Source organism: Protopterus annectens, chromosome 1.part1 (genome assembly GCF_019279795.1).
Source record: "Protopterus annectens isolate FY-2018-M chromosome 1.part1, PAN1.0, whole genome shotgun sequence".
Classification (NCBI taxonomy): Eukaryota; Metazoa; Chordata; order Ceratodontiformes; family Protopteridae; genus Protopterus; species Protopterus annectens.
Window position 1 is genome coordinate 1,997,773,569 of NC_056726.1, and position 144,179 is coordinate 1,997,917,747.

Sequence of the window (144,179 nt, forward strand, 5' to 3'; positions counted from 1 at the left end):
TCCTCAGAACCTTCCCAAAGAATGAGAATGTCATCCAAAAATCGGTAGTATCTTTTAATCCGGTTAAAAAACTCTGATTTAAATAAATAATGTCTTTCCCAATACAGCATAATAATGTTGGCATAGATGGGGGTGCAAGCTGCCCCCATCGCAACCCCTTCTTTTTGGTGATAAATTTCACCTTGAAAAAATAAATAGTTATTTTTTAACACCAGTTCCATAAATTCTAGTACCAATTTAAATTCGTCTTGTGTCAACAAATTCATCTCTACTAACATATTTTCAAACCATTCCATACCTATTGCATGGGGTATAACCGAAAACAAATCTTTAACGTCTATTGTAATAAACCTGACATCATCACTGTATAAAACATTGTTGATTTTCTGTAAAAAGTCCCAGGAATCTATTACTATGTGTGGATATCTGCTGTAGTACTTTTTAAGTTTTGTGTCAATATAAATGGCTAAAGGTTGGGTTTTGGATCCTTTAGATGAGACAATAGGTCTCATAGGGGGGTTTGTAATACATTTGTGGGTTTTTGGTATACCAAAAATGGCAGGGATGACAGGTTTACTTACTTTTGGGAGGTTATACAAGTCCAAATCAATGAGCCCCTGTAGTAGATTATCTTCTATAATAAAATCTATTTCTTGATAAGAGATGTTAATTTCATTCTTGGAAGCTATTGTATAGCTACTAACATTGTTTAGAATTTTAAGCATTCTGTTGGTGTAATCCCATTTGTCCATAAGCACAATCCCCCCACCTTTATCCAGTTTCATCACCCGGATCATATCATTTCCTCTTAGTTCATTAAGAAGCTTGTACTCATCATCAGTTAAATTACTTCCATCTCTGTTCTTATTGTCATGGTATTCACTCCGAATCCTTCTAATGAGGGTATTTTCAAAATTATAAATGTCATGGTGAAGGGGGGGGGTTGTATTTACTTCACCTAATCAACACCGCTTTTTCTTTATCATATAGGTCTCCTTTCTCTTTAAAAATGTGTAGAAAATTCAACTTCCTAGTAAAAATCTTTACATCCAGTAAAATGTTTTCAATATTGGGCTTCTTACTGGGTATAAACGTGAAACCTTTTGTAAAAAGTTTAAAATACACCTCATTTATATTCATATCTGTATAATTGAAAATATAAAAATCATTCCTGAAATGTATAGTTAATTGATTTCTGTCTCTATCGAGGGACCTACATTGGAATAGCTACCGAAGGGCTGCTCTACCTGTAGGGTCTTCTCATATATTGGTTGTAGTTGCTGTTGTTGGTAATCTGGGCATATGAGGGTTGTTGGACACGATTTCTCAACCTCTCCGACCGCCTCGGTCCTTCCCCCTCTAAAGGGAGCCTATCACTGCTATCACCCAAAACATCAATAGGTTCAGTATATTTATGTTTTTCTTGTGCAAAATCCACATCCTGCCTTCTATAATTCACCCTTCACCAAAGGGGTGGTATACCTAGCTTATTGTAAATTCTGCTGGGCATACTATATTGGCAAAACAGAGCGACATCTAAGGAAAAGAATATATGAACACATGAGGGATATCAACCGGAAGAATGAAAACAATGCACTTTTTAGACACTCACAAACATGTCACGAAGCTAATTTTAAGTTTTGGGTCCTTGAAGAAGTCCCACATCTTGAGAGAGGGGGTGATTGGGAGACCAAATTAGCATATAGAGAGATGATATGGCAGCTTAAACTTGATGCTTGTAGTGGTAAGGGTCTTAACAATCATATTTCAATTACACCAGCTCTGAAAATTTTATCGGAAGACCCTTAGAGACACAAATCTTAAAATACATTAAAAAATTTCATAGATTTTAGGAAATTAAATATTAAATATTGATATTTATGTACCTTAGTGATTTATTATGTATGAATTTTTAGTTTGTATAAACTATTCATTTCACATGAGTTTTTAAAAAAAAACCTCATACGCTGAACATTCAATGTCTGTATTCTTTGTATTTTATATACCATACATTCTAATTGATATTTCTAAATATTTTTTATATAAAGGTTTTGGTGCATCATGTGTAACACAACACAATAATTTCATAGAGAAATCCTATATGGAAGTTATATATATATATTATTATTATTATTATTTATTATTTTACATTTGTTGACCGGGCTAGTCCAGCTGGATAATTTCCATTTTCAGTGGAGGCCCGGGGAGAAAAGCTCCACAGTTAAAACAAGGTTAAACATTTAAGCAACAATGCATACATTTTAGTGTAGTAGAAAATACAGCGAAAAAAAACAGGTAAAAAACAAATAGCCTAAGCTATATATTCATATTATTATTTTTTTTTTTTTAGAACAGTACAGTAATTTAGTCATTTGAAATAGCAGGGAAAGATAGTGATTTTTACGTAGGGAGGTATGGCTGAAGAGCGAAGAAGTCATTTAGTCTGGATTGGTACAGGAGCAGAGCCAGAAGTTGTTAAGATGTAATAGAAGTTGTTTTTTGAAAAGTTGAAAGGAGTCTAGTGAGGTAATGTGTTTGGGGAGTTTATTCCATACTTTCCCTATGGAGTTTGAAAATAGACAGTTACCTGCTGAATTTGTAATTCTAGTTGTGGTGACTTGTATCTTTTCGCAGATCATAACTGTTTCAAGTTTTGTAGGGAGTAAGGAGGTTACTGAGAGCTGGTGTTTTTGTTGGTTGATAAAGAATGTTATGTGTAATTAAGAGTTGTTGATAGATAAGCTTGTTAGGTAGTTCTAACCATTGTAATTGTTTTAAGTTATTACAGTGGTGAGTTCTGTACTGGGATGCTGTGGCAAAACGGGCTATATTATGATAGGATGTAGTTAGTTTTTTCAGGTTACCTTTAGAGAGATTGGTGTAAATAGAGGAAGCATACAGTAGGGTGGAGATAAGATGTGATTGAGCTAAGGTGGTCCGTGCTTCTGGAGTAAGGAAGGGTTTTATTCTGTACAGTGAAGCTATCTTATTTACTGCTTTTATAGTGTTATTGATATGACAATCATAGTTAACATTATTATCAATAGTAACACCAAGCAGTTTGGTAGTAGAGTCTGGGGAGATAAGAGAATTGTCAGCTGCAGTAATAGTAAAATTTAGTTGAGGAGATTTGTGGGTAGGTGAGAATAGTAATAGTTTTGTTTTCTTGGAGTTGAGAAGGAGACATCTTTTTGAGAACCATTGTTCAACGGTTGAAAAGGTAGATTGTGTGAGTGACTGGAGTTCAGATTGGGTGGGAGCTGTACAGATGATGGTAGAATCATCTGCATATTGTATGCAGGTAGTGTTATGGATAGATGATTGAAGATCATTAATAAAGATAGAGAATAAGAGTGGGCATAATATTGATCCTTGAGGTACTCCTAAGGAGATAGGTAGTAGAGCAGATAGAGAATTTTTCCAGAGTACTGCTTGTTGTCAGTTTTCAAGGTAGGATGAGAACCACGTTAAGGAGGAAAAATCCAAGGCAAGTGAGTTTAGTATGTGTAGGAGAAGTTTATGGTTGACCATGTCGAAGGCTTTTGACAGGTCTAGGAAAAGAGAAGCAGTTAGTTTGTTATTATTACGGTTACAGTTTATTGTGTTAGTAAAGGAAAGTAGTGCAGTGGTTGTACTATGTGAGGGTCTAAATCCATGTTGAGTGTTTGCTAGTAGGTTATTTTGAAGGAGATGGTTAAGTAGTTGTTTGTGTATACATTTTCCATGATTTTAGCTAGTGGAGATAATAGTGCTATTGGCGGTAGTTAGAGAGGTCAGTGGATTTGCCTCCTTTATGTAAGGGTATGATGTGTGATATCTTCCAGATTGCTGGAAAATCACTTTCTTTTATGGATCTGTTTATTAGGATCGAAACAGGGTAGGCTATAGCTTTGCTGCTACCTGAAGGAATTCAGCAGGAAGCTTATCTGCTGAGGGGTAGTGGGTTTAAGTTTTTGTAAGAGAGATTGTATGTAGGAGGTGGGTATGGGTTGAAGTTGAAGGAAGGAATGACATTGTTGGTGTTACTTAAGATCAGTTGGGAAGCATCAGGGATAAATGGCTTGCTAGTGTTTGTATGGAAGTAGTAAAGAAGCTATTGAAGTTATTGGCTATTAAAGAGGGATTATCAGGGTCTAGATTCTGTGGGTTAGGTGTTACTATTTTACCTGGGGTAAGTAGATGATTGATAGACCAGAACCTTTTTGGTTCTTTTTGCGGATTGCTGAAGTTCTACATAGTAGTTCTTTTTGTCTGAAATAATAGCATTTTTGGTTTTGTTTCTCAGCTCTCTAAAGGTTTGATAGTCTGTTGGGTTTCTAGAGGAGCCATTTCTTCCAAGATTTATTTTTAAGCCTGATCTTTTGTTTAGTATTAGAGGTAAGCCAGGGTGCTGTTCTGGTCTTTATTCTAATGGTATGACTTGGGGCATGGTGGTTTAGGATTGTAAGGAATGCTGAGTTGAAATATTCTATGGCTTTGTTGAGAGAGAGGTGCTTTAGAGGGGGTGCAATTGTATTGTGAGAGTTCTGTTTGAAATCTTTGGGGATTAAATTGTTTCTTTGAATATAGTGTTCTATGTGAGGTAGGTAAGTTTTGATGAGTTTTAGCTCTAATGACATATGTGAGGGAGTGATCGCTAAGGTCATCAGGAAGGATGCCAGTTTTGTAGCTTTGTGAGGGGAGTTTGTAAGAACCCAGTCTAAGGTGGTTTCTCTTTTGCTTGTTTTATTTATTCTAGTGGCACTATCAATTAGTTGTTTGAAACCAAAAAGGTTTAAATGGGAAGTAGGGTTAGCATTGTTACAAGATTTCCAGTCAATGTTAAAGTCTCCAAGAAGTAGTGTTTCTTGGGCGAGGTAATTTGAGAGTTGTTCAAGAAGTTGTTCTAATGTGGGGATATTATTTCCTGGAGGCAGATAAGCACAAATGATGTTTATTGATTTAGTAGTATTAATTTGAACTCTAGAGCAGATTATTTCGACATTATTGTTTTGGGTAAGAGCAAGGTCAAGAAGAGTAAGCTTCAGGTTAGATTTATATAGGATAGCTACTCCACCTCCTTTCTTGGAGGTGCGATCAAGTCTAACAATGTTATATCCAGGTGGGGTAATTTCAATATCTTTAATAGATGGTTTTAGCCAGGTTTCTGATAAGCATAGAATGTCAAAGTTGTGTACTTCTAGTAGGGCGTGTATTTGACTAACTTTATTACAGATACTGCGTATATTTAGGTGGGCCAAGGATAGTATGTTTGTAGTTATAGTTGATGGAGGAAGGAGAGCTTTTATATGGTGACTGTGTGTTTCAGTAGTTGTAGGTTGAGGGCCTGGATTGGGGTGTATGTCACCGTCCTGAAGTAGATGGAGTAGTAGACCAAAGTTTTTGGATATGTGTTTTAGAGATGTGTCAAATACTTTCTTTGATTTAGTTATTAGTAGTTTACAATGAAATAGTCTATGGTATTTGGGAAGTAGATATATGGTTTGTGATGAGGTAGGTAAATAGGATGAAGGTAGGTATGTTGTAGGTGTACTAGTATGTTTTGAGGGAAGTGAGAGAGAAATAGTTAAGGAGTGTTCATAGGAGGTTAAGAAGTAGGTAGTAATGAGAAGGAATAATAGTAAGAAGGTGATAGGTAGTTTAAGTTGTGAGTGGAGGATAGTTGTAGACATGATAAAATAGTTGTATGTGAAGTAGGGTTTCCTGATATGTTGTAGAGGGTGTGTGGTGGGAGTAGGGGTAGAGTGGAAGGGGCTGTAATGGTATAGGACTTTAGTGAGATAGTGGTGGGTTGGTTAAAGTGGTATGTAGGTGTGACTAAGTGAAGGAAGTTACACAATCTGTGAGACTGTGAATTGGATAGGATAGCAGTAGTAGGAGGTGTGGCTTGTAGAAATATAAATGTAGGACCCTGGGGTGGGTGGGATATGGGGGTAGGGTGGGGAGCGGGCGGGAACACACAAAGTAGACCAGAGGAGAGTGGAAAAGTATCAGGGAAGGAAGGGGAATCAGGCAAGAGAAAGTATCCTCGGGGAGAGGATGAGACAGAGAGGTAAAGGAGGAAAAGGATTAGTATAAGGAGGGAGAATAAAAGTGTAAGGCAGAAGTCAGTACTAATATCCCAAATAGGGATGAGAAAAGTATAACATCTAGTGGACAAAGTAGTAGTGCAGTAAGCAAACAAGGGAGCTACCAGGCGTGGAGCTGTACTAGAAGGGGAGAGGATAGCCTATGTGGCCATCCGAGGAGACTGTGAGGGAAATGAAGGAGTAAGGAGGGGTAGCTGCTGGCTGCTTAGCTAGTGGCAGTCTGAAAGTTTAGCAGGAACATTTAGTTAAAAGCGTAATATAGCATGACTAGGTAGACATACTCTTTTTTTCTGGTGGTAGAGGGTGGTAGAAGAAGACAATGTCCTGACCGAGTCCAAGGGTATTCTGTGGGGAACACCCTAATAGTGAAACTAGAGGATACAACCCAGGCAAAGACACAGGGTCGTGGAGGGATAGCTGTTAGAGGAGGAGAGAGGACAAAAGATAATGTTAGAGTACAATATTAACATACAGGGTTACAATTCAGAGTCAAAATGCAATAAAAGACAGGTTATGCAACTGGTAAGCAAAGCAACGTTACACATAGTTGATATAACTCTTTAGGATGTACATATTAATGGTGAAAAGTACATTTCAAATAAATAACTGTATAGCTAATAATATATAGAGCCTAGTGTTACAGCAAATCACCACACACACCAGAGTAATGCAGTGAACGCATTCACGTTAACATAAACAATTCAATTGAAACACTTTCCAGTCTCTTTAGGAGGTGTAGATGGTGTAAATAGCAAGTCATAACACGGAACGCTATTGCGTATACAGAAATATGATATGTGAAAGCAATAGGTGTGAGGACTAGGATAGGAGCAGTCCCAATGTAAGGCAAACCTAATAACTAAATGCATTCACTTCTAAGTTAGCAACAAAGTCAAGAGCAGTCACTTTAAAAGCTAGCCAAACTATCTAAAATTATTCATGTCTGCACAGCCCGTAAGTACTCATAGGTTGGAACAGCACAGCATACAAAACCAGCATTTGCGTGAGATGTAAAGGGTTCCTATACCAGCTTAAGCAGTATCGGTATCAGTATCAGAGGGGTCCCACTTATGTAGCGCTACCTGAAAGCTAAGCGCATTCGTATAGCTGAGCAAAGATCCACGTGCTACAGAATCAATGCAGACAGTAGCGGAGTAGCATTACAAGAAAGACTATACTAAACGCATTCGCGTTAATCTGTCCACCAACAATATTATTGCAATCCTACCAATTTAGTGCCACCTTAAGGCTGAACGCATTCGCGTTTGGATTAGTAATAGTAAACACGCTGTTCTATCAGTATCAGAGGTAGATGAGTAGTCTTATATCAGAGGCTGCATCAACGCAACTCCCACCAACCTGAACACAACAGTACTAGAGCCGTCCCATGTATTCAGTACCACCCAAGTGCTAAACACATTCGCACTTACATTAGAAAGAGTACACACACTTTAGCACAAATCCAGACAGTAAAAGAGCAGTCCTACACTAGAAAAAGTACACACGCTATAGCACAAATCCAGACAGTAAAAGAGCGGTCCTTCAACTAAGGCTATACTAAACACAGTCGCGTTAACCTGAACATAAGCTGGAATAGCATATAATCATCAGTTTCACCTGAGTTGGAGTGTTATAGGTAGATAGCAGGTTACTACAGCAATATGGCACAAGTTAAACACATTTAACATAAACAGCAGTTAAACACCGACTTCTAGAAATGTTACAATACAATTCCTGAAAACTGGAGTGCAATATACAGCTTAAAACTTACTTCAGAGCTGTCGCACACAGCCAAGCAGACTCAGCAGCAGTGAGGAGGGCAGATTTAAAGATGGCGCCTTTGGGACATGGGCAGTCTTTAAAAACTTCCACAGGAAGTCCCTAGGGAGGAGGAGGCGGAGATAGTAGGGGGTAGGTATAGACCGGAAAAGGAGGGGAGATGAAAAAACCTGGCAAAAAAAAGAATAGGATAATAGGGTTACAGAAGAAAAATTAATAGAAGGGGAGGGGAGGAAGATAGCAGGGAGGCAGGTGTAGACCGGAAAGGAAGGGGGTGCAGAGATCTGGCTGAAAAGGGATAGAATAGTAATAGGTTCAGTAAAGAGAACAATAGGCTAGGGAAGGAGATAAGAGGCTAAGTGGGTAGGATGTGGAACAGGAGTAATATCTAAGGGTAATAAAGCATACAGATATTGGGGCCTAGTAAATACAATAGTATGTGAAAAAGGGTAAAACAGGAGTACAGACCTGGGCTCAAAGGAGACAGGAGAAGCAAGTAGGGAGCCCAAGGAGAAAGGGTGTGAGCAAAACACAAAGTAGACCAGAGGAGAGTGGAAAAAGTATCAGGGAAGGAAGGGGGAATCAGGCAAGAGAAAGTATCCTCGGGGGAGATGATGAGACAGAGAGGTAAAGGAGGAAAAGGATTAGTATAAGGAGGGAGAATAAAAGTGTAAGGCAGAAGTCAGTACTAATATCCCAAATAGGGATGAGAAAAGTATAACATCTAGTGGACAAAGTAGTAGTGCAGTAAGCAAACAAGGGAGCTACCAGGCGTGGAGCTGTACTAGAAGGGAGAGGATAGCCTATGTGGCCATCCGAGGAGACTGTGAGGGAAATGAAGGAGTAAGGAGGGGTAGCTGCTGACTGCTTAGCTAGTGGCAGTCTGAAAGTTTAGCAGGAACATTTAGTTAAAACGTAATATAGCATGACTAGGTAGACATACTCTCTTTTTTCTGGTGGTAGAGGGTGGTAGAAGAAGACAATGTCCTGACCGAGTCCAAGGGTATTCTGTGGGGAACACCCTAATAGTGAAATTAGAGGATACAACCCAGGCAAAGACACAGGGTCGTGGAGGGGATAGTCTCTTTTTTCTGGTGGTAGAGGGTGGTAGAAGAAGACAATGTCCTGACCGAGTCCAAGGGTATTCTGTGGGGAACACCCTAATAGTGAAATTAGAGGGATACAACCCAGGCAAAGACACAGGGTCGTGGAGGGGATAGTCTCTTTTTTCTGGTGGTAGAGGGTGGTAGAAGAAGACAATGTCCTGACCGAGTCCAAGGGTATTCTGTGGGGAATATATATATATATGTTGTATTGACACTTTCTGACTTCAACTGCATTTCACTATGTATTTATGGAATTACCATCTAATTGTCTAATTGTTTAATTATTACTACTCAATGGATGTATAAAAGGAATGGGAGAGGTGCTTTCAATTGATTCTGATGAGGTCTCCAGTGTGGAGACGAAAGTGCTAAATCCAATTTTGCTGAGTTCTATTTGTCCAATAAATAGTGTTTTATCTGTGGAACAGTGAGTTGATTTTGTGGAACAAGGCTTTGATTTTGTGTTTTGGAAGACAGCCTTTATTGGTGCCGAACTTTACTACCTTTTGTGGAAATTAGTGAGTTTTCACTGAAATTAGTTTACTGGTTCTTTGTGGTTGCACAATAAGATTCCCAGGCAAGTTGTGAGCATTTTATGATACCGGGCCTAAATTCATATGTATTGCTATTGGTTGTTGTTCTCTACTGAGCTTTTTGTTGCTTATTTTCTGTGTTATAAATAAAGTGATTTATTGTAATGTTGCCCACTGCACTGTACAGACTAAGGCGTTTAGATCCTTAATGCTATCCTTCCTTAATCACTGTTGCAATATTCCTGCTGAGGATAGTCATACTTCCGGTTAGGATATCAACATTTTGGGTCCTTCTAAGTGCCACAAGACTGTGGAATATCCTCTGTCCAAGATGTAAGGTACATAAGTGATGTACAAGCACCAAATCATCAACTTCTTTGCCACCAGTCTGAATTCTGTGTTTTGAATTTGGTGTAAAAGTCATTCATCTTGTACAGTTCTCCAGTCCTAAGGTAGATGAGTACCCCATTGGGGACCCTTCCTTTTTTCTCAGTGCATTTGTTTTATTGAAGGAACATGTCTTCCAGAAAGTGGAAATGTGAGTTTGAGGAGGCAGATTCTCTGTGAGGATAGATATGAGAAGCGCATTTTTTATGCAAATCGCAACAACAAACAGTATGATATTTGCCAGACATTAGATCCTAATACCTTGCACAGCTGTCTTTCTTCTCTTTCTGCCTATTTAGGGAATCAGGAGTTGAAATTACTCACTCAAGGGAACATGGCTTCTGAATCCACCCACCAAGACATCTAGCCACCTTTTAAAAAATAATTTAAAAAGTAATGGCCAGAAACTTCAGCTGTCAAGCCTCTGCTAGATGTCTCTGTATGGTTAGATGAAGAGCTCGAGAAACATCCAGTTCTAATGCCTGTTCCCTGTCTCATGACCCTGTTGGATGCCAACATGGGGCATACCATTTGCACATTCTCTAAATCTGAGCTGACATCCATTGTGGACAAGAAGAAGGAACAGTGGATGGTAATTTCTGAATGTCCTTGGGGGAATTCCACAGATACTTTGTAAAGCCAAAAATACCAGGGTCACTTATAGAGGTAAGACAGGGTTCAGAACCTTCTAGGTTTGTTAGGGATGATGTTCCTGTACAAAAGAAGCAAAAGCAAGAAACCTGTTGGTTTTCCTTCTTCCACTCTTTCTAAAAGACCTAGGGATTCTGATTAATCTGAAGAGGATGAGAATTTGGATTTTGTGGAGGAATCTTTGGCTTATTCCTCTCAGATTCACTGTACTCTTGCTATAGGGTTTGATGAAGAGTATACAGTTTCCCCTGACTCGCCAATTGAGTAACTTTCATTTGGGGACACCTTTATTAAAATGATGGAACATTTTCATTGGGAAAGCTCCCAGATGTCTGATGTCCAGAAGAGATACTACTATCTCTTCCAGATGGTTTCTCCTAGACCTTTTACAATTTCTTTTGCTTTTGAAACACTTCTAGACACTTTTACATCTATGTCCCAAGCCTCTGAGTCTCAGTCCCCTCCTCTTAAAACACAAACAGGTTCTATAAGGGTCCAGAGGCTTAGAAAGTCTTTTTTTTTTAATGTTTTTATTTTTATTTTTACATTTGTTGACCGGGCTAGTCTAACTGGATACATGTCCATTTTCAGTAGAGGCCCAGAGAGATAAGCTCCATACTATGCTAAATAACAATATTACAAAGAATAAATGAAAAAAAGAAACAGACAATAAAGACAGAAGACCAAAAAAACACATCAATTTAAACATTCATATACATTTTCTTCACTGATAGTATTTCGGAAAGTCTTTTTTCCAATGTAAGCAGATGATTAGATAAAGGGTTAGACATTTGTTTTAGAGAAAAGTAGGAAAGGTAAGATAGATTAAGGTGGTTATTGGGTATGTTCAGGATTATACCCACTAGTAAAACAGAAAGAAATACATACAAGGCTGGAATGCAGGTGCCTGGAGTAGGGGGAATTTTCTTATTTTATGTAATACAGGGTAGTTTGTAGGCACTAGAAAACTGGAGAAGATTAAAGCCAAAGAGCGACATTAGTAATCAGGTTTGGTTATTGAATGAGGGTGAAAACAGTAATGCTACAGTTGGTTTTAATCTGGGTTAGTGCATGGGAAAGCCATTGGGTTTTGAGGAGTAGTTTTATTTGATTCTTGAAGATTGGTAATGATGAAAGTAATTGTAGATTGCTGAGAAGCCTGTTCCAGATTCTCCCTACTGAATTAGAGAAGAGGGAGTCACCTGCTTTGTTAAAGGATTTCTGGATGGTTACTTGTAATTTATTCGCTGAACGAAGGGTAGTGAGATTACTATAGGGAGAGATTAGACTACTGAAAATAGGAGTGTTGGTGGGCTGATGTAATATTTTATGGGTGATGATAAGCTGTTGAAAAAGTAGCTGGTTTTGAAGTTCTAGCCAACCAAGCTGTTTAAGATTTAGGCAGTGGTGGGTTTTAAATGGGGAGCCAGTGGCAAATCTGGTAATGTTGTTATAGGAGGTTGCCAGTTTATTAAGGTCACTTTTTGGAGAGATTGGTATAAATGGGGGAAGCACAGAGGAGGGTAGAAATAAGGTGGGTATGGGCAATGGTGTTTCTGGCTACAGGGTTAAGAAAAGATTTTTATTCGATAGAGAGAGTCAAGTTTTCTGTTTACAGTTTTGATAATCATGTTATTGTTTGACTCAAAGTTAAGATGTTGATCAATTGTTATGCCTAATAGTTTGGTAGTTGGGTCTGGTGCAATGATGGTGCAGTTTTTGGTCTTGACGGTGAGGTGAATATGGGAAGACTTGAGTGTTGGGGTAAAAAGTAGTAGCTTTGTTTTTTTGGCATTTAGTAGGAGGAAACATTGTAGGAACCAATTCTCGACTGAGCTAAATACAGTTTGAGTAATGGTTTGGAGTTCAGGAGCAGAGGGGGCAGTGCATACTCTTGTATAAAAATCTCTCATCATACCCTTCTGTGATATTCCTCTCAACTGACAAACCTACTAAACTGCTAGCCTTTTACAAACTCATATCTTCAGACAAGGATAGTAGAGCAATAGATAGGTAGAGCAACCTTAGCTTTTAGGGCCTTCAGTTATAGGTTCATAGGTAAGTTTTAGGCTAGCTGTCCTTTAGGGCCATTTTAAGCCTAGTCAGTTTCCCTTTCTGTGCTCAAATTAACATATTATCACACACATATGACTAGTTATGTGCTTGCTTTTCATGCTATACCAGGGTGGGGATGCTGATTAACATGCAAGAGTCTTGTTCTGAGACTTTTTCTCTTTCTCTGCTGAATTATTTTTCTCGGGTAGCTCACAATTCCCGCAAAATGCAGCTGTAACACTGCTGCTGATTTCAGTAGGGCTGCTGCATCAGGGTTGATCTTTAGAAGGAATCCTCATCTTAGGCGTCAATCCCTCCCAGAGGATGTGAAGGTGAAATTACTGGATTCTCCTTTAGATACCCAAAATGTGTTTGGTTCTGCTGCATATCTTTTTAAAGCATTGCAAATCAAAAGGAAAGTCATGCAAGACCTTAAATAAAATTTCCTCTTACCTCTTCTTAAGTAAGAGAGGAATTACTCTTCTAAGTCACCTTTTTACATAAGCATCATAAATAGTCTTTAAAGGGTAAAAGACCTACTAAGAGAGATTTTTTTTCTGGGTGAAACCTGATCAAGATTCCAGGAGACAAAAGACTTTCTTTCCAGACAAGTCAGATTCTGTTTGACAACCATCTTCTTCTACTTGGCCAGATTCCTCATTCCCAAAGTTTACCAATGTATTTTCCCATTTGGCAACAGATCATCACAGACTCTTTGATTATATCAATGATTCACAAATGTGGCTTCAGGGTATAGAAGCCTCTTCCTCCCTTTTCAGGAATTTATCAACTTCCTCTTGCCATTTGCCTCAATTTCCTTCTCTTCTTCAGGACCTCTTGGCTCAAGGTACTATTCAGCTGGTGTCTTGCCAGAGGAGCAAGGCGTTCTACTCCAAGATGTTTTGACTCCCAGGAGGGAGGGTTCTTGAAGGCCCATTCTAGACTCTCCTTTCTGAAAGTTCCTTCTTTCAAAGAGGTGTTGACTCTCCAGTCTCTGTTCCCTAGCCTTCTTCCTTAGGCTTTTAGGAAGTATTTACAGTTCTCTGTATCTTCCTTAAATTATCAGTTCTTTACTTTGCTTCACCTTTTGGTTTTTCTGCAACTATCTGGATGACCTTTTCATTCATGCCCCTCTCTGCAGATTTTTCTGCAGAACCTAGAATTCACAGTGCTTCACAGCATGGACTTTACTCTTAATCTCAAGAAGTCAATTCTGACTCCTCCTTGGGACTCTTGGAATGCAGGATTCAGACCCTTACTATGACAGCTTTTTTTACTCATCCCAAGGTCCTCTCTTTCACAGCTTTCTTTCACTCTCTTATTCCTTTGGAGGAGACCTCAGCAAGAGAGTTTCTAAGAGTCCTGGGGTTCATATAATCCACTATTCTAGTGGTTACTTTTGGAAGACTCTATATGAGGAATTTCCAGTGCTATCAGAAGACAGTTTGGCTGCAGCTTTGTCACCCTCTGGGCTTTCCTATTCCTTTCTTGCATTGCCTAAGATAACAATTTCTACAGTGGATTAACTAGATATTTCAGAATCCAGGTCTTCTCCTTTGAGTACCTTTATCCACTCAGGAGCTGTTTACAGATGTTTCAGACCTAGCCTCGGGGGCTTGTTCCAACCACATCAGTATGTAGGGGTTCTGGTAATCACAGAAGGTAAAAGAGCATATAAACTTCAAAGAAACAAAAACTCTTTTCCTGGATCTTCAGGCTGTGCTTTACCTTTGGACTCCAGGTCCACTCAGAGTTTTCACAGATAATGCCACTTTCATATGATACATCAACAAATGAGGGGAGCAAAGTCTTATTGTCTTTGCAGACTAGCCCTTGTCACATGGGATTTTGTCATCTGCCATCAACTGATTTTTTGGTCCATCTGTATTTCATCAGAAAACAGTGTTGTGGCAGACAATCTGAGCAGATCCAGGGCAGATCCTTACCAGTAGATGTTTCACAGTGAGATTTTCCTGGACATCACCTATCGGTGGAGTACTTCTCAGGTAGATCTTTTTAACTCCCCTCAGAACAGACAACTTCCCAAGTTCTGTTCTAGAGTACCTAGTCTTCCGGCTTGGAAATTGGATGTCTTGTCTTTTTCTTGGAAAGGGATGTTCTTATATACATATCCCCTTCTTCCTTTTCCTCCTCTTCTGTTCCCAAAGGTCATCTACAAGATCACATGTGACAAGCCCAATATTTTGGTGACTCATTTTTTACTCGGACAACATTGTTTTTTTTTTCTTTTTCACCTAGCCAGCTGCAATCATCAACAGTTCCTCCAGAGGATGGATCTATTCCCACTGGATTAGAGCTCTCTAATTCACCTTCATCCTCTCACCTTACCATTGACTGTCTGGGTAATAGGGTTTTAATTCCTTTTAGGCACCAGCTTTTGAAGATGTTCTTCAGGTTTTGTAGGATGCCAGAATACCCACTACAAGAAAATCTTACAGTGTGAAGTGGAAAAGATTTTCTTCTTGGTGTCAGCAATGAACGGGACCCTCTTTTAGTGGGTATTCCTACTGTTCTTTCTTTCTTTGTATGAGTTTCTCAATTCTGGTCTGACATACTTATAGGTTCATAGGTTCATAGGTTTATACTAGGCTATCTGCCCTTAGGCATTTATAAGCCTAGCCCATAGTTTTGTGGCTTACGCCACCCCTTATGTTAAAAAATACTGTGCCCATTAGTTTGTTGTGCCTCTGTCCAGCAGTGACACAGAGATGATTCCCGGGGTAAACCTACGATCTCCCATCCACCGGTCAAGATTTCTCTTGAACAGAGCCAGCGAGGTGCTCTACCTCACATGGACCGGGATTTTATTCCACAACATAGGGAGTCTCTGGGTGACAAATCTATCCCTCCAGCATGTCCTATTTATATCCGTGCTAAGGTTTAAGTCGCTTGCTCTAGTGGATCTGGTAGATTTGGATTTTTTGAGGTGGAGCATGTCCATTAATTCCGGGTTGGACATGGCCTTGTATGTCAGGCACAGGTCACCTCTGAGCAGACGGTATGCGACTGAATAGAGCTGGAGTTTCTTCAGTCTGGCAGCATATGACATATTTTGGAGTCCCTTTATCCTTTTGGTGAGGAACTTTTGGGGTCTCTCCAATTGCTGCAGGTGTCGAGTGAGATGCATCCCGAATGTGGCATTGTACTCGATCATTGGTCTGATAAGTGAAGAGTACAGGGGAACAATGACCTCACTTGATCTGGATGTGAATCCCTTCATGATCAGGTGGGCAATGTAGAAGGTTTTTCTAACCACTTTAGTAATGTGAGTGTTAAAAGAAAGGCCACTGTCAACCTGGGTCCCCAGGTCCCTGATAACCTCTTCTGTGCTTAGTGGATTGCCACCTATATGGTAGCTTGGGGTTACCTTGTTTTTCCCGAAGGGTATGACTATACATTTTTTGGCATTTAACTTCAGGCCATGGCTCTGGCACCAGCTATCAGTTTCCGTGAGACCCCTCTGAAGGATATCTGTGTCCGATGTACTTTCCACTATGGCGCCCAGTTTGCAGTCATCTGCAAACTTTGTAGGCCATAGTCCTCCTATGTTTGCCTGTACTTCTGAGAAGTAGATGCCGAACAACAGGGGGCCAAGGACTGAGCCCTGTGGGACACCACTTGTGACTGGCTTGGAGTCTGACATGGCGCCAGCTACTCTAACCCTGTGGGTTCTGTCCTTTAGCCAGTTTGCAACCCATCTTGTGACATATGGGTTTACATTTAAGCTGGTAAGTTTCTCTATAATACCCGAGTGGGGTATTGTGTCGAAAGCTTTTGCAAGGTCAAGGTAGGCTTTATGGACTGCCTTTCCCTCATCAATGGCCTTGGTGACTGTTTCGAAGAAGTCGACCAAGTTCAAAAGGCATGATCTGCTCTTGACAAAGCCAAACTGGGTCGGGTCCAATGTCTGCAAGTCTCCTATGTCTTTGTTTATGAGTTCCATTATGATCCTCTCCATAGCTTTGCAGACCAGGCTTGTTAAGCTTATGGGGCGGTAATTACCAGGGTCCGTAGAGGCACCGCCTTTGTGGAGTGGGAACACAGTTGCCGTACTCCACTCTTTGGGCACGTATCCTGTGGTAAGGCTAAGATTAAACAGCTGCCTTATGTGCGGGTTTAGTTCCTCAATGAGTTCATGTAGCACACAGCCGGGAACACCATCCGGTCCCATTGATGCTGTGTTTTTAGCTTTAGAGAGAGCAGCTTTCACCTGCACATTGGAGATGTCTGGGAGGCTACACTCTGCTGGGATAGTTATCTCTCCTTTTGGGGGGGAGAGGGGGGTGAAGTTTGCACTGAACCTGTCTGCCAGTATGTTGGCAATGTCTGTGGGTTCAGTGATTTTTGTATCATTTTGGACTAATTCTGAGCATATCTGGGAGTTTCCGCCCAGGTTTCTAACATAGCTGAAGGAGGCCTTATGATTGTCTTTTGAATCTATGGCAATTTTTCTCTCAAAGTTGGCCTTGGATGATTTTATGAGTGCTCGTATTTTTTTATTAATAATGATCAAAGGTGTCTTCTCTTTTATGGATTTTGCTCTATCATGTAACAGCTTTCTCCTCTTATTGTAAAGTTTGTTTATGGCTGGGGTCCACCAGACTGGACATTTGCCCTTGGTGGAAAGAGTCTTGGTTTTATTAGGGATTGCCTGATCCATGCAGTCCTGGAGGTGTTCGTAGAAGGCATTTGTAAGGGCTTCCGCAGCTTGGGTTGTGGTTTCCACTGGCTCGGGGGCCTTGAAGAATACCACACCAGTCTTGAATAGTACTGTTCTGTTAAAGCTCATTTGTGAGACATTTCTGCTCACCTGCATCTGGATCCACCACTTTCCTCTAAGTTTGAGGTTAAACAGTTCTTACAAATTGTCCTTCATATTTGGCCTCCAAGAAGATCAATTTCTTCTGCTTTGGACCTTAATTTTGTTCTAGAAAAAATTTAGCAACATTTTGAACCAGCAGCTTTTTCTTCCTTAAAACTCTGTACTTGTGAAACTGTCTTGCTGGTGGCTCTGATATATGCCTATAAAGTCTCTGATCTTCAGGCCCTTATGGCAGTTCCTCCTTTTCTAGTTTTTCACAGAGACAGGTTGTCTTTTGGAATCAATCTTTCTTTTATTCCTAAAGTGATGTGTATTTCAGTCAGGCCATCTGCTTTCCTTCCTTATTTCCTTCCCATCAAAATAGTAGTGAGAGGATCCTCCCTTCTTTGGATTTGCATAGATATCTCAGGTATTATTTACACAAAACTAATGATATTAAAAATGTGAGCATTTTTTTTTTCTTTTCAGGACAAGAAGTTGGATTTAGCAGTTTCTAAGCAAGCCATTTCTTCTAAAGCTATTTCCTTTTGTTATGCTTTTCATGGCAAACAACTTCATACTTCTGTTTGTGCACATTCTGCTATGGTGGTTGCCTCTTCTGGAACTTTTTTCCAAGGGTCTCAATGCTATATCCATTTTGGAAGCTGCTACTTGGTCTTCTGTGCATACGTTTACTAAGCAATACAAGTTGTGTGTGATTTCTAGGACTAGTGCAACTTTTACTATGTCCATCCTCCATAGGTTTTTGGAGTATTCCTCAGTTCTTTCTTCCTCCTCCCATCTTTTAGAGCAGCCTTTTGAGACATAGTGTCTATTAGGCAACCTAGAAACTGATTTAGTCGAAGCCTCATTTAATTTGGTTCATAGGTAAGTACTAGGCTATCTGCCCTAGGGCATTTATAAGCCTAGCTAGAATCTGTTGGCTTTCGCCTCCCTTTTAGACTAGATTCCTGAGCCTCTGTCCAGCAGGGCCATAGAAGTGATCCCAGGAGTAAATTTACGATTTCCCATCCACTCATCAAGATTTCTCTTGAAGAGGGTCAGCGAGGGGCTCTGCCTAACATGGACTGGGTTTCTATTCCAGAGCGAGGGAAGCCTTTGGGATATGAATATATCCCTCCAGCATGTCCTGTTTATTGTTGTGCTAAGGCTTAAATCCCTGGAGCGTGTAGCTCTAATGGATTTGGTTTTCTTGAGGTGGAAGATGTCCAACAATTCTGGGTTAGTCATGGCCTTGAATGTCAGGCAGAGATTGCCTCTGAGTAGGCGGTAAGCAACTGAGTAGAGCTGGAGTTTCTTTAGTCGAGCTGCATAAGGCATCTGTTGGAGGCCCACGATCGTCTTGGTGAGGTATTTTTGAGGTCTCTCCAGCTATTGCAGGTGTCTGGTAAGGTACATCCCAAATGGGGCATTGTACTCAATTATGGGCCTGATGAGCAATGAGTAGAGGGGCACAATGACCTCTCTTGATCTAGATGTGAACCCTTTTGTGATTAGGTGAGCTATATAGAAGGTTTATCTAACCACTTTGGCAGTGTGATTGTCAAAGGAGAGGTTACTATCTACTTGGGTCCTCAGATCCCTAATTACTTCTTCCGTGCTTGGTGGATTACCTCCTATGTGGTAGTTTGTGGGCACTTTGTTTTTCCCAAAGGGGATGACTATGCACGTTTTGGCATTTAGCTTGAGGCCTATCCGTCTCTGTAAGGCCCTTCTGGAGGATGCTTGTGTCAGCCAGAGAGTCGATTATGGCTCCCAGTTTGCAATCATCTGTGAACATGGTAAGCCACAGTCCTCCCGTGTTTGCCTGTACCTCAGAGAAGTATATATCGAACAAGAGTGGTCCAAGGACTGAGCCGTGTGGGACGCCACTTGTAACCGGTTTAGAGTCGGACATGGTAAATGCGACTCTAACCACGTGAGTTCTATCCCTGAGCCAGTTTGCAACCCATCTTGTGACATATGGGTTAATATTTAAGCTGGTAAGCTTATTTATGATGCCAGAGTGGGATATTGCGTCGAAGGCTTTTGCAAGGTCCAGGTAGGCTGTGTGGACTACCTTACCCTCATCTATGGCTTTGGTAACTGGTTCGAAGAAGTCAACTAGGTTTAAGAGGCAAGATCTGCCTTTAACAAAGCCAAATTGGGTAGGGTCCAGTGTTTGGAGGTTCCCAATGTCTTTATTTATGAGATCCATGATGATGCACTCCATAGCCTTGCAGACCAGGCTAGTCAGGCTTATAGGGCGATAGTTCCCTGGATCCTTTGTGGCGCCGGATCACTGTTGCTCTACGCCATTCGTTGGGTACATAACCTGTTGTAAGGCTGAGTTGGAACAGTGAATTTATGTGAGGGTTTAGTTCATTTTGCAGCTCGTGTAAGACGCAGTCCGGGATACCATCTGGTCTCATTGATGCTGTGTTTTTTACTTTGGAGAGGGCTGCTTTCACCTGTGTGTCTGTGATGTATGGGGGACTGCATTCTTCTGGGATAGACACTGGTCCTTTTGTGGGGGAAGGGGGGGTAAAGTTTGCACTGAACCTGTCCACCAGGATGTTGGCAATGTCAGTGGGTTCAGTATATTTTGTGCCATTCTGCACCAGCTCAGAGCATATCTGAGCTGTTGCCACCCAGATTCTTGACATAGCTAAAGAACGCCTTGCGATTATCTTTAGAGTCTTTAGCGATTTTTCTTTCAAAGCTAGCCTTTGATGATTTTATGAGGGATCGAAGTTTCTTGCTAGTACTGATCAGGGTTGCCTTACCTTTTTGGGATTTTGCCTTATGTAATAGTTTCCTCCTTCTGTTGTATAGCTTATTTATGGCCGGGGTCCACCAGACTGGTCTCCTGTTTTTGGCAGAGTGAGTCTTGGTTTTACTTGGGATGGCACGATCCATGCATTCCTGTAGGTGCTCATAGAGTGCATTTGTAAAGGATTCTGCAGTTTGGGTAGCATTTTCCATTTTCCCGGGGGCTTTGAAACTTTCCACCTAGGTCTTGAGAAGTGTGAAGTATGCTTTTGAGAAGTTTTTTTTACAATGGTTTCCTTGGCTGGGGGTGGGGTCGGGATGTGGATGTCCATTGTGATTAGTTTATGGTCTGATCTTACCAACGAGGAGTTTACCTCTGGTGTGGAACATTTAGCCCCCATGTTGGTGATGACCAAGTCCAATATGTTGTCCCCTCTTGTGGGAGTGGTGACCAGTTGTTCCATGGCATTTGAGTTTATAAACTCCAGGAACCGTTGGTCAAAAGAATTGGGACTTGAGTAGTTTTCCCAGTCAATGTTGGGTAGTTGAAATCCCCCAATATCATGGTGTTTGGTGAGACCTTCATATTCTCCATTGTTCTCAGGAATGCCGAGTGGGGGTCCTGAGACAAGGTGGGTGATCTGTAGCAGGCTACAAACTGAAAAGCAGTTTTACCTACTGTTAGTTGCACATGGATGGTCTCCGCTGCCTCGTGCAGTGCCACTAACCTGGAGGTGTGGGTATCCTTGATGAAAATGGGTACTCCCCCACCATTAGTAATTTGGTCCAAGTTCTGGGGCCGAAAAGAATGGTATGAGTTGAATCCTGGTAGTGCTGGGGTGCTCTCTGGAGCCTTGAACCAGGTTTCTGTTACTGCACAGATATCGATTTTCTCCATACTGAGGAGAGCCTCGAGTGCGTGCATCTTAAGGTTTAGACTTCTGGCGTTGAGTAGCATTACCCTTAACTTTTTGTTTCTGGTATTGTCTGTGGAGGTGGGTTTGTCTTTTGAGCCTTGCCTAAAAAAGGCAGTATGGGGGTGGCAAGAGCCTTAGCCAGTATTCAAAAGCCTAAGGATGACAGGTGCTAGCCATCCCTGGTGAAGCAACCTGGCTTGTTGAGCATGTCATCCCAGGCTGACAGACACTGGATCCCCTTTGAATGACACCAATAACTTAGCCAATTGTTAAAATTGATCATTCTGTCTTTATACTGTGGCATCATTCTTGGTGAGGGCAAGATGCTACTCAGGGTCAGGGTCATACCAGCCTGGGATACATGATCAGAGAGCTCCTCTATGTCTCTTTACATGTAGTCCAGGGAGGTACATCTTAGGTCATTCACACCAACATGGACAATAACAGAGTCATATTTGTACCTGCTATGGAGTGATCTGAGTGCTTGTGTTATGTGGCGGATCCTGGCATCTGACAGGCAGCTTACAGTGACCTTCTCCTTGCTCAGTCTGGTGAGTGGGACATCAGTGTGCCTGACAATAGATTCTCCAATTACTAGTGTATTAGGTGTGTTATTTAGCCTTGGGGGCTGCGACTGCGTGGCACACTGACTTTGTGAAGTATGTGATATGTGAATGTTGTTGTGGGGTAGTGGTTGCTTGGATGTCTGTTTTGGAGGTGTCTGTTGCTTTGGCAGATTTTTATTTAGAGCCTCCGAGTATGTTTTTGTGAGTTTGTGTCTTGTTTGCTGGTGCGATTTGTCTGTGTGAGACTGGTTGTGTGGTGCGAGTGGTTTCCTTCTCCTCCTGACTGACTGTGCCAGTCTTAGGTTGAGAGAGCTCAGCCTTCAGTTTGGCTGTATAGTTGCATCTCTCACATATATTTGTGTTTGTTGGAAGGAGGAGAAGGTTGTCTGTGTACATAAGGCAATTGTAACATTGCCTCAAGATTCCCAGATTCACCAGCTGGACTGGAGAGTGTACCTGAAACTGTGCTTTGGACATGCCTGGATGGTTTAAAGAACTGATTTATTGATTTCCGGAATGGACAACTAGGGAAACTTGTACTTCTGGATAGTATAAGAGGGTGTAATGCTGGACTTTGTTAGTGCTTACTGAGAAATTTGATCAAGTGCTGGGCTGTAGAATGAAGGCTGAGTACTTATTCTGAGAGTTTGACTAATTCTAAGGGAAAAATTGAAGAGCAGACTTTGTGGAGCCGAAAATAGTTTAAAACAGCTTAAATGGCGCTGTGCGATGTTGCGCGATGCGCCAAAACGTGCAAAACCACGCTAAAGCGGGTTTAAGGCAGGGAGTTTGAAAGAGATAGGAAATGGCCCAAAATGGCCAATAAGCTACTAGTTACTGGGCTGATACCACCCCTGTAGGGACAGATAGGCTGCTCAAAGCTCCCCACTCTCACTGGTGAACAGAGAAGCTTTCTCCTATCCAAGTAAGGATATGGGCAACACAGGAACTATAACACAGCCTAGAATTCAGCAAGATCTGAAAACCGGACTACTCTAGTTCAGAAAAGGCGGGAAACAAAGATTTTGTTTTTTTCTTTTTTACAATACAACAGAAACTAGGCAGAAGAACACTATAAATGCTTTAAATCGACTAGCACACTTGAGTGTGTAGCCTGCAACAATTAAACAAGGCAAAAAAATGACTTTTGAAGTGCAAACACAAAAAATGCAGAAAACAATGCTTTACAGATCTCAGAGAGTTAGAAAACTCGCTTTTCGGCGAGAATATACAGTCGCAGGTAGGAAGGCAGAAAAAATATACTTATCTTTTAAAGTCTCTCTTTTGCTCTCTGCTGCTTGTAGAAGTCTGCAGGACATCACGAGGAGTTGTGCTGAGTCTGATACAAGCGCAAAACCACGATAAAGTGGGTTTTAAGGTAGGGAGTTTGAAAGAGATAGGAAATGGCCCAAAATGGCCAATAAGCTACTAGTTACTGGGCTGAGACCACTCCTCTAGGGACAGATAGGCTGCTCAAAGCTCCCCACTTTCACTGGTGAACAGAGAAGCTTCCTCCAATCCAAGTAAGGATATGGGCAACACAGGAACTATAACACAGCCTAGAATTCGGCAAGATCTGAAAACTGGACTACTGTAGTTCAGAAAAGGGGGGAAACAAGGATATATTTATTTTCTTTTTTACAACAGAAACTAGGCAGAAGAACACTGTAAATGCTTTAAATTGGCTAGCGCACTTGAGTGTGTAGCCTACAACAGTTAAACATGGCAAAATAATGACTTTTGAAGTGCAAACACAAAAAATGCAGAAAACAATGCTTTACAGATCTCAGATAGTTAGAAAACTCGCTTTTCGGTGAGAATATACAATTGCAGGTAGGAAGGCAGAAAAAATATACTTATAAATTTTTAAAGTCTCTCTTTCGCTCTCTGCTGCTTGTAGAACTCTGCAGGACACCACAAGGAGCTGTGCTGAGTCTGATACAAGCGCAAAACCATGCTAAAGCGGGTTTTAAGGCAGGGAGTTTGAAAGAGGAAATGGCCCAAAACAGCCAATAAGCTACTAGTTACTGGGCTGAGACCACTCCTCTAGGGACAGATAGGCTGCTCAAAGCTCCCCACTCTCACTGGTGAACAGAGAAGCTTCCTCCTATCCAAGTAAGGATGTGGGTAACACAGGAACTATAACACAGCCTAGAATTCAGCAAGATCTGAAAACTGAACTACTCTAGTTCAGAAAAGGCAGGAAACAAGGATATTTTTTCTTTTTTACAATACAACAGAAACTAGGCAGAAGAACACTGTAAATGCTTTAAATCTGCTAGCGAACTTGAGTGTGTAGCCTACAACAATTAAACATGGCAAAAACATGACTTTTGAAGTGCAAACACAAAAAATGCAGAAAACATTGCTTTACAGATCTCAGATAGTTAGAAAACTCGCTTTTCGGCGAGAATATACAGTCGCAGGTAGGATGGCAGAAAAAATATACTTATAATCTTTTAAAGTCTCTCTTTCACTCTTTGCTGCTTGTAGAACTCTGCAGGACACCATGAGGAGCTGTGCTGAGTCTGATACAAATGAACTGAGCATAATTCACTGAAGGTTCACTTCAGTGAAAATCCATTTGTCTGAATCTCATTTCGTTTAAATATGTATATGCCCATTCCCCACTATTGTGCGATCCTGGAGTTAGTACATATAGTAATGGGGGGTGTGGGGGGCACATCCCCCACATTGGGGGGTGTGGGGGGTAGCCCCCACCTATTTTAAATGTTGTAAACCATAAACATGGATACTTACAAGTCGAATGAATGACTCTTTCCAAAAGATAATATATACCCAAACTATGTGGTGGACTACACCCCCCTCACAGCCTCCATTATTATATATACTAACTCCAGGATCACACTACAGTGGGGAACAGGGCATATACTTTTTTAGATGAAATGAGTTTCAGTCAAATGAGTTTTCAGTGAAGTGAGCTTTCAGTGAACTGTGCTGAGGGAATTTACTTTTAGTGAGATGAGGCTTTGACGAAATGCGTTTCAGTGAAATGTGTTTTCAGTCAAACAAAGCAGACCCAGATGTATATATATATATATATATATATATATATATATACACACACACACACACACACACACACGTGTGTATATATATATATATATATATATATATATATATATATATATATATATATATATATATATATGTGTGTGTGTGTGTGTGTGTGGTTATCTCTCAAAGCATCTACTCTTCATAACATCTAAGCTCAGAACATCAAGACCATAACATCTAAACTTCAGAACATCTAAAATTCATAACATCAAATCTCAAAACAGTGAAAACTACAAAGCAACTATAAATAACATCCCACACAGTTTTTACTATGTTTATGCAGGGGGGCAAGCCCCCCTACACCCCCCATAAATTAAATATACCAACTCCAAGGTTGCACTACAATGGGGGAAAAAGTTCATTTCCTAACCCCACTGTTGTGCAACCTTGGAGTTGGTATATTTAATTTACGGGGTGTGTGTGGGCTGGCGCCCCCCCCACTTGTGGGTTGCAGGGTGGCTTGCCCCCCTGCATAAATGTAGCAAACAATGTGTGGAATGTTATTTATAGTTGCTTTGTAGTTTTCAATGTTTTGAGATTCGATGTTATGAGTTTTAGATGTTTTGAAGTTTAGATGTTATGGTCATGATGTTTTGAGTTTAGATGTTATGAAAAGTAGATGTTTTGATGGGTAACCATATATATATATATAATATAGTGTGTGTGTGTGTGTGTGTGTGTATACATATGTATAAATGTGTTTGTGTGTGTGTGTTTTTATATATATATATATATATATATATATATATATATATGTATGTATGTATGTGTATATATATATATATATATATATATATATATATATATATATATATATACATATACAAATCCGTGGTGGTACAGCGGTTGCATTGTTGCCTCACAGCAAGAGATTCTCCTGTTCAATTCACGACGGCTGGAGTGCCTTCTGTGTGGAGTCTGCATGTCCTCCCCGCGGTCGAATGACCTCCAAAAGACATGCGGGAATGGGCGTGCCTTGGCTAAAGGTTGGGCGTCGGGCAGGCAACTCGGCACCATAAATCTACTGACAATCATTAGCGGACCGGAGTTCTGCTGTGGCGACCCCTAACCGGGAAAAGCCGAAAAGACAAACATATATATATATATATATATATATATATATATATATATATATATATATATATATATATATATATCTCCTGTGGAAATTTCTGTTTGTAGCAGCGTTTATTTGGCTTCTTTCTTTGGCAAATGTTTTTACTGTTTCTGAGGAAACTTTTCAGTTTTTCTGTCAGAAGTGCAATGTGTGTGTGCGCTGTTAAACACTGGATGCTGTCTCATGCAGTCAGAACCACAAATTGATAATCCCTGTCTTTTCTGCTTTTTTTTTTCTATTTTTTATCTTTTGAAAAGTTAATCTTGCAGAACTTAGATGTTTTTAGCTTTTGTACATTATTTACTATATTACAGTTTTACTGCAAATTGTTATTTGAAAGTGCTGTGGAAATTTGACTTGACAAGCAAATATAGTTCAATTGCTATTAAACATTATTTCATGGCAGTTTAATATAGTTAAACTATGTGGAGCTAAGTTTGAATATTGGTTTGATAGACAGGCTGCTATGGTGTTTGGAGTTTGTGTACTGGAAATTCTTTAACTTCTTCCAGTTGTTAAAAAATTCAAAACCCATTTCATACAGTTATTTGTGATAATAAATTGATGGTATGATATAAAGGAAATGTAGAAATGGTACTGGTCATCTGATGAAGTCAACTGAATTTGACGAAAACGCTGTGTGCTCAACTGTGCTTGGAAAGGCGTTTATGGTGTTTTTACTCTATGGTTTTACATCTGTGGTTTGAATAAACTGTTTTCCGAGGAGCTGAGTCCTGCGATCTTGCTTTTTGTTCTTGCCGAGTTACAGTGGTTTTTTGCCGTGTTTCCAGTGGAGGTGATTTATTTGTGATAATAGCTTAGCTTGGCAGAATTTAGTTGTGTGGAGACATAGTACTAAAAACTTTAAGTGCTTATTGTGATACATTATCCAGTACTGCCAGTTTACTATTCTAGATAGTGTTCTCTCCCCTGACCTGATGGATCCTCACTCTGGTGCCCCACCCCCAACAAATCCGATTGCACCTAAAAAGAAAAAAAAATAACAATAAAAATATGTCAGCCTATGGTTAGTGATTCGGTCAGGGCCACAGCTGTGCCCACAGACCACTTATTTACCCTGTCTACATCTAGTGTAGCTTTGCTGGCCACTATGTAATGGAGTTTAGACACATCCTCTGAGGTTGTTCCAATACCTTGTACAGATATGGGAGAACCATGTCCTTAGGTGCAGGAGCAGTCTGGGATGAAACCCCTTGACAGACATAATACCCTGTTCTCAGATATTTTATCTAGTAGTGAAGGTCACAAGAGAAAGAAACAGAAGCTTCATTATACAGCTGATAGCCAGATTATAGCAGTTTATAAGCTTGATGTGGTTTCCTTGACCAAGAGTGTTCTGCAGACAACTAGTTCTAATGGTTGTGTTCCCATCCATGGTTCTAGTGCTTGTTTGGCTGAAGACCTTTCTGCTGTGTCAGAGAATGATAAGAAATATGATGAGGACAATGGTGTTTTCCTGATTGCCAGTGAGTCCAGGCACAGATTCTTCAGAAGGTGAACTTGAGCTTAATTCAAACAAGTGTTCACTTTTCCTCAAATGATTATAAGATTTAGCGATTTTGCTTGGAAGCATTCAGGAACTGTCCCAGAACTAGGCAGGGTATGTGACCTTACAGAGGACAAGATGCCCAATTCTGTGTCTGTCCCCCCTCTCTTACTAGTCTTCGAAGATGTTTATAAAGCTGCTTGACGAACACCAATATCTATTCCAGTAGTCCGTAAAATAGCTCAGAGAAAATATAGGGTCACCTTTAATATGAAATGTCTCTCTTCTCTTTAGACTGCTGACCCAGCTGTAGTCTCCCCAGCTGCTGCTCATGCAAAAAACTCTGGCTTCATCTATTCTAATGTCCCTCATAAAGAGGAAGGGAAAAATTATTAGATGTGCAAGACAACAGGATGCTCCTGTCTAGTAATTTAGCCTTCACAATGTTAAATTATCAAGGCTATATGTGGAAATGTATTTTACAGTGTGGGTTCAGTTGGATGATTTTGGTGCATCCTTTCCTGCAGAGCAAAAGTGTTTTATGAATGAAATTTTCTAATTTGACTCAGGTTTAGAGAGGTGTGTGAATGTACAGGTAGAGTCTTGAGAAATACTGTTTCGTCTGTTGTATTATGCTGGTATGCTTGGTTATGTAATCAGAACTTCCCTGATGACTTAAATGCTAAAATTTTGAATGCACCTTTAAATTCATATAGGTTCAAAGGTAAGTAATAAGTAGTAGCTGCCCTGTGGGACATTTTAAGCCTAGCCAAGTTCCCTTTCAATGGTGAAAATCATGCTCTGTACCCTGTACTTTGAGACTGCAAGTTGAACACCTTAACTACTATACCAGTCCCAAACCAAATAGGTGATTACAAGGCTAATGACCTCAGGGGCCTTTTTAAGCCTGTTTCTGCTTCTCAGTGTGGAAATTAAATACTGTACCTTGTGCCTGGGAGATAAACACCTTAACAATTAGCCCAACTCCCAACCTATCAAAGCTTGTTCATAGGTAATTATTAGGTTAGCTGGCCTTGTGAACCATGTAAAGACTAGGTAATTTCCCTTAATGAGAATCAAATCCTGTACCTCATGCCTATAAGGAAAACACCTTAGTCATTAAGCTGTCTGTTACACAGATTCTCAAACAGAGGGAATATAGAGGCACATTAATGCATGGGGTATCTGTGATGTTTCATGTATCCAAGTTCTACACAAGCAAGGATAAACAAACAAATATCACAGCCAAACAAAAGTCTGGGATCCAAAAGGAAATGGCAAGAGGATAATTCTTTGAAACCAAACAAAAGGCATCCTTACTGAAAAAAGGATCAACCCTCTGCAAAGGAATGGCTATATCAAGTTACATAGCACCTCTCCTGCACTTCCTTTGTTCTTTTCCTTCTTCCCCCAGGTACTGTCTCAGCTCTGCAACCTTGCCACAAATAGTCTCAGACAAATGGGTCCTGAGAATAACTTGAAGAGGATACTACTGTCAGTGGATAGAAATGATTCCCTTTTCAGAAGAATTCCTGCACACTTATTAGACCAGAGAGGGCTGGTAGAACCATGGGTCATAGAACCAGTGCATTTGATACACTAAGGCAAAGGATTTTACTGCAGAGTCTTTTTGGTACCAAATAAGGAGCACTCTTGTAGACCCATCCATGATTTGTCCTTTTTAAACACCTTTGTAAAAGTTCTGAAGTTCGAAATTCTCATCGTACAGTTGGTCCTAGAGTTGTTTTCAGACCACTTTTTCATGGTGACTCTAAATCTAGTGTACTTTAACTATTTTCAAAATGTCTGGCCCCAGTGGTTGCCTTTTACAAAACTCTAGTCATCCACCTTTTTCTTTATTTAGATGACTTGCTGATTTGTGCAGATTCTTTATCCAGGTACTTGGAGCCCTTACACAAGGTTGCATCCCTCCTTTCCCACCTGAGCTTCAAACTGAATCTTCAAAAGTCTTTCTGCGCAATGTCTTGATGAATATTTTTTCTGGAGGTGTTAGCTAGACATAGTAAAAAGAATGGCCTTCCTGTCAAAAGACAGAGTTCTGTCTTGTCAGGCTATTTTCTTGGATTTCTCTCTTGTAGACATGACCTCAACAAGAGGGTTCCTCAAAATTCTAGGTCTCATGGCATTAGGGATCCTCATGATACCACTAGCCAGACTACACCTAAGAAAAATTGAATGGTGCTTGAAGAATTGTTAGACCCAGCACCTTCATCCCATGGATTTCCATGTACTGATACTGGGATTTATGGAACAGGAACTGCAGTGTTGGAGGGGACCAACTGTCTCTGAATCCAGGACTCCTTTTCCCTCTTCAGACCTCAGTCCAATATATCCAGACAGACTCTTCAGGTTTTGAGTGGGGAGCAGTGACCATAGGAGTTCAAGTGCATGGCTTGGGCATTCCTTAGGACATATACGGGGGTACAAGTTCACACCCTCTTTGCCAGGTGGCAGTAATGACCTGGGAGCTAGTTGTACAGCATCCTCTGACTATTCAAGCCTTATACATTCCATAAGAGCAAAACAAAGTGGCAGAAAGACTAAGCAGATCCTGGACAGACCCTCACAAGTGGAAGCTCCATGTAGATGTCTTCCATGATTTGATCCAGATGTAGGAAACACCTCAAGTAGATCTGTTTCCTCCATTCAAAACAGACAAATGAAAACAAATCTGTTTAGGACATCCTTGCAGCTGTGCTTGAAAGATAGACGCTCTATCAATTCCCATAGTTGGGAATGTTCCTGTATACATTTCCACCCTTTACAGTTATTCCTTAGATACTTCTAAAGATTCAGAAAGAATTACCAAGGATCATTGTGGCAACTCCCTTTTGGCCCAGCCAAAGTTGGTTCTCCCTTTTATTTTAATTGGTCAAGGGCAATTACTGCAAGCTTCCACATAGAATGGATCTGCTCACACAGCATCAGTGGTGATTAGTACACCCAAACTTCGAGCAATTCCAGCTGACAGACTGGATGATTCTATTTTGATACCTTTTAGGCACTTGTTCTATGAGGATGTGCAGCAGGTAGTTATGGAGGCAAGAAAACCAGCAACTAGAAATTTTTATGTTTACAAGTAGAAGTGATTTTCTAGGTGGTGTCTGGCCAATAACAGAGGTCCTGAAAATGGTGTCTTGATCCATCTGGTTTTGAAATATTTGTGTGAGCAGCTTATCAATAGTTTGTCATTTGCTTCTGTCAAAGTGCATCTTGTGGCCATCTCTGGTTGTCTGCTCATGGATCCCTCTCTTTTATCTCTTATCTCTTTTTGTGGTCAAACAGTGTATGAAAGGAGTGTTGCATATGAGACTCCCTCAAAAGCAAATTCCTCCTCCCTGGGATCTCAACATTTTTCTTGAAAATTTTACCTTACCTCCTTTTGAACTTGCCTCTTAGACTGATTTATGGTTCATTACTCTGTAGACTGTTTTACTTATTGCTCTGACATCTGCAAGGCAAGTCTCTGAGCAGCAAGCTATCAAAAAGGGCCAACCCTATCTGATTTTTCAAAAGGACAGGGTTGTGTTGTACAGTAATCTATCATTCATGCCTAACATTGTTATTAAGCCATAAATCTCCCAGTGTTCTATCCTGATCCAAAAAGCAAGGGAGAAAATATTCTACATGCCTTGGATATGCACAGGCAGCTCAGGTACTACCTTAACAGAACAATTCCCTTTACGAATTCTGAACAGCTGTGTGTCTCCTATGTGAAGGCTATGAAAGGTCACCCTGTCTCTAAGCAAACTGTTGTATAATGGTTGTCCTTTGCTATTGTTTGTTTTTGCTCCCACCTTGGTAGATCTTTTCCATACAAGTTTAAGGCTTACTCATCTAGGGACTTATAATCTTCTATGGCATATTAAAAAGGGGTGGACTCTAGAAGCATTCAAACCTTCACAAAGCACTACAAACTGGATTCCTTTTTGAAGTCCGGAGGAGACTTTGCTTAGACCACTCTCCAGGTACTCCTGGATTATTGTCCTTCCACCTCCCATTTAGGGTAGGCTTTGGAAATCTACCCAAAATACCACTGAGACAGTAGGAATGCAAATATTACAGTTGTAAGTCCTCCTTACCTGTAACAGTAGATGTTCAAATTCCTCACTGCCTCAGTGACAACACCCATCCTTCAGATTCTGCATAACTCGAGTGGGTTTCAACCTCTTTGATTTAGTTGTTGGATTTGATTTTTGTATGGCATTGTGACTGGCTGCACATGTACTCTTGCTAGAAGATTCTAGCTTCAGGTACTTTCCTCTTTTTTATGTAAGTGAAAAAGCCTGAATATTTACTTTCTGTGACAGCTAAAGGCTTCCCTCACAGGGTATGCTCGGGCAATAAACTTTCACAGGAAGAGAGAGAAAGGGGTATCTGAGCTTTTGAAATCTGGCAAGTACTGGGTTACCTTGGCATGTAACCCAATATACCATTGAACATCTACTGTTACAGATGAGTAGGACTTGCTCAACTGTGATTTCCAGAAGAAATATCTCTATCTATATATATTTATTTATATATATGTTATGGCTAGATGGCTGACAGACTGATTTCAGTTTGATTTCACTAAATATTAAAGCAGCCTTCTTCCAGATTAGGTCCACTTAGCTAGAGCAGTCGCTACTTCTCAAGCTTTTTTCCACAGTGTAACCGTGGATATTTGAGTGGCAACTACTTTCTGTTTATCATTAGATCACTGTTGCAAGAGCCTAAGCTATATGGGCCATATCCTGACAAGGAATGGACATCTGGCTAGCCAGTATCCAGAGCTTTAGAATGCCTTTCATGTACCTGTACATCCATGGAGGCATGAGGGCATGGCAGTATAAAACCAGACATACGGGTAGCAAATTTCAGAACTTTGTTGCCATTGAAGCTACCAGTAAGACTCAATCTTCAGTGGTTCAGCAGTCAGCTAGTTTTGAGAACTCAGATACGCACCTTGTTGGGAACATTTTTTCCATTTTTCGTTTAAAAGTGATGATGTGATGTCAGTCTCCCCTTTATTCTCACTGATGGGTTAGAAATGATCCATCGAATCTGTCTCAGCCATTCTAAAAGCTTGAGGTCTTCAACAAAGCTTGTGGGCATCCTTCTTTACCCATAATGCAACTCCCTAGCTTTCTCAGATCTTGTTTGCCACTCTGCAAAAAGGTAAATTCTACTAGCAAGCTCTGGGCTAAGTGTCTACGTTTGTTTCTCTAAACTATTGTTTCTTAATATTTTTTTCTCTTAAAACAATTTTTGTGTCTTTACTCTTTAGTGTGAGTAATAGGCCTTTCTTTAGCTCTTTTATACCTTTCTTTCAGTGATTAGCGTCCATTTAAGTTAGAGGGTGTCTAATTAACATCCATTTTAGTTAGACGATGTTATTTCTTTATCCCTTATTGCTGTCTAACTAATGTCCATTTTAGTTAGAAGACATTATTTCTTGATCTCTTCTTGCTGTCCTTTTCATCCATTTAATTTAGAGGACGATTAAAAAAAAACTTCTTCCACTCTTCTAACCTGTCTTGTTTAGCTTAGAGGTCTGAAAGTGCGAATGTGTCCTTTTCTTTTCTTTTCTAAATATGTCTCAAAAAGAAGGGAAGCCTCTTGGCTTCAAAAAGTGTGAGCAATGTGGAAAAAAGATGCCTCTTAGCAATTCACACACTTTACCTGTGTATTGCTTGGGGCCTCTTCATCTGCAAGAGTCCTGTTCAGTTTGCCATGGTTTTAACCACAGAGTACCCTTGGAGTGCAAGAACAAGCTTATTTTGAAGAGGTTGTTAAACCCATTTTCTGAGGCTATATCTACCGACTCTTCACCAAAATCAGAGAAGTCTTTAAAAATTATCCTCTTTGGTTCTGAAATCTTCGGAGCTGAAGCAGAAAGTAACTAAAGTGCCAGCTGCAACTGAGCCATCTGAGCGGATAGGTCGAATCAGATCCAAGACTCCCTCAGTGCAATCAGAACTTACAGCTCAAAGTCTACTTTATCTGAATCTTCAGCTCCAAAGACGACTTTGCCAACTGAATTTAGATATCAGAGCCGATCTCTTTCCTTAGAGCTGATCCTTTCTCTGCTCCCTTCACCTTTCTTAACAAGGTCAAGCTCTCCTATCCTCTCCACCTGGTCGGCCAGGAGTCAGTCCAATGAAGCTGTGGACAGTGTGGTGCAAAGGCTACTAAAAATACTAGCTTTGGCCAAATTACTTTTGGATCCAAACCCACAGGCATTGGATAAGACAGTCTTCCCCTTCAGCACCTGCTCCTCCCCCAGTCCATCCTTTGGTTTTGGAGATGGAAGATTCTGACATCCATCTAATATATGTATCAGATCCAAAACCTGTAGGTTCTTCAGATCTGATAACTGCTACAAGTGTTTCCACTCAGTCGGAGCAGGGAACCTCTGGGAGCTGACACTCTCCATTCAGGTCCATGGAGCTGGTTTGGATCTTTCCAGATTTGACCCTGCCTCTGGAGGCTTCAGCATGTGTGAGTTCGACTCCTACCTCTGCTTCAGAGCTTCTGTCTTCTGTGCTGGAGATGCCTTTGGTTCCGACAACCTTTTTGTCACAACCGGGGTGTTTTTGAGAGCAGGGACAGACAGCTTTTGAAGTCATGAGGAGGGTGCTGACTACTTCCCAGTCTCAGACACAGTCCCCCTTGACTCTTCCTCCCAACTCTGTGCAGGTGTCTCCAGCCTCTCATGTACCCTGTCCAAGGGACCGCAGAGAGACCACAGGCCTCTGGTTGTCCAACAGGGCCCCCCCCTTCTGAAACCTCTCCAGAATATCCCACTGAGGAGGTCCCTTGGAAGAGTACCTGCAAGAGGAAGCAACTCGACTCCCCAGAGGAGTCTATCACTTTGAACACCATTCTCAATGAAGCAGAAGGGTCCCCACAGTCACCTTCTGAAGATGTCTGTTTTGGAGATATCCTGGAAATTTTGAAGCAGAGGGGTAACTGGCAGTCCACAACCCCTTTGGCAGAGGAGTCGATGTATCTGAAAGCCTTTGGGTCTCACCCTTCAACCTCTTGGGTGACCCCTCCTTCTAATGAGCTTATTGAGCTAATCTATCAAAAGATTTGGGAGACCCCAGGCTCTATAGTACCTACTCCTAGGAAGCCAAATAAATACATCACAGCTCCAAAAGACAAACCGTTTTTGACAAAAGGTGTAGCAGTGGATGCCATGATCATGGCGGCGGTCACCAAAAAAGAACTGTCAGAGACCATTTCCTCTAGCCATCCTCCTAACAAAGATTCCATGACCATGGATAGGTACTGGAAGCATGTCATGCTTTTCATCAGTGACATTTTCCTTGTGGTCGCTGAACTACCTCACCCACTTTACAAGACTACAGAGGGATCTCTTAAAGGAACTTACATACTCTCTGCAAGGAGCTGTAGCTGATGTGGTGACAGATAAAGTCAACACTCAGCTCACCACCCTTAATTCTGTTGTCAACTCATCCAGGAGACTCGTATCGTATACAGCAGATGGAGTGAGTAGAGTGGCGAGGTCAGGCATTTCTGTTAGGAGACAGGCCTGGATGTGCCTCTGCAATTTTGCGTAACCCTTCAAGTCTTCCTTCGAGAATGCCTCCTTTGCTGGCTCCTCCGTTTTTGGGCCAAAAATTAAAGAGATGCTCAGCAGGTGTTAACAGGAGGGGAAGACATTATCAGCCATTGGAGTGCATTTTTCCACACCTACCATACCCTCTCCTTAAGGTCAGAGAGGTAGTGGGAAAATGTGGCTCAGAAAATCACAAAGGTCTTTCTAGGACACACAAGCTAAAAGCTCCCCTAAAGGCAGAGGGGGGAATAATAACAGAAGATGCCACCTTCACAGCAGGGGAGGTCTGTAGAGTCAGGGCTCCAAAGAGTCTTTCTCTGGTAGACCCTTCCAGCACTCCTGAAGGAGGGCCCGATTGCTCACCTCTGGAGGCATTCTGTGGTTGATTGTCCCTGCACCATCTTGCCATATTCATAAAGGATATGCACACCTCCTGACTAGTATCCTAGCATAATGCATCTGAGATACTTCAGGCACAACTAACATTGGGTAAGATTCAGGTCATAGCCTGCTATAGGTCCCCAACTCTAGACTCTCACTCCATGTTCCTTAGCACCCTAGCAGCTATTAGGGTCCAACCCAACACTCTCATACTAGATGACTTCAACTACCCCTCCATCAACTGGGAAAACTACTCATGCACCAATACACTGCCCCAACGCTTCCTGGAATTCATCAATTCCAATGCCTTGGACCAGCTCATTCTTATCCCCACTAGAGGAAGCAACATCCTTGACCTGGTTATTACTAACATGGGCAACCATTGCTCTACATCAATAGTCAATTCCTCCCTGGTTAGATCCGACCACAAACTAATTACCATGGAAATCCACATCTCACCCATAGCCCCCGCAAAGGTAACCACCATGAAAAACTGTTCCAAAGCTGACTTTGGGCTCCTTAAAACAGAGGTGGCTAACTTCACGGCACCCATGTCAATTGAAAATAGATGCATGACTGCCAAATCATGCACCAATGCACTGTACGAACACGTACGTAAATGCATGGAACTAGCTATACCCAACAGAACCTAGATGCTTTCCTCCAACAAAAGGAAGCCAATCTGGTGGTCCCCTGCTATTAATAAAATCTACAATAGAATGAAGAAACTGTTGCAGAAAAAGGTGAAGTCCCAAGACTGGAAAAACTCCCTTATTAGCCTCAACAAAAAATTGAGATCCCTCAATAAAACCTCTAAAGCCAGCTATGAAAGCAGAATTGTGGCAGACACTAAAAGCAACCACAAAGCCTTCTATAGTTATATCAAGAATTTCCATGGCAATACCCAGGTTTGCTCTGAGTTACTGCACAATGGTATCTCCTATACTGAGCCAACAGATATTGCCAACATGCTGGCTGACAGATTCAGTGCCAACTTTACCCCCCCCAAGGACCAACCACAATACCGGAGGAAAGCCAGGCACCCAGCATTACTGCAGCACAGGTTAAAGCTGCATTGTCCAAGGCCAAGAATACAGTTTTCATGGGACCCAACAATATCCCTGGATGTGTTCTACATGATTTCATGAGCGCTTTAACCTCCCAAGGAGACTTCATCAGATAAATACATTCCACAGAACATGTTCTTTTATACCACAGTGTTAAAATACTCCTTGGGAGATGAAAGCGCTCATGAAATTGTGTGTTTTTTATTAAAATTTCATTTTTTTATTAAAATTTCATTTTATTGGTTTATACTATAGAAGTCCAGTTCTGTTCTTTTACTTGGTTTTGGTACTCTGATTTCGGCCATTCTTTTGGACATTGTGTTCTACATGAACTACAAAGTGAAATGGCACCACATCTGTGTGCCCTGTTCAGTCACAGCCTCACCTCAGGCTTTGTCCCTACCGAATGGCACACTGCTACAGTCATCCCTCTCCATAAAGGGAGAGTGACTACAGACCCTGAGAATTATTGCCCCATTAGCCTGATGAGTCTGATATGTAAGACTATGGTGCACATCATCATGTACCTAATTAACAAGGATATTGGGAATCTCCAAACTCTAGATCCCACTCAGTTTGGTTTTGTGAAAGGTAGATCATGCCTGCTCAGCCAGGTTGACTTCTTTGAGTCAGTCACCAGAGCTGTGGATGAGGGCAAGGCAGGTCATACAGCCTACCTCAATCTGGCCAAGGACATTGATACCATTCCCCACTCAATAATTATTGATAAACTCACCAAACTAGGCATCAACCCCTATATCACTAGATGGGTTGCAAATTGGCTCACAGATAGAACCCACAGTGTGAAAGTAGTGGACATCAAGTCAGACTGCTGACCAGTCATGAGTGGAGTCCCACAGGGATTGGTCTTGGGTCCTCTCCTCTTTGACATCTACTTCTCAGAAGTCCAGGCCAAGCTTCTCAGAAGTCCAGGCCAACACGGAGGGACTCTGGCTGATCAACTCTGCAGATGAGTGCAAGCTGGGAGCCATTATTAACTCTGCAAGTGATACAGACATCCTACAGAAAGGTCTCACTGACACCAATGACTGGTGTCGAAACCAAGGCCTTAAGCTTAATGCCAAAAATCCATTGTCATCCCCTTTGGGAAAAACTCAGTCCCCACTAATTACCACATCGATGGGAGTCCACTGAACACTGAAGGCATTATAAGAGATCTGGGGACGCAGGTTAACAGCAACCTCTCCTTCGACCATCACATTGCCACTGTGGTCAGAAAGTCCTGTGTGGTACATCTCATTACCAAGGGTTTTGCATCCAGGAAGAAAGAGGTAATCATCTCTCTCTCTCTACTCTTCCCTCATTAGGCTAATCATGGAGTATAATGCCCCATTTGGCAAGAGCCTCACTAGACACATGCAACAACTGGAAAGGCCACAAAAGTACCTCACGAAGAGGATTCTAGGCCTTAAACACATGTCCTACATGGACAGACTCAAAAAACTCCAGCTATTCTGTGTCTCATGTTGTCTACTAAGAGGCGATCTCTGCTTCACTTGCAAAGTCATGTCTGACCCAGCTCTGTTAGAAATGCTACATCTAAAGAAATCCAAATCCCTCCACACCACATGCTCTGGAGACCTCAACCTCATTACCACAGTCAACAGAACAAGTTGAAGGGACAGGTTCATAACCCAGAGACTGCCTATGCTCTGGAATAGACTTCCCATACGTGTCAAGCAGAACACCTCACTGGCCCTCTTCAAGAGAAATCTTGATGGGTCTATGGGAAATAGAAAGTTCACCCCAGGGATCACTCCAGTGGCTCTACTTGATAGAGGCACTGGGAACTAACGTCTGGCAGTACGATGCCAGGGCACTTCTATGTGGCTAGGCTTGTAAAGGCTCCAGGGCCATTAGCCTAGTACACACTTATGAACCTAAACCTGGTAAAAGATAGCAAGAGACAAATGGGTGCAGGACATAATATCCAGAGGATATGTCATTTCATTCTCTTTCCCCACTCCTGCAAACAAGTCAGTTCCAGATGTTCCACCCAGTCAGAAGGAACAAGCAACATTATAAATTCAAACGTCGCTAAGGAAAAGAGTAATTCAAGAAGTCCCCCCCCAGACTATAGAGGATCCGGAACTTACTCAAGATTCTTTTTAGTTCCAAAGAAAACAGGGGACTGGAAACCCATTTTTGGACCTCAACAATCTGAACAAATCTGTGAAAAAGACCAAGTTCCGGATGGTGACACTGCAGTCAGTACTTCCATTCTTAGGAAATGACAATTGGATGTGCTGTATAGACCTTCAGGATGCATGCTACCACATCAAAATGGAAAGGAGATCCAGAAGGTACCTGTGCTTCTGGCTAGGAGCCACTCACTTCCAGTTTTGAGCTCTGCTCTTTGGACTCACTACAGCCCCTGGAGTGTTCACTAAGTGTATAGCAGTGGTGGCTCACCTGAGAAGCCTAGGATTCCACGTGTTTCCATGTCTGGATGACTGGCTCATAACTGCTCTGCCCAGGCATCTTCTGCTACAAGCCAAGGACTATAACCTTCAACTCTGTTCCTTCCTAGGTGTTACTGTAAACTATGAAAAATCTGCTCTAGAGCCATGTCAGAACTTAAACTTCATAGGAGCAGAGTTAAACACAACCACAATGGTAGCAAGACTTCAAATAGACAGAGTAGACGATCTTCGGCATCATGTAAGATTATTAATCAGGAATACATGACCATCTGCAAGACTGGTTCTTCAGGTACTAGGGAAAATGGCTGCGGTAATCATTCCTCTAGCTCTTCTTCATATGAGAATACTTCAATGGCTACTTTCCACACAATGGTCAATCTTGGAACTTCCAATGTCACACAAAGTCTTGATAACCAACTCCTGCAAAAGGACCTCCAATGGTGGATTCACTCCTTATTAGTATCTCAAGGTCCTCCATTCATCTCCCCTCAACCCCAGGCCATGGTGACCACAGACGCTTTCCAGATGGGGTGCATTATCTAGGTAAGACAATCCAAGGCATCTGGTAGGAACATGAGGCTCACTTGCACATAAACATCTTGGAGATGAGGGCGGTGCTTTTAGCATTGCAAGCATTTCAAGACACTCTCCCTCTAGCAATCCAGTCAGACAATTTGTCCATAGTCTGGTACATAAACAAATAGGAAGGGACCAAAAGAGAAGCTGTGAGGGTCTGGAAATATGCTACTGTCTACAACTGTTTTCTGACAGCAATGCATATCCCAGGGAAATCCAATGTGATTGTGGACAAATTGAGTAGAGCCATTTTATGGCCTCACGAGTGGTCCCTCAACCAGAAGGTAACACAGCAGATATTCTGGAAATGAGGCCAGCCTTTCTGCGATCTCTTCGCATCACCCACCAATGCCAAATGTAGCAACTATTTTGCCCTGATCCTCCCCACGTGGGAGTCACCAAGGGATGCACTTGTTCATGAGTAGCCTTCGGGACTTCTTTATGCCTTTCCTCCAATCCCCCTGATGCCCAAGTTTTTGTAGAAAGCAAGTTTGTTGGAGACGACAATAATTCTAATTGTCCCCTACTGGCCTCGTCAAGTCTGGTTTCTCTTTCTAAAACCTCCCCTTCAGATAAATCATGGATTCTGGACCCTGCTCCAGACCTTCTGACTCACCCATCAGGAATGGCTCATCCAAACCTGGACAGTCTCAAATTAACAGCTTGGTGCTCTAGTTCCCCTGATCACCAGGTTTCTGTCCCTTTCCTCTCCAGTCAAACATATTTTATTATCATCCCATAAAACTTCTGCATGAAAATTGTAGACGATTTCTTACATGGGCCAGGGAGAATCAGACAGACCCTTTTTCTGCGACCATACATTCTATTCTAGAATTTTTGACAAAACTTTTCAATGAAGGAGCTGCTGCAGCAACTATTAGGGTTCAGTTGGCAGCAATTTCCAATTTTCATATAGGAGAGAATGGTTCTGCAATCATGTCACACAGACTCTGTAAAGCATTTTTGAAAGGAACCACTATAATAAGACCCCCATATAAAAATGCAACACTCCTTTGGGATTTGAATTTTTATCTTGTTTAACATTATCTATCCTCCCTTTGAACCATCATCTACATGTGAGTTGAAGTACCTTTCCTAGAAAACACACTTTTTAGAGGGTATTACTTCAGCCAGATGAATGTCTGAATTACAATCTTTGTCTGCTAAGCCCCCATACCTAGTCTTTCATGAGGACAGAGACTCTTTATGCATTATCCCTTAATTTCTACCAAAAGTTGCCTCAGAAAGTAATCTCAATCAATCTATAGAGCTGCCAGTTTTCTTTCCTAACTTCCAGAATAGAGAAGAATATTCACTACATCTTCTACATGTTCATAGACAGTTACATTTCTACTTACATAGAACTTCTGAAATTAGAAAATCGGATCAACTCTTCATCTCTTATTCTGACATTGAAAAAGGTCTTTTAGTCACAAAAGTTATTTTTATCAAAATGCTTACCCTTTGTATATCCTACATTTATAACTCAAAGAATAAAGCATTTCCAGATAAGATTAAAACTCATTCCACAATGTCTGTAGCCACATCTGCAGCATTTCAAGTTAGATTACCAGTGTATAATATCTGTGCTGCAGCAACTTGGGTAAAATCTCATACCTTTGTTACTCATTACAAAGTGGATTTGGCCTCTAGGAGTAGAGCCTCTTTTGGGTCTGTGGTTCTGAGGAATATTCTCCCATGAGCCACCCAATAGTCAGGTTGCTAGGGATCCAGTCCCATCAGTGAGAATAAAGGCGAGATTGACAACATCACATAAAGAAGTTATGTATTTACTATAACATTCCATATGTGTTGTCCATCTTGTCCATTATTCTCACAACCCTCCCTCCATACCCCCTGCCTATACTCCTGGGAGACCGAGAGGCATAACTTGGGTCCTACAGATACATATAACCTCAGAATTTATACTCAGGTGTATACTTTAATATGTATAGATATATTTTTTATATATACATAATATTTCTGTCTTACCTTTGTAAGAGTACTTGGGGCAAAAAAGATCTGAGGAAGCTAGGGGGTTGCATTATGGGTAAAGAGGGACAGGATCGGATCTGACCCATCAGTGAGAATAAAGGACAAGATGGACAGCATACATGGAACATTATGGTAAGTACATAACTTCCTTTTTATTTTTTGGCTTATGCCTGAGAGAAACAGGAAGTGCTTGTGTGGACATCACCTCCCTTATAGAGATATCCATACAACTTGTCTTTTCTGTTTTGACCAGGAACATGTATTTTTCTGATCTTTAGTATGCTTATCATTCAAAACTATGACCAATACAAGCTAGCTTGGTTCCCTCAAACTTTTCAGTGAGAACCAATGTCTTAAATCCCTATAGAAGTAATTACGAGGGTTCCTCTCTGATAAGTTGTGTTTGTACAAAGGAACCAAGCAGGGGTGTCCTTTTCCCTTTTGTTATTTGCTTTATATTTAGACCCATTGGCAAGAAAAATAAAGGACTCAGAAATTCAAGGATATAATTGGTATTGTAATCAAGAAAAGTTGGCTTTATTTGCAGATGATATTATTTCATACCTAATAAATGCATAAAAGGACATCTCGATGTTGTGGAACATTTTAAGACAATTTCACCTCTTTTTGGGATGTAAAATTAATGAAGATAAAACAAAGGGTTTAGCTGTAAATTATGTACTGACATATAAATTGATTCAGCAATACCCATATTTATGGGGATACAATAAGATGAAGCATTTAGGAGTATAAATTAAAAAGGTTTCTGTTATGGCAGCTAAGGATGAGTGGGAAGCTAAGGATATGTGGAGAAAGGCACTACTGGAGTGGACAATGACTTTGCCAGTAATTGAAACCTTAGAGGGTACAGATGCAGTCGATCCTTGGTGAAGCAATATAGTCTGTTGATCATATCCTACCAGGCTGGCAATTATTCGACTCCAAACATAAAACTTCAGTGTCAACAAAAAAAAGTACTAAAAATAAAAAACAAAACGTCTTGGCAATAACACAATACCCACACTTTATTTGTTTAAAAGCAACCGGTAAGTGCTTTCATTCAATGGAATTTCATCAGACCTGGCTGTGTAACAAACAATTCATTTAAATAGCATTGCTCACATCACATGATGTACCGTCAATGCTTTAACTCTTTCCTGTTCAAAACTACCTTAAAGTTTTCTATATCATTCATACCCGGAGTTGCACCTGTATTAAGTCTTACTTGCCAGCAATTAAATCATCTTCTGCATCCCATCTCTTATGGAGGCTATGGGTTATACTATTAAATTGCTAGGAAACTTTAATTGTAAGTCTAAATTTGTAGTTTATTTAGTGTTATGCAGTTGGTGCCAGGCATTTTATATAGGTAGAACTGTACGGAATTTTTATTACAAAAATTATGAGCACTTGAGAGGAGTTGAAAAATTAGATTTAACTAATGCTTTGGCAAGGCATGTGGTAGCACATCATAAAAATAAGAAAGTGGAATTTAGATTTTCTATAATAGATCAAGATGTCAATGATGACAAGAGATGGGATGCAGAAGATGAGTTAAATTGGAAGGAATACTGCTGGCAAGTAAGACTTAATACAGGTGCAGATCTGGGTTAAAACATTGAGGGTGCATCATATGATGTGAGCAATGCTACTTAAATGAATTCTCTGTTACAAAACCAGGTCTGATGAAGTTCCATGTGAATGAAAGCACTTACTGGCTGTTTTTAAATGAATAAAGTGTGGATATTGTGTTATTGCCAAGCCGTTTTGTTTTATATTTTTATTTTAGTTATTTGACATCCTTTGAATGGCAGCAAAAACTAAACCAATTATTGAAGTCAGTTATTTTTGGCTCATATGGTGTTATCATCCTTGGAGAAGGATGATGAAAGCAAGCAAAGAAAAATATGAAGGTGTTGCTTATCAATGCTAGGAACCTAAAGAAGAAACTCCATTTAGAGTGTCAAGCAAGAGCTTAATAGGGTATCCTCTTTCCTTAAACATTCCTATAGGTTTGTAAAGTTCTTTGCCAAAATCTAAATCACAACTCACCAATCTGGATAGTTGAACCATCTGACCCCTCACTGTGCTCTTACATTGATGTCACGGGTGGCAACTATCGTAATGTAAAAGTGTATTACTATGCGTTTCCTTTCTAAATATGTTTGAAATTAATTATCCTGAGTTGTTGCCTTTAGTTAATAGAATATCAAGGAAATCTATTTTCTGGGCATGAACCCTGTTAGTAAATTTCAAATAACTAGACACTCCATTCTTATAGTCTAGAAATTCCACAACTCCTTCTTGTGTACCTTTCCAAACCACAAGTATGTCATCCAAAAATCTATAATACACTTTAATTTTGGACATAACGGGTGATTAAAAAAAATTATTCCTTTCCCATTCGGCCAAAAATAAATTTGCAAAGACTAGGCCACATTTTGCTCCCATTGCCACACCAGTCTTTTGGTGAAAGTATTCTCCCTTGAACATGAAAAAGCTATTTTTGAGCCCTATCTCTAACAATTCTGTCAGTAAGTTGATCTTTGTTTGGTTAATTATCCCACTGTTTGTCATGCACTCCATAAAATATTCCAAACCAATGTCATGGGGGATTACTGTGAATGAACTCACTACATCAATAGCCATAAACCAATCATCTTTTTCTAAGTTAATCTCTCTTAGCAATTCCAGGCAATGCCAAGAATCTCGCAAAACATATTTAAAACTACCCATCATAGTTTTGCAAAATTATCAATAAAGGCTGCTAGTGGTTCAGTTTTAGAATTATGTGCTGCAACAATAGGCCTAAATGGAGGGTCACTAATATTCTTATGTATCTTAGGTATTTCTAATATAATCGGAATCCTAGGTACATCCACTTTCAAAAAATCATATTCATTCATCAAGGATAAGTGCATCTTGCATAATGGTGTCAAATAGCATGATATCAGTTTTGGAATATGCCCTATGTATCTCATTTAATTCACCCTTTCATATAACTTTCTTCATTGTTCAACAAAAGATACATTTTGCATACATAATCAATCTGGTTCATAATCACGATGCCACGCCCTTGTCTGGCTTCATCACCCTGTAATTCCTGTTAACTGATAATTCTTTCAGTGCCAAACTCTCTTCTTTAGTAAAGTTATTACATCTAAATCTACTATTCTTTAAAAAGTCATTCTCGACAAACAATGCAAACAACCATACCATCAGGTTGCTGGGAGGTATAAGTACTTCTACATTTTAATGTAAATGGTTCACTAATTGGACCTTGATTTTTATGAGGAAAAAAATACCCTTAAGTTTAACTGACGCATAAAAAATCTTAAATTAACAAGTAATTTTGCAATGTATGTTCTAAATGCAGGCACAAAGTTGAAGCCTTTTCCTAAAATTCTAGTATATTCAAATGTTAAAGTGAAATCACTTAAATTATAAATAGTGCCAGTTTTACATCTCAAAATAGGTCCATTCAAAGCATTTTCATTAATACCAGATCCAGCAAGATTCATTGAAGTGTTCACATTGCCAGAATAACTACTGAATGAAAAAGCAGTGTCACATTCAAATACAGTTGTATTAAAAGGCAGTGTAACATTGTCAAAGTGCATCAATGCTTCCCCCAATTTCTCCCCCTCATTGAATGACCCCTGGGTGCTCCCCAAAAGGAACAACCACATTGCTCCTGATGCTGTCTGTTCATCAAACACTCAGAGTGTCTCAGGCGGGCTTCTTCTGAAAAATATTCATTGTTGTCAGCCACCATTCTTGCATTTTCATTGTGGTTGACATTATTCTCAACATAACCTTCTGTATTATTTTTATTACCATAAACATTACTGAGAGGGGAATTCGGAATCATGATTGTATGGAACAACCATAGCATCAAACTTGTTTGTAAAGTTCCTTGCCAAAATCTAAATCACAACTCGCCAATCTGGATAGTTGAACCATCTGACCCTTCACTATGCTGTTATGTTGATGTGCCAGTTGGTAACTATCATAATGTAAAAGTGTATTACTATACACAGGATTCAGATTATATTCGGAATACCTAAGATACATAAGAATGCTAGTGACCCTCCATTCAGGCCTATTGATGCAGCACATAATTCTAAAACTGAACCACTAGCAACCTTTATTGCTCATTTTGCAAAACTGTGATGGGTAGTTTTAAATATGTTTTGCAAGATTCTTGGCATTGCCTAGAATTGCTAAGAGAGATTAACTTAGAAAAAAAGATGATTGGTTTGTGACTATTGATGTAGTGAGTTTATTCACAGTGATCCCCCACGACATTGGTTTGGAATATTTTATGGAGTGCATGACAAACAGTGGGATAATTAACCAAACAAAGATCAACTTACTGACAGAATTGTTATAGATAAGGCTCAAAAACAACTTTTTCATGTTCGAGGGGGAATACTTTTGCCAAAAGACTAGTGTGGCGATGGGGGCAAAATGTGCCCCAGTGCTTGCAAATCTATTTTTGGCCGAATGGGAAAGGAATAATGTTTTTCATCACCCTGTATGTCCAAAATTAAAGTGTATTATAGATTTTTGGGTGACATACTTGTGGTTTGAAAAGGTGCGCACAAAGAAGTTGTGGAATTCCTAGACTATATGAACGGAGTGTCTAATTATTTGAAATTTACTTACAGGGTTCATGCCCAGAAAATAGATTTCCTTGATATTCTATTAACTAAAGGCAACAACTCAGGAGAATTAATTTCAAACTTATTTAGAAAGGAAATGTATAGTAATACACTTTTACATCAACATAAGAGCATAGCGAAGGGTCAAATGGTTCGACTATCCAGATTGGTGAGTTGTGATTTAGATTTTGGCAAGGAACTTTATAAACTTATAGGAATGTGTAAGGAAAGAGGATACCCTATTAAGCTCTTGCTTGACACTCGAAAGGAGGTAATTAGAAATCGGACCACTAAATTTAGACCTATTCTGAAGATTAGTTTGGATAATTCTGCAGATGAATGTGTTGGTAGAACACATTTGTATACCAACTTGCATGATACAAACAAGTTTGATGCTATGGTTGTTCCATATAATCATGATGCCTCTGATTTAAGACAAAGTATCAGGAGAGCTTGGAAAGGTTTATTTGATGCTGACTTTCAGAATAGACTTGAACTTGAGCTCAAATTGGTTTATAGCAGGGCCAGGAATATCAAAGAGATTTTAGAAAAGGACACTGGTATGACTAGGAATTTGTTAGTACCCAAGTTGCACAAGTGTGAAAGTTATTCAACATGCAGGTTCATCAACGATGGACTGTATGTTCAGGGAGACTCTTACAATAAGACTTTGAGGTGTCCAGGGCGCTGCAACTGTAACACCAAATTAGTGGTATACCTGGCTACATGCACCTCATGCCCCACATTTTATGTGGGAAAGACTGTTAGGAGGTTGCATGTGAGAATTCTAGAGCACAATAGAGACATTAGAAATGCAAAAACAGCCAGTGCTTTGTACATACATAGTGTTTGTGCTAATTTCAAAAAGTTATTTTCTTTGTAATAGACAGAGTATACACCGATGCCAGTGGAGGTGACCAGGATCTGTGTTTACGGCTGAAGGAAATGGAATGGCAACTAAGGCTAAATGCCAAGGTTAAACCAGGCATTAATGAGTCCATTTTCATGGCTGGTGTCCTAAAAATGAGGGCCCAATGTGTATAAGTGTGTATAAGAAGAAGTGTGTTTCAGCATGCTTAAAGTGTTTGTAAAATATTTGAAAGACATCAGAAAATGTTTTAGAAATATGTATATGATACATGCTATGTATTTCAATATCAGCTGAAAAAATGCATTTTAATTCACAAGGGTCTTAATAGTAAGAATTGTGGTTTTAGGGCATTATATTTGTGTATATATAAAAATCTTAGTTAATTTTAATTTAGTCAAAGCATTTTTATGTGTATTTTAACAGTTACCATTTTTATATAAAAAATATTTTCTGTGCTAAGAATTTAAATATTCAAGTCTTTTTACATGTTAAACTAGCAGGATATGATGTCAGTATTTGATTCCTTATTTAAATGCATTTTGAACTGCACCAGTATGGCTCAGATGATACCTGACTGTTAGCAGGCGAAAGCGCTCAGTCTGAGGTGCTTTGTGCATGTTGATTTCTTTGTGTTATTAGAGGATCATTTTGTCTAGCCAATCTGGTTTAGATTTATTATTTCATCTCTGTTTCTACTGAGGGACATTTTCTTGCCCTTGGTCCTGACAGGATCCCTGGATACATCTTAAATAGCACGAAGCACAATTTAACCACACCCCTTATAACACTGTTCAGTCTCAACTTCTGTACAGGTTTTGTACCAAGTGAATGGAGAACAGCTGCAGTGATTTCCTTGCATAAATGAGGACTTTTCACAAACACAAGCAGTTACAAACCTGTAAGTCTGACCAGCCTCATATGCAAAGCCATGGAAAGACTTAGCATGGACCTAATCAATCTGGGCATAGGGGGGGGTCTATATTATAACATCGAATTTTATAAAGTTTGAATGTTATAATATCGAACCAGTTTTGTCGATTGCTGAAAACATTGAAGGTGCAGGACACTGAATTCTTTCCCAGGGAAAGAATTTGGTGGGCCGTTAATGTGGCTTCGCTGTTTTCAGCGTTCGATATGTTGGAGCGTTACGGGTCGGGTTCAGGTAAGTGTGCGATTGTGTGTAGGTTAGGGGGCGGGTTAGGTGAGTTAGGGTTAGGGAGCGGGTCAGGTAAGTGTGCGGTTGTGTGTAGGTTAGGGTTAGGGGGGCGGGAATGGTGAGTTAGGGTTAAGGTGCGGGTGAGGTGAGTGTGCGATAGTGATGGACCTTAGGGTTTGGGTCGGGTTAAGCTAAGTGGATAGCTAGTAGTGTATGCAAAGTTTAGTTTAGGTGTAGGATTTTAAGTGTGTGTGTGTGTGTGTGTGGATTGCTGTTTTTTGTGTGCGTTTGTGTTGTGTGTATGTTTCTCGGAATAGCGATTTTTTTTCCCTGGGGAAAAAATCACTGTTCTGACTGTTTGCGGATTTCGATGTTTAGGGTTCTATATTATAACATTCGATCTTTGTAGATTTCGATGTTATAATATAGACCCGACATAGGGAATGGCCAAACACTGGACCTGTCAAAATTTGTCATCATCAAAGGCAGGTCATGCTTACTCAGCTTGGTGGATTTTTTTGAAAAGGTCACCAAAGCAATGGATGAACATATGATACATCCCCACATAGCTCAACCTGGCCAAAGCCAGAAATAGTTCCCCACTTAGGCATAGTAGAAAAGCTAAATAAACTGGGAATAAACTCCTATGTCACCCACTGGGTTGACAACTGGCTTGTAGGTAGGATGCAAAAAATCATGATAGGGGAATTCGCCTCCACAAAAAAGACCAGTCACGAGTGGAGTCCCCCAGTGTTCTGTGTTGGGACCTCTCCTGTTTGGATCTATTTTTCTGAAGTAAAAGACAGTACTAAAGGGCTCTGGCTGATTCCCCAAATGACTTGGCGATCTTGCATGTAGGTTGTCCAAAATAAATAACTAGTGCCAGAATCATGGACTGCGACTAAATGCCAAGAAAATGCATTATTGTACCCTTTGAGAAGTCCTCTACCCCAGGGAACTACCACATTGACAATACTTCCCTAAGAGTTGACCTAGTTGTTCGGAATTTGGGAACTTATGTGGACAGTGACCTAACTTTTGACCCACATGTGTCTATTGTTGTAAGAAAGTCCTTCTATAATGCACAACTTATAAACAAAATGTTTGTTTCTAGATATAGGGATGCCATTGCTCCCCTTTACTTAGCCCTCAATAGGCCAGACATTGAATATAATGCCCCCTTTGGTGTGTATCTGACTAGCCATGTGCAACATCTGGAACACCCGGAGAGATACCTTACCAAAAGGATACAAGGTGCAAACAGCATGTCCTACATGGACTGACTCAAGCCTTGTCACTATACTCTGTATACTTCATATTGCTAAGAGGTGACCTGTGTCTGGAATACAAGACATCATTCAACCTATCACTGATGGATTTGCTGCATATCAGCAAGTCATATGGCATCAGAAATAGTTAGTCTAGGGATCAAACCTCTTCTGCACTATCAACAGAATGTTTTGGAGGGACAAGTATATCTCTCAGAAGATAGCACTGCGCTGGAAAAGGCTTCTTATCCACATAAAACAAAGTTCATCTGTGTCCATATTCAAGTAAAACTTAGATGTATGGATGGAAACAGAAATTTTACCCCAGGACTGCCCCCTACATTACTAATGGACAGATGCAGCTCCTAAATACTTTATCCCATACATGGGTCCCCACACGTTATCTATAGTTTGATCCCAGTTATTCTCATTAGAGTTAATATATAAGTCTGATGTTGTCAGTCTTCATTTTGTCCTAGACAGATGGGTTCAGTTGTGATATTGGAACCAACTCGGCCATTACTATAGCTCACGTCAGCCAAAAACTCCCGAGCTTCACCTATACCCACAATCCCTCTCCCTCAATTACCTCAGATCTCGTTTGCCTCTTTCCAAAATGGTCACATTTAGCTACTGCTCTCAAGCTTTAGTGGGTTTAGGTAAATTCTTTTGTCATTTTTTCAGAATTTCTTATATCTTCTTTAATTTTTCTGCGTACACTTAGTGTAATCTTTAAAGTATCATCGTTGATACATTTTTCCCTTACACTTTTGTGTATTTCCCAGTATTATCAGTGATAGTACCCCTCCCCTCATAGGTCTTATCCCTTTCCTGTACACGCTTGGGTACTTCTTTGGCTATCATTACTGATAGTCCTTTCTCCCTATTCTCTCCTTTAAAAATATATATATAAAAATAATAATAATAAAAATAAATCTTCTCTTTCCTCTGCCCGTTCTTTCTCTTCTGTAGTGTGAGTGTTAGTGTAAGTGGTTATTTTCTAGCTTCTTCTACTCTTGTTGACATGGCTGAGAAGGGTAAGGGCCCCTCTGGTTTTAAAAAATGCTAGAAGTGTGGCCATAAAATGCCCTCATTGGATTTTCACTCTCTCTGCGTATATTGTCCTGGCACACTCCATTTACAGGAAGACTGCAGCATGTGACACACCTTTAGCTACCGAGCCCTTATTGAAAGGTGAAATAAGCTTATTTTAAAAGGTTTGCTTCCCTCAGCTTTTGGTGAAGCCTTATCTTCTGTAGACAAAGCATAAACATACATTTCATCTCCTTTGTCCTCATCTTCTGTGGACAAAGGCAAGAAAAGAAGTCTCTTGGTTCTGACTTACCCATTGGTTTTGAAAGCAAAAAAATTGAAACCGTCAGTTCCAAAAGTTTCAATGGAACTTCAGTCCTCTGCTACTGATTCATCGGTGCCGATATCCACTCCAGCACCAAGTGTTATTTCAAGTCCTTTGACGATGAAGGCCTCAGTGCAGGAAATCACTACTGCTGCTCCTGCTATGACCAAGGACATATTTAGTAGCACTATCTAGTCACCTTCTATTGATCCTTTTGCTTGGGAGCTTCCAGAAGTTTTTCTGCAGAGGTCCAAGTCCCGTTCTACTTTGTCAGTCCGCTCCACCAAAAGTCTTTCAGAACTCAACGTGAAGAGGCAAGTGAATAAAATTCTATGGACTAGAGGACTTTCTGGCCCATTTTCAATTCCGACGTCCTCGGGTCTTGGCACCAAAGCTTTTTTTACCCCACTAACTACTCCTACTCTAACCTTCTTGGAGGTCTTAAAGTCATCTGTTCCAGATATCCTGGCACCATCTGTACCAGCACCAGAGTTCACTTCTTTGGAACCAGTAGTTACCCTGAGCTCTTTGGTTATTTTAGAACCACATACCTCCCAGAGCCGTAGCTACCCTGTCTGTTCTGGGGGGCAGATCTCAACTCTAGGTTTTTTGTAGCTGTCCCTGCTCCTTCGAGCTTTGCCTTGAGTTAGTTCAGCTCCGGCTTTGGTCTCGAGGGTTGGTTCTTCTGAGTGAAAATTACCCTGGTTCCAAGATAGTCTCGGTTCCAGGCTCCCTTCCATCTTTGGAGGGGTGGCCTTTGTGCCTATGCAGGGGGCCCTTTCTCTTGCAGAGACTCATTCGGCACTTTCCCCCTTGGAGCAGGTACCCCCCTCTAGTTCAGTTATTCCTTCTGCCTCTCCACAGGGACAGCGGGTGATGAAGCCTCAGGTTTCACAGGCACAAGTACTGTCATCTTCTCATAGCTCCCCAGATTATCCCCCTGAGGAGGTCCCTCAGAAAAAAAAAGTGCAAGAGGAAGCACTTGGATTCCCCCCAGGAATCAATCACCAAGGATACAGATTTTGATGAGGGGAAGGGTCACCACGGTCACCTCTTGAAAATGTCTTATTTGGAGATATGCAGGAAATTTTAAAACAGAAGGGTGGCTGAGGAATCTGTTTATCTGCAGGCTTTCAGCACCCGCCCGTCTACCTCTTAGGTGACACCACCTGCTGATGAACTCATTCAGTTGATTTCATAGTGGATGTGGAAGGCTCCAGACACCATTGAGCCCATCCCTAAAGGACCTGATAAAATACTATCCATCCCTGAAGACAAACAGTTCTGGGCCAAGGGGTTAGGTGTGGATGGTATGGTCATAGTGGCTATCACTAAAAAGGAACTTGCCGAGGAAAGTTCCTCTGTCCATCTGCCCAACAGGGAGCCTTGGGCTATAGCCAAATTTGGAAAGTGGCTGTAGTCTTCATTGACTTTCGCTATAAGTTTCTTGAAATTTTTGCCACATTTCATGTGACTCCAACAGGATCTTATTAAGGAATTATCAGACACCATGGTGGAAGCTGTAGCTGATGGAGTCCAAGAGAAAGTGGCTTCCCAGTTAGTCACCCTGGAGTCTGTCCAGTTCGTCCATGAGGTTGATCGCTCATACAGCCAAAGGGACATCCAGAGCAGCAGGTACAGTTGTAGGCATAAGGAGAGATGCCTGCATGTGCCTATGTGACTTTGGAGATTCATTCAAGTCTTCTTTCATCAATGCTCCTGTTGAGGGAACTTCTTTGTTTGACCCTAAAGTCGAAGAGACTTTATCCAGGTGTGAGAAGGATGGTAAGACCTTTTCTGCTATGGGCATTTATTTCTACACCCCCCAGAGGTCCTTTTCCAGGACCAAAGGAGTGGTGGAAAAATGTGGTTCATAAAATCCCAAGGGCCTTTCCAAGACACACCTGTAAGGAGTTCCCCCAGAGCCAGAGGGGGAACCAAAATGAAAGAGGCTGTTCTCGTAGTGGTGGTCTGCAAAATCAGGCCTTCAGGAATTCCTTCCCAGGAAAGCCCTTTCAACATTCTGAAGTGAGGCCTGATTGTCTTCCACTGGAGGCAGACAGAGGATGCCTATCCTTGCACCTAAACATCTGGCTAAATTTAACAACAGATTCCTGGGTGTAATGGATCATTTCCACAGGGTATATCATTCCCTTTTCTTGCCCTCCTTCTCTGCTCAAGAAAATCCCCAGTGTTAAACCCAATCAGAGGGATTCAACAGTGCAAGAAATCTGAAAACTGCTGGACAAAAGAGTCATCCAAGAAGACCCGCCAGACCAGAAAGGATCTGGAACCTACTCAAGATTCTTTTTAGTGCCACAAAAGACAGGGGACTGGAGACCCATTTTGCATCTCAGTGTGCTGAACAAGTCTGTTCGGCAAACAAAGTTCTGGATGGTCACAGTATAGTCTGTTCTACCCTTTCTGAAGAAAGATGACTGGATGTCCTCAATAGACCTTCAAGATGTGTATTACCATATAAAGACGGACAAACACTTTAGAAGGTTCCTCTGCTTCCAGCTGGGAGATAGTCATTACCAATTTAGTGTACTGCCCTTTAGTCTCACCACAGCCCCCAGGGAGTTCACCAAATGCATGGCAGTAGTAGCAGCTCACTTAAGACTGCAAGGATTCCAAGTGTTTCCGTACTTGGATGTCTGGCTTATAACTGCTTTGACCAGGCATCAGTTAACGGTAGCCAGAGATTACACCTTTGATATCTGCACCCATCTGGGGATTACGGTAAATCTTGAAAAAAATCACATTTAATACCAACGCAAAATTTAGAATTCATATGGCTGTACTAAACTCTCAAACAACAATAGCATCCCTTCCTCCAGAAAGACTTCAGAAAATAGTGGCACAAGTTAAAAAGATAATCCAAAGAAATAGGGGTCGAGCCAGACTAGTCTTGCAAGCAGTAGGGTTGATGGCAGCTTCAATAACTCTAGTAACTTTAGCCAGGTTACATATGAGAATTCTGCAATGACTACTAGCTTTCCAGTGGTCTATCCTCCACCAACCTTTGTCAGACAAAATACTTATCATGAATTGTTGCAAAATGGATCTTCTTTGGTGGGCACATTCCAAAGAAATTCTCCACAATCATCTTTTTGTTCTTCCAGAGCCCATGGCCATAGTGTCCATGGATGCCTCCCAGATAGGGTGGGGGGCATTATCTGTGCAAGACGGTCGAAGGCACTTTGTCCCCATTAGAGGCCAACTTGTACATCAATATCCGGGAGCTAAGAGTGGTGCTTTTTGTACTGCAGGCCTTTCAGACAGCTCTTCCTGAGAGGACTATTTCAATCAAACAGACAATATGTCAGTGATTTGGTATATCAACAAGCAGGGAGGAACCAAGTCTTACCCCCTTTGTTGAGAAGCCCTCAGATTGTGGCAGTGGGCAATCTTTTCCAACTAGTTTCTAATAGCAATGCACATTCTGGGGAGTTCCAGTGTGACTGCAGACAAGATGAACAGATGCCTCCAGCCTAACGAGTTGTCTCTCAATCTAGAAATGGTGAAAATGATATTCTGTCATTGGAGTCAACCTTGCTATGACCTGTTTGCATCTCCCCTAAACAACTAGTGCAGCAATTACTTAGCTCAGATTCCCCCTCTGGGGAATTCCTACAGAGATGCTGTCCTCCACAGTTGTTCCCCCCCCCCCATCTCCTGCATGCCTTCCCCCCAATACCTCTAATTACACAATTTGTACAGAAAGCACTTAGGTTGAAAAGCACAGCAATCTATCTTCATTGCACCCTTTTGGCCTCGAGAGATTTGATTCCTCTTTCTTTGGCCTTATCTGATTTGACAACCTTGGATTCTGGACCCAGTTCCAGAACTTCTGTCCCATCCAGACCTTCTTGTTCACCTAGACATATTCCTTCAATTCCATTAGTTGCCAGGCATCCTAATATTTCCTGTGCAGTATGCCACATCCTCTTGTTGGCTCATAAACCTTCCACTTGAAAACTATACTCCAGTAAGTGGAAGAGGTTTACTGTTTGGGCCCATGAAAAGCAAATTAATCCCTTTTCTGCTTCCATACAGCAATTTATAGACGTTTTAGCCTCTCTTTTCAATGCTGGAGCTTCCCCTTCCACCATCAGATTACAATTGGCTGCAATCTCTAATTTTCACGATGGTTTAGAAGAATGTTCTTTAGCCTCTCATAGACTTTGTAAATCATTCCTAAGAGGCACACCTTTGTTCAAAACCCAGTTCAAAGATCGCACTCCTCCTTGGAATCTGAACTTTATACTACAGGCCATGATACATGGCCATAATACATTCCCCCCTTTGAAACCTCTGTGGAATGTGATCTGAAATTTTTATCATGGAAGACACTGTTTTTGGTAGCCATTACTTCCGCCAGAAGGATTTCAGAGATCCAGGTCTTATTGACTGAACTTCCTTATCTGATTTTCCATAAGGTAAAGGTTTCCTTACATATAAAGCCCTTCTTTTTACCCAAGGTAGTATCAGAAGTTAACATTAATCAGATGATTAATTTACTGGTTTTCTTCCTAAATCATTCCAGCAAAAGAGAATATGCCTTACATTTACTAGATGTTCATAGACAATTACATTTCTACCTTCACAGAACTAAAGATATTAGAAAATAAAATAAACCATTTGCTTCCTTTTCCAGTACAAAGTTTGGTAAAGCAGTCAGCAAGATTGCTCTTGATATATATTTTGTATATAGTTATATACTTTATATATAGTTAGCTATTTGTATATAGTTATTTTTGTTTTATTTGTTTCATTTGATTTAAATACTGTAATTTATTTATTTTATTTATTTTATTTTATTTTATTTATCATTTGTTGACCGGGAAAGTCCGACTAGGTTCCACAGAGCCTGTTTTCAGCGGAGGCCCGGGGAGAAATGCCCCAGATGCATGTCTTTGGAATATTTGTAATATTTCATTTTATTATAAAATTCAATAAAAATTGAAAAAAAAAGATTACTCTTGCTAAATGTTGAAAGACAGCATTTCATTTATTTATGATAAGAAAAAAATAACCTTGACTAAGCCCATCTAAGCACATTCTACAAGATCTATAGCCACTTTAGCAGTTTTCCAATCTAGAGCTTCAGTGGATGATATTTGTGCAGCAGCTACTTGGGCTTCTCCCCATATCTTTATTACTCATTACAGACTGGAATTGGTCTCTAGGGGAAGATCATCCTTTGGCTCGATGGTGCTCAGGAATATCCTTCTGAGAGTCAACCCAAGATTTTTGGTAGCTGGGGACTCTGTCCCATCTGTAAAAGATAAAATGAAGATTGACAACATCAGATAAAGAAGTTATGTACTCACTATAATGTTCCATCTGTGTTGTCTAACTTCATTTAACCTTGACTTCCCTCCCTCCATCCCCTGACCTCAAAGAATTTTTGGTGGAGTGGATCATATATCATTGAAGTATTATGATTATTCAAGCACAGTAGATAAGGCTACCATCCTTCTTCCTTTCTGTATGTGTGTGTGTATGTATGTGTGTGTATATATATATATATATATATATATATATATATATATATATATATATATATGTGTGTGTGTGTGTGTGTTTATATACTTTCTGCAAACTTGATCTGAGTAAATTGAGAGAGGGATTGTGGGTAGAAGTGAAGTTCAAGAAGTTTTGGCTGACACAAGCTGTAGTAATGGCCAAGTCGGTTCCAGTATCAGAACTGAATCCATCTGTCCCATCTGTCAAAGATAAATGAAGATAGACAACACAGTGGGAATGTTATGGTGAGTACATACCTTCTTTTTATCAACCATGAGATGGGTAAGGCTAATCTATAACCATATTGGAAAGGTTATTTTGAGCACAAAAAGGGAACCTGTCTAGGCTTAAAATAGCCCACAGCAGCTAGCTTAGTACTTACCTATAAACCTATGAGACTAAACAAAAGATAATACAAAAACTGAGAAACTGGAAGCTCTTGTTTATGGATATGGATAGTAAAATACAAGCAGTGAAAATGTTTTAGTCCCTTTAGTTTTATATATAGGTCAGGCATATTTTGATCAACCAGAGGAAAGGCTGTGAACAATAATTAATAAGGAGTTGAAAGAATTTATCTGTTATGGGAATGGGAAGAAGGAAAGAGTTAAGTGGGATAGGTTGAGTCTTCCAAAAGAAGGTGCTTTAGGATTACCTGATTTGAAGGGATATTCTAGAGCTACAGAGTTATGGTTCACATACAGAACACAACCAGACAGTTATAATGCAAATGGGAAAGGAATGATTATGAAGTAGGGGTGAGGGGAGTTCAAGAAATAAGAAAGTTGCGGGATTTTGGGGGCAGATCTTTAAGGAGAACAATGGCAAACATACAGGATATTACATTTATAAAATAGCAGAAAATGTTATAGGACTTAAGGCACCACAAGAATGGAGAAAGGAGATTTTGCCAATAGGGGGTGACTGCAAGTACAGGCACAGAAAATAGGGAAATGGGGCTGAAATTTACTGGAGAGAACTAGCAAAAGAGCCAAGGTATTGGGAGTAAATAACCAGAGAGAGAGAGGTAATAGAGTGGGATGAGGCCAAGAAGATGTTTGGACTGCAGGTTAGTGACTGCCTTCCCTACCAGGGACTGATAGAGTAAAGACACAGAGAAAGGCTAGGGGAATCCTGACTGAAAGACCTGTTCTGTTAGAGTTTTTAATTGAATCTAGAATAGAAGCTGCTGTTAATAAGGGATAATTACTAGGGCTTAAAAATATTGCACAATAACTAAGAAGCAATCTAATGAGGTTAGAAAAGATTAAGAAGAGAGACTGGAAAAGCAGTTTACAAGAGAACAGTGAAGGACATATGTATGCCTCCCAAGTATACATCCAAGTCCAGAAGGTTTAGGGTTTTTGCTTAGAAGTGCTCACACAGGTATTTTTATACTCCAAGCAGAATTCAAGGATTTTTTTTCCTCATGTAGATAGCAAATGTTGGAGATGTAATGGGGAAGAAAGAAGTAACTGGGAATATATGTTTTATGAGTGTAAAGAGAAAGCAGATTTTAAAAGTTTCCTACAGAGTACTCTCTAAGAAATATTGGGGAGCAAATGGCTATAACTAAGGAAATTATTTTTAGTTGGGACATAGGATCTGAATTACCTAGATATAATAAGACCTTGTTAAGTCTAATTCTATTGGCCGTCTAAAAAGCAGTTATAGTAGAGAGTCGATTATTCGAACGTCGATTAACCGAAACTTCAGTTATCCAAACGCAGCCTTCCAAAGTTTTCAGGTAGGAAAAATCATAAACTCTGAATATATAAACGCTATATGTATTTGCTTGTGCATGTTGTTTTAGCGTGTAGCCTGCTTGTGTGTGAAAAATATTCTATGTGATGTTGTCAGTCTTCACTTAATCCTTGACTGTGGGTTCGATTCCGTATCTCGGAACCGACTTGGCCTTTATTCCAACTCATTACTCCCAAAACCTCTCGAGCTCAGCTTTACCCCTAATGCTCCTCTCAGGATTACCTCAGATCTCATTTGCTGCTTTTAGTGTCAGTTTTTTTTCCTGTCAACCCTTGAGCAAACTTCCCGAATGCCACACAAAGAGCAAACTTGTTTCCTTTAAAACTGTGTTTTTATCTTTAAAACATTTATTAGTTAGCCTCTATCCTTATTTTGCTTACCCAGCTCCTCTTTAGGTTCCTTCCTTAACACCTAGTGTTGCTCTTCCACTGCCATTGTTGGTAATCTCTCTCTTTCCTCTGTTTACCTTACAGTAAACCTTCCATACCATTTTCGGTACTTTTCCTGTCTAACTTTTCTATTTACCATTACAGTAATCTTTCTGTACCATTGCTGGTAGATTTTTTTCTGTCTAACCTAATCTCTTAACTTAAACTTATCTTCCCTTTCTTTCCTTCCTTTTGTATGTATGCATGTGTGTGTTTATTTTGTTATGGCAGAGAAGGCTAAGGGTACTTCTGGCTTCAAACTATGCCAGAAGTGTGAGAGGAAATTGCCTAATTCAGACGGACACTCTCTATGTGTCTACTGCTTGGGCCTGGAGCACCTTTAAACAGACTGTGCTATTTGCCATGGTTTCAGTCACTGGGCCCTTGTGGAAAGAAAAAAATAAGCTGATTTTGAAGGGCCTTATTAAATCTGATTTCGACAAGGCCATATCTGCTTCATCTAAAACAGATATTAGCTCCCCTTCTTCTTCCTCTTCCAACAAACAGAATGGATCAAAGAAGAGGAGACAGTTGGTTCCAACAGTCCTCTCGGCACCACCAACTAAGATGACTAAAACTTCCCTGGTTCCCATAGTTCCCATGGAACCTGATGGGAAATTGCATAAACCTTCGGTGCCATCGGTGCCGGTCTCTGCACCGACTTTTTCAGCACCAATTATTCCTACTGACACAATGACTTCAGTACCTCTTCACTCCTTGGTTCCATCTCTGTTGGAACTTAAGGACATTTCTTTTAAATGTAGGCCCCAAACAAGATACTTCCCATCTTTAGACCCTTTTCTAGACCGACCTCAAAGCCATTTCTTAGAAAAACCTAGATCCCCATCAGTTTCTTCAGTCCATTCCACCAAGAGCCTCACGGAGTCTGATGTTTTGAGACTGGTGGACCAGCTTCTGGTGGTGATGGGTTTAGCTACTTCATCTGTTTCTAGCCTCCCTGGCTCTGGAACCTTACTGTCTCTTCCCCTGTTTTGTTTCTCCTCTGACTCCAGATGAGCCTTTGGAGTTCCCAGCTCCTACAGTCCCAGTTTCGACTGTGTTGGTGTCAGTATGATCTTCATCTCTGGCAATGGTAACTTTCTGAGCTCTTTGGTTCTGTCAGATACAGAGACTTTTTGGGGTTGAAGCTTCACTGTTGGTTCCAGGGAGCGTGGATCCACTCCAGTGTTGTTGGAGGCATCCATGCTCCTAGAGGAGTCGGCACATGTGAGTTCGACATTGGCTTTAGTTTCGGAGTCAGCTTCCTCGGTGCGGGGTGGGAACATGGTTCTGAGGGAGTCATTTCAGTTCCACTTGGGGGAGGCCTGCTTTCTTGGCCATGGAGAGGGCCTTGCCCACTGTGGGCTCACAGTTGATACCACTCTGGTTGGGCCAACATCCCTATCCTTCTCCTTGCCCATAGCTACCTCCAGCCTCTGCCCTGGGACAGTGGGCACGAAACCTCAAGATTCAACCATGGTGGTTATGTCCTGTTCAGACACCTCTCCAGCCCATTCCACCGAGGAGGTGCCTCTGAAGAAAAAGTGCAAGAGGGAAGCACTTGGACTCCCTTGAAGAGTCTTACACAGGCGATACTGATTTTGATTAAGGGGAAGGTTCCCCAAAGTCAGCCCCAGAAGATGTCTCATTCGGAGACATTTTAGAAATCCTGAAACAGAGGGGTAGCTGGACTTCCCATCAGCCTTCCTTGAAGGAATCTGTATACCTGCAGGCTTTCCTTGCCTAACCTTCTAACTCTTGGCTCTCACTGCCTACTGACAATCTAATTAAATTCATAGTGCATTGGTCTTGGAAGATACCCGATTCCATTGAGCTAATCCCAAAGAGACCAGACCGCATTTTGTCAGCTACTGAGGATCACCAACACTGGGCTAAATGGATACCAGTAGATGCCATGGTGGTTGCAGCAGCCACCAAAAAGGAACTTGCTGAAGAAATTCTTACTATCCATCCTCCTACCAAAGAGTCTAGGATGGTAGATAGATTTGGGAAGCATGTATATGCATCATCAACCTTTGCACTCAGGTCCTTGAACTTAATGCACATTTTATGAGACTCCAACGGGAGCTGATGAAGGAGCTATCAGATACTCTGACAGGAGCCATAACTGAGGGAGTGCAGGATAAAGTAACTTCCCAGCTGGCATCCCTTGAATCAGTGTGTAATTTGCCCATGAGGCTCATTACACACAGCCGAAGGGACGTCTAGGGCAGCGGGTTCTGGTGTAACCATGAGGAGACACACCTGGATGCACTTATGTAAATTTGCAGAGCAATTCAAGTCTTCTTTCATCAATGCTCTTTTTGATGGAACAACCCTTTTTGGCCCCAAAGTCATAGACACCCTCGCCAGATGTGAGAAGGATGGAAAGGCACTTTCTGCCATGGGTGTATACTTTTCCACTCCTCAATGATCTTAACTCCAGGAACCAGAGGAGTGGAAAGTTATGGTTCAAAAAGTCTCAAGGACCTTTCCATGACTCATGTGGCAAGGACTCCCCCCAGGGCAGGGGGAATTATAATGGAAAATGCTGTGCACAAGGCAGAGGTGGCCCACAAAATCATAGTTCCATGGACTCGTTCCCTGGTTAACTCCTATCAGCGTTCCTGAATGGAGGCCCGATTGCCATCTTTTGGAGGCAGTCTGACGATAATCCCTGCACCTATCTGCAGAGGATTAGAACCAGAGGTTACAATATCTCCTTTTCAAAATAACCCAAACAGCCAACAAGAATTCCTGATGTTCCACCCAGTCTCAGGGATGCAGCAGTCTTAGAAATTCAAAAACTGTTCAACAAAAGAGTCATCCAAGCAATCCTGCCAGACTAAATAGGATCCGATGTTTACTCAAGATTCTTTTTAGTGTCAAAGAAAACAGGGGACTGGAGACCGATTTTGGATCTCGGTGTGTTGAACAAGTCAGTTCAACAAACCAAAGCCCCCCGGGTGTTCACCAAATGCATGGAAGTGGTAGCAGCTTACTTCAGACTGCAAGGATTCCTCATGTTTGTATACCTAGATAACTGGCTCATTACCGCTCCCACCAGGCATCTACTGTTGTGGGCAAGAAACTATGTTCTTCAAGCTTGCTCCTCACTGGAAACCATGGTAAATTATGAAAAATCCCATCTAGAGCCAACACAGCAGTTAGAATTCATAGGAGCAGTATTAAACACAAACACTGGTATTGCTTCTCTTCCCCAGAAAGACTTCAAAGAATAAAATCGCAAGCAGCCAGATTATTCGCAGCAAAAAGGTGACTGCAAGACTACTGTTGCAAAATCCAGGATCAGTGGCAGCAGACATCACTTTAGTGCCCCTTGCAAGATTTCACATGCGAATCCTACAATGGCTTTTGGCATTACAATAATCTCTACTGAATCAGTCAATGTCCCATCAAATTTTGATCACCAATTTATGCAAAAAAGACCTCAATTGATGGCTTCACTTCAATGAAATTTTGTGGGCTGACCCTTTGTCCCAGCCCCAAGCCATATTGATCATGGATGCTTCCCAGATGGGGTGGGGGGGGGGGTCATTATCTGGGAAAAACAGTCCAATGCACTTTGTCCCAGTTAGAGGCCAATTTGCATGTCAGTGTTCTAGAGATGAGGGTAGTGCTTTTGGCATTGTAAGCATTCCAGGAAACCATCCCCTTTGGAACAATTGTGATCTAAACAGACAACATGTCAGTGGTTTGGTCCGTTAACAAGCAAGGGGGGAACCAGGTCTTACCCTCTTTGTCGAGAAGCACTCAGGGTATAGCAATGGGCAATTTCATCTGACCACTTACTAATTGCACTGCACATTCTGGGGAGCTCCAACATGATTGCGGACAAATTGAGCAGGAGAATCCTAATGCCTCATGAGTGGTCTCTCCATCCTTTAGTGAAGGAAAGGGTATACCACTAATGGGGCTAGCCCTGCTGCATTCTCTTTGCACCTCCCCAGAACAACAAGTGCAGCAGCTACTTTGCCCTATTCCCCCCACCGGGGGAGTCACCGAGAGATGCTCTGCTTCATGATTGGCCCTCCGGTCTGCTGTATGCCTTTCCCTGATTCATCTCATTTCACAGTTTCTGAAGAAAGCCAGCAGGTCGAAGAACAGGATAATTCTCATTGCGTCATTCTGGCCTCGACAGATATGGTTTCCCTTTCTTTGGCCTCACCTAATTCAGAAGCCTTGGACCCTGGACCCAGCTCCAGACCTCTTGTCCCATCCAGTGGGACTCATTCATCTAAATCTCCAAAATATCAAGCTCACTGAGTGGCTCCTCCAGATCCAATGATTGCCAGGTGTACTAGTCTCACTGCCCCAGTTCAGTGAATTGTTCTAGTCTCCAATAAACCTTCAACTAGAAGATTATACAATAGCAAGTGGCAGAAATTTTCAAAATGGGCTACAGAGAGCAACATTGACCCATATTCTGCATCAGTAGATAAGGTCTTAGAATTCTTAGCATCGTTTTTCCATGAGGGATCTTCCTCTTCAACCGTACAAGTACATAGGTTCATAGGTTCATAGGTTCATACTAGGCTATCTGCCAGAGGGCATTTACAAGCCTAGCCCATAGTTTTGTGGCTTACGCCACCCCTTTAGTATGGGGAACTATACCCATTATTTTGCTGTGCCTCTGTCGAGCAGTGACACTGATGTAATCCCTGGGGTATATCTGCGATCTCCCATCCATTGGTCAAGATTTCTCTTGAACAAGGCCAGCGAGGTGCTCTGCCTCACATATACCGGGATTTTATTCCACAGCATAGGGAGTCTTTGGGTGATGAATCTATCCCTCCAGCACGTCCTATTAATAGCCGTGTCGAGGTTTAAGTCTCCGCCCTTGTGGCTCTGACGGATCTAGATTTTTTGAGGTGAAGCATATTCATCAAATCTGGGTTTGACATGGCCTTGTATGTTAGGCAAAGGTCACTTCTGAGCAAGCGTGGCGACTGAATAGAGCTGGAGTTCTTTCAGTCGGGCAGCATAGGACAGATGTTTGAGACCCTTTATCCTTTTGGTGAGGAACTTTTGTGGCCTCTCCAGCTGCTGCAAGTGTCGGGTCAGATACATTCCGAATGGGGCATTGTACTCAATCATTGGTCTGATGAGTGATGAGTTTAGGGAGACTATGACCTCCCTTGATCTAGATGAGAATCCCTTCATGATAAGGTGGGCAATGTAGAAGGTCTTCCTAACTACTTTAGCTACATGGGTGTCGAATGACAGACTACTATCAACCTGGGTCCCCAGGTCCCTGATAACTTCTTCTGTGCTCAGTGGATTGCCACCTATTTGGTAGCTAGGGGTAACCTTGTTTTTCCCGAAGGGTATGACTATGCATTTTTTGGCATTTAACTTTAGGCCATGGCTCTGGCACCAGTTATCTGTTTCTGTGAGACCCTTCTGAAGGATATCTGTGTCAGATGTGTTTTCTACTATGGCGCCCAGTTTGCAGTCATCTGCAAACTTTGTCAGCCATAACCCTCCTGTGTTTGCTTGTACTTCGGAAAAGTAGATGCCAAACAAGAGTGGGCCCAGGACTGAGCCCTGTGGTACACCACTTGTGACAGGCTTTGAGTCTGACATGGCGCCAGCAACTCTGACCCTGTGGGTTCTGTCACTCAGCCAGTTTGCAACCCATCTTGTGATGTATGGGTTAACATTTAAGCTGATGAGTTTTTCAATGATACCCGAGTGGGGTATTGTATCAAGGCCTTCGCCAGATCGAGGTAGGCTGTATGGACTGCCTTTCCCTCATCAATGGCTTTGGTGACTGTTTCGAAAAAGTCAACCAAGTTTAGAAGGCATGATCTGCCTTTGACAAAGCCAAACTGGGATGGATCCAAAGTCTGCAAATCCCTATGTCTTTATTTATGAGGTCCATTATGATCCTCTCCATGGCTTTGCAGATAAGGCTTGTCAAGCTAATGGGCCGGTAATTTCCAGGGTCGGTGGAGGCACCGCCTTTGTGAAGTGGGACCACAGTTGCAGTGTGCCACTCCCCAGGCACGTATCCAGAGGTAAGACTATGATTAAACAGCTGTCCTAGCTGTGGGTTTAATTCCTCGTTGAGTTTGTGGAGCACACAGCCGGGGACACCATCAGGTCCCATGGATGCTGTGTTTTTTGCTTTGGAGAGAGCAGTTCTCACTTGGGCATTGGAGATGTTTGGGGGGCTGCAATCGCTTGGTATAGATATCTCTCCTTTTGGGGGGGGGGAGTTTGCACTGAACCTGTCAGCCAGTATGTTGGCAATGTCTGTAGGATCAGTAATCTTCACATCATTTTGAACTAGTTCTGAGCATATCTGGGAGTTTCCTCCCAGGTTTCTAACATAGCTAAAGAAGGCCTTATGATTGTCTTTTGAGTCTTTAGCTATTTTTCTCTCAAAATTTGCTTTGGATGATTTTATGAGAGCTCTTATTTTTTTACTTATAGTGATCAAGGGTGTCTTACCTTTTAAGGATTTTGCTCTATCTACCAGCAATTTACAACTTTCATAATGGTTTAAATGAAGCAGCTCTAATGTCCCACAAACTTTGTAAAGCTTTTCTGAAAGGAACCTTAATATTCAGACCTCCATACAAGGATCCTCCCACACCTTGGGACTTGAATCTGGTACTACAGTCCATAATATATTCCCCTTTTGAGTCATCTGCAAATAGTGATGTGACGTATTTATCATGGCAAACCTTATTTTTAATTGCTGTTACTTCAAAACTACCAGCCTTATCCTGTAAGCCTCCTTACCTAACCTTCCATAAAAACAGGGTGTCCTTGCAAACTAACCCATCCTTTCTAACAAAAAATAGTTTCTGAGACTAATACAAACCAGCCGATACAACTTCTCCTATTTTTTCCCAACTTTTCAAATAGAGGTGAATGTTGTCTACATTTGCTAGATGTTCATAGACAGTTATGTTTTTATCTTCATAAAACAAAAGAAATCAGAAAATCTGACCAGCTGTTCATTTCTTTTTCTCCTACTACTCTTGGCAAACCAGTCTCTAAAGTTATGCTGGATAAATAGCTTAAGGATTGTATAACTTTAATTTATAACAAAAGGAAAGTGCAACTACCAGGCCCTGTAAAGACACATTCTGCAAGAGCAATAGCCGCTTCTGCATTTTTCCATGCAAGAGCTCCTATAGAAGATATCTGTGAACCGGCTACTTGTGCATCCCCACATACCTTTATTACTCATTATAAGCTGGAGCTGGTTTCTAGAGGATGAGCATCATTTGATTCAACGGTGCTCAGGAATATACTTTCATGAGACCACCCAAGATTTTAGGTAGTTGGGGGCTCTGTCCCACAGTCAAGGATTAACTGAAGATTGACATCATCAGATAAAGAAGTTATGTATTACCATAACATTCCATCTGTGTTGTCGATCTTCACTTACCCTTGATATTCCCACTCTTCTGGTTTCTTGGTGAAACAGATCAACCCCAAAAGATTGGATTTCTTTTAGGAATACAGATATGGTCTCTGGCCTGTTATTTCCTGTTGATCACTATCTTATGCAAACTCGATCTAAGGTAATCCTGAGAGGAGCATTATGGGTAAAACTGAGCTTGAGAGTTTTTGGAAGGCGTGAGCTGGAATAATGGTTGAGTCAGTTCTAAGATACGGAACCAAACCCACAGTCAAGGATAAGTGAAGTTTGACAACACATATGGAACGTTATGGTAAGACATAACTTCTTTTTCTTGTCCACTGGAATCGTCAAATGGTTGAAAAGTGTATTCTCTGTGTTTGTAGAAAAAACAAGATTTTAGTAGTTTTTATTCAGTTCAATGTATGTTTGATTATCTGAACTACCCTAGGTCCCATTTAGTTCAGATAACTAGAAAATGGAAATCAAGTGTAAACCTTTGCTATTCATACCTCTCAGCTGTCCAGATTTTTGCCTTATATTTTTAGTCTGTTCCTCATAAAATTTGTTGTTTTCTGGGAAAAATCACTGAGAGTTAGTCACTAAATAATGACATACATTTGAATTTCAGACTTCATATAATTCAGAAAAAGTATACTGACACAAGTCCTATTATTCTGGCAACTTTCTAAGTTTATAAGAACAGCATTTAAAACCTGTCCCTATTTTTTGGGGCTTTCTTTCCCCATTATTTTAGGCTTTGTTCAGATTTCATGCTCTAAGACATTGAGAAGTATGACTTTATTTGAGATATTGAATATTGTAAAAGATAAATAAACTGGAAGAGGGATCTTTACAAAAGAGAAGAGCAAATTACATGTAAATAAATGGAAATAAAAGGAGCATGGACTAAAACCCTGATCTGTGGTATATAACAATAAGTAGACTGTTTTTTTTAGCTTATTTTTACTAGTTATTGGTTATTCTAGATATTTATAGCACTTTTATTGTCTGCTGCATACTTTATTACTGTATTTTATAGCTATTGGCTCACTGCCTGTAGTGTTTTCTGCCTGAAAAGTTTCCATATTTATGATTGTGTTTTGGGGCCTAGTTGTTTGTTAGAGGCTGTGTTCTCAGCTTATTTTCAAGTCCAGCTTAGTTAGCAAAAACCATCCCCCACTACAGTGAGAGTGCAGTGTTTGTATTCATTGCTGGTTGGGGTTGCCAAGTCTACGGCTTGGAGAAAGCACCTCTGGTTCTTTTGAGATTTTTTTAAAGTTGTTTCAGGTTTCAACTTTCTGTTACTTAAGTTAACTTGAGTGTTTTCTGCCATTCCACACAGAGCTATTGGAGAAGGAGCACTTACTAAAACTCTGATCTGTGATATATAACAATAAGTAGACTGTTTTTTTGCTTATTTGTACTAGTTATTGGTTATTCTAGATACTTATAGGACTTTTATTGTCTGCTGCATACTTTATTACTGTATTTTATAGCTATTGGTTCACTGCCTGTAGTGTTTTCTGCCTGAAGTGATTTCTGTAGTGTGTTCTGACTAGAGAGCTTCCCATCCTCCCTCCCTATTGGTATCTTGTCTTTATACCTGCTGGCCTTGCAGTTGCCCTCCCCTACTCTAAATTTGATCTTAGACACTGCTCCCAGTCTAATGTCAAGCTCATTCTACCTAATACAGAGAGAACATCTGAGAAGGCCAACCCGCTTAGGTTCTTTCCTTCTGTTCCTCCTTTCTCCCTTTCTAAAAAAAAAAAAAAAATAAATAAATAAAAATTGCCTGAAGCTCCTAGTGTTCTGACTGTGCTTCTCAAACATTTTGGAAATATAGAGTATATTTTAGTGCATTTATTAAAACTGTATTTGCCTTAATATTGCAACAACTCAAGTGCTCTAGGTTGCACTGCATCTGAATTGTTTTAGTATTGTTTTAGCTGCTTTTCTGTATATATAGACTTTTATGTATATGTAAACTAACTGCTTATTCTACTGTATTACTGCCTCTTAAATCGTTTTTCAGTTGTGCACTTGCCTTGCTTCATTTAAAAAGTTTTAAATTGCTAATTTTGTAGAGTTTTAATTGCATTTACTGTTTAGGGCTACACACTCAAGTGTGTTAACCTTTTCTGTGTTTATTTACTGAATTATTGCATTGTTTTGCCTGTTTTAACAAACAAAGAAAAAATACTATCTTGTTTGCTCGTTTCCTGCCTTTCCTAGCTAGTATAGTCCAGATCCCAGGCTTTGCTGGTTTCAGGACTTTATTTTCTGTGTTCAGAGCTATCCAGACCTTGCTGTGGTAGAGGGAAGATCTACCAGGCTTTGCTGGTTTCACTACTTCATTTTCTGTGTTCAGAGCTATACAGACCTTGCTGTGGTAGAGGGAAGTCCTACTGCTTACCTGTGGGAGTGGTGAGCATTGTACTGCCTATCTAACACTAGAGGAGTGGTTTCCAGCTCTGAAATTGTAATTTTATTAGCCATTTTGGGCTGATTTCTATCCCTTTCAACTTTCTGGCTTAAAAACACTTGTGTTTGCGTGTTTTTCGCATCATGCAGCACCGCTGGGCTATGGTTAAATGATTCCAGGTGCCAGAATGTCTGCTGTATAAATTTTCCCTTAGAACTAGCTGGTTTCTCAGTAGTAGCATTAAAATCTGAACCTCTGTGACTAGCATTTGCTCTAGAACCTGCTGGAAAGCACTAGAAGCCTTAAACTGATACAAGCACTCAGCTCTCCTTGTTAGTAAGGAGAAATTAATTGTAGGCACTAAACAGCCTATAATTGCAATGTACCTTGCAAAGGTAAGGGAAAACAGCTCTTGCACTTTACAGAAAAAGCACCTAAACAGGCATGTCCAAGGGTCAGCTTCCGGTGATTTCTCCCTTCCACCTGGTGAATCTGGGCATACTGGGGCAATGCAGCAACTGCCTCATGTGCATAGACCTCTCCTCCTACCACCCAACACTACAACCTGCAAGAGATGCACTTACATAGCCAAACTGAAAGCAAAGCTCTCTCCAGCCAAGATTGTGCTTGAAAGTCAAGAGAAGAAGGTTAACACCTGCACTACACCTCAAGCAACACATAGCCCTTCAAAACCCATACTATCAACATCCACACATAGCAACACTAAACCCACATATGCGGAGGCCCTTAACATTAACCTGCCCAAGCAACAAAGACCTCTGAAGCTGAAACGCAAACAAACACCAGTCACAACCAAAGTGACATATAGCTCACAACACCAACGTGCCACCCAACAACAGCCCCTAAGGCAAGAAAATGTACCCAACACTTTAGTCATAGGTGACTCTGTAGTCAGGCACACTGATGTCTCACTCACTAGGCTGAACAAGTAGAAAATTACAGTCAGCTGCATGTCGGGTGCCAGGATCCACCACATAACGCATGCAGTCAAGTCACTCCACAACAAGTACAAATATGACTCTGTCATTGTCCATGTTGGAGTGAATGACTTGAGACGTATCTCCCTGGACTACATGAAAATAGAGATGGAAGAGCTCTTGGATCATGTGGCCCAGGCAGGTATGACCCTGGCCCTGAGTAGCATCCTGCCTTCGCCCAGAATGATACCACAGTATAAGGACAAAATGACTGACTTCAACAACTGGCTAAGCTTCTGGTATCATTCAAAGGGGATTCAGTATCTGTCTGTCTGAGACGACATGATTGACAAACCACGATGCTTTGCCAGAGATGGTCTGCACCTGTCAACCCTGTGATTCAGTGCCTTTTTTAGGCAAGGTTCAAAGGACAAAACCACCACCATAACAGATACAAGCATGCAAAATCTGAAGGTAATGCTACAAGTCTAAACCTCAAAATGTACTCTCTCGAGGCACTCCTAAAAATGGAGAACATCGATATCTGTGCAATAACTGAGACCTGGTTCAAGGCTCCAGAGAGCACCCCTGCAATACCAGGCTACAACTCTTACCACACTTTTCGGCCACCAAACCAAGACCGAAACACTAAAGGTGGAGGAGTGTCCATATTCACCAAGGATATTCACACCTCCGGACTAGTTGCCCAACACAATACATCTGAAATTCTCCAGATGTAACTAACACTAGGTAAGACTTTAATCCAAATTGTAGCTTGCTACAGATCCCCCACCATACCCCAAGATTCTCATTACACCTTTCTAAACTTACTGGATAATATTAAGATACAAACAAACACCCTAATACTGGGTGATTTCAACTACCCTGCCATTAACTGGGAAAACTACTTGGGTACCAACACCTTCTCCCAACGGTTCTTGGAATTCATAAATTCCAATGCCCTGGATCAACTAATCCATTGTCCCACCAGAGGTTCCAGTATCCTAGACCTGGTCATTACCAACATGGGAGATAGATGCTCCACACACCATTGGTCAGGTCTGACCATAAGCTAATCACCCTTGACATCCACATCCATATCCCACCCCCACCACCCAGTATGGAAACCTCTGTAAAAAAACTTCTCCAAAACCAACTTCTTGCTACTGAAGTCAGAAGTGACAAACTTCATGACACCCATGCATATGGGAGCTGAACGTTCAACTGCTGAAACCTTACACTAAGGCACTGTATGAGCACATCCACTTGTGCATGAATCGTGCCATCCCAAATAGAACCAAGATGCTCTCCTCCAAAAAAAGGAAGACAATCTGGTGGTCCCCTGCCATAAACAAACTATACAACAGAAGGAAGCAGAGAAGAGGAAAATCCCAGGATGCAAAAAACTCCCTTACCAGCCTCAGTAAGAAGCTGAGATTCCTCATAAAATCCTCCAAAGCAAGTTATGAAAATAAAATTGCTAAAGATTCCAAACACAACCACAAGGCATTCTATAGTTATGTCAAGAATCTAAATGGCAATGCTCAGATCTGCTCTGAGCTACAACATAATGGCATTAAATATACTGATCCCAAGGATATTGACAATATCCTGGCAGATCAATTTAGTGCCAACTTCACACCCCTCTCATCCTCTAAAGGGCCCATCTCAATACCAAAAGATTGCCAAATTCCAGTAATCATGGCCATACAGGTAGAAACCGTACTCTCCAAAGCTAAGAATACAGCATCCATGGGACCAGATGACATCCCGGGCTGTGTACTACATGAACTACAAAATGAACTGGCACCTCACCTAAGTGTCATGTTTAATCATAGCCTCACCTCAGGCTTCATGCCCACTGAGTGGCGCACAGCTACAGTTATTCCACTCCACAAAGGGAGATCCACCTTGGATCCCGGAAACTACCGTCCCATCAGTCTGATGAGCCTGATCTGCAAGGGCATGGAACACATTATCATGGAATTTATAAACAAAGACAATGGCAACCTTCAAACACTGGACTCCACCCAGTTTGGGTTTGTAAAGGGCCGATCTTGTCTTCTGAACCTGATTGACTTCTTCAAATCAGTCTCCAGGGCTGTGGACGAGGGTAAAGAGGTCCACACAGCCTATCTGGACCTTGCCAAGGCCTTTGACACCATACCCCACTCTGGAATCATAGATAAACTTACTAAGCTGGGCATAAATCCCTATGTCACTCGATGGGTTGCCAACTGGCTTACTGACAGAACCCAGACTGTAAAAGTAGCCAACTTCAAATCCAGCTTCAGACAGGTGACAAGTGGAGTACCTCAGGGTTCAGTCCTAGGGCCGCTCTTGTTTAGCATCTACTTCTCTGAAGTACTGGCCAACACTAAGGGACTCTGGATAACAAATAATGGCTCCCAATTTGCAGTCATCTGCGAACTTTTTTAGCCAAACAAAGTTCGCAGATGACCGCAAACTGGGAGACATTATTGAATCCTCAAATGATGTGGATATTTTACAAAAGGGCCTTACAGAAATTGATGCTTGGTGCCAGAGCCATGGGCTCAAGCTTGATGCCAAGAAATGTATAGTTATCCCCTTTAGGAAAAAACATGTACCCATGAATTACCACATAGGTGGCAGTACAATAACACCAAAAGTGTGATGAGAGACTTAGGAGCACAGGTGGACAGTGGTCTCACCTTCGATAACCACATCACCACAACAATCAGGAAATCCTTCTATGTGGCACACCTCATCACTAAGGGCTTTTCATCCAGAAAAAAGGAGGTCATTGTCCCACTGTACTCATCCCTCATTAGACCCATTATAGAGTACAACGCCCCATTTGGTATGTACCTCACAAGAAATCTGCAACAGCTGGAAAGGCCACAGAAATACCTCACTAAAAGAATCACAGGCCTAAAGCAGATGCCCTATGCTGACTGTCTAAAAAAACTCTACCTATACTCTGTGGCATATCGTCTACTCAGACATGATCTCTGCTTAACATACAAGGCCATGTCAAACCCTGAGCTGTTGGACATGCTCCACTTAAAGAAATCCCAATCCCTCAGAGCCACACGCTTCAGGGATCTAAACCTTATCATCACAATGAACAAAACATGCTGGAGGGATAGGTTCCTGACCCAGAGACTCCCCATACTCTGGAATAGACTGCCCATACATGTCAAGCAGCACGCCTCCTTGGCCCTCTTCAAAAGGAACCTTGACAATTGGATGGGAGTTAGGAAATTCACCTCGGGGATCACGTCAGTCACCCTACTAGACAGGGGTCTAGGAAAGTAAATATTGTGGGAATAAATATCCAGGGAATTGTTATGGCTAAGCTTGTACAGGCCCTAGGGCCAATAGCCTAGTACCAACCTATGAACCTATGCAGAATAATGTTCAGGAGGAGGAGTGAGGTTTAATGGGAGCCACTGCTGGATTGATGATAGTAATAAAGAAGAAAAACATATGTTACTTATAGTGTCTGTAAATGGAAAAATATTGTTTTTTTTTCTATAAATATATGTTTAGCTATGTATAATGTGCTAATGTAAGGAAGGTGTTAAAAAAAAAAAACTCCCCCCCCCCCCCCCCCCCCACACACACACACACACACACAGGACAAGTGCTCCCTGATTCACACCAACCTATAAATTCTGCTCTGACAGCCTGGATGATAGCATTTTAAACCCTCGCAGGCACATATTTTTTACAGGATTTGAATCAGGTATTAAGAGGTTAAGAAAACTGCTACTAGAGAATATAATTTGCTCAAGTGGAAAAGGTTTTCTAGTTGGTGCTATAAAAAGAACAAAGGCCATTTAAAGATGGAAGCTCCTTTGGTTCATCAATATCTGCATGAATTTATGGAATCTTGCCTTTATTATTAATCTACTAAGATTATTTTTTTCAGCCATTGCTGCCTGTCTACCCTTAGAATCCCATCCCTTCATCTTTGTCTAATTGAAAACAGTTTTTGAAACTGGTACTACACATTTGGCCACCTAGAAAATAAGATGACTCCTCTTTGGGATCTTAAGTTTATATAAGAAAAAAATCACACCATTTCCTGTTGAACCAGCTCATCAGTTTAATTTAAAGTTTCTGATATGGAAAATAGTGTTACTCACTGCTCTGGCTTCTGCTGGAAGCGTGTCTGAGTTGAAAGCTCTTATTTCAACCTTTCCTCACCTTTTCATAAGAGTGGGCTATATTAAGGACCAGCCCTGCCTTCATGCCAAAAGTGGTTTCAGAATTCACTTCAAATCAATCTGTTCATCTCCCTTTGTTCTTCTCTGAACCAAACGAGAGAGAGAGAGAGAGAGAAAGAGAGAGAGAGAATCCTACATAATTTGGATGTCCACAGACAAGTCAGATACTACATGAACAAGACAAAGGACTTGGAAATTTCAATCCACTTTTACTTTCATTTGAAGGCCAGAAAAGGGGACAACTAGTGTCAAAACAAACTGTTTTCAAATGGTTACCCCATGCTATCCAGTGTTGTTATTCTCACAATTGAAAGACACTTCCTTTCAAGATAAAAGCTCACTCTATCAGTGCTGTAAATACTTTACAGGCTTTTTGAAAGGTGTGAACTCTAGAAGTATTCTGCAAGTGACAACTTGGTGATATGTACATGCCTTCACTGAAAATTATAAGATTGACTCTTTCTCCAGATTTAGAGCAAGTTTGGTAGAACTAGTCCCTAGGACCTTTAGGATTCTGACTATTCTTCCTTCTCCCTGTCTATATAAACTTTGGTAATTGTCCTGTGTAGCTCAGACTACTGCAACAGTGATTTAATGATGAACATAGTACAACTGTGTAAGTAATCTTTCCTTAACAGTAGATGTTTTAATAGATCACTGCTGCTGTACAAACACCCTCCCTCCTGCCCCACTTTCTTGAACTTCTTGTGTGGTTTACCTTATATGTCTACAGGGAGGGGGCTCCCCACATGCCTCTTTTTTCCCCTTTCTCTTAGCTTATAATTTAGTACATTTGGGTTCTAACCTCCCTTTCCTCAGAGGCAAGAAAGTTCTGAAATGTGGTGCCTGCGAATATGTGCATCCCCTTGCTTCCACGGACATAGTGGCATGTGAAAGGCGCCCTAATTTTTTTTATATTGACAGGATGTTCAATCCTTGGCAAGATATATTATGTATAGCTTAGCCTATTGCAACAGTAATCTTTTCAAACATCTACTGTTATGTTAAACATACTTATGCCACTGTACTTTCTTCCCTGAATACCTTTACAAGACAGTACTAGCTGAAAGTTATATTCAGGTCAGGGTTTTCCTTTAGGTTCACTGTAATCAGGGGTATTGTTTCATGAAGGAAACCATCCCTTGAGATGAGCTAGGGACTCTGTTCTCTGGTTACTGAGGGTGAACTTTCTTGCATTAGATACAAAAGTTACATACTTGCCTTAAAAATTAGTCTGATTGAGCATGTCCATATTTGATAACATACCTTCTCTCCTCCTTTCCTTGGGATTTGTCTAAGGCATTTGCATTTCAATGTGGTATAGCCGTGGTAAATTCTTACAAGAAGCAGTGAGGGCTTCTTCTATTAGGTTGTCTTCTACATCTCAGGTTTCTTAAAGGGACAATCCTAGAATTTAAAATTCTGACCAAAAGAAACTTGTCTTGATACCTCCCAGTTGTCACCACCCACTTACCATGTCATCATCAGCCCTACTCTAGTTTCAATTTAGATTATGCAGCCCTGTTTTCTTTCCCTGTGGTGAACACAATTAACAATATTCAGTTCCTGTTAAAGCTTTCAGTCCCCAGGGAAATAATAAGGTTATTGTATTTTTGTGTGTGTTTGTGGTGGGGGTGGTTAGGCAAGACTCTCTGTGTTTACTTTTTATGAACTCGTCAAAAAGCTTATCTTAATTGTGCAGCTCTTTATTTTCTTTATTTATTCTACAGGCAGTATAGTCAAAGGAGTACAACTGAATGAATTCATACTGAATCTTAGCAGTCTATTGATGTATTCCCCTCCCTCTGTAGTAAAGCAATCTCAGAATTAGTTATGTATAAGTATCACAGGTTGCTGTACTGTACAGCCTCCATTGTGACAGTAAGTTTTGGACTTCATTGTTTAAAATTAATCTATTGCTTACGTCACACATATGTTTTTTACAGAAGGTCAGAAAACCATTATACTTGGCTAGTACTCAGAGATCATAAAGCAAAACACAAAGAAAATGAAGACTGCTTTTACTACTGTTTGAAACTTGCATCATTCTGATACTTTCTACTTAGCAGTTGGCCATCATGAATAACATCATAGCACTTAGCTAGAATTCAGAAATCCACACAAAATAAAATATAGGGCGACCACCTAGGACACCACTGTGGCAAAATCAAATCACATTTATTGGCCAAGTATGCAAGCATACAATGACTCCAGTTTCATTGACTCTCCAAGTATGATTTACATAAATGACATACATACAACTAATAAGAACAAGACAGACGACATACATGCAACTATTAAGAACAAGACATAACAGTAAATATATATATATATATATATATATATATATATATATATATATATATAAATATATGGGTCTACCTCAGAAGATCAACAGACCATATGATCAACATTCATTTGGTCGACAGCTCATTTGGTCAAAAACTAGTATTCAAGGCACATAACAGGGATTTGCCCCCCCCCCCAATGTTGTGCGACCCTGCAGTTGGTATATATAGTTAGGGGGGTGTGGGGGTTGAAGCCCCCCACCTATTACTGTTTAAAAACATGAAAATACAACAAAAACTACACACACACCCCTAACTATATATACCAACTTCAGGGTCGCACAACATTGGGGAGGGGTGCAAATCCCTGTTATGTGCCTTGAATACTGTTTTTTGACCAAATGAGCTATCGTCCAAATGAATTGCGATCAAATGGTCTGCCGATCTTCTGAGGTAGATCTATCTATATATATATATATATATATATATATATATATATATATATATATATATTTCTTATATATATATATATATATATATATATATATATATATATATATATATATAAGAAATAAGTATTAACAATATGTAAACAATACTGCAGAATCCTCAGAGGCTTGGGAAAAAGGATACCCCAACCTAATAAGCTGAATTAACCATTTATGAACTTGATGGCCTGAGGAAAAAACTGTTCTTATTATCTGCTTGTTTTGATGTATATTAATCTATAACATCTAGCTGATGGTAATATTTCAAAAAGATGGTGACCTGGGTGTGAAAGGTTGATGATGATTTTCCCTGTCCTTTTCATGACTCTGTAATAGCATGTCCTGTAAGGAGGGCAAACTAGCACCAATGATATTTCTGGCAGACCTGACTATTCGATGTAACCTATTTTTGTTATGATTAGACAGAGATCCAAACCAGACCATTATGGATGAGCTGAGAACAGACTCAATGAATGCTGTATTGAACTGAATCAACAGTTCCTGTGGGAGGTTGAACTTCCTCAGCTGTCACAGAAAGTACATTTGCTGTTGTGCCTTTTTTATGATGGACCCTACATTGGTCTCCCACTTCAAGTCTTGGGAATTTATAGACCCAAAAACTTGAAGAATTCCACAACTGACACAGCAATATTAAATATAAAGAGAGGAGATAATATTGTAGTACCACTCCTAAAGTTGACTGTCATCTCCACAGTTTTAAGAGTGTTTAGTTCCAGATTATTCTGAATACACCAACGGGCCAGCTGCTCAACCTTCCATCTGTATGCAGACTCATCACCATTCCTGATGAGCCCGATGATAGTTGTATCGTCTGTGTATTTAATACATTTGACAGAGGGGTCCTTAGAGTGTAGTCATTTGTGTAGAGGGCGAATAGCAGTGGGGAGAGTACACAACCCTGAGGGGGGCACCTGTATTGATCGTGTGATAGCTAGATATAAATTTCCCGAGTTTCACCTGCTGTTTCCTGTTGGTTAGAAAATTGGTGATCCATTGATAGGTGGAAGCAGGAACGGAAAGCTAGGAAAGTTTCAAGTGAAGAAGATCTGGAATTATTGTATTACATGCAGAGCTGAAGTCCAGAAACAGAATAGAATCCTTGCATATGTCCCTGGGTTGTCAAGATGTTGCAAGATATAGTGCAGGCCCATATTAACTGCATCATCCACAGCCCATTTCTCTCAATAAGCAAACTTAAATGGGTCCACGAGGAAGCTGTAATATCCTACAAGTGAGCTAACACCAGCCTATCAAAAGTCGGGACTGGAACAATTGTGACTTGTTTGAAACATAAGGGAACTTCACACAGCTCTAATGATTTATTGAAAATCTGAGTAAAAACAGGAGCCAGTTGATCTGCACATGTTTTTAAACAGGAGGGTGAAACCCCATCTGGACCAGCTGCTTTTTTAATGTGCTGTCTTTAAAAAAATGATACACATTCTCAACAGAGACAATTAATGCAGGCTGAATGTGAGAATGTGTGGAAGAGAGAGTCATATAAGTCTGAACACTGACAGCTGGTAACAGTTGTGAAGACTGATAGAGATGGGTGAAGGCTGCCAGTCAAGCCAGATAGAATTGTGCAGATAATTCTATCATTTGTAAATATGAATGTTGAACTTAAAACAATGTGGCAACATTGCCATCTGCTGTAAAGAAAGCTAAGTCAAGCATTTCTTGTTGGTCCTTTGAAATTTAAATTATTTCATCACTGCCTTTGATGTTTTACAAGTCAGCTCCAGTCCGATTAGATGAAGGCTTCCTACCTATTGTTTTAAGGCTAAAGTTAATGACCAGAATTTACATGTGGAATGTCCTTTATTGCTATAAGTGTAAAATAATGTAAATGTAGTTTCTGTCAGCCTGAGAACACCAGGAAAGTGTAAAAAGATGATGTAATGTTTATCAGAACTGCAATAGCAATTTAAACAGTGAGAACCAGACATTATTAAGCATTTTTGTCTTGATATCCTACTCAGCACTGCCTTATGCTCTCTTAAGTAAGTTATCTTAGAAGTGTGTTTTCTTGTAGAAATAGCTAGGACTATAAAGATTAGACTAAGTCCTAGCTATTTCTAGGCTCTAGTCATAGGTGACTCTATAGTCAGGCACACTGATGTTCCATTCACCAGGCTAAACAAGGAGAAAGCTATTGTCAGCTGCCTGTCAGGTGCCAGGATCCACCACATAATGCATGCACTCAGGCCACGCCACAACAGGTACAAATATGACTCTGTCATTGTCCATGTTGGTGTGAATGACCTGAGAAGTACCTCTCTGGACTACATGAAATGAGACATGGAGGAGCTGTCCGATCTTGTACCCCAGGCAGGTATGACCCTAGCCCCGAGTAGCATCCTGCCATCACCCAGAATGATACCACAGTACAAGGACAAAATGATTGACTTCAATAATTGGCTAAGCTTCTGGTGTCATTCTAAGGAGATCCAGTATCTGTCTGCCTGGGATGACATGATCGACAAACCACGATGCTTTGCCAGAGATGGCCTGCACCTGTCGCCCTTGGGATACTGGATACTGGCTAAGGCTCTTGCCACCCCTATAGTGCCTTTTTTAGGCAAGATTCAAATAAATTCACCACCATAATAGGTACAAGCAAGCAAAATCTGAGGGTAATGCTACTTAATGCTAGAAGTCTAAACCTCAAAATGCACTCACTCGAGGCACTCCTTAAAAATGGAAAACATCGACATCTCTGCAGTGACAGAGACCTGGTTCAAGACTCCAGAGAGCACCCCTGCATTACCAGTCTATACCACACCTTTTGGCCACCTAACCTGGACCGAAGCCCTAAAGGTAGAGGCATGTTCATATTCATTAAGGATATCCACACCTGCAGGCTAGTTGCTTAGCATAATGCATCTGTGATTATCCAAGTGCAACTAACTCTGAGCAAGACCGCAATCCAAATTGTAGCTTACTACAGATCCCCCACCATGCCCCAGGATTCTCACTCCTCATTTCTTGATACACTGGAAAATATTAGGGTACAACCTAACACGCTAATAATGGGCGATTTCAACTACCCCACCATTAACTTGGAAAACTACTCATGTACCAACTCTTGTGCTCAACATTTTCTGGAACTCATAAATTCCAACGCCTTAGATCAACTTATCCACACCCCCACCAGGGGCAGTAATATCCTAGACCTAGTCATTACCAGAATGGGCAACCGGTCTTCCACACCAGAGGTCAATTCCTCATTGGTCAGATTCGACCACAAGCAAATCACCCTAGACATCCACATCCCACCCCCTATTAGGGAAACCACCATAAAAAATTTCTCCAAAACCAACTTCACGCTTCTTAAGACAGAAGTGGCAAACTTCACGACACCCATGCTGACAGACAATAGAGGTACGACTGCTGAATCCTTTACAATTGTACTTTATAAGCACTTACACGAGTGCATGGATCGTGCAATCCCTAACAGACCCAAAACGCTATCCTCCAAAAAAAGGAAGCCAATCTGGTGGTCTCCTGCCATAAACAAACTCTACAACAGAAGAAGGAAACTGATGAAAAAGGAGTAAAATCCCATGATTGGAGGAACTCCATGGTCAGCCTTAGTAAGAAGCTGAGATAACTCATAAAATCCTGCAAAGCAAGTTATGAAAACAAAATTGCCACTGATTCTAAAGACAACCATAAAGCATTCTATAGCTATGTCAAGAATCTTAATGGCAACACTCAGATCTGCTCTGAGTTGCAGCACAATGGCACTAAATATACAGAACCAACTGATATTGCCAACATCCTGGCAGATAGGTTCAGTGCTAACTTTACCCCTGTCTCATCCCCTAAAGGGCCCATCTCTATACCGGAAGAATGCAAAGTTCCTATAATCATGGCTGCACAGGTAAAAAAAACACACTCTCCAAAGCCAAGAACACAGCATCCATGGGACCTGACAACATCCCAGGCTGCATTCTACATGGACTACAGAATGAACTGGCACCCCACCTAAGTACCCTGTTCAATCATAGCCTCACCTCAGGCTTTGTGCCCACTGAATGGCGCACAGCAACGGTTATCCCACTACACAAAGGGTCTATATTAGATCATCGAAGTGTTATTGCTTTGAATGGTCTAGTATCAACCCGAAAACAGCGAATGCTGAAAATAGCAAAGCTGCAGATAACCAAATTTTTTCCTAGGAAAAGAATTTGGTTATCTGTTTCTGTGGCTTCGCTATTTTCAGCACTGTGTTGGAAAGTTACGGGTTGGGTTCAGGTAAGTGTGCAATTGTGTGGATGTTAGGGTGGGGTATGTGAGTTAGGGTTAGGGTGCAGGTGAGGTGAGTGTGTGATAGTGATAGTGATAGACTTTAGGGTTAGGGCGGGGTATGTGAGTTAGGGCACCGGTGAGGTAAGTGTGCGATAGTGACAGACTTTAGGATTAGGGAGGGTATGTGAGTTAGGGTTAGGGCGCAGGTGAGGTGAGCTTGCAATAGTGATAGACTTTAGGGTTAGGGCGGGGTATGTGAGTTAGGGAGCCGGTGAGGTAAGGGTGCGATAGTGAAAGACTTTAGGATTAGGGCGGGGTATGTGAGTTAGGGTTAGGGCGCAGGTGAGGTGAGTGTGCGATAGTGATAGACTTTAGGAATAGGGTGGGGTATGTGAGTTAGGGTTAGGGTGCGGGTGAGGTGAGTGTGCGATAGTGATGGACCTTAGGGTTAGGGTTTGGGTTAAGGATAGTGGATAGATAGGTACTGTATGTACAGTTTAGTGTAGTGTTAGATGTAGGATTTTAAGTGTATGTGTGTGGATTGCTGTTTTTATGATGTGCTTGTGTTATGTATGTGTTTCTCGGAACAGTGAATTTTTTCCCAGGGATGGCGGTAGTCTACTTAACATCGAAAATGTGATGAGACCTTGGGACACAGGTGGACAGTAGTCTCTCTTTTGATCATCATGTCGCCACAGTAGTCAGGAAATCCTTCTACATGGCACACCTCGTCACAAAAGGTTTCTCATCCAGGAAAAAAGAGGTCATTATTCCCCTCTACTCATCACTCATTAGACCCATTATAGAGTACAATGCCCCTTTTGGTATGTACCTCACAAGACCTACAACAACTGGAAAGGCCACAGAAATACCTCACAAAGAGGATTACCGGCCTCAAACAGATGCCCTACACAGACCGTCTCAAAAAACTCAAGCTTTACTCTGTCACATATCGCCTACTCAGAGGCGATCTCTGCCTAACATACAAAGCTATGTCAAACCCAGAGCTGTTGGACATGCTCCACTTAAAGAAATCCCAGTTCCTCTGAGCTACACGCTCTAGGGACCTAAACCTTGTCACCACAATAAACATAACATGCTGGAGGGATAGATTCCTGTCCCAGAGACTCCCCATACTCTGGAACAAACTTCCTGTCTATATCAAACAAAGCTTCTCATTAGCACTCTTCAAGAAAAATCTTGATAATTGGATGGGAGATAAGAAATTCACCCTGGGGATCACTTCTGTGGCTCTGTTTGACAGGGGCACTGGAAAATAATTTTCTTGGGTGGCAAAAGCCAGGGTACCGTTTGGCCAGGTTTATATAGGCACTAGGGCCAATGGCCTAGTACCTACCTATGAGCCTATAAGTGTTTTTCTGTGATGTCAGAACTGTACTACTGATTTATTTTAAGTATTTCTGTGTGATCTCTGAACTCTTTTGACTAGCACTGTGTAGAAGAAAGTATTGTCTTGTGGTTTTAATTATTTATTATTAAATATTTTAAAACCTTTTAACTGTGGCTAGTTTGTGTAGAGATAAGTTAAGCTCTAGAGTACATTGCATATTTATAGAGTTTATTGTACAAAGCCACTCTAATAAGCCTTGACTGATTAGTCACGTCTACCAATTGGATAATAATATTGCACAGTAATAATTGGACACCCTTTTAACGGCCTTTGAGTAGCTGATAATTATTAGTGGGTGGTGGCAGCTGGTACTACCGTATAGTCTTGGTAAAAAGGGGTACAGCTAGAGAACCTGTGCCAGCCTTCCCCAGAAGTGTCTGTGTGGTTGTGTAAACTCTTATCTCAAAGTGTGTGTGTGTGTGTGTGTGTGTGTGTGTGTGTGTGTGTGTGTGTGTGTGTGTGTGTGTGTGTGTGTGTGTGTGTGTCAGCTACTTGGCCAGGGACACGAAGCAATGGTTGGACAGAGAGGGTGCTAGAGATTTTAGCTTGCCAACTAGGCTGAGGTCTGTTCCCTATAGCTGTGCCAGTGGGGAGTCTTATTGGGGACCTGGGGAGCAAGGGAGTGACCAGCTCCGGACTAACTGAAATCTCTGTGTGCTCTTAAGGGAAATTGCACTTTACTATATGTATTTGTTATCCTTTCCTCATATATGAGATGCCCTCTCTGGTGTTAGTGGTGAGGATTGAGGCTCCTTGATTGCTGGACCAGGGCACGGGTGTCACAACAGTGTCATTTGTAGCCTCAGGCTTATCAAACCTGCAGTAAAAAGCATTCAAGTCATCAGCCAGCTGGTAATTAGCTGCAGTGTAGGGGAATGATTTCCTGTAGTTTGTAATGTTTTGCAGACCTTTCCACACTGATGTAGGATCATTGGCTAAACAGTTTTTTCAACTTTTCAGAATAGTTCTTTTCAGCCACTTTGATTTCTTTTGTCAGTGTGTTCCTTGCCTGTCTAAAAAGTGTTATCTCCACTTCTGTAGGTATTTTCCTTGGCTTGGAAAAGCTGCTTAAGTTTAGCAGTAAACCAGGGTTTGCTGCTGTTTAATTTTAACCAGGTCTTAGTGGAGACACGCATATCTTCACAGAAGCTGACATAAGATGTTACTGTGTCTGCCATTTCATGCAAGTTAGCAGCAAAATCTTCAAAGAACTCCAATCTTTACAATCAAAGCAGGCTTGCAGCTTCAGCTTTGTCTCAATAGTCTACCTTCTCAATGTATTGATCCCAGGTTTAACAGATTTTAACTTGCTCTTATAGACAGGAAACAAATTAATCAGACAGTAGTCAGAAAAGCCCAAAGCTGCACAGGGGACAGCACGATAAGCATGTTTTAACACTGTATAACAATGATCCAGTCTGTTCTGTTTCTGTTAGGACACTTTATATGCTGTGTTCATTTAGGAAGTTCATAGCTGAGATTTGCTTTATTGAAATCCCCCAGAATAAAGGGAGTTTGGATAATTCTGCTCCAAGCGCATTATCTGATCCAGAATTTATTTCTTTATGTTTTGTAGTAAAGAAATTATTTCTTTAAAATTAGTTGAATGAATACAGGAAAAACAAAAAGTAGGACAAACTGTGAGAAAAAGGAAGAAAAAGAGTAATCTGGATGGTGTAGGTATACCAGGATAGGGGCACCGTGTGGTGTGGGGGGGGGGTACCGTGGAGCCCTTTTGCCTAGGGTGTCAGTTGACAAAAGGCTGGCCATGCCTATAAGTGGCAAATGAGGTCATAAAATTCCTGAAAGGCTGCTTTCCTCTGAGGATAAAAAGCGCAGGTGAAAGTAATGAATGACTCATAGAGTTGTTATGAGTACAACTCTAATATAAGATGGAATTTGACTAAGACCATTGAAACTTCCTGTAAGCACCTCTCTCCCAACCCTCACAGCTAAAGCTGGGACATGCTCAGAAAGCCAGGCTAAAAATGTAAGCAAAGACCAGAATTAAAACAAAAAATCTCTGGGACTGTCCATTTAAGGACATGAGTACACAGGATTATTGCTGTTGTCTCCCACTTGACCAATTTATTCTGTTCTAGTCTTTTTACCATTATGAATGTCTGTTACTATTGTTTTTTCTTTATCGTGTTATACAATTTTCTTTCTACTAACAAAATTGTTTACTAACAATGGAGCTTTTCTTCCTGTGCCTCCACTGAAAAAGGGTTTTATGCCCAGTCAGACTCTTCCGGTAAACAAATGTAAAATAAAAAATAATAAATAATGTACATGAGGTTGCCACTTTGCAAAATACATTAACCAAACACTGCAAGTTAGATGCCCAGTCTCAGATGAATAGGGCAGGATTGTTTTAGAACTTTCACATGAAATGCTACTGCATCCTTCTACTTCCCAATGATTATAGAGGGTACTTGATGGAATTCTACCTCAGTATAATTAACTCTCCTCTTAAAAGAATGTAATACAGTTATTTGAGATAATTATTTTAACAGCATATTTGAGATAGAATTATTTCATCACTTCTGATGCTCTTCCTCCACACCCCATTAAAAATAAGTTGTGTTTTTCTGTATAGATGAAATTTTTAATATACACATGATCAGGGATAGTGTTATGACAAGATATTTCACTGAGTCTGTTCATTCAGATTTTGTTTATTGTACTGGCATAATGAATGAAACAGCAGTTGGTTTAATTTTGTTGTCTAATGTTTATATAATTCAATGTATTTAGGGTTAGAGGTGGGAGTTTAGTTGGGTTAGATTTAAGTTTGGTGTTAGGGTTAGATTAGGATTTGGGTAAGTATAGGGCTAAGGTTAAGACTGTTTAGGGTTAGGGTGGAATTAGAATTAAGGTTACTGCATGGATTAGGTTTGGGTTAGGTTTTGCCATAGAGGTAGAGTTAAGTTTGGGGTTAAGTATAAGGTCAGAGTTATGCTTAGAGTAAGGTTTAGTACTAAGTTTACAGATTAGCCATAGAATAATTAGACCTAGGATTAGTTTTTTGTGTAGGATTAGATTTAGGTTCATGGCTAGGTTCAGCATTAAGGTTGAGAAGGTGTTTTGTCCTATATGCAAGGCTTTTAGCCACTCTAGAGATTGTGTTTGTTAATTGTATGTATGTCTGTGTTTTCTGCATTTTCAAAGAAATTGTTTAAATTTTGTTGCATTTTGGCAATACATATTTAATGATGCTTTCATTGGTATAGTCTTTGACATTGACTTAAGCCATCATCAATTATTCTGAGCAGTAAATTGTCTTGACTGCATGTTATATAATCAAATGTGAATATGGAGGCAAAGAAGAAGACCAGTAGTACCTGGCATGAGAACAGCATTGAGAGTTACCACTTTTTAGAGCTGATGGAAAAAAATCATATAAGTAAAATGAATAAAGGAAGATAAATACCCAAATGTAATTAATAATTGTGAAATTCTTCTCTTTGTTTGCTCTGATGATTAGGTAAGCACCTGAAATAAGGGTACTCCACTAGCAGAATACTGCTTATAGATGAAATTTACTTCCTATGAAATTCTATATAATGACACTAACTGGCAGTGGATGGGTACTTATAATTTTGCATTTTTATATTCTTTGTAATATTTTTTATTTTGGTTCTAATATGCATGGTTGAAAGAGGCCTTCAAGCTGGCCCACCTACCATACTGCATAAAATAAAAAAATATATATATATGGCTTAGTATTTACTGCTTCTTTCTATATCACTTTTTGCTATTTTGTTTCATTTCTGGAATAACTAAATATATAATGAAATAAAGCAAAAATCTTGTATCACAGAATGTGATTGCTACAGGTTATTTGTTAAGTTTTTTCTTTGAACTTTCAGGTTCATTGGTCGATGATGAATCTTTGATTGGTGTTCTGAAAACAACTAAACAGACAGCAACTGAAGTAAGTGAAAAGCTTCATGTTGCAGCAGAAACAGAAGCAAAAATTAATAGTGCTCAAGAAGAATTCAGACCAGTTGCAACACGTGGAAGTACCCTCTATTTTCTAATCACAGAAATGAGCATGGTCAATGTCATGTATCAGACATCACTGGCTCAATTTCTTAAACTCTTCGATATGTCTGTGAAAAAGTATGTATAAAAGTTTTGAAAACTATATATCACTGTGGAATATTTGGAGTATAGCTATTAAATTTTATCTCAAAGCAGGTTTATTTCTATAACTTGATATGTTATGGTATGTTTGATGCTGTTCAGTTTCTTTTCATATTGCAATTTTATTGGCTCTCTTTTTCATTAAGACTGATAGCTGACATATTGTCAATTAACAACAAAGTCAGCTAATATACAGATCACTGGCCTCCATTCAAGCTATCCATGCTTTAAGATTTTACAATCTACACAACTGTTATGTCTAGAGATCTAAAAACTAATGTATTAGATTCCAACAGACAATAACATAGCTGTTCACCATCATGCCAGGATGTTCCTCTGCAACTTTGTAGAACACTTTAAGACATTTTTACTAAATACGCCATTTTATGGTTCTACCTTGTTTGGACCAAAAGTAAAGGGAACTCTAACCAGGAGTGAACAGGATGGAAAAATCTTGTCTGCCTTAGGTGTCTGCTTTTCCACCCTTTAAAGGACCTTTTTCCACAACCAGAGGGAAGGTAAGTTGTTCTTCTTCAAGAAATCCCAGCAATTTACACCGAATACTTCAGGTAACAGTGCCGCAGAGCAGAGGGGGAAACTTCAATGGATGTAATCCTAGGAGCAGGAGTGATCTGCAAAATCAGGGTTTTGTGGGCCTTTCCTTTACAAACCCTTTCTGCATTCTTGAAGGTTTGCCCATCTTCTGCATTCTTGGAGGCAGCAGGGGCCACTTGGCTCTACACATTTAAGGTTGGAGGGCCATCACCACAGATCCCTTGGTGTTGAGAGTCATTACCAGATGCTACACTTTGCTGTTTCAGGTATTTCTCATTTTTCATCAGTTACCCTTCTGACTTCTAACTCAAGCAAAGAAGGGCAGCTTCTGGAGAAATACAAAAGTTGCTAACAAAAAGAGTCATCCATGAGATTCCATCAGACCAGAGAGGATCTTGGGTCTATTCAATTCTTTTTGGTGCAGAAGAAAAACATGGACCTCAATCCCATATTGCATTTCATCAGATTGGACCTATTCATCAAACAGACCAAGTTCCTGATGGTAATGGGTGCAGTCCATTCTACTTCTGCTAGGAAGGACAACCAGATGTGCTTGGTAGACCTCCAGGATGCCTATTATCAAATAAAGATAGCCAGACAATCCAGGAGGTTTCCACATTTCTGGCTGGGAACCAAGCAGTCAGTTTAGAGCACTGGTTTCTGCACTTACAGCCGAGAGCCGGTCACTTTCAGTTTTGAGCACTGCCCTTTGGTTTCACCATAATTCCCCAAGTGTTCACCAATTGCATTGCAGTGGTAGCAGCCCAGCTCAAACTGTAGGGATTTCAGGTCTTTTCTTATCTGGATGACTGGCTCATTATGGCTACATCTAGATCATCATTAATTTAGGCAACAGACGCCTTGCTCCACTTGTGCTTTGCCTTAGGGATCACAGTAAATTTTGAGAAGTCTAAACTATAGCCAGTTCAGACATTGGTGTATGGTTGCCATATGGACACCACTTCTCTGGTTTCCAGGTTTCCACCTTCAAGATTGTCGCCTGTATGTTTTCAGGCCCATCAGCTTCTTCTTCCTCAGAGGCCACCCACAAATCTGATTCTTTGCCTCCTAAGGTTGATGTCAGCAAACATTTCATTAGTTCCTCTTTCCAGATTCTACACAATGGTAATTCAGTGGACTCTTTCAGTCCACTGGTCTGTAAGGACACAATACAATGCAACATCTGATAAGAGTCACGGATGTCTGTCACTATCACAGCTCATGGTTGCTGACCTCTGCCCTTATGTCATCAAAATTCCCTTTTGTGTTTACCCTGCCAAAGATCACAGTAACCATGGATGTCTCCCTTCTGGGTTGAGGACATTTTGAGTGGTCCAAGGTACTTAGTCCAAATTAGATAATCTATACATCAATGTTTTTGAGATGAAACCACTGCTCCTGGCACTGCATGTTTTTACTACCATCTTTTCAAGGGTGTGGTATCCATCCAGACCAAATATATGGCAGTTGCCTGGTATCTCAACACTGATCTTACTGTCTATACTAGGAGACAATAAGAGTCTGGCAATATGTTATATTTTTCCAATGCTTTCTGATGGGATGACATTTCCTGGGCAGATCCAACATGCTGGTGGAAAAGCTAAGCTGGGGTATACTGATGCCTCATGAGTGGTCCCTCAAACAGTCAGTGATATGAGACTTTCAGCTGCTGGAGGTCACGGGTCAGCCTTGCTGCAACCTGTTTGTATCCCCACATAGCACCAAGCATAGCAGCTTCTTTATCCTGATACCTATGAGAGGACAGTCACCAATAGACACTCTAGTCCATGCTTGGCCCCCAATTCTCCTATATGCAGACCCACCGATTCCTCTGATTTTCAAGTTTTTGCAGAAAGCAGTCTGGTGCAAGTTGACTGTGATCTTCATAGCCCCCTTCTGGCACAGACAGGTTTTGTTTCTTTCCTGTGACCTCACCTCCATGGGTTCTGGATTAAGTTCTGGATGTACTCTCCCATCCATCAGGCAAATTGACTGCTTGGTTCCTCCACTTTCAATGATGGCCACCTCTTGAATCATGCATATTATTTATTCCTCTCAAAGACTTCCATCAGGAAGACTTATGGCAGTAAATAGAAAAGGTTTAGCATCTGGGTTGCTTCTAAAGGTCTGGATCCTTTTTCAGCTCCCTTAGACGTCATCGTGGATTTTTAGCTTACCTTTTTCAGTCAGGAGCAAGCTGCTCTACTATTAAAGGCCAACTGGCAGCTATGTCTAACTTTCATATTGGTCAAAATCATTTTCCTATAGCTTCCCTGAGGTTTTCTAAAGCAGTTTTGAAAGGGACCTTTCTCCTAAGACCACCACTGAGAGATCTGGTTCCTTCTTGAGATCTAACAGTTTTGCCGTAGGTGTTAACTAGAACTTCCTTTCAACCTGCAGTCACAGTAGAGTTAACATTTCTGTCTTGGAAGACACTGTTCTTGGGGCAATTACTTCTGCCAGACAAGTGTTGGAACTTCAGGCTTTGTCTTGCAAACCTCCATATCTGATTTTTCATAAAAGTTTTACAAGCTTTACATAGTAATCCAGCCTTTTTACTTAAGGTGGCCTCTGAGTTTAATTTAAACCATTCTGTTTGACAGTATTTTTTCCAAAATGTGCAAACAAGGGGAGTACATTCTTCACTGTCTCGATCTGCACTGTGAAGACTGGTGGAGAAGGGTGAAGGCTGCCAGCCTAGCCAGATAGAATTTTATAGATAATTCTATCATTTGTAAATATGAATGTAAACTACAGGCTTGTTGTCTTAAATATAAAGAAATACTGTTACATGTGGAACTGGAAATAAATGTGACAACAGTGCACTCTACTGACCAAGTAAAGCCTGTGATGACCCTTTCAAGTGGATAGTGGTGCTGAAAAGTCAAGATGAAGAAATTATTTCTATTGTTTTAACCAACAGTTAACGTGCTAGATTTAAACATGCAAATGTATTTTTATTGCTCTGTTCCTGACCAGCTGCAAGATAACAAAAGGGAGATGTTAAGAGTGTAAATTTAGCTAAGCCTGGGAACACCAAGTAGGTGTAAAAGATGATGTAATGTTTATCAAAATTGCAATAGCAATTTAAACAGAGAGAATCAGAAGACATTAACCATTTTTGTCTTGATATCCAACTCACCAGCACTCTGCCTGTTGTCTTATGTAAGTTATCTTAGACTTGTGTTTTCTTTTAAAGAGCTAGAAATTAGAAAGTTTAGACTAAGTGTTTTTCTGTGATGTCAGAACTGTACTACTGATTTATTTTAAGTATTTCTGTGTGATCTCTGAACTCTTGACTAGCACTGACTGTGTAGTAGAAAGTATTTTCTTGTGGTTTTAATTATTATTAAATATATTAAAACCTTTTAACTGTGGCTGGTTTTGTGTAGAGATAAGTTAAGCTCTAAGAGTACATTGCATGTATATAAGGATCCTGTACCAGGTCACTCTAATAAGCCTTGAGACTGTTTAGTCACATCTACCAATTGGATAATAATATTGCACAGTAATAATTGGACACCCTTTTAAGGGCCTTTGAATAGCTGATAATTATTAGCTGAGTGGTGGCAGGGTACTATCGTATAGTCTGTGTAAAAGAGGCACAGCTGGAGAACCTGTGCCAGCCTTCCCCAGAAGTGTATGTGTGGTTGTGTAAACTTTTATCACAAAGTGTGTGGGTGTCAGCTACTTGGGCCAGGACATGAAGCACTGGTTGGACAGAGAGGGTGCTAGAGATTTTTGCTTGCCCAGCTAGGCTGAGATCTGGACTCTATAGCTGTGCCAGTGTAGAGTCTTATTGGGGACCTGGGGAGCAAGGGAGCGACCAGCCCCGGACTGACTGTGATCTTTGTGTGCTCTTAAGGGAAATTGCACTTTACTGTGTGTATTTGTTATCCTTTCCTCATATATGAGGTTAGTGGTGAGGATTGAGGCTCCTTGATTGCTGGGCTAGGGCACGGTCGTCACATTTGTGGTGGCTTTTGCATCAGTAAGGTATCCACATCACATATTAATTGGTTGGCAAATACTAATTGGCTTGTAGTGGTATGGGAAGAGTGAATTCTGTAGCTTGTGTACAGTGAGCTTTGAAGGTTTTTTGTACTTTGAATTAGAAGCAAATGAGAGACTGCGATGTTTGCAGGCTGAGGAGAATGAGAAACTGTTATGTCTGCAAGCTGAGGAACAAGAGAAACAGAGGCAGCATGAGAAGGAGATGCTGACTCTTTGCCAGAGTCATGGAGGTAATGGGGAAGAGAATAACTGGACCCCAGAAGCGCAAAAGGTCAGTAAATTTCTTCCGCAGTTTAAAGAGGGGATAATTTTGATAGTTTCATTCATATCTTTGAGACGGTATATAAATAATATGAAATGTCAGTCACCATAAGCACGCTATTTCCTAGTGGCTAAGTATTATAGACTCCAACTGCAAAAAGTTAACGAAAAGATTCACAAATTGCTGATACTACTCCTCTATAGGAAAATGTAGCCAACAGTCCTGAGATGGATAAAAACAGCTTTATTCCAGAGTGACAAAAAAGTGAGCGCTTTCGCCGATAGGCTTCTTCAGACTTTACAAATAGCACTCATATGAAGCAATTTAAATATCCTTCCCTTTACAATGATTGGTGGGAGCATATTTCAAAATGAACTCATAAATTTTTGGCTCATAGAATTCAACTAGTACATTATTAAAAAACATTATACTTCATGTATTCCTCACCACAATAAATATCAAGAGATGAATAATGTAATAAAACAAAAATATCAGATATAGAAATATAAAAATATAAATATATATACACCTAATAATGTGTGTATATAAACATGTATGACAAAAACAAATACACAAACATACAGATTAAAAATTCATAACAGCACAAAACATAATAATTCATCATTGATTATTTAGGTCTAAAAATTCTCCTATTCTTCAGAACAGGTTTAATTTGAACTTTGTCGTTCAAACCTGGTGGTTCATCTGCCCTCAGCCTAATTATCCATCTAAGTTCACATTCAAGAGTCAAGTTAGTAATATCACCTCCTCTATAATTAATGAGTATAGATTGTAAAATACTAAATTTAAATGTGTGACCTGATCCTGCTACCTGACAGTGTTTAGCTAAAGCATTCACTTCAGACCCTATCCTGATATGGTAATTGTGTTCTCTAATACGGTCTTTAAGGGTCCTGTTGGTCTTGCCAACATAAAATGAAGGGCATGCTACACATCTTGCCAGATAAACAACATTTTTACTATTGCAATTAGTATCAGTGTTAAAGTGAAACTTATACTTAGTGACTGGATGTATGAACATTGTATCTTCGTTAATGTAACCACAATGATTACACATACCACAAGGCACTGTGTTCCTGTCTGTTTTGGCAGCTACTTGCTTAAAATTCACATTTTTAGGTTTACATAACAGCCTTTTTAGGTTAGGTTTATTTTTAAAAGCCAATCTCGGTTTTGGTCCTACTATCTTACCAATCTCTCTATCAGATAGCAAGATGTCCCAATGTTTATTGAACATCTCTCTCACTACTTTCGTATCTCTGGTATAAGCCATAATTGGACCAACTACCTCACTGGGTGGTTGTATACTTTCACCAGAGTCTCCATTTTGTTCAGAGAAGTATGGTTTGGCTTTGGTGGTACGTAAATTATTAACCTCAGAAATGACTATATCAATCAAATTAACATCATAGCCTCTTTCAATAAACCTCTTCCTCAGCTCTTCTTCGGTTTTATAACCATCATCTAATGGGTTAAATCTAGATGCTGTCATAAACTGACCTTTCATTATGTTATAGAAAATATGGTGTGGATGCATGCTGTCCCTGTGGAGTAATGTATTCCTATAACATAATTTCCGGTGAATAGAAGTATTAATTGCTCCACTATCTAACCTAAATACTTCTACATCCAGGTATGAAATCCTAGTGTCTGAGTAATTTAAAGTAAATTCCAGGAAGTCAGTGGATGTATTAATATAGTCAACAAACCTTCTCAGTGTACCAACATCTCCTAGCCAAATGAAAAAGAGGTCATCCACAAATCTGCGGTATAACCCCACAAACTCCCTAAACAAATCCGAACAAAATAAAAATTTGTCCTCCCAGGCTGCCATTACCAGGTTGGCGTAGCTATTGGCACAAGATGTGCCCATAGCTTCATCCTTGAGGTAAACATCCTCCCCAAAAACAAAATGTTATTGCACAGTATAGTTTCCAGATACAAGGTAATTAAATCTATTTTATTAGTTAAAAAATCAGAATGTAATCGTAAGTATGTTTGTATGTACTGGATACCCATATCATTGGGTATCACTGTAAACAAACTAACTACATCCAGGGTAACTAATAAATACTGAGTACTATCATCCAAGTTATTAGTATAAGTATATAAATCTAATAAGAACTGTTTGCTATCTTTAAGTATGGTTTCATTCATATCAACCAATGGTCTTAAGGTTGTTTCCGTGTAGATAGATAATGGTTCTGTAACCCACCCCTGGCCAGCTACAATAGGTCTCATAGGTGGATCAGTACAGGATTTATGTATCTTTGGTAAACCCTGGATGACCGGTACCACAGGGTGGTCAACTTTAAAATATTTATATAATTCTTCTGTGATGCTAGATGACATAATAAGGTCATCTAATGTATAATAAACATCAAAAACCTTCTGTTTCACTCTTCCCATATCTATCTTTTGATAGAATTTATCATCACTTAAAAGATGTAACATTTTCTCATTATAGTCAACCAAATCCATTAGTACAATAGGACCACCCTTATCGGCTGGTCTAATAACTAACGTGCTATCATTTTTTAAATCATTCAATGCACGTCTTTGTTTATAATTTAAATTCTGGCCATGACTCATTGGTTTTTGGGTTAGAAAATGATCATGTATGTCATTTTCTAACACTCTCCCAAACACATCTGTCACCGGATGTAGCTGCGGTGTAAACGTACTTATAGTACGAAATCGGGGTGGTTGATTAATGTCATTACCTGACCCAAAATCTAATTTAAGTTGCAAGTTCCTAGTAAACATTTTAGTATTAATAACTAGGTTGATTAATGTCATTACCTGACCCAAAATCTAATTTAAGTTGCAAGTTCCTAGTAAACATTTTAGTATTAATAACTAGGTCAACCACATCATCTCTACTAGAAGGTATGAAACTAAGTCCCTTATTTAGTACCTGTTGTTCAGATATATTCAAAATTCTGCTTGACAAATTGACTATCAGTGGGACGTCCTCTCCCACATCTTTTTCAGAGTGGGTCCATTGTAATCCTCCACCGACCCCTTCCTTTTGTGCCTGCCTCTGCTGGCAGACCTTCTTCTCTCCAAAGACTGACCCTGTACTATAGGGAAAGGGATATTGCCCTTTAGTGTTTGTGTTGTAATGGTATTACTCCCTGTTAAGACCTTCGGTCTTACTACAGCTTCTGTAAAAGTTGGCACATCACTACTAAGAAACACCGAAGTACTATTACTTTCTTTATGACCTTGTTGTGTTGACAAACTATCCCTAGTCTCATCATGTGTTAATATAACATTTTTCCTATTAGAAGGTGTATTTACCACTTCTATCGGTGGTATTTGCATATCATTAGTAGTCACTATTGTCCCTTTCTCATTAATATCTTGTTTGGAACCATTATTAGGTGAATTATAGAGTGTTATAGCATTACCTAATGGCTTCCGTACAGGGGCCGTAGTAATAGACGCATAGCTGCGTCGATGACTGAAGGTATTAGCACCAGTATTACTAGTTTGTTCCCTGGGCCACATAAACACATTACTATTTCTAAAATCTCTAACATCTCTTGTAATTTTTACTTTCTTTTGCTCTATTAAGCGTTTTTCAAACATTAACACATCGTCAAGTACTCGTTCCACTTTGTTGGTCAAACCAACATTCATACATTTCTTATTAATATCTTCAAAACATTTATTAACCAAATCTTTTAACATATTTTCTTCAGGAGTGTGATATTCGATAAGTAACTTCATATAACTATAGCTAAGTTCAATATTCAACTGTTGCCACTTAAATAAAAGATCAGGGAACTTATTCCCTGATGTGGGCATTTTTAGAATGCGTAGCCCACGAGGTATAATCTTTTTCGCTAGGCAAGCCTCAAATTGCTTCATATGAGTGCTATTTGTAAAGTCTGAAGAAGCCTATCGGCGAAAGCGCTCACTTTTTTGTCACTCTGGAATAAAGCTGTTTTTATCCATCTCAGGACTGTTGGCTACATTTTCCTATAGAGGAGTAGTATCAGCAATTTGTGAATCTTTTCGTTAACTTTTTGCAGTTGGAGTCTATAATACTTAGCCACTAGGAAATAGCGTGCTTATGGTGACTGACATTATTTACTTTTATTTTGACACGCTATTCCTGGGCTCTGTTGATGTGCCGTGCTGCCTTTGGTTGTATTGCTTTTTGTATTTTCTGGCGCAGCAACCTAAGAGGATGGCTAACACTGATGATTCGAATATTGAACTTGCTTACGTACCCGTATCTGTGGAGAGAGAAGGAGCTATCAAGGGTGTATGACGTTTTCAAGCTTGCCTGACCGGGAATGACAATGTTCTGTTGGACTTTTATCCGAATGTCGAATCAGACGGCAATACTGAAGCTGAGGACGGTTCATTGAATTTCGTGAAGGAGTTACAGGACTTCGAAACTACATTTATTAGACTAAAGAGACTGCAGGTACAAAGGCAGTACTTTGAGGCTTGCCTAGCGAAAAAGATTATACCTCGTGGGCTATGCATTCTAAAAATGCCCACATCAGGGAATAAGTTCCCTGATCTTTTATTTAAGTGGCAACAGTTGAATATTGAACTTAGCTATAGTTATATGAAGTTACTTATCGAATATCACACTCCTGAAGAAAATATGTTAAAAGATTTGGTTAATAAATGTTTTGAAGATATTAATAAGAAATGTATGAATGTTGGTTTGACCAACAAAGTGGAACGAGTACTTGACGATGTGTTAATGTTTGAAAAATGCTTAATAGAGGAAAAGAAAGTAAAAATTACAAGAGATGTTAGAGATTTTAGAAAGAGTAATGTGTTTATGTGGCCCAGGGAACAAACTAGTAATACTGGTGCTAATACCTTCAGTCATCGACACAGCTATGCGTCTATTACTACGGCCCCTGTACGGAAGCCATTAGGTAATGCTATAACACACTATAATTCACCTAATAATGGTTCCAAACAAGATATTAATGAGAAAGGGACAATAGTGACTACTAATGATATGCAAATACCACCGATAGAAGTGGTAAATACACCTTCTAATAGGAAAAATGTTATATTAACACATGATGAGACTAGGGATAGTTTGTCAACACAACAAGGTCATAAAGAAAGTAATAGTACTTCGGTGTTTCTTAGTAGTGATGTGCCAACTTTTACAGAAGCTGTAGTAAGACCGAAGGTCTTAACAGGGAGTAATACCATTACAACACAAACACTAAAGGGCAATATCCCTTTCCCTATAGTACAGGGTCAGTCTTTGGAGAGAAGAAGGTCTGCCAGCAGAGGCAGGCACAAAAGGAAGGGGTCGGTGGAGGATTACAATGGACCCACTCTGAAAAAGATGTGGGAGAGGACGTCTCACTGATAGTCAATTTGTCAAGCAGAATTTTGAATATATCTGAACAACAGGTACTAAATAAGGGACTTAGTTTTATACCTTCTAGTAGAGATGATGTGGTTGACCTAGTTATTAATACTAAAATGTTTACTAGGAACTTGCAACTTAAATTAGATTTTGGGTCAGGTAATGACATTAATCAACCACCCCGATTTCGTACTATAAGTACGTTTACACCGCAGCTACATCCGGTGATAGATGTGTTTGGGAAAGTGTTAGAAAATGACATACATGATAATTTTCTAACCCATAAACCAATGAGTCATGGCCAGAATTTAAATTATAAACAAAGACGTGCATTGAATGATTTAAAAAATGATAGCACGTTAGTTATTAGACCAGCCGATAAGGGTGGTCCTATTGTACTAATGGATTTGGTTGACTATAATGAGAAAATGTTACATCTTTTAAGTGATGATAAATTCTATCAAAAGATAGATATGGGAAGAGTGAAACAGAAGGTTTTTGATGTTTATTATACATTAGATGACCTTATTATGTCATCTAGCATCACAGAAGAATTATATAAATATTTTAAAGTTGACCACCCTGTGGTACCGGTCATCCAGGGTTTACCAAAGATACATAAATCCCGTACTGATCCACCTATGAGACCTATTGTAGCTGGCCAGGGGTGGGTTACAGAACCATTATCTATCTACACGGAAACAACCTTAAGACCATTGGTTGATATGAATGAAACCATACTTAAAGATAGCAAACAGTTCTTATTAGATTTATATACTTATACTAATAACTTGGATGATAGTACTCAGTATTTATTAGTTACCCTGGATGTAGTTAGTTTGTTTACAGTGATACCCATTGATACGGGTATCCAGTACATACAAACATACTTACGATTACATTCTGATTTTTTAACTAATAAAATAGATTTAATTACCTTGTATCTGGAAACTATACTGTGCAATAACATTTTTGTTTTTGGGGAGGATGTTTACCTCCAAAGGGATGGCGTAGCTATGGGCACAATTTGTGCCAATAGCTACGCCAACCTGGTAATGGCAGCCTGGGAGGACAAATTTTTATTTTGTTCGGATTTGTTTAGGGAGTTTGTGGGGTTATACCGCAGATTTGTGGATGACCTCTTTTTCATTTGGCTAGGAGATGTTGGTACACTGAGAAGGTTTGTTGACTATATTAATACATCCACTGACTTCCTGGAATTTACTTTAAATTACTCAGACACTAGGATTTCATACCTGGATGTAGAAGTATTTAGGTTAGATAGTGGAGCAATTAATACTTCTATTCACCGGAAATTATGTTATAGGAATACATTACTCCACAGGGACAGCATGCATCCACACCATATTTTCTATAACATAATGAAAGGTCAGTTTATGAGAGCATCTAGATTTAACCCATTAGATGATGGTTATAAAACCGAAGTTGAAGAGCTGAGGAAGAGGTTTATTGAAAGAGGCTATGATGTTAATTTGATTGATATAGTCATTTCTGAGGTTAATAATTTACGTACCACCAAAGCCAAACCATACTTCTCTGAACAAAATGGAGACTCTGGTGAAAGTATACAACCACCCAGTGAGGTAGTTAGGCCAATTATGGCTTATACCAGAGATACGAAAGTAGTGAGAGAGATGTTCAATAAACATTGGGACATCTTGCTATCTGATAGAGAGATTGGTAAGATAGTAGGACCAAAGCCGAGATTGGCTTTTAAAAATAAACCTAACCTAAAAAGGCTGTTATGTAAACCTAAAAATGTGAATTTTAAGCAAGTAGCTGCCAAAACAGACAGGAACACAGTGCCTTGTGGTATGTGTAATCATTGTGGTTACATTAACGAAGATACAATGTTCATACATCCAGTCACTAAGTATAAGTTTCACTTTAACACTGATACTAATTGCAATAGTAAAAATGTTGTTTATCTGGCAAGATGTGTAGCATGCCCTTCATTTTATGTTGGCAAGACCAACAGGACCCTTAAAGACCGTATTAGAGAACACAATTACCATATCAGGATAGGGTCTGAAGTGAATGCTTTAGCTAAACACTGTCAGGTAGCGGGATCAGGTCACACATTTAAATTTAGTATTTTACAATCTATACTCATTAATTATAGAGGAGGTGATATTACTAACTTGACTCTTGAATGTGAACTTAGATGGATAATTAGGCTGAGGGCAGATGAACCACCAGGTTTGAATGACAAAGTTCAAATTAAACCTGTTCTGAAGAATAGGAGAATTTTTAGACCTAAATAATCAATGATGAATTATTATGTTTTGTGCTGTTATGAATTTTTAATCTGTATGTTTGTGTATTTGTTTTTGTCATACATGTTTATATACACACATTATTAGGTGTATATATATTTATATTTTTATATTTCTATATCTGATATTTTTGTTTTATTACATTATTCATCTCTTGATATTTATTGTGGTGAGGAATACATGAAGTATAATGTTTTTTAATAATGTACTAGTTGAATTCTATGAGCCAAAAATTTATGAGTTCATTTTGAAATGTGCTCCCACCAATCATTGTAAAGGGAGGGATATTTAAATTGCTTCATATGAGTGCTATTTGTAAAGTCTGAAGAAGCCTATCGGCGAAAGCGCTCACTTTTTTGTCACTCTGGAATAAAGCTGTTTTTATCCATCTCAGGACTGTTGGCTACATTTTCCTATAGAGGAGTAGTATCAGCAATTTGTGAATCTTTTCGTTAACTTTTTGCAGTTGGAGTCTATAATACTTAGACACTAGGAAATAGCGTGCTTATGGTGACTGCCATTATTTACTTTTATTTTGACACGCTATTCCTGGGCTCTGTTGGTGTGCTGTGCTGCCTTTGGTTGTATTGCTATATAAATAATATGAAGTTGACCAAGGGGCTCTGGGTACTGTTCCTGACCCCCTTAGTCCATGGTAAATCTGTAACTGTTTTGTCCAAAATGTCTGATGTTGCATGTTTATACTGCTGTAAAAAAAAATATTTTAGAACTGTTTAAGCTAACACCTGAAACGTATAGGGAAAAGTTTTGTGAGCATAGATGCAAGGCAGATGAAAGTGTGTATGAATATGTTGCTGAATTGAGCACTTATTTCCATAGGTGGGTGAGTGGATTTCAGGTCACCACTTTTGAAGGGCTGGCAGACCTTTTGGTGAAGGAACCAGCCCTTAGCACTTTGCCTGAGAACATGAGTATCTGGTTAGCTGACAGACAATGTGCTACTTCAGATGAGTTGGGGAAGAAGGGAGACTTATACCTAGTAAGCAGGACAGCCCTGCACAGGAAGGGGACCCCCAGTACTGCTCATGGGTCTAAAGGAACCCATGGTGGGCAGCACAGACTGCCCCAACAGAATCTGCCAGTAACAGGGGAAGCCACGAGTCTAGGTACATGTCCAGGAGCTAGGGTTAAATGTTTTGAATGCAACCAGTGGGGCCATGTAGCATACAGGTATCCATGGAGGCAAGGTAGGGAACCAAAGGTGAGGGTGCCAGAAAGTGATAAAGACAACATGCCAATAGTAGGTTGTCTTGAAACAATAGGGGTACTAAACTACCATCCTGCAGATGTTCTGATAGGGAAGGATTTGGAGGAGGCAGCACTATGTGCTTATGCAGTTACACGCGGTAAGGCTAGGAGACAAGCATGTGGGTCTGGGGTCTATGTTAAATATTCAAATGCTTAAAAGTTCGAATCACTAAAGATCGAACTTTAGTGATCGAACATTCAAATGTTCGAATATCTTATAAAAAGAATTAAAAAAAATGTAAGGTGTTTAAAAAGGGGGGGACCCCATGCACCCCCAAAGTGGGGACTGCACCCCCACACCCCACTACTTAAATATACCATCTCCGAGATCACACTTCAGTACACTACAGTGCAGAAATGGAAAATTTCCATTTCCTACACTGTAGCGGAATCTTGGAGTTGGTATATTTAAGTAGCAGGGGGTGTGGGGGTGCAGGGGGCTTGCCCCCTACTTACACCCTTTAGTTTTTCTTTTTTTTTGTTTTCTATTTTTTTTTTTTAAATTTTTTAAAATATCACTTAAGTTCGATGTTTAGTGATTTGAACGTTTAAGCTTTCGAATATTTAATATAAACCCGTGGGTCTTGTAGCCTAGGGGAGACCCAGACAGACTGCATACTTGCAGCCTGGACTGGTGAGGTGGTTACTTTAGGGACGGAGCTACTCTGTAGCAGTGAAACTGAAGGTGAGCCACAGCTGCTTGTAGGTACTGATGGTCCCTTGGACAGAGTGATTGCAAAGGTAGAGGTGAATACTAGTACCCAAACTGACAGTGAGGCACCACTGTCAGAGGATGCCAGACTTCCTGGGGAAGGGGAGCTGGGAAGGGTTACAAGGAGAGAGTTGAGACAGGCTCAGCTCTCAGACCCTACATTGCAAGGCCTGAGGCTGGTAGCTAGGGAGGCACCTGATTCTCAAGGAAAGGGGCAATCTGTATATTGGGACAAAGGGTTACTATACAAAGAGTGGACCCCTGAGGGAGGGCTAGAAGGTGAGAGAGTACAGCAGTTGGTAGTGCCAAGAGACTACCGTCTGGCGTTTCTAGCCATAGCCCATGATATTCCCTTTGCAGGTCATATGGGCATTAAATGTACAAAGAGACATATTATGCAGAACTTCTATTGATCTGGAATTTCCAGAGATGTAACAGGGTACTGTAGGACCTGTGAGCAGTGCCAAAAGGTAGGCAATGCAAGAGACAAGGTGACAGCCCCTTTGATGCCTTTGCCTGTGATTGAAGAGCCATTTCAGAGGGTAGCTATGGATATTGTGGGTCCTCTGAGTACCCCAAGTTCCTCATGGAAAAAGTATATTCTAGTGGTAGTGGATTATGTTACACGATACCCTGAGGCAGTGGCTTTGTCCCCATTGAGGCAGAGAAGGTGGCAAATGCTTTGTTAGAGATTTTCAGCAGGGTAAGTTTCCCAAAAGAAATACTGACTGACCGAGGTGCCAATTTCATGTCAGACCTGCTGGCTTGTCTGTGAAAGTCCTGTGGGGTAAAGCACATGAAGACCACCCCTACCATCCCCAGACTAATGGTCTTCTTGAGATGTTAAACTCTACAATCAAGTCCATGCTACAGGCATTTGCAGATCAGTTTGAGGGAGTGGGACAAATATTTGCCCCATCTGTTGTTTGCTTACAGAGAGGTTCCCCAGGAATCCACAGGTTTTTCACCCTTTGAGTTGCTGAATGGGCATCGGGTGAGAGGACCACTAGATTTATTTCGAGATGAGTGGGAAGGTGAGTCCGAGTCTCACAAGGAGTCTATTGTGGCATACGTCCTAAACTTCAAGACAAGGCTCAGGGAACTCATGGGCTTGGCCCAGGAGAACCTGGCAGAAGCCCAACAACCGAAAAAGGTGTGATATGACAGGAATGCTCAAGCTAGAGAGTATGCTTTGGGGCAGCAGGTAATGGTTCTCATTCCTGTCAGACACAACAAGCTGCAAGCAGCTTGGGAGGGCCCCTACAAGGTGGTAAGAAAGGTAAGTGATGTTAACTACATGGTGGAACTGCTAGGCAGACAGCAGGGGCACAAATTGTACCATGTTAACATGATGAAATCTTACCATGAAAGAGAGGCCCTTGTGCTGAGCATTTGCAGTGGATTGCAGGAGGAGTCTGAGGGAGATCTGGGGACTGATCTCCTCAGTGAGGCTCGGGCTGACACCTCGGTGGAAGTGGTAGCAATGTCCCAGCAGCTATCTGCTACCCAGGTTTGAGAAATCTGAGCAGTGTTGCAGGAATTTGGGGACATGTTCACTGGGAAACCAGGGTGCACCCACCTAGTGCAGCACCAGGAAGATACAGGACCCCAAAGGCCTATTAGGCATGCCCCTTATAGGGTGCCTGAGAGAGACAGACAGACCCTGAGGGAGGAGGTACAGGAGATGTTGGAACTAGGGCTGATTCAAGAGTCCAACAGTCCCTGGGCCTCCCCAGTGGTGCTGGTGCCAAAGAAGGATGGCAGCACCAGGTTCTGTGTAGACTACAGGAAATTAAATAGTCACACAGAGTCGGATGCTTACCCCATGCCTAGGACAGGTGAAGCCCTAGAGCAGCTGGGTGGGGCTAAGTATCTTACAACCATTGATCTTACCAAGGGTTACTGGCAGGTGCCCTTGACTCCCAGTGCTAGAGAGAAGTCAGCCTTTGTGACTCCTTTTGGCTTGTATAAGTTCACAAAGATGCCCTTTGGGATGAAGAATGCCCAGCAACTTTCCAGAGGCTGGTAAATCATATCCTAGTAGGAGCAGGAGGGTTTGACCTTGCCTACCTAGATGATATTGCCATCTACAGCCATTCCTGGCCAGAGCACCTTCAGCATGCCAGGGAGGTGCTGGGCAGACTACAGAGGGCAGGGTTGACCATTAAGCCGAACAAATGTCAGATGGGTATGACGGAAGTCTCCTACCTAGGACATAGAGTGGGGAGTGGTAAGATAAGGCCAGAACCTGCCAAAGTGGAAGCTATTCATGCATGGCCTGCACCTGTTACTAAAAGCAGGTGAGGGCATTTTTAGGGACAGCAGGGTACTACAGAATGTTCATCCCTAGTTAGAGTACCATAGCTGCTCCCCTCACAAACCTGACAAGGAAGAACAGGCCAGATAAGGTAGTGTGGACCCCAGCATGTGAGCAGGCATTCCAGAAGCTTAAAGAAACTTTGGGAGAGCCCCTAGTGTTAGCCAGCCCAGATTACAGCAAATAATTTGTTGTGCAGGTGGATGCTTCGAACCATGGGGTGGGGGCTGCACTTGGCCAGGTTTCTTGAGAGGGGGAAGAGCACCCAGTGGTTTATCTCAGTCATAGGTTCCAACCCAGGGAGGAATGCTATGCAGCTGTAGAAAAGGAATGTCTAGCCATAGTGTGGGCACTGCAGAAACTTCAGCCTTATCTGTATGGAACTAAATTCACTGTTATGACAGATCACAACCCCCTAACATGGTTAAACATAGCCAGCCAGCAAAATGCCAAGTTGCTAAGATGGAGCCTCGGGTTGCAAGCATATGATATGTCAGTGCAGCTCTGCAGTGGGGTTAGCAATGCCAGTGCAGATGGGCTCTCAAGACATGGAATGGGGTGAGGTACATTCAGATAGGCTTAACCCTCTTAAGTGGCGTTTCTCAAGGGTCACTTTGAAAAACTAGCTTGAGTTCTCCGGGAGGGGGATGTGAAGACTTGTAGAGAAGGGTGAAGGCTGCCAGCCTAGCCAGATAGAATTTTATAGATAATTCTATCATTTGTAAATATGAATGTAAACTACAGGCTTGTTGTCTTAAATGTAAAGAAATATTGTTACATATGGAACTGGAAATAAATGTGAGAACAGTGCACTCTACTTACCAAAATGAAGCCTGTGGTGACCCTTTCAATTGGACAGTGGTGCCAAAACGTCTAGATGAAGAAATGATTTCTATTTTTTTAACCAGGAGTTAAATTGCTAGATTTAAACATGCAAATGTACTTTTATTGCTCTGTTCCTGACCAGCTGAAAGATAACAAAAGGGAGATGTTAAGAATGTAAATGTAGTTAACGTGTAGCCTGGGAACACCAAGATAGTGTAAAATATGATGTAATGTTTATCAGAACTGCAATAGCAATTTAAACAGAGAATCAGAAGGCATTAAGCATTTTTGTCTTGATATCAAACTCATCAGCACTTTGCCTGTTGTCTTATGTAAGTTATCTTAGCCTTGTGTTTTCTTTTAGAGAGCTAGAAGTTAGAAAGTTTAGACTAAGTGTTTTTCTGTGATGTCAGAACTGTACTACTGATTTATTTTAAGTATTTCTGTGTGATCTCTGAACTCTTGACTAGCACTGACTGTGTAGTAGAAAGTATTGTCTTGTGTTTTTAATTATTTATTATTAAATATTTTAAAACCTTTTAACTGTAGCTGGTTTTGTGTAGAAATAAGTTATGCTCTAAGAGTACATTGCATGTATATAAGGATCCTGTACCAGGTCACTCTAATAAGCCTTGAGACTGTTTAGTCACATCTACCAAATGGATAATAATATTGCACAGTAATAATTGGACACCCTTTTAAGGGCCTTTGAGTAGCTGATAATTATTAGCTGGGTGTTGGCAGGGTACTACCGTATAGTCTGTGTAAAAGGGGCACAGCTGGAGAACCTGTGCCAGCCTTCCCCAGAAGTGTCTTGTGTGGTTGTATAAATTCTTATCTCAAAGTGTGTGGGTGTCAGCTACTTGGGCAGGGGCATGAAGCACTGGATGGACAGAGAGGGTGCTGGAGATTTTAGCTTGCCCAGCTAGGCTGACATCTGGACCCTATAGCTGTGCCAGTGGGAAGTCTTATTGGGGACCTGGGGAGCAAGGGAGCGACCAGCCCTGGACTGACTGTGATCTCTGTGTGCTCTTAATGGAAATTGCACTTTACTGTGTGTATTTGTTATCCTTTCCTCATATATGAGACACCCTATCTGGTGTTAGTGGTGAGGATTTAGGCTCCTTGATTGCTGGGCCAGGGTGTGGGCATCACATACACCATCATTTAAGTTTTATTTATATAGAACAAAGAACATCAGGAGGTCTAACCAGCTTTTTGTCCCCTTTTCCAAAGCTGAAGTGGAAGTGTCTTAGGTCATTTTGTCCAGGTATTTTTCTGACAATATATCTCACAAATATAATGTTAATGGATTGCCTCTACCACCCAAAACTAAAATTCATCCTACAACAGCCATAACTATCTCAGCAGCATTCTGTAATTACTCATCAGTGGATATCTGCTCAGTACCTACTTGTTCAAATTTTTACTATTTTGTTACACATTATAAGCTTGATATACAAGTGAGGTTGTGGGTAGCATTTAGCTCCAACATTCTCTAGAATATCTTTCCATAGTACCACCCAGGTCAGACTGGCTGGATACTCTGTTCCCCAGGCTGAGCCAGATTAAAAAAAATGGATATAAAAATTATGTACTTGTAATGCTAGATCTGTTTTGTAATCTTCAATCTGTCTCAACTACCCCCCCCTCCATCCACCGTTCAAATTGATATTTTGCGGTCTGCTGCTCCTAGAGGACCTTAGAGGCCTTTTCAAAGCCTTCCTTTTCTAGACATCATGTCTCGGTCTAGTGTTTTGCTTATTACATTGTATTAATGTTCAGTACGGGAAGGGCAAACTCAATCTGAGGAGATTAAGTGGCGCAGTGCATTCATTACTGGAGAGGAACTGAAACTTCAAAGCCAAAGTTTCATTTGCTAGCCATGTATCTGATAATCCACACATTCAGATGAACAGAAGAAGGCAGCACAGATATAGGGTTATATATGTACTTTTATAGTATTTATGTTTTTGAGATATGAATGGGTGCTTTTGGGAAATGTCACTTCATGTTTTACCACAAAACCATCTTTTTGACTGACTCTGGGTTACTGCCTCTTTCAGACTCCAATTCTCATCTCTGAGACTTCCTTCATGGCTGGACATAAGTAACAGTTACCAGTCTCTTTGCTTCTTCATTCCCCTATCAGAAGGAAGAAGGAAGATAAAAAGGAATGTTTGGGTATCAGGGTGGCTCCAGTTTTTTCCTCAGCCACAAATGGGTGATGCCACTGTGATTGGATCTGGTCCTTTGAACCACTCATTGTTTTGAGTGGGTTTGTTTGATTTAACACCTACAGCTTTTATAGTCCAGCGGATAGACATGCCCTCTGTGGTTTTAGGTTTCTTATTCATAGATAAGACAGAACCACTCTTGTCAGTCTCAGGAAAGGGGGTGGGAGAAGATCTACTGCATAACTGTGAAAGGGACCCTAATCCTCGGAATAGTATGCTTGCTTTGGGACCGTCCTTTTTCAAGCAGTTTTCCCGGAAAAGAAAAAAAAAATGACTTCTGTTTTTTTTTCAATGACTGGGATGATTTACTGGGATTTGCTATGGAATTAATTTCTGCTTTTTCTTTACCTACTTCCTCTACAGAAAAAAAAAAAAGAAAAGTATTCCTTCTATTTTTGACTCACTCCAATTTTTAATCAGGAAAAACAGGGACTGAAGGGAAAATGTTGTGATTCAGAATTTTCTTCTCAACCTGAAGATTCTGCTTCTGAGGAAAATTATGCTTCAGACTTCCCTCCAGAAGACCTTTCTTTTCTTGAAACTGTATCTAAAAATGAAAGATTTTTTTTCTGTGGGGTTAGAATGAAATTCCAATTGCAACCTTTCATTTGTTACAACTGGATATTTCACAACCTGCAAGCTGTTCCTGCTGTTTGCCTCAGTGAATGTTTTCCTGACAGTAGTTTACCTGACAGTCAACCTGTTACCTTTAAGAAGTCTGATAGGTTATACAAGGTTCATTGGGCTCACAAATATTTGTTTTCAAACCCTAAAGCAGACCCTGCAATGATTTACCTATCTAAAACTACTGCAAAACAAATGGCTAATGCTGATCCTGTTCCATATGACAAGAAAGTTTATTCTTCTTCCACTTTAACATTCAAAATGTTAAACTACCAGGCTCACATGTTAAAATGTTTACTTTTATCTTTTTAAAACATGAACACGTTAATGCTTAACCTTACCTCTTCTTTGGTAAAAAAAAACTTTTTTTTGTCTTGTATATCTGCTTTTCATGTAATTAAACATGCCTTAAGCTATTCTTATGATGTGTCTCCAGGACTTCTGTATCTGGGGTCAGTCATGAGAAGATTTGCTTGGTTACTCAAAATCTTCCTGAAAATGATAAAACTGAAAGTTTATATTACCCCCTAGACAGGGAAGCTCTGCTTGACCCTTCAGAAGCTGAAGAGCTTAAGACGTTTGACAAGAGGGAACATTTGATTCAAAGGGTGACCTAAATCTACCAACTTTACTGTTTTAAGGTAAATAAAAAAATTATTTCCACATTGGTTCCTTTTTTGAAAAAGCATTTCAAACAGCAAGGTGACAAACAGAATTAAAAAAAAAAAAAACGAATGGCAGTATTGGCTCCAAATAGAAAGTGAGTTTCTGAAAATCAAGAACAATCTAAAAAGTTAGAATAACTATTTGCCTCTTTAGGACCCCCCCCCCCCACACTCACACACACACAAACACACACACTGGCAATCTCTCCCTCTCTGTGTCCATATCTTCCTTTGTGGCACCATGATGTTTCAGACAAATGGTTCTTAAAGTCAGTCAGCAGGGGTACAACTGGTAATGAGTCTGTCCCTCCTTTCCAGTGGATTCCACCTTACCGAGTAAACCAGATGTCTCTCTTTCCACCAGTCCTGGAACAAATATTATTATCTTAAGGAGTCAGAACCATGTAGACAGAAGGTTATTTTTAAGTATCTTTCTGGTGCCAGAGAAAGGACACACTTGGAGGCCTGTGCTACACCTCTGCTTTTTCAATCATTTTGTCAAGGTCACAAAGTTCAGAGTGCTGTCCCTTAAACCCCTTTTCCTCTCTCTCTCTCTCTCTCTTTTTTTTTTTTTTTATAAACAAGAAGCATCTTTATTAAATTATCACGTATGACATTGGCAAACATTCATTTATATAAATGAAAACAAACCATACTTACATACTTTTAGTTGCAAACATTATACATCGCAAACCATATTGATGTAATTTTAGTTGCAAACATTATACATCACTTATAATATATCCAGTCATTGTCAGTCAAAAATTATATAGCTCATTCAAATCCTGCCTTCTTTTAAACCTTGTTCCTCCTCTGCATGTATTTTTCCCACAATTCCAATTGTTTTTTCTATGTAATTTCTTCTTCTTCTTCTTCTTTCGGCTTTTTCCTGGTTAGGGGTCACCATAGCGGACCACTTGTCCACTCATGATTGGCAGTGGAGTTTTACGGTGTCGAGTTGCCAGTCCGGCACCCAACATTCCACAGAAGGCAGACACACACATGCACTCACACCTAGGGCCAGTTTAGAGTATCCAATCCACCTACAGCATGTCTTTGGGATGTGGGAGTAAACCGGAGCACCCGGAGGAAACCAACACGACCCCAGGGAGGACATGCAGACCACAGTTTTTTCTATGTAATTTGCTCTTACCATTTTCTAAAGATCCCAGTTCCAGTTATTTACTCTCTCTTACTATATTCACTATTTCTAGATTAGTTGGTTTAGACTTTCATTTCCATTTTCTAGTAACTCCTTTTTTGGAAGCCACCATAATTAGATTCTGCAAGGCCTTACTATGTCTAGGTAATTCCAAGTCTGTATCATAGATCAAAAAATAATTTCCTTAGTTAGACCACTTTACTCACTCAGTATCTCAGACAGAGCAGTCCACAGAGAAAAAAACTTTTTTCCTTTTGTCCCTTTACTAACTTTCATCGCAAAGCTGGACTTAAAAAGATAAAGCTCTGCAAAGCTCCTCGTGGTGCCCTGTAGAGTCCTACAAGCGGCCGAGAGACAAAGAGAGACTTTGGAAGTGTTTAAGTATTGATTCTTTCTTGTATCCCTGAAACACTAATTCCGCCGAAACGTGGTTATTCAGTGCTTCTGTGGAACCCTACTGATATCTGCATTGCTTACTGTACTTAAAATTCATTGTTGCACTTTAAAAAGTTACTGTTTGTCGTTTTTGCTTGTATATCTGTAACATAGTTGTAGGCTACACACTCAAGTGCGCTAGCCTCCTCTGTGTATTTAGAGTTGTTTAAGTTGCTGCATTTCTGTTATCTGTGAAAAAAAAAATACAAAAAAATAATCTCCCTGCTTTCCCGCCTTTCTGTACTAGTCTAGTCCAGTTTTCAGGCTTTGCTGAATCCAGGACTGTAGTTAGGGTTCCTGTGTTGCCCATATCATACTTGAATAGTTAGGTGGCTTCCTTGTTCACTGTGAGAGAGGGAACTCTGAGTAGCCCATCTGTCCCTGTACGAGTGGTCCCAGCCCAGCAACTTGTAGCTCATTGGCCATATTGGGCTAATTTCTATCCTTTTGTTCTCCCTGGTATAAAAATTGCTTAGCGTGGCTTTGCACATTGGGCAGCGCTGGTTAATCGGGTTTAAACTATTCCCGGCTCCACAAAGTCTACTTTTCACTTTTTCCCTTGGAACTGCTCTAACTCTCAAATTAAACACTCTATTCTAAATCTAAAACCCAGCACTTGCTCATATAAGCAATTTTTATAAGTTAAGCACTAATAATCTAAATAAGCACTACATCCTCATATACTCCCCTTGAGTACTTTATCTCCTATTGGTCCTTTCTGATTCAGTTGCAAAGGAGTTCTCTATACTATTCTAGCACGAACAAAGGTCAGTTACTGGTTTCCTCTCCAGTCCAGCTGGTGAATCTGGGAATCTTGAGGCAATGTTACAACTGCCTCATGTACACAGACAACCCTGTCCTCCTCCCAACAAGTACAAATATATGTGAGAGATGAAACCATATAGCCAAACTGGAGGCTGAGCTCTCTCGACTCAGTACTGGCGTAACCAGTCAGGAGGGGAAGGTAACCACACACACCACAAATCCAGTCTCACATAGTCCTACCACAACTGCAGACCAAACACATAAACACACAAAAACATACTCGGAGGATCTAAATAAAAATCTGCCAAAACAGCACAGACCTCCAAAGCAGACACCCAAGAGACCGCTACCCCAAAACAAAACACAAGCAACACATAGCTCACAAAGTCAGTGTGCCAAACAGCCACAGCCCTTAAGGCTTAACAACATACCTGATACACTTGTAATAGGTGACTCTATAGTCAGACACACTGACGTCCCGCTCATCAGGCTGAACAAAGAAAAGGTCACAGTGAGCTGCCTGTCGGGCGCTAGAATCCGCCACATAACACAAGCACTCAGGTCACTCCAAAGCAAATACAAATATGACTCAACCATTGTCCATGCTGGTGTGAATGACCTGAGATGTACCTCCCTGGACTACATGAAAAGAGACATAGAGGAGCTCTCTGATCATGTAGCCCAGGCCGGTATGACCCTGACCTTGAGCAGCATGTTGCCCTCACCAACAATGATGCCTCAGTATAAAGACAAAATGATCAATTTCAACAATTGGCTTAAGTATTGGTGTCATTCAAAGGGGATCCAGTATCTGTCTGCCTGGGATGACATGCTCGACAAGCCATGTTGCTTCGCAAGGGACGGCTTGCACCTGTCACCCCTGGGCTTTCAGATATTGGCAAAGGCTCTTGCCACCCCCATAGTGCCCTTTTTAGGCAAGGCTCAAAAGGCAAACCCACCTACTTAGACAACACAAGTAGAAAGAAACTAAGGGTAATGCTGCTCAACGCCAGAAGTCTAAACCACAAGATGCACGCTCTCGAAGCCCTCCTCAGTATGGAGAACATCAGTGTCTGTGCAGTGACAGAAACCTGGTTCAAGGCTCCCAAGAGCACCCCAGCACTACCAGGTTATACCTCATATCATGCTTTTCGGCCCCAAAACTCAGACCAAACCATAAAAGGAGGGGGAATATCCATATTCATCAAGGACACACACACCTCCAGGTTAGTGGCATTGCACAAAGCATCGGAGACCATCCATGTGCAACTAACAGTGGGCAAAACTGTCTTTCAGTTTGTAGCATGCTACAGACCACCCTCTCAAACTCAGGAACCCCACTCGGCCTTCCTGAAGACACTAGAGAATATGAAGGTCTCTCCAAACACCATCATATTGGGGACTTCAACTATCCAAACATAGACTGGGAGCATTACTCAAGCCCCAACACCCTAGCCCAGAGGTTCCTAGAATTCATAAACTCAAATGCTATGGAACAATTGGTCACCACTCCCACAAGAGGGGAAAACATACTAGATCTGATCATCACCAACATGGGGACACAATGTTCCATACCAGAAGTATACCCCTCATTGGTAAGATCAGACCATAAATTAATCTCACTAGAAATCCACATCCCGCTCCCACCCCCAGCACAAAAGACCACAGTGAAGAACTTCTCAAAAGCTAACTTCACATTTCTTAAAACCAAAGTGGAATCCTTCAAGGCCCCCAGGCCAGTGGAAACCACGGCCCTATCTGCTGAATCCTTTATAAATGCATTCTATGGACACCTTTAGGAATGTATGGATCATGCAATCCCAAATAAAACCAAGACCCATTCCCCCAAAGGCAGGCGTCCTGTCTGGACCCCAGCTATAAATAAGCTATACAACAGAAGGAGGAAGCTACTACATGATAGAGCAAAATCCCTAAAAAGGAAGGCATCCCTGATCAGTACTAGCAAAAAACTACGATCACTCATAAAATCATCCAAGGCCACTTTCGATATAAAAATTGCACAAGCAACAAAAGATAATCATAAGGCTTTCTTTAGTTATGTTAGAAATGTGGGTGGCAACTCCCAGATATGCTCAGAGTTAGTCCATAATAACAAAAAATACACTGAACCCTCAGACATTCCCAACATCCTGGCAGACAGGTTCAGTGCAAATGCCCCCCTCCCCCCCAAAAGGACAAGTATCTATCCCAGCAGAGTGTTGCCTCCCTGACATCTCAGATGCCCAGGTGAGTGCCGCCCTCTCCAAAGCAAAAAACACAGCATCAGTGGGACCGGACGGTGTCCCGGGCTGCATGCTACATGAACTCCAAGAAGAGCTATACCCTCACATAAAGCTGCTATTCAGTCTTAGCCTTACTACAGGATATATACCCAAAGAATGGCGTACAGCAACAGTGGTCCCACTCCACAGAGGAGGAGCCTCTACGGACCCTGGAAACTACCGCCCCATAAGCCTGACTAGCCTGGTCTGCAAAGCTATGGAGAGGATCATTATGGAGCTCATAAACAAAGACATTGGGGACCTACAGACACTGGATCCTATCCAATTCGGCTTTGTCAAGGGCAGATCCTGCCTCCTGAACCTGGTAGATTTCTTTGAAACAGTCACCAAGGCCATTGATGAGGGTAAGGTGGTCCACACAGCCTACCTAGACCTCGCAAAAGCCTTTGACACAATACCCCACTCGGGCATCGTAGACAAACTCTCCAGCCTAAATATAAACCCCTATGTCATCAGATGGGTTGCAAACTGGCTCAAGGACAGAACCCACATGGTCAGAATTGCTGGTGCCATGTCAGACTCTAAACCAGTTACAAGTGGAGTCCCACAGGGCTCAGTCCTGGGACCTCTCTTATTTGGAATATATTTTTCTGAGGTACAGGCTAACACGGGAGGACTGTGGCTGACCAAGTTTGCAGATGACTGCAAACTGGGCGCCATAATTGACTCTCCAGCTGACACAAGCATCCTCCAAAAGGGTCTCATAGAGACGGATAACTGGTGCCAGAGCCATGGCCTTAAACTAAATGCCAAAAAGTGTATAGTTATACCCTTTGGCAAAAACAAAGTGCCCACATATTACCACATAGGAGGTAATCCATTAAGTACAGAAGAAGTAATTAGGGACCTGGGGACCCAAGTTGATAGTAACCTGTCCTTTGACAACCACATTGCCAAAGTGGTTAGAAAGACCTTCTATATAACCCACCTTATCCATGAAAGGATTCACATCTAGATCAAGGGAGGTCATTGTGCCCCTTTACTCATTCCTCATCAGGCCCATAATTGAGTCAAATGCCCCATTTGGGATGTACCTTACCCGACACCTGCAGCAACTAGAAAGACCCCAAAAGTACCTCACTAAGAGGATCAAGGGACTCAAACAGATGCCATATGCTGCTCGGCTAAAGAAACTCCAGCTCTACTCAGTTGCATACCGCCTACTCAGAGGCGATCTATGCCTGACGTACAAAGCCATGTCCAACCCAGAATTAATGGACATGCCCCACCTCAGAAAATCCAAATCCCTTAGAGCTACGCGATCGAGTGACTTGAACCTCAGCACAGAAATAAATAGGACATGCTGGAGGGACAGATTCATAACCCAGAGGCTCCCTTCACTCTGGAATAGAATCCTAGTCCATGTTAGGCTGAGCCCCTCATTGACTCTCTTCAAGAAAAATCTTGATGAATGGATGGGAGATCGTAGGTTTACCCCGGGGATCACTTCTGTGTCACTACTAGACAGAGGCACAGTAAACGCAACCTTAAAACGGGCACAGTAAACTCATTCCAAGGAGTGGCGAAAGCCAAACACACTCTGGCTAGGCTTGTAAATGCCCTAGGGCAGATAGCCTAGTATGAACCTGTGAATCACATTCCTATTGGCAAACATTTCAGATATTTTGTAAGAATTTCTCGGGTCCTGTATGAACACTGGAACATCAGAACTGGTGCCTTTGGAACCCTCTAATGATGGCAACACACTCATCACAAGCTTGAGTTTCTGCCTACCTATAACCATTTGCTGCTGTTGAGTGTCTCATTGCTGCCATTAAGACTAAAATGTCTCTGAGTATTCAAAAGGAGTTTTCAGTGATTTGTTGGACGGTTACTGTTTTCTTAATTTCCATTTTGGGGAGTACAGTTTGTATATGTTTTTGGCTTCTGTAGTGCTTTTTTAATCTTTTCTCTTCATTTTTCTTACCTTACTATCTGTTCTCACTTTCCCCTACCTACCCTATAGCAGCATGGTCCTTTGACCATATCTTGTACCTGACATCTTTGCCTCTTCTTTTTCAGGTAGAATTGTTAGTGATAAACAATAAAAGTTAGTTGTTAGTTTACTGACTTGAAAGTAGAGAAGGATAAAGGAGGCATGCCTGGCTTCAGATATGTAAATGTTTTGGGTACAAAATGCAACTGCAAGGTCTCCATGAATTGTGGTTAATCTGCCTAGGGGCATCACACCTTTCTAATGACTGCAGTATTTGTAAGAATTTTAGTTCCTGAACCCTAGATAAGCACAGGAACAACTTGGTAGTTAAGGGCATTGTCATTTCAGACTTAGCCTTGATAGGTGTCACAGCTATACCAATGCAAGAAAAGGAGAAGAGAAAGGCAGAAGATCAACCTATCTTAGAGGGACTCGCCCCCCACTAAGACACCAAGATTATCTACCTCATCTCCCAGCAGACAGATGTCCAGTTGACCAAGCCATCTTCTTTTCCTCATTTGCATGAGTTCTCTAGCATCATTGTAAACCTAACACCAAGAGAGAGGACAGGTAATTTGAGAAGGAAATATCAAGGCTGATTTCTTAAAGGCTTCATTCAGTAGCTTCGGTTCACTCTCACAGATCCCTCAAGAGTCCTATATAAATCGACTTTGGATGATGATGTCAGCCTTTGTCAAGGCCAAACTTTAGTACAGTATAAATTCAGCCCTGACAGTTCTTAATGGGGGCTGAGAATTTCCATCAAATTCCCATTTTTCCATTCCTTGTCCAAGCTGTGTTTCAGCCCCAGTAGCAATGGAATCTGTGCTGACAGTTGCATTGGTGCCCTGGTGCTGATGCATCTCACCTCTCCCACAACTGTTGCTTCAGAGTTGGTGACATCAACATCAAACCCTTAGACTTTGTTATTAGACCCTTTACAGTCGACACTGGGTCTTTGACACCGAGACTGCTGGCAGCAAATGGTTTGGTGCCATTCTTGGTATCAGAGCACTCCATGTTCACCTCAGGATCAAAGATCCAAGGCTTTACCTCAGCTCCAGAAGCCTCAGCATTGACTGTCAGGCTGAGTTTGCTGATGTTGCCACTGACCCCACTCTCATCAGCCCTGTTGATTCTGGCCTTGGTACTTCAGTGGATTCCATGGCACAGAAGGGAACTTCCATTAGTCCCTTCATACTCATTGTATCAGCAGTACCGATTCCAATATCAATGGTATCTTGAAGTAGAACCAAGAGCCAAACATCATCCAGGTACCTTCAGGATGTATCCTTCAGTGAAATGTTGTAGATAATGAGGCAAAGGGAATCACTGCCAGTGGACCTCACCTCAACTGAGGAACATACAACTCCCCCAGTAACATGAGTATTGCCTCCCCAGACCAAATGGTAGACATTGACTGTATTAAAGTGTGGAAGGAGCCAGAAATAGTTGACTCCATGGCGATTAAGTTTGCCACCCCACATACTTCCCCTGGCTTTAGCTAAAAAGGGGCTTGTTTGTTCATTCAGACTTCCCTGGTAAACAAATGGAAATTAAATAAATAAAATAAAATAAATTCCAACAAACCCAGATATAGTCCTTTGCATCCCCATAGACAGTTTGTGCTGGAACAAGGGACCTCTTGTTAACTCCAGAATGGTGGCTGTGGTTACCAAGAAGGACATCCTAGAAGTTGCCCAAGCTATCCATCCTCCCAACAAAGATTCTGAGATGATGGATAGATTAGGGAAGGAAACTGTATGCATCAAGTACATTTTTCATTAGAGCATTGAATTACATGACCCATATGATTTGGTTTTTGAAGGAAAACAAACAAAAAGCATTGGAAAATCAGAAACAGCTGCCAACTAGAAACTCCACTCTCATTTGGAGACCCATGTGGTCACAATTTATTTTATTTATTTATTGTACATTTGTTGTCTGGGAGAGTCCAGCTGGATTACAAGTCCATGTTCAGTGGAGGCCCGGGGAGAAAAGCTCCAAGAGAACAATTATTTACAAAACATACTTTTAAGGACAGACTTTTGACATACAGTTTCCATAGAAGAGACTTTGACATACATATTAACTAACAGATAGGATACATTTGTTCTCTGCAATATAATATTAAATTTTAGAAGATATTCCTAAGTTTAGGATTCCTGTGATATATTTACTATCAGAGTAAAAGCAGAGAGATATAGAATAAGGCTCCGAGAGAGCAGATGTTGCTCGCTGTAGTTGATATAGTTGAGAAGGGTAACAAATTGATTCACTATATATTTTCGCCTGGTTTTAATTGAGAAGGATAACAAATTGATTTACAATATGTCTTCTCCTGGTTTTAGTTCCTTATGGAGAGCTCAACATTGCTGGGGTAGTTTTCCCTAACTCCTGGAGAGATGGGATGAGCAGTAGATTAACAGTCCTAAGTGGGTACAGTACTATGATTGGTTGGCTTACCAGAGTTACCTAAGTTAGGTGAAGTGTTCTAATGATAAATTAGCCAGGGGGGATACAGGAGCACAGTCAATTATTCAAAAAGTGAGTTTTAACAAGTTTCTTGAACTGTGATGGGGATTTGTTGTCAGTTATGTGGGCAGGAAGGGAGTTCCAGGTTTTTGCTATACAGTGGCTGTAGATAGACTTACCAGCTTCATTGTTATATTTGGTTACTTTGAGGAGGTTTTGTGTGCTAGACCTCAAGGGCCTGGTGGTTGAATAGGGTTGCAAAAGATTTTGTAGGGCTGGGGTGTTTTCAGAGTTATGTATTTTATGGGCTAGTGATAGTTGATTGAGTTGAAGTAGTAGTGGTAGTTCTAGCCAACTGAGTTTTTTTAGGCATTCACAGTGATGTGTTCTGATGGGAGAGGTTGTAGCAAATTTAGCTATCTTATTATAACAACTATCACGTTTGTTTAGGTCGGATTTGCGGAGATTTGTAAGCATGGGGGAGGCATAAAGTAGGGTGGATAGTAGGTGAGTCCTCGCTATTGTAGTTTTGGAGTGGTCAGTGAGGAATTCTTTATTGCGATAGAGTATGCCAAGTTTTTTATGTACTTTTTTTATGGTTATAGAAATATGTAGGTCAAATGTAAGGTGATTATCTATTTCAACCCCTAAGAGTTTGGCATGATTTGTGGGGGTGATTGTGGTCTTGTTAAAGGAGGAGATGAAGAAGGAATCAGTGGGAGGTGTGGCTCTGTGGGACCTAAAGAGTACTAGCTTTGTTTTACTTGGGTTCAGAATGAGCCTTTGGTTTGTAATCGATGTTTCTGCTAGGGAAAAGCATTCTTGTGTAAGGGAATGAAGGATGTCAATTGATTTGGCTGCGAATATTATGTTGGTATCAGCATATTGCACTATTGAGGCTTTAGGAATACTGTTTGGGAGCTGATTGGTGAAGAGTGTAAAAAGAAGTGGCCCCAGGATGGAGCCTTGGGGTACTCCTAGGGAGACTGGTAGGGAGGGGGGAGAGTTGGTTTTGCCACATAACAGTTTGTCTCCTTCCCTCTAGGTAGATTTTGAACCAAGAGATGGCAGGAGTGGTAAGGTTTAGAGCTGCTAGTGAAAGAAGGAGTTCCTTGTAGTTAACCATATCGAATACTTTGGACAAGTCAAGGAAGGTGGCAGATACAAGGAGTCCATTGTTTCTGTGAGTATTGACAATGTTGGTGAATTCTGTTAGTGCGCTGGAGGTGCTATGGAAGGGTCAAAAGCCATGTTGTTGTGTTGTTATTAGATTATTTTCTAGGAGATATTTCATTAGTTGCTTGTATATTACCCATTCTAAAATTTTAGATTAAGGTTGTAGTATGGCTATAGGGCAGTAGTTATTGAGTTCCAGGAAGGTTCCCCTTTATGTAGGGGGATGATATGTGATATTTTCCATAGCTTGGGTACAATACACTCGGAGATGGAGCTGTTAATTAGGATGGAGACAAGATATGATATGGCTTCTGCAGTCAGGTGGAGGTATTCAGCAGGTAATTTATCTGCAGCTAGAGATGTTGGTTTGAGCTTGCGGAGTAGTTTTTCAATAGATTTGTTTGGTTCTGGGTGGAAGCTGAACTTGGGGCAATTGTTAGTTGGGGGTAGGGTGGATTGGCAGGGGTGGGGATGTTGTCATAGGGTTGGTTGTTTGCAAGTGTCTGGATGGTTTCTGTAAAGTATTTATTAAATTGAGTGGGGATGTCTTCTTGGTTGTTATCTATTTTTGGGGTTGCGGTAGTTGTTGTACCTGGTTGTAGAATACAGTTAATTGCTGCCCAAAATTTTTGTGGATTGTTCCTGTGCTTATCCTGTAACTTTTGGTAGTAAGATCTTTTGTCTGTTTTGGTGAGTGTTTTGGCTTTGTTACGTAGTTCAACATATATTTGTTCATTCAGTTGGGATTTACTGTTGAGGTAGGTGGTCCAGGCCTTGTTTCTTTTTTTGAGGAGGGATTTTGTGTCTGGGGTTAACCAGGAGGCATATTTAGTTTTAATCAGTGTTGTTCTGGAGGGGGGCATGATGGTTAAGGGTGTTTAAGAAGGTAGTATTGAAATATAGTACAGCTTCATCAAGAGGTAGGTTTTTAGGGGGGTCCAGTTGCACATTTTTTGGTCGTTTATAAAGTTGGAGCTGTTCATAGGTTAGTACTAAGCTAACTGCCCTTGCGAGCCATTTTAAGCCTAGCCAATTATCCCTTGTGAGACTCAAACTCTGCACCTTGCGTTTGTAAGGCAAACACCTTAACCATTAGGCCTCCTTCCCATCTTGTGTGTTAAAGTGTTTTTTGTTTCTAATTAGGCATGTAGAGATTTGGGTCAGTTGTGGTGATTTTGATCTGAGTAAGAATGTGGCTTGGTGGCCACTCAGGGTGTCTGGTAGACACACTGCTATGGATATCATTGATGGGTGGGATATGAGTATCCAATCTAGAGTGGATAGGTGTTTGGTTCTCTTGTCTGTCTTGTGGTGGAAGTGATGATGAGTTGGTTTAGGCCATGTAGGCTAATATGGGAGAGTGGGTTATGACTGGAACAGTTTTGCCAGTCAGTATTAAGGTCTCCTAATACTATGCTTTCCTGGGGGAGGGAGATAGATATCCATTCTAGGAGTTTTTTTGTAATGGGGATATTGTTGTCTGGAGGGATGTAGCATCCTATGATGTTGATGTGTTTACTATCATTAAGTTTTAGTTTTGTTAGAGTGAGTTCAACTTTATCGAGATCTGGGGTTGTTATGTCTACTTTCTCAAGGATGAGGTGAGATTTATACACTATAGCAACACCCCCCTTTTTACCTATTCTATCACTACAAATTATATTGTAACCTGATGGAGTGATTTCATTGTTGTGGTTGCCTGGTTTAAGCCAAGTCTCTGTTAGTATGACTATCTCAGGTTGATAAAAGGAGAGTAGTGCATGAAGGTCATGGACTTTGTTTAGTATACTTCTGACATTTAAATTTAAAATGAGGAGTGTAGATTTGTCTCGGTGGAGTAGGGTATCATTCAGGTTGAGGGTTGGGGCTCCTAGATTTTGTGGGCCTGGGTTTGGGTGCATATCACCACAGCTAATGAGTTGGGTTTTGAGGTAAAAGTAGAGTTTGAGTAGTTTCTTTAGGGACTTAAAGTTCTTTATAGTTGTTTGGGATTGGTAGTGTGATGGCTGTAATCTGTGTGCATAGTGGTGAATAAAGAAGGTTTGGTAGTGATATGGGACTAGTTGAGTAAAAGGGTGTGTTGTAATAATGTTAGTAGAAGTAGTTTTTCTTGGTATGTGGATAAAATTAAATTGTTTTTGGTGGTTAGTTAAATAAGTTAGCAGTGGGAGGGTGGGTACACCTAGGAGCAATATTAAGAGATGTATGTATGTGGGTTTGGGTAGTGTGGGCATGGTTTGATTGGGTTTGGTCATGAGTGAGAGATCTGCTTGGGATGGGGTGGGTGTGGTGGATGATGAGAGGTGTTGTTTGTGATTGTAAGATAGTTAGATAGAAGACTGTGCTTTACAGGATGTAGAATAGTGGAAGAGAAGGCTATGGGTACAGGGGTGGGGCAGATTCAGTGATTGGTGGTTAGCATGAGGGGAGTGGCTAAGTTTACTTGAAATGTAGCAATAGTGGGGGTGGCTGGAAATTGGGGGCAGGAAGAGGAGCGGAGTGAGCCTGAGTGCAGCAAGGGCAAGCGCAGCGGGGCTAACACTAACTCCAAGTATATCCCTGGGCTTACTTGTTTCTTTCTTTGTACACCAAATGTATCTTTTCACTTGTTTCTGTTTACACCAAATGTGTCTGTTTGGCTGTATTGTACTAATTTAATTTACTTATACTTCTGGAGTCACACTGAAGGGTCTGGGGAAGCTTCCTCAACACAAGCAGGCCAAAAGATAACTTTCAAAATGGCGCCGTTCAAGGAGACCCACTAATATAGACTAGTTAATGTGCATGGGGGAGGTAGGAGTTAGAGGAGGGAGATACAAAATGGGGGAAGGTATAACCAGAAAAAGCAGGTAGAGATTTGGCCTGCCCCCTCACAGAAGACTGCAAAGAAAAGCAATCAGCATAAGAAGTGGAAGCCTTGGAGCTGCAATGTAAGGGTAAGCAAGGAAGGTAGAAGCAGGAAATTAGGAGTGTAAGCAGTTAGTTGCAGAAACACTACTTTATGGCCTTGGTGTGCAAGTAATACAAAGGAAGGTAAATCTATCTGGGGAACAAAATACACCAAGTAAATGGTACTTGCCTTACTTTACAAGTATTCAGTGTGGAGGCAGATCTGTTTGGGACAAGATACAGCAAGTATATTGTTAAGTTATGAAACCCAGCGGCAGTAGACAAAGCTATAGTTGCCTTGGGGGGGGGGGTCCTTGCAGGTGTGCATGCCTGCCAAAACAATGATTAAAAAATAAAAGCTAAACTAAAAATCCTGGAGCGAACCACCACGAGATAGAAACAATGCCCTTATTTTATTATTAACAAATAAAACAAACAAAATTCACAGGAGCTCTATTGTATGATGAGCGCTTTCAGCTATTCAGCCTTCATCAGATCAAATAAAAGGGCTCTGACAATTAGTTCAAAAAGACACTCTCATCCAATCATGTGCTTATTATTTAACAACTTCCTGTTGGTTTCTAAGGTCTCGTAGGTGTTACGAGATATTTCGAAAGCAGACACTAAGAATGCTCTAATGAGTCATGTCATAAAATATCCTACACATTCATTTATTTTTATTGCTCTGGATCTCATTAAATCCAACAGTCGTGGTGGTGGTGACCTTAGAAATCTAACTAAAGTTCGAGAGACAGAGTGGCTAATAAATCTTAGAGCTGATAGGCATCCAGGCATAAAAAATATTGTGCCACTTAAACCAACCCTAAAAATAGACGTCTCAAGATACGTTGACTATGTTTACATTTTGAAGTACTTCATATGCTAAGCTAGAGCTGATACATTAAGCTGAAACATAAAGGGGTGTGTCTTCTCCACTCCCATTAGGAGTAAGAACAGGAAGTTGTTAAATAATAAGCGCATGATTGGATGAAAGTGTCTTTTTGAACTAATTGTCAGAGCTCTTTTATTTGATCTGATGAAGGCTGAATAGCCGAAAGTGCTCATCATACAATAGAGCTCATGTGAATTTTATTTGTTTTATTTGTTAATAATAAAATAAGGATGTTGTTTCTGTCTCGTGGTAGTTCGCTCCAGGATTTTTAGTTTAGCTTTGATATTTGCCTACGGCATGACCTCTAGCTGTATTAGGGTGTTTTTTGCTTGTTTGAATGATTAAAAAATAACTAGTAAAAGTAACAAATATGCTGTAAAAGGAAATGTAAATAACCAGTCACAATGCTTAAAACATAACTGTTAAGGACTACATCTGCTAATAACAAGAACTGTAAATATCCAGTCACCTATGCAGACTTGTCTGGTAAGTATCCTTATTAAAAAAGTGTTATTCTTGGCTAACTGTAGGGAGAAACCTGACCATAGCAGTGGTTTTATCTGGCAATGTTGCAGTTGCTGGGGGGGGGGGGGGGGGGCATGAGCTGCGATGATGCAGGTAGACCAAGTGTGTTGCAGGTGTGCACACTGACAAGGGGCTGGGGAAGCTTCCTCATGACAGGCAGGTCAAAAGCTAACTTTCAAAAATCAAACAATGAATACCATTTCCTCCTTGACCATGCATCTTAAATAATGTGTTGGATGGAGCAGCAAGGGCAGCATGATTAGGCCTGACTATAAGGAGGCAGACCTGGATGTGCCTCACAGATTTCCTGGAACATAACATGTCAAGGCATCTTTTTTGCCAACACCCCCTTCGATAGTAATACATTGTTTGCACAACAAATTAAGGAGAGACCATCCAATTGCAAGCAAGATGGTAAAATACTCATGGAAGTGGAAGTTAAATTTGCCACCCTGTAAAGGTCATTTCAATGTAGCTAAAAAGTGGTGAGAAGATTGTGGTTTTTGCAAATCACAGTGCCCCAGCATAGACAGCAATATGACAGATGCTCCCAGGGCAGAGGGAAATTTCAGTCTAGATGCTGCACCAGTGGAAGAGGTGGCCCCAATAACCATGGAGGTAGTAGATCCTTTGGTGGATTCTGTGTCTTCAATCCCTGCACTAGTGGAGACAGTCAAGAGATAATTATGCTTACACATCTTGATGTGGATGGCCATCACAAAAGATTCATTGATAAGAGGAACAATATCCAAAGGCTACTGCATTCACTTTTTTTTACATCATCCCCAACTCAGACTTCCCAACCTCCACTTGTGCCTTTCAGACAAAGGGAGGTAACTTTAAAGGCAGCCCAGAGGCTCCTCGACAAGAAAGCAATCCAAGATGTACCACCAGACCAGAAAGGGTCAGGATTTTTATTTCTATTTTTTTTAGTGCCTCAAAAAAACAAGGCCCTCAGGCTGATACATGAGTTAAGTCATCTCAACCATTCTGTAAAAAAAGAATCCTTTTGGATGGTCATGGTGCAGTTCATACTGCCATGTCTTCAGACAGAGGACTGAATGTGCTGTATCAATCTTCAGGATGTTTATGTACACATCAGGACAGACAAAGCATCAGGAAGGTTTCTTTGCTTGTTGGAGGGAGAAAATAAGTTTCAATTCTGAGCCCTACTATTTGGTCTCAGTGCAACCTCCTGGGTGTTCATCAAATGTGTGGCTCTAGTCACTGCTCACCCGTGACTTCTAGGGCTATGGATATTTCTCTGCCTAGATGATTGGCTTCTGGCAGCCCAGTGTATGGATCAACTTCTTCTAGCAAAACAGTACATGCTCTGAATCTGCCTGTCTTTTGGATTCACAGTAAACATGACCAAGTCTCCAGTGGAACCCTCTCAAGATCTGATTTTTTGTAGATTAGTGCTTGGACACTCAGAGGCAACTGGCCATCCTACTACATGAGAGAATTCTGTTGATAAATTCTGAGGTCTCGCTTTCACTTCACCAAGAACAGCCATCAGCAGCTCTAGTTCTCAAGGTGCTTGGACTAATGGCTGACACAATTAAAATGGTTCCTCATGCCAGACCCAACATGAGAATGTTGCAGTGGATGCTGCAGGTACAATGGTACCAGACCTTTTTAGTATGTGCAAAACAGTATCAGGTTCAGATCCACAAAAATCTATCTATAGGATCACCATTCATCAAAACAATACCACTCATAACTCTAAATACTGATGGATCTACCCTGAGGTGAGGGTCATTTACTTGATAAGATGGTATACAGGGCTCATGGACTACAAAGGAAGCATCTCTGCACATAAATGTTCTCAAAACAAGAGCAGTCCTAGTATGCAGGCATTCCAGACATGTTCTCTTAGGGTGCAATTGGCATGCAGTCAGACAACATGGAGGTGGTATGGTATGGTATATAAACAAACAAGGGGAACTGCATCTTATTCACTATTCAGAGAAGCAATGAGAGTATGGGAATAGGTGATGACCTTGCAACACATTCTAATAGCAATGCTAACACTCAGGTCTACAAACATAATATACCTTGCCCCAGAAACAGTGTCTCAACAGCAGAGTAATACTCAGCATATTCAAGAAGTGGAGTTCTTTCTATGATCTTTTTGCTTCACCATTCAACACTAATTGCCCTTAGTAATTGAGCATAGTTCCCGAAGAAGGGTAGACATCCATAGATGCATTCAACCATGACTGGCCTCTGGGTCTCCTCTGTGCTTACCTCTTCTTCCTCAGTTAACAAGACCATTGCATAAAGCCAAAGTTTGCAAGGCTCAACTCATTTTCATAGCACCCTTCTGGTCCTCTTTGCCATGGCCTCATCTATAGAAGAAGAAACCCCTTCTTCTTCTTCTTCTACAGAGCTGTGCCCAGTTAAGTCACCTCTCTGGGCAGACTCATCCAGACATTCAGTCCCTTCACCTAACTGCTTGGTTTTACCAGTTCCATTAATGATCAGAAACTTTCAGTTCCCTCTATGTGTAATGAAACTCATTACAGCCTTTCAGAAGACACCGACCAAAATAATTTACAAGGGAAAATGGAAAACATTTTTTTTTATAAAAACTGCTTTATTTCAAACATTATTATTAGTATATACACTGTGTTTACCTCATGCATGTTGCACAGATTCATCTGGCAGTTGGCCCATTGTTATTGTCTGAAACATTATAACAAGTCCTTTAATGTAATATAAAGAGCTGAACCCAGAACCATGAGATCCGATGTCTAATTTCATTCAGTTCAACCTTTGGGTTGTCAGATCTGACCAGATCCAACCTCTGTGCCTTTTTTTGAAACTTTAGACCCAGGGCTCTGACACCTCATCTACCCATAATTCCCTCCACTCCACCTTAGGAATCAGATCTCATTTGCTGCCTGAAGCATCCAGACACTTATCCAAGAGCTCTCTAAAGCAATAAGAGATTTTTCTTTTCACTTTTAAGATTTTCATATTATTACTCTTCTCCTATTCTAATTAGTATTGTCATTTGATAAATAGTGGATTAATTGTTTATATTATTTTTTAATCATATTTAGATACTATTTTTGCTATAGTTGGAGTATCCTTTAGGTATGTGCTGCTATTTTGATCGTGTTTATTTTTAGATAGAACTTAGTATGTTAAGTTGTCTATCTCACCTTCATTCTTGCTGGTTGGGTTTGGAGTCGATCCTCGGCTCTGACTCGGTCATCTTCAAAAGCTTGAGGGCTGCATACTGGCTCGATGCCACCCCATATCCGCTAGATACTCAGATCTCGTTTGCCGCTTCTGCTGCGAGGTTGTCTACTGGCTCAGGTCGTATATTTTCATTATTTACTCATTTTTTGATAAAAATTTATAGGCTTGTTAGTGTAGATTGTTTATACTAGTTAACTTTTATATATATATATATATATATATATATATATATATATATATATATATATATATATATATACATATATACTTGTAGTATCTATAATTCTTTCTTAAACCTTCCACTATCCCTTCAGAAACCTCGTTTTAGTTAGAGAGTTTTCCCCTCCCCCTTCACTTTCTTAGGTAGCCGTTTAAATTAGAGGCTAACCCTTTTCACTTTCTCTATTTAAAAAAAAAAAAAAAAAAAAAAACCTTTTAGCTCTTACTTACTTAGTTTTTTTAGCTTATATATATATACACAATATTGTCATTTTTCTTGGCTGTGTTTTGGGTGTCTTAACTTAGTGTGTGTGTGGTAGTACTTACATCCTAATTTCTTTTGTGTGTTGTACTTGGTTTTCTAATTCCTTTTCAGGGATGTCCAAGGATACCAAGGTGTCCGGATTCAAGAAGTGTGACTCATGCTGTCAGAAGATGTCTCTGACAGATGGTCGCACTTCTTGTGTCTATTGTCTCGGCGCCATGCACCTGCAGGACTCCTGTTCGGTTTGCCATGCTTCAGCCCAAGAGTCCTGCAGGAACGTAAAAATAAGTTAATCCTACATGGATTACTTAAACAGGATTCACCAGCAAAGACTCAGCCCGTGAAGGCCTCTAAGCCACCTAAATCTTCGGCTCCCAGTTCGGAGCTGTCGATGGGTGAAGCTGTTCCTTCAGCCTCGGTTCCGGCCGGAACCGATTTACCTGTCTCCCAGTCGGTTCCGACTCTCCCTTCGGAGCCGACGGGGAGTCGAAAGAGATCTAGGTCTCCCTCCCTGGAGTCAATACGCTTGGCTCCAAGGTCTCCTCTGCTCCAGTTGGAGAACAGTCATTGGTCCCACTCTTCTCGGTCCTCAAGACTATCCGATCTTGACGTGGAGAGAGTGGTCAGTAGGCTGTTAAAATCGCAGGCCCTAGCAAAAATGTTGTCCAGCTCCCCTCATCAGGTGTCGGCTCTGTCCATATCTGCAGTTATTCCTCCTCCGACTCCTTCCTTGAGCTCGGAGCTGGAGTTCGTTGGGGTTCGGGTCGTGGAACCGTCGGCACCGATACCTTCTGCTTCGATTCCGTCGTCGGCTCCGATCACTTCTTTGGTACCGTCCTTGGAAGGGTCTGGGTGCTGAGACTCCCTCGTCGGCTCTGAGGGGGCGAGTGGCATCGGACCCTTGTCCGACCCCGCTCTCCCTCTCGGAGCTTCGGCACAGGTGAGCTCAGCTCCTACATCGGCTTCGGAGCCACCCCCCTTGGTGCGGAGAGGGATTCCGGTCTCTTCGGAACCGGAGCCTTCTCGGCATCCGAGCAGGGACGCCTTCGAGGTCATGAGGAGTGTGCTGGCCCCTGAGTCAGCCCCATGATCATTCCCACCAGCTCCTCCCACTATGGTGCCTGTGTCTGTTTCTGTCCCTCCTCCAGAACCCAAGCGGGGGGAATCAATGCTCCAGGGCACCCCCTTGGGTGTATCTTCCTCTTCCGAGGCCTCCCCTGATCATTCAGAGGAGCCACCTCGTAAGAGGAAATGCAAGAGGAAGCATGTTGACTACCCTGAGTCTGTCACATCAGATACCGACTTGGAGGATTCGGAAGGGTTCATAGGTAGGTACTAGGCTATTGGCCCTAGGGCCTATACAAGCCTAGCCAAAAATGTACCCTGGGTTTCGCCACCCAAGAAAATTATTTTCCTGTGCCCCTGTCAAGCAGAACCACAGAAGTGATCCCCGGGGTGAATTTCCTATTACTCATCCAATCATCAAAGTTTTTCTTGAAGAGTGCTAATGAGGAGCTCTGTTTGACATAGATAGGAAGTCTGTTCTAGAGTATGGGAAGTCTCTGGGACAGAAATATATCCCTCCAGCATGTTCTGTTTGTTGTGACAAGGTTTAGGTCCCCAGAATATGTAGCTCAGAGGGATTGGGATTTCTTTAAGTGGAGCATGTCCAACAGCTCTGGGTTTGACATAGCTTTGTATGTTAGGCAGAGATCGCCTCTGAGTAGGCGATATGCGACGGAGTAAAGCTGGAGTTTTTTGAGACGGTCTGCATAAGGCATCTGTTTGAGGCCAGTAATCCTCTTTGTGAGGTATTTTTGCGGCCTTTCCAGTTGTAGATGTCTTGTGAGGTACATACCAAAAGGGGCATTGTACTCTATAATGGGTCTAATGAGTGATGAGTAGAGGGGAACAATGACCTCTTTTTTTCTGTGATGAGGTGTGTCACGTAGAAGGATTTCCTCACCACTTTGGCGATGTGATTATCAAAGGAGAGACTACTGTCCACCTATGTCCCAAGGTCTCTTATCACACTTTCGGTGTTAAGTAGACTACCGCCTATATGGTAGTTCATGGGTACAGAATTTTTACCAAAGGGGATGACAATGCACTTTTTGGCATTGAGCTTGAGACCATGTCTTTGACACCAGGTATCTGTCTCAGTGAGGCCCTTTTGTAGGATGTCCACATCGTTAGGAGTTTCAGTTATGGCTCCTAGTTTGCAGTCTTCTGCAAATTTAGTTAGCCAAAGACCTTCTGCGTTAGCCTGTACTTCAGAGAAGTAGATACCAAACAGGAGAGGACCCAGGACTGAACCCTGTGGTACTCTACTTGTCACTGGTCTGAAGTCTGATTTGGAGTCTGCTACTTTCACAGTGTGGGTTCTTTCAGAAAGCCAGTTGGCAACCCATCTTGTGACATAGGGATTTATACCTAGTTTAGTGAGTTTATCCATAATTCCAGAGTGGGGGATGGTGTTGAATGCCTTGGCGAGATCTAGATAGGCTGTGTGAACCACCTTACCCTCATCCATGGCCTTGGTGACTACTTCAAAGATGTCTATCAGGTTTAGGAGACATGATCTGCTTTTTACAAACCCAAACTGTGTGGGGTCCAGGGTTTGGAGATCTCCAATGTCTTTGTTTATGAGTTCCATGGCCTTGCAAATGAGGCTCGTCAGGCTAATGGGGCAGTAGTTCCCAGGGTCTGTTTTGGCCCCCCTTTGTGGAGTGGGATAACTGTCACGGTGCGCCATTCAGTGGGCAAAAAGCCTGAGGTGAAGCTATGATTGAACATGGTACTTAGGTGGCGTGCCAGTTCATTCTGTAGTTCATGTAAAAGGCAGCCTGGGATGTTGTCAGGTCCCATGGATGCTGTGTTCTTGGCTTTGGAGAGTGAAGTTTTTATCTGTGCAGCCATGATTACAGGAACTTTGCATTCTTCCGGTATAAAGATGGGCGCTTTAGGGGGTGAGAGGGGGGTAAAGTTAGCACTGAACCTATCTGCCAGGATGTTGGCAATATCGGTTGGTTCTGTATATTTAGTGTCATTGTGCTGTAACTCAGAGCAGATCTGAGTGTTGCCATTGAGATTTTTGACATAGCTATAGAATGCTTTGTGGTTGTCTTTAGAATCAGTGGCAATTTTGTTTTCATAACTAGCTTTGAAGGATTTTATGAGGGATCTCAGCTTCTTACTGAGGCTGACCAGGGAGTTCTTCCCATCGTGGAATTTTACTCTTTTTTGCAACAGTTTCTTTCTTCTGTTGTAGAGTTTGTTTATGGCAGAAGACCACCATATTGGCTTCCTTTTTTTGGAGGATAGCATCTTGGTTCTGTTAGGGATAGCAAGATCCATGCACTCATGTAAGTGCTTATAAAGTGCATTTGTGTAGTATTCAGCAGTCATACCTCTATTATCCATCTGCATGGGTGTCATGAAGTTTGCCACTTCTGTCTTAAGAAGCGTGAAGTTGGCTTTGGAGAAATTTTTTATGGTTGTTTTCCTAATGGGGGTGGGAGTGGGATGTGGATGTCTAGGGTGATTAGCTTGTGGCCGGATCTGACCAACGAGGAGCTGACCTGGTGTGGAACACCAGTCACCCATGTTGGTGATGACCAGGTCTGGGATATTGCTGCCTCTGGTGGGGGTGTGGATAAGTTGATCCAAAGCATTGGAAATGATGATTTCCAGAAAACGTTGAGCAAAATAGTTGGTACATGAGTAGTTTTCCCAGTTAATGGTAGTGTAGTTGAATTCACCCATTATTAGAGTGTTGGGTTGTACCTTAATATTTTCCAGTGCATCAAGAAAAGAGGAGTGGGAATCCTGGGGCATGGTGGGGGGTCTGTAGCAAGCTACAATCTGGATTGCGGTTTTGCCCAGAGTTAGTTGAACTTGGATAATCTCGGATGCATTATGCTGAGCAACTAGCTTGGAGGTGTGGGTATCCTTAATGAATATGGACACGCCTCCACCTATAGTGTTTCGGTCCGGGTTTGGTGGCTGAAAGGTGTGGTATGAATTATAGCCTGGTAATGCAGGGGTGCTCTCTGGAGCTTTGAACCAGATCTCTGTCACTGCACAGATGTCAATGTTCTCCATTTTAACGAGTGCCTCGAGTGAGGGCATTTTGAGGTTTAGACTTCTAGCATTGAGTAGCATTACCCTCAGATTTTGCTTGCTTGTACCTGTTACAGTGGTGAATTTGTCATTTGAACCTTGCCTAAAAAAGGCACTATAGGGGTGGCAAGAGCCTTTGCCAGCAGAATCCCAAGGGCGACAGGTACAGGCCATCTCTGGCAAAGCAGCGTGGTCTGTCGATCATGTCATCCCAGGCAGACAGATACTGGATTCCCTTAGAATGACACCAGAAACTTAGCCAATTGTTAAAGTCAATCATTTTGTCCTTGTACTGTGGTGTCATTCTGGGTGATGGCAGGATGCTATTCAGGGCTAGGGTCACATCGGCCTGGGCTACAAGATCAGAGAGCTCTTCCATGTCTCTTTTCATGTAGTTCAGGGAGGTACGTCTCAGGTCATTCACACCAACATGGACAATGGCAGAGTCATATTTGTACTTGTTGTGGAGTGACCTGAGTGCATGCGTTATGTGGTGGATCCTGGCACCTGACAGGCAGCTGACAGTAACTTTTTCCTTGTTTAGCCTGGTGAGTGGAACATCAGTGTGCCTGACTATAGAGTCACCTATGACTAGAGTGTTGGGTACGTTATGCCTTATGGGTTGTAGTTGAGTGGCACACTGAGTATGTGGACTGTGTCATTTGGGTTGTGTTGGGGGGTGGAGGTTGCTTGCATTTCTGCTTTGGAGGTCTCTGTTGTTTGGGCAGATTAGTACAGAGAGCCTCCATGAATGTAGGTGTGTGTTTTGTATTTCTGTGTGTGTGTTTTGGTGGTGTAGGTTTTGAGGGACTATGTGATGAGTGTGGTGCGGTGCAAGTGTTTACCTTATCCTCTTGACTGTCTAGGCCTGTCTTTGGTAAAGAGAGCTTTGCTTCCAGTTTGGTTAAATAAGTGCATCTCTCACAGGTCGTAGTGTTGGGTGGTAGGAGGAGAGGGTTGTCTGTGTACATGAGGCAATTGCTGCATTGTCTCAAGATGCCCAGATTCATCAGATAGACAGGAGAAAACACTGGGAGCTAACCTCTAGACATGCCTGAATAGGTGCTTATTTATTAAGTACTAAAAACTATTTTCCTCTAGACAAGTGAGGAAAGTTGAGTGCTGTAGTAATTTGTAACTTATTTAGTGCTTACAATGAGTTCTGAACAAGTGCTGAGATCAAAGAAACAGATGAGTGCTAAAACTAAAAAGCTGGCTAGTTGCAAGGGAAATTTTGAAAAACAGACTTTATGGTGCCAGGAATAGTTTAACCCCAGTTAAGTGGGGGGGGGGGGACTTAGGAGCTCACAAACAGTCCTGGACACAGCAAATCCGTATCTGACCTGCCACAGGAAAGGGGGGAAGCAAGCTTAGAATTTTTTTTTCCCAGTAAAGTGGAAATGGAGAAAGCTGGAACAGAAGTTAATTCAACGTTAAGAATCTGATTGGGTTGGCCTTCACAAATGTTCTCTATTAGATTGAGTGAACTAATGACACTACACTGGGAGGAGTGTCACAGATCAAATATACAGTATGGGTGGGCAATTGCAAAGCCACCAAGTATAAAAACACACAACACTAGGGAGCGTGGGTGGGAAAAAATTACAGTTCCTAGCTGTAGCCACTAAATGAAAGTCCCCAAGATCCCCCTCTGAAGATGTTTCCTTCTCAGACATCCTTGAGATGCTTAGGCAGAGGAGGAACTGGACTACCCTAAGCCCCTCCGAGGATGAGTCGGTATTCCTGGATGCGTTTGGATCCCGACCTTCCACCTCCTGGGTGTCTCCGCCTTTCGACCCACTGATGTCCGTGGTGGCTCAGAAGGATGTCCGTGGTGGCTCAGAAGGCGTGGTCAGCTCCAGACACAGTGGAACCCACCCCCAGAAGACCCGCTAAATTCATAATGGCACCACAGGATAAACAGTTTTTGACCAAAGGTGTCCCTGTTGATGCCATGGTGGTAGCAGCGGCCATAAAGAAGGATTTGGCTGAAACTTCTTCATCTGTCCATCCCCCTAACAAGGAGTCCAGGACGATGGACAGATATGGGAAGCAGGTGTTCTCTTCAGCGACCTTTTCTATGAGGTCTCTGAATTATTTGTGCCACTTTACCCACCTTGAAAGGGATCTCCTTAAAGAGCTTGGAGATGCCCTCCAAGATCCATCAGCTGAGAGGGCCCAGGCTAAGGCAGCCTCCCAGCTGGCGACTCTTAATTCAGTGGTGAACTCCTCCATGAGGCTCATTTCTTATGCTGCTGATGGTGCGAGTAGAGCCACAGGCACAGGTGTTGCTCTAAGGAGACACACTTGGATGCAGCTATGTAACTTCGCAGAACCTTTCAGAGCGTCTTTCACCAACACCCCTTTTGATGGTTCCTCTCTTTTTGGATCACAGGTGAGGGACACCCTTACCAGGTGTGAACAGGAAGGCAAGACTCTCTCTGCTGTGGGAGTCCATTTTTCCACTCCTTCAAGACCATATCCCAAGGGTCAGAAGAGTGGAAAGATGTGGTTCAGGAAATCTCAGGGAGCCTTGCCGGACACACGTGGTGAGTTCCCATCCAGGGGCAGAGGAGGGAACAATAATAGACGCCGCCCTCGTGGCAGAGGGGGTCCGCAAAATCAGGGCAGCAGAGAATCCTTCCCTGAGAAGCCCTCCCACCATCCCTGAAGGGTTTCCCAACTGCCCACCTCCAGAGGCAGTCGGGGGAAGATTATCATTGTACCCAAGAGCCTGGCAAGACATAACACAAGACAAATGGGTACAGTCGGTTATATCCGGAGGCTACAGAATACCCTTTGTTCGCACTCCCATAATGTCAAACAAGTCCCTTCCAGATGTTCCACCCAATCTAAGGGATCAAGCAGTACAAGAAATTTCAGAACTGCTAAGAAAAAGGGCTATCCAGCAAGTCCCAGCAGACCAGCAAGGATCCGGAATTTACTCAAGGTTCTTGTTGGTACCAAAAAAGACATGGGACTTGAGACCCATTCTGGATCTCAGCAGACTGAACAGGTCTGTGCAAAGAACCAAGTTTTGGATGGTTACGCTACAGTCCATTATTCCCTTTCTGGGTCAGGACAATTGGATGTGCTCTATAGGTCTTCAGGATGCTTACTACCATGTCAAAATGGACAGATGCTCCAGAAGATTCCTTCGCTTCCGTCTGGGAGCCAGCCATTACCAGTACAGAGCTCTGCCCTTTGGTCTCACCACAGGATGTTTACCAAATGTATGGCAGTGGTTACCGCTCATCTGAGATGGCAAGGATTCCAGTTGTTTCCATATCTAGACTACTGGCTCCTTACTGCTACCACCAGGCATCACCTTCTGCGAGCCAGAGACTTCACTATCGAGACTTGCTCCAGACTAGGTATCTCAATAAATTTCAAAATGTCTGCATTGTCGCCCTGTCAGTCTATCACCTTTATAGGCGCAAATTTAAATACAAAAGACATGTCAGCGAGCCTTCCACCAGACAGGGTATTAGTGATTCGTCAACATGTACAGGTCTTATTAGCATGCAAGAGAATTCAAGCCAGGTTTGTCCTCCAAGCTCTAGGTCTCATGGCAGCAGCTATCATACTTGTTCCTCTAGCTCGTTTTCACATGAGGATCCTCCGGTGGCTGCTTTTCACCCAGTGGTCCTTCCAGCAGCTTCCCATGTCTCACATGATTATGATCACAGAAGCATGCAAAAAGCACCTTGCATGGTGGATGGTCTCCACATCAGTACCCCTAGGCAGACTATTTGTACCCCCCCTCAGTTGCTACGGTTACCACGGACACTTCTATGATCGGGTGGGGGGGGCATTATCAGGGCAGGACAGTCCAAGGCACCTGGCAACCTCACAAGTACCACCTGCATATAAACATCTTGGAGATGAGGGCTGTGCTTCTAGCATTGCAAGCTCTTCAGGACTTTCTTCCTACTGGGACCATTGCAATTCAAATGGACAATATGTCAGTAGTGTGGTACATCAACAAGCAGGGTGCAACCAAGTCCTACCCCCTATGTCGAGAAGCACTCAGACTCTGGCAGTGGGCAATCTCTTCCCAATGGTTTCTGATCACAACGCACATCCCTGGGAAGTCCAACGTCATAGCAGACAGGCTGAACAGAGCAATTCTCATGCCTCACGAGTGGTCTCTGAATCAAGTAGTTGCGGACCAAATATTCCGCAAATGAGGCCAGCCTTGCTGTGACCTTTTTGCCACCCCCTTCCAACAGCAAATGCAACAAATTCTTCTCTCTCCTTCCACTTCCCGGACATTCCCTCAGAGACGCTCTAGTCCACGATTGGCCTCAGGGACTTCTTTATGCATTCCCTCCGTTTCCCCTAATTCCAAAACTGATACAGAAAGCTACTGTTTTGGGCTGCAAAATGAGCCTCATTGCTCCTTACTGGCCTCAACAAATATGGTTCCCGTTCCTGCATCATCATCTTCTCGAGCAGCCTTGGACTCTGGACCCAGTTCCAGACCTTCTGATCCATCAATCGGGTGGGCTGCACCAATCCCTACAATCTCTCCAGCTCACTGCTTGGTTGCTCCACTTCCAACCTTAACCAGGCTTCCAGATATCTCCCCGTCTGTATGGGAAATTATTTTATCATCACACAAGTCTACCACTAGAAAAACTTACGCTAGTAAGTGGAAACGTTTTTCTTCCTGGGCAGAGACTAAGTATAGACCCCTTTTCAGCCCCTATACATCACATTTTGGATTTTATTGCGGAACTCTTTCATTCTGGGTCCGCTTCCACTACAATTAGAGTTCAGTTAGCTGCAATTTCAAATTTTCATATTGGCCTGTCGGGAAATAATAATATGTTGCATAAGCTATGTAGAGCCTTTCTCAAAGGGATCACTCTGCTCAGGCCTCCAGTGAGAGATCCTCCACCTCCATGGGATCTAAATTTGATTTTAGCTTCTCTAATATTGCCGCCCTTTGAACCTGCAGCTTCTTGTTCCCTGAAGTTTTTATCTTGGAAAACTCTCTTTCTGGTAGCCATTACTTCAGCCAGAAGAGTTTCGGAACTGCAAGCTCTTTGTACCCGTCCTCTGTACCTAGTGTTCCACAATGATAGGGTCGCTCTCAGGACTAATCCTTCCTTCCTAAGGTCTCTTCAGAAAATAATTTGAATCAGTCCATAGACCTTCCTGTGTTTTTTTCCCAACCATTCCAACAGGGCGGAATATAAGTTGCATCAGTTAGATGTTCACAGGCAACTACGTTTCTATTTACATAGAACTAAGTATATCAGGAAATCGGACCAACTTTTCCTTTCTTATGCTGAGGGTAAACAAGGTCTTCCAGTCTCAAAAGTAACCTTGTCCAGGTGGTTGACTTCTATCATCACATTTATCTATCAACTAAGGAATAAACAATTATCTGTTAAACTAAAAGGTCACTCCACCAGGGCTTAAGCCACTTCAGTAGCCTTTCAGGCTAGGTTGCCCATGGAATCTATTTGTGCTGCAGCTACGTGGGCCAACTCACATACTTTCATTTCACATTATAAGTTGGATATGGTTTCCAGAAACAGAGCAGATTTTGGTTCCACTGTTCTGAAGAGTTTGTTCCGATGAGCCACCCAGGATTTTAGGTGCTGGGGACGCTGTCCCAACCAGCAAGAATGAAGGCGAGATAGACAACTTAACATAAAGAAGTTATGTACCTTCTTTCTTGTGTCCCACCCTCCATCCCCCTATCCTTGTAGACCAAGAAGAGTTACTTATGGTTTTTTTTTTCACTGGCTGAGTCTTCTCTGGCTATTCCTTTCTGTCTCGTAGCCTCTCTGGAGGTTTTATATATTCCAGGATAGGATCCTTTCCTTATTATGTCTGCAGTTAGACTTACCAAATGAGATCTGGGTATCTAGTGCCAGGCATCATGGGATATGGGGTGGCCTCGAGCCAGTACGCAGCTCTCGAGCTTTTGAAGATGGCCGAGTCGGAGCCGAGGATCAGCTCCGAACCCAACCAGCAAGAAAGAAGGCGAGAAGAGGACAACTAACATGGAACGTTATGGTAGGTACATAACTTCTTTTTTCCTTTTATTGTTTACTGTTAAGTACTTTTTAGGTCTCTGCAAGTGCTTTCTGCTTTTCAATAGTGAATTTTGATAATGGCAGTATGTCAATTTTTCTACCTATAATGACTGATAAGATCCAAGGATTTAAAAAGTGCACGGCCTGTGGGCACAAAATTCCTCCACAGATCCCACACTGTTTATGTATGCATTGCTTGGGCACTGCCCATTTAGATTTTTTTTTTCAAACCCCTTTATTAAATTATCACTTGTGACATAGGCAAATCTGCATTCATATAAAATAATAAAACTATATTAACTTAAACATTATACTTCACATATATTGTGATTTATCATATAACCTAAGCAATTTTACATAAATTATTCAATTCCTGCCTTTTTTAAACAAGAAACATCTTTATTAAACCATCACTTACTACATAGGCAATCATACATTTATATAAATGAAAACAAACCACACCAACAAAATCTTAGTTGCAAGCATTTTACATCACAAACTATACTAACACACTCCCAGTTGCAAACACTATACATCACTTATAATCTTCCCAGTCTTTCTCACTCATTTAAGTCCTGCTGCCTTTTAAACCTCATTCCTCCCTTGTATGCATTGCTCCCACAATTCTCATTTTTTCCTATGTAGTTTGCTCCTACCCTTTTCTAAACATCTCAATTCCAGTTTTATCTGTGTTACTATATTCACCGCTTCCAGTATAGTTGGTTTAGATTCTGATTTCCATTTTCTGGTAACTGCATTTTTTGGCAGCCACCATTATTAGGCACAGCGAGGCCTTACCACGTCTAGGCAATTCCGATTCTGTGTCATAGCTCAGAAAAATCATCTCCCTCATCAGACCAATCTGCCCACCCTTCATCTCTGACAGTGCATCCTGCAGGGAATCCTTAAAGTCTGCCAACTCACCACACTCCCAGAAAACATGTACCCAATTACCTCTTTCTTCTCCTTCACACCTCTGCCTGACGAAAAATTTTCTGGAGTCTACTTGGGGTATAAAAATATCTATGTAAACATTTCCAGGTAAAAATCCTAAATCTTCTAGATTTTGTTGCATATTTGGAAGAAATGCATTATCCTCCCATTGTTTCTTTGTGAATTGCTTATCCAATCTCTCTTCCTAGCCCTTTCTAACCTCCTCTGATTGGTTCTTATAGTTCTCATGCAATATTGTATATGCTGTACTATTATTATTCCTTTTTAATGGCAGCTTGTGTTTTAGATTCTAGTAAAAACTCTATCAGTGCTGGTCTTTCATTTAGAACCACCCCCTCACATTTATTTCTCTTTGCCTATACTCTGATATCAGTCCCTGATAGGGAAGACAGTCTCTAACCTACAGTCCAAATAAATTCTTGGCATATTCCCATTCTATCATCTTTCCCTCTCTAGTTATTTGCTCCCAGTAACTTGATTTCTTTGCCAGTTTTCTTCATTAAATTCCAGCCTCCTCTTGTCTATTGTCTATATCCCTAATTGCAGTCATCCCTATCATCAGAATCTCCTTTCTCCATTCCCATGTTGGTTTAGTTCTTAGAATACTTTCTGCTACATTATGGATATAATATTCTGTATGATTATTGTCATTCTCCTTAAAGGCCTTTATCCAAAATCCCAGTGTCTCCTTGTTTCTTGTGCTTTCCCCATTTCATCATCATCCCTTTCCACTTTGAATTATAGTTTTCTGCTTGTGGTGTATATATAGGAGTATTAAATGTCTAGCTCTAAAATACCCCTTCAAATTGGGTAATCCAATCTGCCCTGTTCTACTGGAAGAATCAGCTTATCCAAATTGACACTTGCTGTTTTCCCCTCCCAGATAAAGCCCTTCAGCTCTTTATTAATTGCTACCCACAACTTCTCCTCATAAAAATATGCCTGACCTATGTATAAGACTAAAGGGACTAAAAGTATTTTAACTGCTTGCATCTTACTATCCATATCTGTATAACAAAGCTTCCATTTTCTCAGTTTTTGTATTATCTTTTGTTTAGTCTCTTCCCACATATCATTAGCTGCCACACTAGAATCATTTTTAATCCATACTCCTAAATATGGGTATTCCTGAACCAGTTCATGTGTGGGTACATAATTTACCACTATTGCCTTTATTTTAGCTTCATTAATTTTGTATCCCAAGATCATCTGAAACTGTCTCAAGATGTTTCACAACACTGTAATGTCTTTTTCTGGTTTTGTCAGGTATAAAATAATATAATTTGCAAATAAAGCCAGTTTTCTTGACTACCATGCTAATTATATCCTTGAATTTCTGAGTCCCTTATTTTCTTTGCCAGTTGTTCTAAATGTGTTGTTGTTCGTCCGTCATTGTCAATGATGACCAAGGACATCACGTCAAGGAGGTTGACTGAGTAGGGTGTGTCTGGCTGTGGCTGATCAGTCCGATGCAGGCTCGTAAAGCTTTGCCGCATGTCGGGCACAAGTGGTCATTTGGGTTGGTTGGCAAAGAGTTGGCTGTGGATTTACACAGCTCACGCTTCCTCTGTTCCTCTGCGGTCCTGCTCTGCTCGTAGGAGATAGCACCTTTGCTGATGCAGCTTCACCAGGCAGGGTGGTCTTACGCTAGGGTTTCCCAGGAGACCGGGTCAATGCCAAAGCTCTTTAGAGAGACCTTCCGAGTGTCCTTGAAACACTTCTTCTGCCCACCTTGTTTGCATTTGCCTCCTGCAAGTTCACCATAAAGCAGTCTCTTGGGGAGGCATGTGTCTGGCATACGTACAAGGTGGCCTGCCTACCAGACTTGGGCTCTCCTCAGCAGGGTGTAAATACTTGGCAGTCTAGCTTGAGAGTGGATAACTGTGTCTGGAACTTTGTCCTGCCAGGTAATTTTCAGTAGCCTTCATAAGCAGTTCATATGGAAGCGAGTCAGCTTTTTGGCATGATGCTCATGCACAGTCCATGTCTCACAGGCATACAGTAGTATGGGCAGTACAACTGCCTTATACACCTTCAGCTTTGTGGACAGTTTGATGCCTCTCCTCTCCCACACTGACTCCCACAACCATCCAAATGCAGAGCTTGCCTTTGTGATGCGTGTGTCTACCTCATCATTTATGTTCACAAATCTGGAGAGTATGCTGCTGAAGTATGTAAACTTGTCAACAGCCTTCAGGATCTCACCTTCAGTGGTGATAGTTGGCTCTACATACATCTTCTGCAGTGCAGGCTGATGCAAAACCTCAGTCTTCTTGGTATTAATTGTGAGGCCAAAGTTTCTGCAGGCAGTGGAAAAGCAGTTCATACTCTGCTGCATCTGGGCCTCTGTGGCAGCATTGAGTGCACAGTCATCCACAAACAGGAAATCTGGTGCAAATTCCTCTTCAACCTTGGTCTTGGCCTGTAGCCTCCGCAGGTTGAAGAGCTTGCCATCAGTCCTGTATCTGATGTTGATGCTGGTTTCTTCATCATTGCAGATGCTATCTGCCAGCATCGCCAAGAATATCATGCTAAACAGCATGGATGTCAATACACAGCCTTGCTTGACTTTGTGACTGGGAAGGCAGCAGAGGAGTCTCCCTCATTCAGTACTCAAGCAAGCATGCTATCATGGAACTGGTGCACCATACTGATGAATTTGCTTGGGCAGCCAAACTTCTCCATGATCCGCCATAGCCCGTCAGGACTGATGGTGTCAAAGGCTTTGGTCAGGTCAACGAATGTTGTGTAAAGATCCCTGATTTGTTCCTGGCACTTCTCCTGAACTTGATGTGCTGCAAATATCATGTCCAGTGTCCCTCAGCCCTCTCTAGAGCTGCACTGACTCTCTGGGAGGTGTCCATCTTCCATGTATTGAATGAGGCTTTTGAGGAGGACTCTGGCAGGATTTTGCCAGCAATGACCAGGAGAGAGATTCCTCTGTGGTTGTCACAAGACTGCCTATTTCCCTTGCTCTTGTAGAGATGGACAATGGAGGCATCCTTTAGCTCCTGAGGGACAACTTCTTGTTTCCACATGATCTGAAAGAGCTCGGTGAGCTTCTGTAACAAGACTGGACCCCTGTCTTATAGATTCCGGCTGGAATGGAGTCAGACCATGGTGCTTTACTAATGGAGAGAAGCTTAATTGGTTCCTTAACCTCTGATTCCTTTCGAGGTTCTGCCAGAGAGGTGGTAATGGCGACTTGCGGCATGTGGTCAATGGTTTCGGCATTGATAGAGGAAGGCCTATTCATGACATTGTTGAAGTGCTCAGCCCATCTTTCCAGCATGGCTTTCTTATCAGTGAGCAGGGTGGACCATAGATGGTCTTCAGGGCATCATAGAAATGCTTGGAGTTGTTGCTATCAGCATACTTCTGGATGTCATCTGCCTTTCTGCTGAGCCAGGAGTCTTGCATCTCTCCGAATTTTGCTTGCACCTTGCTTTTGATGGAGTTGTAGGCTGCTTTCTTGGAGATGGATAGAGTGTCTTGCTGGAGGGATCTGAAGGCTTCATGCTTCTTATCCAGCAGCCTCTGAATGTCTTCATCATTATCATCAAACCAGTCGTAGTGTTTGCGTGTGTTCAGGTCCAAATGAGCAAGAGGAGTGTTGTAGACCACATCCCTAAAGGCTGCCCAGACCTCTTCTGCACCGTTGGTGCCAAAGCTGAGTTGGTCAAGCTTACTTTCGAGGTACTCACTGAGGTTCTGTCACACAGAATGCCGTTCTAACTTGCTGACATTCAGGCGCCTATTGGTCTTTTTCCCCTATGGGCGCTGCCTAGGTTGAATGTGCATGTTGAGTTTTGAGAGGATGAATCTGTGGTCTGTCCAGGCACATTGTCAGACACCTTGAGACAGATTGTGGTTCTAAATGTAATGCAAATGGTAAAGGGGAAAGAGGACACCCCTGTCTGATTCCTCTGCTCAAGCAGAAATTAGAGAGGACCCCACCTACTTTAATGTTCACCTCTGATCCCTCATATATCCTTCTAATCAACCTTATAATTTTGACAGGAAATGCAAAATGCTTCCATTGACCTGCTCATAAAGTTACAGATTACTGTGTCAAAATCTTTCTCTGCATCAAGACCCATCAACAACAATGGTATTTTCTTACATTCTGCTTCCCTCATCATCAGTGTTCTGTTAATGTTGCCAAATGTTTGACTCCTCTCCACAAAACCACATCGATCTATATCTATCAGTTTTGGCATTACTTTTGCCATTCTTTTAGCCATTACAGACATGAACACTTTGTAATTATGGTTTAGTAATGAAATGGGCCTGTATGAAGCTAGATCTTTACCCTCGTTAGGCATTACAGCTACCACTGCTTTCTTCCAGGATGGTGGTACTTCTCCTCCTCTTAAGATGCTGTTAAACAAAACCTTCTAGATCTTTATAAGTTGTTTTTCCTCCTAGCTTCCAAATTTCCACAGGAGTACCATCTATTCCTGGGGACTTTCCTGTATATCGGTTATATATCACAATTTTTATTTCATCTCCTATCCTAACCATTAGTAATTGAGCCTCATCTGCCTTTAACCTTGGCATATTTAATTCTTCCATAAACATTTCCATTTGTATCTTTTCCTGAGTTCATATTTCTCTGCTTTAGAGAGACTCTTATAGAGTTTCCAGAATATTACCTCTACAGGATCTGTTACCTTCCTTGTTATGTGCTCCCTAAGTTTGATGATAGCCCTTTCTACTTTCTGTTGCCTGAGTCATTGTACTAAAAGTTTTTGTGCTCTACCGTTATTGTCAAAAAACAATTGCTTAACAGCAATCTTTCTAAGCTCATGCATATTATTGAGGCAATCCCTTATTTTCTGCCTAGCATTCTACAGCTGACCCTCTTCTTGTTTTGTGAGAGTCCCCCTATTCTGCAATACTTTAACATTTGTCAGTCCCTCAAAATAATTTTGTTACTTTTTAACCATAGCTCCCATTAATTTCCACCCTATTTTTAAACTCCACCTTAATTTTATCCCACTCCTTAGCTATATTTTCAGAAGAAATTTCTATCCTCTCTAACAGCTCCTGAATAATCACCACTACCCATTTCTTACATTCCTCTGCTTTTAACAGATAGTTGGAAAAGTACCAGTCTCATTTTTATTTCATTACCCTGTGCTTTCATTTTAGCTATTATTGGCACATGATCTGAAATAGTTATGGGGTGAGTATCAAGACCTTCAATTAAATGCACATGTTCCTGTGAAATGTAAATTCTGTTTAGCCTAGCCCAGTTTTTATATCTTGGGAAATAATATGTAAATTAACTCCAAGATCCTATTACTGAATTTACATCTTCCATGTCAAATATTTTCATAAATGTCTTCAGAAATCTACCCTCCTTTGTTATATTTTCCCTTCTGCCCCCCCCCCGACACATATTCACTGCTGCAAATCAAATTCCAGTCCCCACCTATAAGTAATATGCTTTGCTGAAAACGGATTATTTCTACCAGAATTTTCTTAAGCTCCATCATTATAGCAGTTTTAGGTGGAATGTAAATACATGTCAGTGTAATCCTCCTCCCTTGCCAGTAGCCCCTTAGCTCAGCCATATTATCTTTTTTATCTTCTATCACTATTAGAGCTCCTCTTGCAATTAATGTAAGTACTCCTCTTTTCCTTTGTCGCTGGTATTCTGCTGAATAACCATCCTGAAAACCTTTCTTTATCATAGTCACATGCTCAGGTCTTTCTTTGTGTGTCTCCTGTAACATAACTATTTGCACTCTACATTTTTTAATATAGTTCACTACTCTTTCTTGTTTTCATTTATCTCTGAGACCATTTACATTTAAAAACATTAAAAAAAGCATCATGGTATTAAAAAGTTATTATTCCCACCGTTTATGTATAACACCTTTTTTGTTAAATGTCTAGTTCCAGCTTTTGTGTTGCATGCATACACTGTTTGGCAGGTTAAACTTTTATACAGTTGTTTCTTGTCATATCCATTTGCATCTGTGTCACATCTTCTTATAAAATGTTTTGTTTTATTGAAAGCCCTCAGGGGGAAAAAAAAAAACAAACACATCCCCAGTACCTCCCTAAAACCTATTAACCTAATACTAACACACAGATCTATGTACACCTTCAAAAACTGAAGTTTTACCCTGCTAATAGGAGTAAAAGTCCCAAACTGACAACCACACTCACAGACTTGAATTAACCTAAAATAAAGGATCTGATGTTAAGTCTTCACATAATCCTTGACTGTGGGCTTGGTTCCAAGCCTCAGACCCAGCTTGGCTGTTTATTTTAGCTCATGCCTTACAAACTCTTGAGCTAGGCTTTACCCATAATGCTCCTCTTAAAATTACCTCAGATCTCGTTTGTCACTTTGTGTGTCAGATGCATACATCCGCTCTCGAGTTTTGGCTTATAGGTTAAGTAAGTTTATCCTATTTTTTTCTCTTGCATTGATCAGTTTCTTTAATTTCAAAGCTATCTATGACCCTCGGTGCTTTGGCTTTCGTAGGATCAACCCAGGCTTCGGTTTCGGAAGTCACCTTCTTGGTGCAGGGTGGGACCTCTGTTTCAAAGGAGTCTATTTCAGTTCCAGGCTTCCATCACTCTATGAGGGGGCTGGTCTTCCAAATCATGGAGAAGGCCTTGTCTGTTGGGGACTCACATTCTCTGCCATCCCTGTCAGGGCAGACTTCCAAATCTCCTTGACCTGAGCTTCCATCAGTCTCGTCCATGGGACAGAGGGCACAAAAGCCCCATGAAAGACCCACCTTAGTGGTTTCCTTTTCAGAAACTTTCCCAGACCATTTCCCTGAAGAAGTACCTGGAAAGAAAAGGTGCAAGAGGAAGCACTTAGACTCCCCAGAGGAGTCCTTCACTAAAGATACCAACTTTGACGAAGGGGAATGTTTCCTCAGGTCATCCCCTGATGATGTATCCTTCATGGACATCCTAGAGATCCTGACACAGAGGAGTGGCTGGTTTTCCATCTAACCTTCCTCAGAAGAGTCGGTATGCCTGGAGACTTTTCGTGCCCAACCTTCTACTTTTTGGATCTCTCTGCCTACTGGCAATCTCATTAAACTGATCACTCAACAGGCGTGGAAGATGCCTGACTCCATCGAACTGATTCCTAAGAGACCTAATTGGATCCTTTTAGCCCCCAAAGAAGAGCAACATTGGTCAAAAGGCATACCCATAGATGCCATGGTGATAGCGGCAGCCAGAAAGAAGGAACTTGCTGAGGTCCATAGCATATCACCTACTCCAAGGTGATTGCTGCCTAACATATAAAGCTATGTCAAACCCAGAGCTGTTGGACATGCTACACGTAAAGAAATCCCAATCCCTCCGAGCTACACGCTCTAGGGACCTACACCTTGTCACCACAATAAACAGGACAAGCTGGAGGGATAGATTCCTGTCCCAGAGACTTCCTATACTCTGGAACAGGCTACCCATCTATGTCAAGCAAAGTTCTTCATTAGCACTCTTCAAGAAAAATCTTGATGAGTGGATGGGAACTAGGAAATACACCCCAGGGATCACTTCTGTGTCTCTGCTCGACAGTGGCACAGGAAAATAACTTACTTG